Here is a 107,880-nt window from a genome sequence, read left to right on the forward strand (position 1 = left end):
TAAGGATCATGTAATTTGGCCCATGTTTGGTACATTCACGAAGTGGCCGTGTAGAGCCTTGTGCGTTTATGTACCTGGTAAACAGTCATGGGATGAGGAGCATGAATTCACCAGGATATGGAAAAAAGCAGATATCAGACTCTTCCCGATAAAAATTAAAAACCCCGTCAAATCCCAGGGTGACATGCGGGAACCCCTAGACAATCTCTCACCACCATATCTAATGCATTTTCCCCAGCCTGTGCAAGCTCAGCCCCCCCCCCGGCACCCCCAGGATCCCCACCTCAAGCCTCGCAGGCGGCTCAAGCTCCTCTGCTGGTAGCCTCGGCACCGCTGCCTGAGCACCAACTCCCACAGGCGGGATTTCAGCCTCAGCCCATGCCCCCTTCCCAGCCCCAAGACCTCCCGCCCCGAGAACACCCACCTCCCCAGCTGGATCCGGCATCCCTTCCCAGCCCCAGCTCCCCCACACACCAAAGCTTACCAAAAACAGCCTCTACCCCACCAGCTAGGAGGACACGGTGAAGATTAAATAGGTGAGGAAGATAGTGAAAATGAGGAAGATAGGCACAATCTTCTCCCATTAAGGGAAGTGCCAACCGCCCCAGGAATTATCGGATACATGAATGTGCCGATTAATACTGGAGATGTAAGAGCCTTTAAGAAGGAAATGGGAAAACTAAAGGATGATCCTTTGGGGGTCTCAGATAGACTTGATGAATTCCTAGGTACAAGTATTATTCATAGGAAGATATTACAGCAATATTAAGATCATTGTTTAATAATGAGGAAAGAGAAATGATGAGACAAGCTGGAATGCGAGAATAGGAACGCCAGAATACCCAAAGGTACGCCAGGAGAACTGAAGTGGCCAAACCAGAGACCAGGGTGGAATGCTCAGACAGAGGAAGGCCGGTGAAATATGATAGACTTCAGAAAGATAGTAATTCAAGGTATAAGGGAGGTGGTGCCGAGGGGACAAAACATCAGTAAGGTATTCGGGGAATGCCAAGGGAATGATGAAACGCCTTCAGGATGGTTAGACGGTATACTTGGGGACAGATCCTAGTTCTCCCATAGGGGAGATATTGTTAAGAACTCAATTCGTAGCAAAATCATTGGAAGACACATGGAGGAAGCTTGAAAAGGTGGAGAATTGGCAGGAAAAAGGGTTACAAGAACTGATTAGAGAGGCCCAGAAAATCTATATGAGAAGGGATGAAGAGAAGCAAAAGATACAAGCAAGGGTGCTAGTTGCAGCTGTCAGGGAAGTGGAGAAGCAGGAGCACTCCCATGATTCTGGGAAATCAGGGAAAGATGGCGCCCAGAAGAGGCAGTCGCCCCTGCCAAGAAGGGACTCTGGTAACCAGAGGGAGACGCCCGAATGTTTTTACTGTAAGAAAAGGGGACACTTGAAACGGGACTGCAAGAAAAGGATAAAAGATGAAAAGGTGTTCCAGGAGGACTAGGGATGTTGGAGGCTTTTCATTTTGGGGTCTAGAACATCTAAAGAGCCTTTGATAAAACTAAAAATACGACCCCAAAAGGAGGAAATATCCTTCCTGGCTGACTCAGGGGCCAAGCGTTCCATGGTCCAGAGATTACCAAAAGGGTGCACAAAAAGCAAAGATACCATGATGGTAATAGGGGCTAAAGGAGAGCCCTTTAAGGTTCCAGTTATTAAAGATGTAGAAATAGAGTTAGAGACCAACATGTGTTTAGGGAATATGTTGTTAGTAGAGGAGGCAGATTATAATTTGTGAGGAAGAGATTTGATTATAGCTCTGGGAATAAATTTGATAGTACAAGAACAAGACTTAATAGTAAGCCTGTACAGATTAACCGAAGAGGATGAAAATAAAATAGACCCCAAATTCTGGCATACCCAAGGAGAGGGTGGGAGGTTGGAAATGGAGCCTATTCCCATAGAAATACAGAGGCCAGAGGATAGAATTAGAATTAAACAATAGCCCATTTCTATGGAAGGAAAAAAGGGATTAAAACCTGTGACTGATGAATTAGTGAAAAGGGGAATTCTAGACCCATGCCTATTGAGGCATAACACTCCGATTTTAGCAGTACGAAAAACTGATGGAAGCTAAAGATTAGTCCAAGATCTAAGGGTCGTGAAGCAAAGAACAAAAACAAGTTTCCTGTAGTTGCCAATCCATACATCCTCTTGAACCAAATTTCCCCTTAAGACACCTAGTATAGCGTAATAGATCTGTGAGATGCTTTTTGGACTTGTCCATTAGCCGAAGACAGCCAGGATTATTTTGCCTTTCAGTGGGAGGACTCTGAGACAAATAGGAAGCAACAGTCCAGGTGGACATCCTTGCCCCAGGGGTTTACTGATTTCCCCAGCCTGTTTGGGCAAGCACTAGGGCAATTATGAAGTCAGTTTGTACCAACAGAAGGAACCAAATTTTTGCAGTATGTTGACGACCTATTAATAGCTGGTCCCAGGGAGGAAGACGTGAAGGCAAGCACAATAGCGTTATTAGATTTCTTAGGAAAGAAAGGATTAAAGGTATCAAAATCAAAATTGCAGTTCACCGAACAGGAGGTCAAGTACCTAGGGCACTGGATCACGAAAGGGAAAAAGAAGCTGGACCCTGACAGAGTAGCAGGAATTATTGCAGTACCTCCTCCACGGTCAAAAAGGGAAGTCAGGCAGCTGCTGGGACTTTTGGGGTACTGCAGACAGTGGATCGAGGGGTATAGCGAGAAAGTGAAATTTTTATATGAGAAATTAACTACAGATAGAATAAAATGGACAGAGCAAGATGAAGCAAGATATGGAGAATTAAAAGAAACACTTATAGCGGCTCCAGTGTTGAGCCTTCCTGATGTGAAGAAGCAGTTCCAGTTGTTCGTAGATGTCAGTAATCATACAGCACATGGGGTACTAACACAGGATTGGGCCAGAACCAGGAAACCGGTGGGGTATGTATCAAAACCCCTAGACCCCGTGAGCTGAGGCTGGCCCACCTGCTTACACGCAATAGTTGCAGTGGCACTATTAGCAGAAGAGGCTAAGAAGGTCACCTTTGGAGCACCATTGGTGGTATATACTCCACACAACGTAAGGAGTATTTTGCAACAAAAAGTGGGCAAGTGGCTCACTGATGCTAGACTTCTGAAATACGAGGCTATATTGATTCATTCACCTGATTCGGAGTTACGGACAGCCGCTGTTCAAAATCCCACACAGATTTTGTTTGGTGAAGCATTACGAGAGTGTAGTCATAATTGTACAGAGGTGGTGGAGCTGCAGACAAAGATAAGAGAGGATTTGGAAGAAGAGGAATTGGAGGGCAGGGAGAAATGGTTTGTAGATAGATCAGCAAGGGTTATAGAAGGCAGAAGAAAGTCAGGGTATGCGATAGTGGATGGAAAGTCAGGAGAAATAACAGAATCAGGACCTCTAAGTGCCAGTTTGTCAGCACAAGCTTGTGAATTGTATGCAGTTTTACAGGCACTTAAGAGATTAAAAGGGAGGAGAGAGACAATTTTTACTGATTCCAAATGTGCCTTCCGGGTAGTCCACACATTTGGAAAAATCTGGGAAGAACGAGGATTAGTCAGCACTCGAGGGAGAGGGTTGGTCCATGAAGAATTAATAAGACAAATTCTAGAAGCAATAAGGGAACCTGAGGCCATTTCCATTGTACATGTGAAGGGGCATCAAGTAGGAATGCAATTTTGAATTTGGGGAAATAATTTGGCAGAGAGAGAAGCTAAGAAGGCAGCACTCCTAGTGATAAACAGTCCGGAGGTCAGAGAGGATAACACCCAGGAATATCCCTCCTGTCCTTCCTCAAAGGAAATTGAAGGATATAAGAGAATAGGAGGCAAGTGGGAAGAAGGAAAATGGAGATTGCCTGATGGGAGAGAACTGTTGTCCAGAGATTATACAAGAAAGATCCTAAACAGGCTCCACCAGCAGACCCATTGGGGGGCACAAGCACTGGCAGAACAGTTTTTAAAATTTTTTGGGTGTAAGGGAATTTATGAGTTAGCCAAACAAGAGGTACGGGGGTGTATGATATGCCAAAGAATAAATTGGACCAGGTCTCGTCAGACTCAATCAGGAGGCCGGCCTTTGGCATATCGTCCATTTGGAAGGATTCAAGTAGATTTCACTCAACTACCCAAAGTAGGGAGGTATAAATTTCTGCTAGTAATGGTAGACCAACTAACACATTGGGTAGAAGCCTTTCCTAATTCCAGGGCTACGGCTCAGACAGTGTTAAGGATATTGTTAGAGGAAATTATCCCTTGATATGGTATAATAGACCATATAGACACAGATCAAGGGACTCATTTTACACTGGGCAATTGGCAGATGCCTTAGGGATCCGCTGGGACTATCATATGCCATGGCACCCTCAGAGCTCAGAGCAGGTAGAATGGATGAAGCAGACACTAAAAGCACAGTTGTCAAAATTGATGTTGGAAACTAGAATGTCCTGGGTTAAGTGCCTTCCTTTAGCCCTGCTAGATATAAGAACTATGCCCCACTCTGAGAGTGGATTATCACCCTTTGAAATGCTATATGAAATGCCATACAAGCATGGAATGCCAGTTGGACACCCCAGCATAGAAGACAGCCAAATTCAGCTGTATTTGATAGCAATAAATAAGAACTGCTAACAAGGAGCTAACAAAGAAGAGAGTAACAATGCAAAGCACCCCTTTGGGGTTTGCCATACGCAAAATACAACCAGAAGACGAGGTGTTGGTTAAAGCCCAAAGAGAAGTCTCTCTTACTTCACATTGGGAAGGTCCCTTTCTTGTCCTTGAACCACAGACATGGCAGTTCGAACAGCTGGAAAGGGCTGGACACACGCTTCTCAGGTGAAGAAGATTGAAAGACGAGAGGAGAAGCCCGAGTGGAAAGTAACCTCTTCCCCAGGAGACCTGAAGATAAAACTTTGCCAGCGCGATAAATGACTGACGAGAGCATGATAAGTTGTTTAAATGCAGGATGTCCATGTTATCCATGTATTAATTTTGAATGTGGTTACTGTCGTGAAATCTGGGTTGTACATTGCAGAAGGGGATATAGACCTAGGGGTCTGTGTACTAAGTGTCTGAAAACAGAGCAAAATCTGACTAGCCGTATCTTAGTGCTCACTACAAACTTGGGTTTACTGGAGTTAGATTCTTACGAGTGGCTTCTTTTACATCAAAAAGGGATAAGGGGAAAATTGGACTTGAGAGCACAAGTCCTAGCAATTGAGTACCAAAGGACTAATAAGGTACCCTGTAACGCCGTTCCAGTGAAGTTATCAAGGTTATCTCCTTTAAGAGGAGGTATGCAGCTCCGTCCAATTATGGAACCCCTGAAGAATACCCCTGCTGCCAAGAAGATGGATTACATGGCCGCTGGTTGCAACCCGGTGGGCCCAGGCATAGGCAGAGGAGTACACCAATGAGGAATCCTGATGATCCTGAGCCTAGTCATGTGCCAGATGGTTGGCCTGCCTTTGGAGAATCAGCTCAGCGCTGAGGGGCAGAGTTCCGTAAATGAATGTGAATTGTGCTTTAAATTGTCCTGAAGGTGCAGACAGTTACTAAGACTATGGCATACCAAGCCCAGTATAATTGCCGACATGACGAAGAAAACGGGTACTGTACGTATCATGGCACTCAATTTAGAATGTGTCAGTTGGAAGGGGAAATATTTTGCCACGACCCAAGAGCGATGCCTAAGAACGAGCAGCCAGGTTTGCCACCTAAGTGGGGAAAAACTTTAACCCATGTGCTATCACCACGAGCCTAGCTAGATAAGGACACACTCGGAGACAGGAGATCTGGGTTCAGAGCAAGCAGGGCAGGAGCGCTGCCTTGTTTATTCTTCCTATTAAATACCTCTAGCAAGGTGACCATGGATTGCAGGGTGGCATCCCCACCTCTTAGCCACATTGGTCAAGGAGGCTGTCATTCAACCTCCCCTTCTCTTGGAGAAGGCATTCATAACAATAGCAATATTTACGAAACATGGTCTACTGTTTACATTTACAAGCGTGAGAAGCTGCACACTTCTACTTTAGTATGAATGCTCAGCAGACTAGGAAAACTCATGGCAACAATGCGCTATACAAACAAAATGCTGAATGGATACCGACTATCCCTATTTGTAACCGGTGCAATCGTACAGTGTGGATTGGAGGTAGAAAGGAATCCACATTTGTAGCATATTTTCAAAGAAATAAGTTGTGTTACAACAAGGATCAGTTAGAGATGTGTGTAATGAATGGGAAGATTGACTGGGTGGGGAAGAATCTTAAATATGATAAGCTATCCCTCAAGAATGAGCCTATAATGCTAGATCTCCTAAGAGATGATGATGAGAGAATATGCTTGAAATTTGAAGAAACTTTTTGCTTTTTGAAAAATGAAGAAGGGATGGATCCAGAAAGTAAAATAAAACAGGTAGCTCAGGAATTAAAGAGGCAGGAGTCAGAAGCAAGAAAGTGTCTCCGTAGAGATCTTCCTATGATTTTTTCAAGAGTTCAGCTTCTGGCTCATTGCGGTCAGAGGTCTGCCTGTGTGCCCACTGGGCCAGGCCTGCTGGCCCATGCCCACCCAGGGACACCAGTTCTCAGGTTCTGCTCCCCGAGATTCGGTGATAAAGTGTCTTTTGCCCTCTGAAACACCTTGCGCCAGAGGCAGAAGAAGAGTCAGGAGTCACCGTGTGAGGCTTTCCAAGGCTGTTTATTCTTTCATATCTCATAGTTTTTCCTGTGCTCTGCCGAAGTTCCTATTGCAGCAGAGAACTCGTGGCGACTCCTCCTGACTGGGAGGGTCTTGACTTCTTATACTCCATGTTATATGTCTGTTATTTACAACTAATTACCAGTGCCTACCACCTATGCTAGACAGGTCACATCTACTCTAAACCAATCTCTTGTGACCCAGCACTGCAGAAGATGGAGGGCAAGAACAAGAAGGAAGAAGAATAGGTCCACACCCTGATTCCTCCATCTTGGCTCATCAGCCTCCATTCTAAAAACCCCAAATTCTATTTTTACACCCTGTGGTAAATGAACTACCACTCATTTCACACTCTTGAGATTTGTAATTCTTCTTGGACCCTGTGCCAAGGTTTCCAATCCCGATGTACAGGTTCAAAACCCCCCTGTACAGATTCCAAACCTCCTGCTTGGGTCCCAGACCCTGCGGAGATATCAGAGAGATGCCCTGGACTCCGACATCTGAGTGTTGGTAGAGATCAATGACTATGGAGAAACTATAAAACATCTTGCAGCAGAAATTAACAAAGTTGCACACATTCCAGTTCAGAAATGGAATTCTATACTTCAGGCCCCATGGTGGGATCAACTGTTTGGAGAAGAAGCATGGTGGGAAAAGGTAGGCTTCTTCATATTATGCTCCGTAGCTGGGATAATATTTTTGCCCAGCCTGATACCATGCTTCATTCATCTAATACATTCTGCAGTACAAGGCAGGCAAATAGCAGCACTGCCTACAGATTAAGAAATGGCCGCAGGAAAAGTGGGCCAGACTCCTTAAGTGCTTTAAAAAAGGAAGTTAAAGAAAGGAGAGGAAAAAAGTAAAGCAGCAGAGGTTTTAGCAAAATCTGAAGCACAGGCAAAAGAAGACAGGGACAACTATGAAGGATAGTCGTGCAGCATTATGGGATGACTATATGGATAGTTTCGAACTAGAATAAAATTATTTTGACAAGGGAAACTATTTAAGAAATACCTCGTGGTAATGCCACGTACACTAAAATACTGTTGGTATAAGGGTAACTTTGGTAGAAGTTGGGTAAACAGTGGATTGTTCTCATGCAGGCAGACAGGGATAAAAGTAGGTTGAAATCTGAAAATAAAAGAACACAAATTAATGTGTCAATATATAAGGGGAGGGATTGTGATATATGGTATGGAATAATTTGTGTTTGTGATCTATGGTATGAAATAATTTGTGTTTCATAAAATAGATGGTGAAAAGTCATTCAGGCTTGGGAATAAAAATGTGTTCCAGAATTGTGAACGCCCCTGCCAGGAACCCGGAAAAGGACCAACATTTGCAATAGAAGGAGGGGTGGCTCTGAAAAGAGATGGGCCCTCTTTGGAGATGGATCTGAAAACGACGCAGCGATTAACACTCGGTGTGGATCTAACCTCCATCATCCAGGGTGTACATCCCAATACCTGGTTCCCAGAAATTGAATCAAGTATTCATCTCTCCTCGGAAAACTATTCAACTGACCGGCAGCAAGGAAAAAGGCTACATGAATGTGAAAAAGAAACTAGAGCAACAAAAGAAGTATGAGGCAATACACTGTCCAGCCCAAAAACTGTATATAAACGGACTCCGCACAGACTGAATTTGTGAATAGAGGGAACTCTGGTGCGATAGAAGCCAAAGCTGAGGTTCACCCAGTGCTGACCCCAGGCTTGGCACTAATTTTTGCTTGTGGCTTTCTCAAAATTCTATATTGTAACTATCAATAAAATTCTTTATTGATGTAATTGGCTAATTACAGTGGTCAATGAAATAAAGGAGAGGAGCAAAACTTAGCACTCATACTGACGGTTTGTGAAGGGAAGGGCTGGGAATTCGATGATGTCCTTTTCCTCAACAGCTTTTTCACTGACTTAGAGGTATTTAATTCTGAAATATTTTCTGCGTTTTTCTAATCAATGCCTTGATTTCACACATGATCCAACTGACCCATCCCCGAGGAAAGGGTTCCCGTTCCTGTGTCCCAGCGCTGGAAGCGGCAGCGGTGCCAGGGGTGAGCAGGGGTCCCGCTGACGGCTCTTGGGGGTCGCATTAGGGAGCGGTGCTCTCGCCTCGTTCATCCTTAGTGGAGTGCTGAGGATCCCCGCCTGTCTTGTGGGAGACCGGGGTTCCATTTCCAGACAGGGAGGCAGCCTTGCCTTTTATTCCTGCTTCATCCTCTTCCGTTCGCACCCCCGTACACGGCGTGGGCAGAAGGAGGGAGAGAAGGAAGGGTCGGGAATGGTTCCTGCAAAGCGTGGCGATTCGTTTCGGTGCTGCTGCTGCCCCGCCGGGGGTGTGCATCCGGGTGCATGGAACCGCTTCGTGCCGCCAAGAATCGCCGCCCACGCACTGGAGGAGGGAGCAGGCAGAGAAAAGCAAAAGATCTGAAACTCTCAATTTTTTAGGAATGCTCGTCTACCCAGTTAGTGCCCTTGCTGATCTACCATGGCTCCATGAAACAACTCGCCGAGGCAGTGTCTAGGAAGACCGATCACAGTAATGCTGCAGAGCGGAGCTTGGCAGCAGCTGCACCTGTGACACATCCACAGCCCTTGCCTTCAGTGTCCTTGGCCAGACAGTTCAGTTGGAGTGTGGTGCTAATAATGCCAAGGTCACAGGTTCGATCCCTGTACGGGCCAGTTTCGTTTTCTTTCCCTTGGAGGTCAGCAGATCGCTGACTTAGCAGAATATCACTTTGTTTTGTTTTAGGGGTGGAAGGCTAACATGGAAAGGAACGTGATACCCCCAACAGGAAGCTTGACTTGGGCAGTCACGGGGGGACAGCGAGGGCGTTCCAGGCCAGTGCCGCTCCCCACCCTGCCCGGGCCTCGGGCCAGGACGGCCGTCACCCGCACGCCAGGAACCTGTGGCAGCGGAGCTGGGAGACAACAATCGTGTATCCAATTCCTTGTTATTATAGTGGTTAGTATCCCCGCCTGTCACGCAGGATTCGATTCCCCAGCTGGGAGATGGTGTTCTTTTTTCCTCGAGCAGAGGGAAATACAACTCCCCTCCCCCTTGCTTTTCGCTTACGGGTCCTCAGCGCAGTTTGTGCTAGGAGACAATCAGCCCAAAGCTGAGACAAGCGTGAAGGCAGAGGTGGATGCCTTAGCGCAGCACGCAGCAGTGTCCTGATCCACCACTGCCCTCCCACCTGGCCCAAACAGCATTGCTCTGCTGGTGTAATCGAAGCACACATGGCTCAGTGCTTCATTTTCTCCTCAGACACCCATCCTTCTGTTCTCATGAGGTAACACTGCCACCTCAACCCGCATTCTCCCACATAATGATCACTATCGAGTTATGCTGCTGCAGCAGATCTTCAACCATTTTCCCCACTCTGCAATCAACAAGACATCATCAAAATGCATGTAGTTAAGTACCACTGTTGCCATGAGGTTTTTTCCTGTGTGTCAAATGCTCATATTGAAAGAGAATGTGCAGCTTCTCTCCCGCCTGGTAATGTAAACACTAGCCATGTTTTGCTAACTGTCTCTCATTGTTTACATATTTCTAGCTGCGAGGAGAAAGGTGACTGACCGCTAGCTTGACCAGTGGGATTGGAAGGTGGGGATTCCATCCTCCAATCAATGGATATTATAGGAAATGTATATAAGTGACTTTGTAAATAAACTTCGGGGGTTCCTGCTTCCTGCCCTGATCTGCTTGCAACTCAGAAAATGTCTATGGAGTCCCTCTTTTACCGTCAGGCCCCGCGTCGGCAAGTACCAGCTTTTCCACACCTTCCCAAAAGCACGGTCTGAGGTTTAATATAATGCCAAAAATTCTCTTTATTCTTTTAAAAAAAGTTTTTAAGCATCCCAACATTCCATAAGGGTAAGCAGTGCCATTTAGGCACAGATAATGCCTTCATTTCCCTGAACATATCACAGCAGTTTGCCATTTTGCAGTCATCTAAAGCATGCAGAGTAGCCCTATCAGGTCTTCACCAGTCCTTCACAAGGCAACAGTGACGGGTGACAATGTTAGCCCATCAATCTAAAAGAAGGAGTTCACGCTTTTGTAAGTTCTAACAAGTCTACAGCATAACTAAGGCACTAGGAAGAGTATAAATGGACACACTGAAACACCACGCCACAGCAGTTTGAATGGGCTGGTTTGCAGGCGTTCCTGTTCGCTCAGAACAGCTCAGTGGAAGCAATCCATCTTCTTCAGGACCCGTGTCAGTGCACCCAGTCTTTGGGATTCCGCAGAACCTCCAAGATTTCTGCTTCTCTGGAGTTCTCGGGTGGGTTGTGCATGTACTCCCACCTGCAAGGAGAGGGGAAACTCACTCAGACAGCCCAGCTGGCAGCCACTTCTCCTGCACCAGGCTGTGTTTGGAGTGGAGTTGCCTGTTCTAAGGATGCAAAGCTACATACACAGTTGATACTCTTGGCTCAGGTGACAGGCATGGTTACAAATCACAATAATCAGAAAAAACAAATAATAACGCCACCAGGGTAGACGGGAGAAATGCTAGCTTCATCTTTTTACCAACTTTTGAAAAACCTGGAAGGACAAGGAGAAAGGAAGGAGCAGTGCCCCATTCCCCACAAGGCATGCAGGTTTATTTGCAAAAATCCTTTAACAGTCTTTTGTCACACACTAGTATCACAATGAAGATGAGCAAAAAAAGGAACCCACAGAATTTTGACAGTGACACAAGACCTTTTTCCAGAATCTGGACTGGAGGCTCTACGAGTCTTTGATTGATCTTGGTTTTAAAAACAAAAGTGGTGAAAGGTCCCTTTTTTTCATTGAAAAGGTAATTGAAAGAGGCACAACAGAGAAAAGGAGAGTGTCAGCAGTCACAGAGATTGGTGCATCCTCCTCCTATTTTCCCCCCAAGGAATGACCCATTCATGCTGTGAAGTGAGCTGGTCACATTGATGGAAAAGACAGAACCCAGACAATGCCAGGAATTAAAACATGGGACATGCTACACCACCACGTCAGGGACACGTCAGGTACTGTCAGTGGGATGAAGATACACAGGGAGAACAGCACTGCCTTCACTGTTACGGAGCAACAGGCAGCTTTCCTAGTAGAGGGAGGTCACCAGTGAACTTCATGGAATTCGAGATAGGATCTGCACTACCCACTATACCCAAAAGGAACCTGAAAGTGGGAATAAATAGTGGATGACCAAATCTGCTGGTTCAACTTTCCTGGTAGCTGGTGCATGATAAGGGATGTGATATATCCATTCAATGCCATGTTCTCTGGCCCAGGTGTTTTTAAGGCTGTTCTTGAAATGGGTCCCACTGTCTGACTCGATTCTCTCAGGGGTGCCATGTCTCCACAGGACTTGCTTTTCCAGGCCCAGGATGGTGTCCTGGGCAGTAGCGTGAGGCACAGGGTAGGTTTCCAGCCATCCAGTGGTGGCTTCCACCATGGTCAGCACGTAGCGCTTGCCTTGGCGGGTTTGGGGAAGGGTGATGTAGTCAATTTGCCAGACTTCCCCATACCTGTATTTGGACCACCACCCGCCATACCATAGGGGCTTCACTCGCTTGGTCTGCTTGATTGCAGCACACATCTCACAGACATGGGTAACCTGAGAAATGCTGTCCATGGTTAGATCCACCCCTTGGTCTCGTGCCCACTTATAGGTGGCATCTCTGATGATGCTTATCAACCAAAGCTTCGTATTTGTGTGGCTCTGATGTGCCAGGCCATCGGATCCACACAGTCCAAAGGACTCGGTTTTCCCATGCCTCTTGCTGGCCCCTCTAGCACTGGTTAGTATTCCCTTCCTGTGCATATGTAGTAGAGCTTCCTTCAAAGGGATCCAACACAGCATCCTCACTTCTGTAATAGCTGGTGGCTTGGTCATGGGAGGCTGAGGCTACCTTCATTCTAGTGGAACCCCCTCGGTTAGTGTTTCCTCCTTAAGCTCACGCACCCGTGCTGCTAGGACAGAAGTGAGTCTCCCATGCCACACTCCCATGTCTTCCCCATGGTCACGCAGAAAAAAACACAGGTCAGCTGGTGGAGTGTACCCTCTCTGTCTAGCTGGGGGACATCGGGCTCTGATTTTGGGGCCTGTAACTCGCACTGGTGCCATGTGGGAAGTGTTCCTCTTCATCTCCTCCCTTATCTCCCTCATCTCCTCTTTAAGTTCCTTAACCACGGCAGAGACCTGAGCCTGCATCGGACCATTGATCATGCTCTCATAATTTCTGAGCTTGGTGGCTACAGAACTCACTGTCTCTCGGTTGTCCTCAGCATTAATTGTTGCAATGAATGTGATGTATTGAGATGGTCCTAGAGTTGCCGATTCCACAACCTTTGCCCCATGCACTTAACCTTGTCAGGGTCATTGTCATGCTGTCCGTTCCTCCCAAAAAGTACTGCTAATATCGCTACTTCCCTCAGCTGGTGGATCCCTTCCTCAAGAAGCTTCCAGCACATTCTATGGTGGTGTTCCTGCATTCTGTCTCTGTGGACAATCCTCTCCCTTACACTCATCAAAAGCTGCTCCCAAAGGGAAAGGGGCCCTGGCTCCCTTACAAATACCTGATTCACACCTGAGTCCTGGGTCAAGGGTCCCAAATTCCTTGTCCCACCACTGTCTAGTTGCACCCCTGTACCCATAGAGTCCCAAACCCGAAGTAACCAGGCTGTATAAGCCTCACATCCCCATCGTACACTATCTTTTTGCAGATTACGGAGACTTTCATATGACAGGGACTCAGTGATGAGCTCAACCTGAGGCTCCCCTGCGGGTTGTGAGGACCCTCCTTTCTTGTCCTCATTATCGGGTTCACCGATTTCACCTTAGACTTCTTTGTTTCCACAGGGGTGACTGCTGCTGGCTGTGACTGCCCCTGTGGTTCAGCTGGAACCTGGACGGTTGTAACGTCTGTGGGTTCCACTGCTGCACCTTCAGACTCTTCAGGGCAGGGGGAGAGTTTCCCCATCAGCTGGGGCTAATGAGGCTACCACAGGGGAAATGGACTCCCTCAGCATCTGGCCCATCTCATGTATCTCCTTCACCCAGTCTGGGTGCTTTATCTCCGAGGTAGGCTGTGGGGCAGGGGCATGCTCTGGGGCAGTATCCTTAATCTCTGGGGTAGGTATCAGGGTGGTTATCCAGGCTAATCTCCCCTTACCTCTGAACGCTAAACAGAACAGGCATACCAGCAACACCAGCCACTGTATGATATCATTAGCATTTAGAGAAGGTTTAAACCCTTCAAACACTGGTGGAGTAGACCCAAAGAGCTGAGTGAAGGGTTGGGAAAAAATTTCCCCCGGTGTCATTTCCTCACAGTGGGTATCATTGTTAAAGTAACCCCAAAAACACACAGTTAGGGTGTGATAGCTCTGAATCTATGTGCCTGCTTCTAGCAAAAGTTAAAAATCCATGAATTCCTCGCCTTATTAACCCATAAAATAAACTGGATTACAGCCACAGTAGCCTTAGTTATAGGGCCCACATTTGGATAAGGGCCTGCAAATGGCAGAAAAACAGCCATAGCCACATGCCACCCAAACCAAGGCAAGCTAGACCACATGATGCTGTCCAACAAGGCCTCTATATCTAGTACACAAGAACCTAGGCACCCAGAAACTGTTATTCCTTTCCCTCAGTGCCTTCGTGCCTCATGTTGGGCACCAAATTCTGTCTTGGTTTGGAAAGACTGGTATCTGTCAGGGAAAACTGGAGTTTCCTTTGGAATGGAGAATGTAAAAACCCCCTCCCTTCAAATTATTGCAATTCTGCAATTAGGAGCTGTCAGGCAAAAATATGGGAATAGGAATAACAGTTGTTTACTAAGAATATTAAAAAATACAAATGCAGTAGTAAAAAAACCAAACAAGCAAACAAACAAAAATCCTAGAAAACCTTGACAGTCAGAGATACAACCTGACACCCTGTTGTCAGGGTGTTGGAAGCAGGCCAAATAAGTCTTCTTGGAATAACAGATGTAGTTCTGTGAAGTAGAAAAGTACAAAACCAGCTGAATTAGTCTTTGGGATTGCAGGTTTTATGCTGGAGGAAAGGCTTTGGCTCCTCCCACTGGGTGGAGCATCTCACACTGGAATGAGATAATGTTCTCAGTCATGTGAGAGGCCTTCAATGGCCCATTCACAGGTGATGTCCCTCTGAGGAGGATGGGTGGAGGAAGAGATAAGAAGGCACTGCCTTATCTGGTGTTATCAGGTGTCCCATTAAGAGGAGGCATCTGCCCTCTTCCCCCATTAGAGTTACAAGAGATAAAGTTGGGAGTATCTCCCAACTGGTTTCAACAGATGAAAATAGAAAACACATTCTTGGTTACATTTTTCAAGCCAAGACAGATGGATACACAAAAGTTGCATACAGAGTAAGTTAAATTTTCTTGCCCAGAAAAGACCTTGGCATTGTTACAGTTCTCTGAAAAAGCCACCTCAATGCTGAACAGCAGTCAAAAACAGCAAACAGAATATTAAGATTATGAAAGGAATAATGAATTAAAAAATTGCTATGCCACTGTGAGTCAGCAGCACACCTTCATCTTGCATACAGATGTGTAGCTTACATTGTCTGTTCCTTATCCCCAGTTCAGAAAGGAAAACACAGAAAACTTAAGCCTAGAGAAAGTGGCAAAAGTATGAAACAACTACTATACAAAGGACTAAAAAGAGCAGGAGATCTGAGCCTGGAAAACCAACAACGAAAAACCCCAGAAGCCTGTAAAATAAAACTGTTATGGAGAAAATGAACAGGAAGAAAATCACATTAGTCAGTGAAAAGTCAGATGAAGTCATCAGGTTCAAGTACAAAACAAAGAGGTACTTTCTCATACAACACACAATTAAAGTGTGGAGCTCCTTGCCACACATTTGGCAGGATTGCCAGAAGCTCTCATGGTTTCCAAGGGCTACTAAAGCAAAAACAATGGTGTGAGGACAAGAAATCTGTCAAGAGGAACTAAGCACAAAAACCAGGGTTTTTTGCCAGAAAAATCTCTATACCACACACTACTGGCAACTAGGTGAGTACATGAGAGAAGCATCTGCATTTGCAGAACACAGAACTGTACTTGTCCAGCTCTTGTATCAGGCATGAACTCGCCCCTGTTAAGAGACTGGGGACCAGGAGAGACTTCTGATCTAATCCTACGAAGTATTCTACTAAGAACAGTAAACAGTAAACCCCAGTACTGCAACCCCGCATAACTACACCCTTACCTTGCAGTCAGTGGCAGAGACGCAAGAACGCTTTCGATTTTTGATCCTGTCAGGAGGCCAAACTTAGTACCTCTGTCATAAACCAAGTTGAACTCTACATACCTGTGGGAATGAAGAGATGCAACAGAAAAAAACTGAGTTTATTGGCAGAAGCTGGTTGTGCTTTCTTCAGCTGGCAGACCTCAAACAAAACCAATCTGTCTTTCTGCTGAGTTGGGGTCAACTGTTCCTTAGCATCTTCTGCATAGGAATGCAGGTGTGACCTTGCCACTCCACAGAGCACAGTGAGAAGCAACCTCAGCGAAGAGACTAGAGCAGAGCAACTGTTCAGAGGAGAGCAGTCTGCAGACACCTGGGCTGTGCTGTACTCCTCCCAGGCCTCAGCCCTGCTGGCAGGCTTAATACCACATGTACCTTGGTTATTCTCTTCTTTGTGGGGGTGTCATTCATAAAGAGAGGCCTTAAAGGTACTGAAAATAACCAGAGGAAAAAGAAAAATCTATTGTGCACTCCTCCAAGCTGAAGGACACCTAAGCAGAAAGGTCAGAACAGTATTTCCTGGTTCCTGGGAAGATCTGGAAAGCAGCAGAAGTCAGATGGCTTCAGAGTGCTGGCTGGGACTTGTAAGTGATAAATGGACCGTTGTAACGTCTGTGGGTTCCACTGCTGCACCTTCAGACCCTGCCTCTTCAGGGCAGGGGGAGAGTTTCCCCATCAGCTGGGGCTAATGAGGCTACCACAATTTTCTGCTGCCAGCATAGGAACAGAGCTGTGAAAATTCATTAGGGATTATCTCAATAGCCAGTACAGGGTGTTTGTACTTAAAGATGCAGGAAGGGAAAACATCTTACCTATCTGCAGAAATAGAAAGCTTTACATAGCCCCATAACCTGTAAACAGACCCAGGGAAATAGAAAGGCCTTAAGAGCTGGTCCTGGCTTCAACTTAGAAAAGCTACTTCCCCTTTTAAACTTTGCAGCTTTGCGAAATCCCATGCACAGACTGGATCCTGAAAGCCCAATTTTCCCAAGTATAGTCCCATCAAATTAACGATGCTTGCTTAAGTGACCAACAGCTGCAGGCCAGTGATCTGACCTTGAATGCTTACACTCTTTCCACACCAGGCTCACATTTCTCTGCAGAACATGCAGAAACTGAAGACACTACTTAAGCACAAAGCACGTGTAATTTCATTTCTAAATACACTCACACAATCACAGGACATGGAGAACAGAGTACAGCTGTATTGACTGATGTACTTAAGCTTTTGTAGCATTAACAGATGGTGACATTAACAAGCACCCTCCTAAGTCTTTTACAGTAACCTTGCACCACGCCAGAATAAAAAAATCCAATCCTCTGTATTCCTTTAGAGGAATCCTCAATTCCTTTACAGAAATTTCAATGCCAGGATCAGATGAAATAAATACATATGTAAGGAACTGAAAGTACTCAAGTACCGTTACTTCCTCACATTGCTTAATAGGAAGCACCACTCCCTCACCCTTAGCTCCTCACGAGACAGGGCACCCTATATCCAGTAGCTCTGGGCTGCAGGAGAGGGCAGGACTCAGGACACCAGGCACACCCACACCCCTTTGCCAGTCAGAGAGCAGAAGCTTCTCTTGTTTTTTGAAGAAGTTGGAAAGTAACAGTGGTATTTTGTTGGGGATGCTTGTGTTGCAACATGGGAGAGTGGGCAACATCTTCTTTGTACCCTCTTTCACAATCTAGCATTGGATTTCAAAATTATTTCTATGCACAAAAATGCTGACTCTCTTGGTGAGCTTTTTCGGCCCACCCAGCCTGTAACCATAAAGAACCAGCTCAATTTTTTTTCTTGCCAGCACAGTCCACCTCCTGTGTATCCTTTTGTACCTCCAGTACTCACCATCCTCTCCGAAGCTGTTGCCATAGCTTTTCCTCTGGGGTGAAGGGGTCATGGCAGTGCTTCTTCACAATGGGCATGTAACAAGGCACAACAGCTTTGGCACAACTCTTTACAAACTGGAACACCTCCTCCTTGGAGGGGGAGTCCATATCATCAAAGAATATGCCTCCAATCCCTCTTCGCTCGCCACGGTGCTTGATATAGAAGTAGTCATCACACCTGGAAGAAGCACCAGATGGTTACTAATATGGTCCAGAGTATTCAAAGGCATGAACAGAACTCCAAAGAGCTGCGTGCTACAGGACAGAACCAGTGAACTACTGACCACAAGTCATTTCTGCAGGGCTGGGTGCCCCACGGTTTCCCTGACTGCCCAGAGCCAGGGCGGTGCAGCATCACCTGGGAAGCGCTCCCGTGTCACTTGCAGTAAAAGCTCTGATTAAATGATCTCTGTACAGCTACACATGACCACAAAGTCGCTGAACACCATGGCAGGCTGATCCAATCCACCTCCTCTACCTACTCGGAACAGGGACATCTGATGTCAAAACTTTCAAAACTAAGGGCTCTTGACAGATTCCATTCCCAGCATTATATGTAGTTCCCAAATTATTTGGACAGCTTTCATATGCACCCAGACTTGGAAGAAAATTTATTCTCCTTGCCATTCAAGTAAAACAATTTTCTTCATCTAAACAAAAGTAAGCTAACTTCCAAAGACCAGCTAAGAAAGCAACTGTCATGGCACTCTTCCTTGGAAAAAGGTTTTCTAATAGTTCAAACTTGGAAGATTGAGTCATTCTAGCAGTGGCTTTTCATGAGTCACGTTTAAGTTTATAAATGACTAAGGGGAACTTATCCTGAAAACAACTAATCTCTTTTATATACAGGGAGTACTTAGTTGTGAAATTACTGTAGCTTAAATGACTTAGCCCTATCTTTCTTATAATTCCTTGCTTGGGCGTGCAAGTCTTCACATGGAGCAGAAAGCAAAGGGAAGTAGGAAACAGAAACCATCAACATCAAGAAAACCTGGCCTCTCTTTAGGACTAGGTTTCCATACAGGACCAGTTTTCCATATTTCCACAATCGTTCTCACGCATCATATATGGCATGGCCATAACAAGAGAGACATGGAGATGTCACAGATAACCCACACTATTTTTTTATTCACTGGGATGATCAGTGGTTTTTGTTTTATGATAGCAGGAAGAGTTCGGAAAAAACACCCAGTCAGAAACATAAAAGAGAATAAGCCTGACAAAAATCTTACACCTAGATCAGGCAGACAATGTGGTAAATGTAGTAACATTTCACTTTAGAAAATTGGGAAAAAGTCTCCTACCCCCTGCAGCTGGCATCGCTAACCGACTTAGACTGCAAAGAACCTGATCATTAAAGCAGGTTCTCTAAACTACCATGCAAAAACCCCTCAGACAGCAAGACTTTAATCTCAAGGCTCTAAGATGCGTCTCTCTACTAAGTGGTTGCCACCCAAAGTATAACACTTGCTTTATTTCCTGTCATCAGGCAAGACCTAGTAGCTTACAGAAGGGTACCCCCACCTTCCTCATGCACAGCTTGTGGCAGATAGGATTATCAGACACAAAGCACCAAGCTCCCACTTAACAGTGGAAGATCCCATCACTTGTATTGCTCAGCTCAAGAACATTCAAAGTTTGCCTCTTAGAAAATGTGCGTTTGAACTCCCACTGAATGTGTCACCACAGAAAAACATACCGCTTCATCAAATTATGAAGCTTCCACATTAAGGACAAGGTCCTTTACTTACCTGAAAATTAGGGGGGAAAAAATGGCCATGAAGGCCAGACTGAAGGCAGAAAAACAGAGGTGGGATTTTCAGAACTAGGATGGCCCAAGAGCTCACACTGAATCATGCACATCTGCATGAGTTCGCTGTAAACAGAATTTGTGCAAGTCCACCAGGCAGAAGTCTTGTCCTAGTTTAACACCAGAGGCTAAAAGGAATTTGAAGTTGCCTTGCTAAGTCAGCTTGGTTTTTCTTTGGGCTACAGACCTACGATCCCAGTTGTCAGCCCTCTGATTTGAAAAATCCAGGTTTATGTAAGCAGGATATTTCTTTAGACAATGTTCCCAGTACACTTCTGATTTTCCTTAGGGCTTTCTGCTACTTTTCACAAGGCAGCAGAACCTCCAGTTCCCAGCATACACTTAACTGCCAGTGCTGCTCTCTGCTCCCCCCAGGCACGCCTTCCCTCACGTACCATTTCTTGTACTTGGGGTACAGCTTCAGATCATGCTTGTCACAGGCTTCTTTCAGAGTCTTATGAAAATGAACGGCGTCTTCTTCATTCAGGTAAGTTGGACTGAGGTTACTCCCGCCACCAAACCACCACTCTTTATTTCCTACAGCAGAGGCAAGCAGCAACATTTTTCTTTTAAACTTTGGAACGGCAACTTGTTGCTAGTGCTTCACCTAGAACTAAAAACTAATTTCACAATACAAAAACAAAATGATTTTTCAGTAGTGTTCCTACACTTCACTTCCTTTCACTTCAACAGTGAAAGAAAGATTTGACTACAAGGTAGTGCAATGATCAGTGACTTCAGGAAAAGATCAAACAAACTTCAACGTAGTGAAAACCATTTTGGACCACTGGTCCTGACTATAGGGTACCAGTTTCTTGACACAGTTGGGAGCAAACTCACACTGGTTCTTGATCTCTTACCCCAGCCATGCATTCACACTTCCTTTGGGCAGAGTCAGATATTTCATACACTCCCTGTTGGATTATAATCCTTACCATCCGCTTCTTCAATTTCAAAGTATCTGTAGTTGAAGTGCGCTGTTGAAACATGAGGATTCTTTGGATGGATAACAGAGCTCACACCCATGGCACAAAAAGGCAGCTTCCCTAGATAAAAAGAGGCACAGGGATAGCCGTTCAGTTTTTCAATAAACTTCATTTGTTATCATTTAGGAACATCACTATGTTCCCTTAGGCTCCAGGCTACAACAGGAAAATGTCTCACGTTGGGTCATCATATTTATTAATCAGTGGGCAAGTTACTTCACCTCCATACACTTCTGGGCACCTAACTCAACTCCTTCTTTGGTATTTGTTCTAAAATGTGACAGGACTTTGGAGCACGCACTAGATGAAGGCCACTTAAAACAAAAGGCACTGCTAAGGCTTTTTACCACCCCCAGTCCTCACAATTATCCTTTGCTACACAAACGTGTGCTGCCTTCCCTTTAGCCTTCAGGTTTTGTTGATTTTCTCCCTCCACTTCTCTGGTGCTGTTCCACTATTTCACAACCTAAACCGCCCCTGGCACAGCTTTGTCCTCTCTCCGTCGCTGGTTGCCCGGAAAAGAGTGATCCCCACCTGGCTACAAACTCCTGCTAGGTAGTTGTAGAGAGTGATAAGGTCTCCCCTGAGCCTCCTTTTCTTCAGGCTGAACAAGCCCAGCTCCCTCAGCCTCTCCTGCTAAGACTTATGCTCCAGACCCTGATGCAGCTCCATTGTTCTTCCTTGGACCTGCTGCAGCACCTGAATGGCCTTCCTAAATTGAGGAGCCCTGAACTGGACACAGGAGTTGAGATGTGGCCTCACCAGTGCTGAGCACAGAGGAGGAATCACTTCCCTCGTCCTGCTGGTCACACTAGTTCTGAAACAGGTCAGAATGCCATTGGCACACAGCTGGCTCCTACATGTCTGTACAGGAAAGCCCATCCACACCAGGTGCTGTGAAAGGCTGCAAGCATCCCATAACCTTGGGATCTGGATCTGGGCTGCGCACTGCGTGTGGGTGCCACAACAGGGACAGGCATCGATGGATGCAGCACTCAGGTGCACACCTCGCCTGGTGCAGCTTTGGCAGTGTGGCTGTGCTGTCCTTGCACCTATAAAACATCTCTGCATACTGTGTACGAATAACCTGGTTTTCCTGATGCAACTACGTGTGGCTGCAGAGTCATTTTGTGAGTAATGGTTTGTACAGGGCCAGGCATTGCTGGAAAAGGGGTGAAGTTGTATTTTACTGAGCTGTCCTGTGAACCACATGGAATTGCTCTTCTGCGTATGGAATTTCTGGTTTTCTATTCGTAGTAATGAGTTTTTAGAACCTGAATAGTTTGTGGGACTACCAGTTTAGTGCAATAGGAATATTTCCCATGGATCTTGGAGGGCACATGCTTATGCATCCTTTGTTCTTTCTAAAGCTGAAGCACATTTTATTTCCTAATATAAGGGAGGAACTAGAGATACGTGTGCAGTGAACGGGCTTTGATGTCACTGCAGTTACAGACACGTGGGGGGATAGCTTGCAGTGACAAGCTTGCACTTGCCTGCAGTGTTGTCACCAAGGGCTGTGCCCTGTTTAGGAGAAAGAGACCAGAAAAGTGCAGTGGTGGAGTTGCCCTCTCTGTGAGACACCCTTGGAATATATTGAGCTCTGCCTTTGGGTGGACAACAAGCAAGTCAAGAGCTCAGGGGTTAGGAAAAAAAGGCAGACAAATGAGGGTGACACTGTTTGGGGTGTTTTCTGCAGACCACTTGAGCATGAGAAAGTGCATGAGGCCTTCTACAGGCAGCTTGAGGCAGCCTCACAGTCCTCAGTTCTGGCGGGGGACTTTAACTACCCTGACACCTGCTGGAGAAACAACAAATGACAAAAGTGATTGTTATATATGGTAAGAAATACTTCGTGTTTAATAAAATATATGGTGAAAAGTCGTTCATGCTTAAGAATAAAAAGTGTTCAGAAATTGTAACGCCTCTGCCAGTAACAGGAGAAGGGACCCATTTGCAATAGAAAGAAGGGTGGCACCAAAAAGAGATGGGCCTTCTCCAGAGATGGACCTGACAATGACCCAGCAAATAACACCCGATATGGATCTCATCTCCATCATCCGGGGCGTGCATCCCAATACCCAGTTCCCAGAAATTGAATCAAGTATTCACCCCTTCTTGGAAGGCTATTCAATGGACCGGCAGCAAAGAAAAGAGGCTACATGAATATGCTACAGAAACAAGAGAAATAAAAGAAGTATGGAGCAACCCACTGTCCAGTCAAAAACTGTATATAAACTGACTCCGCAAGGACCGAATTTGTGAACTCAGGGAGCTTGGGTGCGATAGAGGCCGAAGCTGAGGTTCACCCAGTGCCGACCCTGGGCTCGGCACTGATTTTTGCTTGTGGCTTTCTCTGATTTCTATAATGCCATTTCTCAATAAAATTCTTTGTTGATAAAATTGGCTAATCATTTATTACAAACCTGGTGACCCTGACGTGATCCAATTTTGGCGTCTGCGGTCCCCCTTTTTCCATTCGGGAGGTGCCCTGCTGATTCAGCCGCCCGGCGGAATGGGGAGACCTCGTAGAACCAATTGGACACTGAACCAATCAGGAGAAAAGCCACAATCAAAAGGGGACAGGATGAAAGCTAGCTCAAGGGCTCTTGGAGAACTCAGGGAAGACTGAGGAAAAGGGTCTTGGAAGCCGCGGCACAACTACACTCATAAAAATCTATGTGCACGAAGAATCTATGTGGGAAAAGGGATCCGTAAGTACTGCGTGGTTGGGCAGTGACCAAGTGTGAATGAGACGTGATATTATCATAAAGCGATTGTCACTGCGACCGCAGTTCCATCCTCCCGCAAGGGAAACTAGCTAAAGGAGAATCAGTTGGAAAACTTATTTTCGTGTGAAGTCCAAACCTTGGAGGGCCGGAAGTTGGTCACAGGAAGGCTAGAAGGGAAGGTACGTTCTTAGGAATTTGGGAACTGGTAAACCTTTTAGTCTAGGACCAGGCAGGTCTGGGAAAAGAAAAGAAAAGTAGAGAGCTCATTACCAGGCAAAAATCCCACAGATCAGTCCCCTGCAGGGTTAGTAGTCTGGTAATACCAGATAAGAATCGGGCAAAATACGGTACTGGTTTAAATTTAGGTGTTTGTGTAAGTAAGAAGATGGAACTTTGCTTAAAATCAAGGGAATAGAATGATAGTTGGCAGAATTGCAGTAGCCCCCAGAAGAAATGGGACAGAGAAAAAGTAAAGTTCGGAGAAAAACCTCGGAAAAGTCCGCCGAGGAGCTGAAAGGCGGTATTTCTGAAATCCCATGGGGCAACCCTTTGGGATGGTTGTTAGAACATTGGGAGGAATGCCCCGTAAGGAGAAAAAAGTCCAAGGAGAAGATGATTCATTATTGTGTAGAAATCTGGGGAAGAGAGGAAATAAGGATCATGTAATTTGGCCCGTGTTTGGTACATTCACAAAGTGGCCGTGTAGAGCCTTGTGCGTTTATGTAGCTGGTAAACAGTCACGGGATGAGGAGCATGAATTCGCCAGGATATGGAAAAAAGCAGATATCAGACTCTTCCCGATAAAAATTAAAAACCCCGTCAAATCCCAGGGTGACATGTGGGAACCCCTAGACAATCTCTCACCACCATATCTAATGCATTTTCCCCAGCCTGTGCAAGCTCAGCCCCCCCCCGGCACCCCCAGGATCCCCACCTCAAGCCTCGCAGGCGGCTCAAGCTCCTCTGCTGGTAGCCTCGGCACCGCTGCCTGAGCACCAACTCCCACAGGCGGGATTTCAGCCTCAGCCCATGCCCCCTTCCCAGCCCCAAGACCTCCCGCCCCGAGAACACCCACCTCCCCAGCTGGATCCGGCATCCCTTCCCAGCCCCAGCTCCCCCACACACCAAAGCTTACCAAAAACAGCCTCTATCCCACCAGCTCTTCCCCAAGAGACCTGAAGATAAAACTTTGCCAGCGCTATAAATGACTGACGAGAGCATGATAAGTTGTTTAAATGCAGGATGTCCATGTTATCCATGTATTAATTTTGAATGTGGTTACTGTCGTGAAATCTGGGTTGTACATTGCAGAAGGGGATATAGACCTAGGGGTCTGTGTACTAAGTGTCTGAAAACAGAGCAAAATCTGACTAGCCGTATCTTAGTGCTCACTACAAACTTGGGTTTACTGGAGTTAGATTCTTACGAGTGGCTTCTTTTACATCAAAAAGGGATAAGGGGAAAACTGGACTTGAGAGCACAAGTCCTAGCAGTCGAGTGCCAAAGGACTAATAAGGCACCCTGTAACGCCGTTCCAGTGAAGTTATCAAGGTTATCTCCTTTAAGAGGAGGTATGCAGCTCCGTCCAATTATGGAACCCCTGAAGAATCCCCTGCTGCCAAGAAGATGGATTACCTTGCCGCCGGTTGCAACCTGGTGGGCACAAGCATAGGCAGAGGAGTACACCTATGAGGAATTCTGATGATCCTGAGCCTAGTCATGTGCCAGATGGTTGGCCTGCCTTTGGAGAATCAGCTCAGCGCTGAGGGGCAGAGTTCCGTAAATGAATGTGGACCGTGCTTTAAAACTGTCCTGAAGGGGCAGACAGTTACTAAGACTATGGCATACCAAGCCCAGTATAATTGCCGACATGACGAAGAAAACGGGTACTGTACGTATCATGGCACTCAATTTAGAATGTGTCAATTGGAAGGGGAAATATTTTGCCACGACCCAAGAGCGATGCCTAAGAACGAGCAGCCAGGTTTGCCACCTAAGTGGGGAAAAACTTTAACCCATGTGCTATCACCACGAGCCTAGCTAGATAAGGACACACTCGGAGACAGGAGATCTGGGTTCAGAGCAAGCAGGGCAGGAGCGCTGCCTTGTTTATTCTTCCTATTAAATACCTCTAGCAAGGTGACCATGGATTGCAGGGTGGCATCCCCACCTCTTACCCACATTGGTCAAGGAGGCTGTCATTCAACCTCCCCTTCTCTTGGCGAAGGAATTCATAACAATAGCAATATTTACGAAACATGGTCTACTGTTTACATTTACAAGCGTGAGAAGCTGCACACTTCTACTTTAGTATGAATGCTCAGCAGACTAGGAAAACTCATGGCAACAATGCGCTATACAAACAAAATGCTGAATGGATACCGACTATCCATATTTGTAACCGGTGCAATCGTACAGTGTGGATTGGGGGTAGAAAGGAATCCGCATTTGTAGCATATTTTCAAAGAAATAAGTTGTGTTACAACAAGGATCAGTTAGAGATGTGTGTAATGAATGGGAAGATTGACTGGGTGGGGAAGAATCTTAAATATGATAAGCTATCACTCAAGAATGAGCCTATAATGCTAGATCTCCTAAGAGATGGTGATGAGAGAATATGCTTGAAATTTGAAGAAACTTTTTGCTTTTTGAAAAATGAAGAAGGGATGGATCAGAAAGTAAAATAAAACAGGTAGCTCAGGAATTAAAGAGGCAGGAGTCAGAAGCAAGAAAGTGTCTCCGTAGAGATCTTCCTATGATTTTTTCAAGAGTTCAGCTTCTGGCTCATTGCGGTCAGAGGGCTGCCTGTGTGCCCACTGGGCCAGGCCTGCTGGCCCATGCCCACCCAGGGACACCAGTTCTCAGGTTCTGCTCCCCGAGATTCGGTGATAAAGTGTCTTTTGCCCTCTGAAACACCTTGCGCCAGAGGCAGAAGAAGAGTCAGGAGTCACCATGTGAGGCTTTCCAAGGTTGTTTATTCTTTCATATCTCATAGTTTTTCCTGTGCTCTGCAGAAGTTCCTACTGCAGCAGAGAACTCGTGGCGACTCCCCCTGACTGGGAGGGTCTTGACTTCTTATACTCCATGTTATATGTCTGTTATTTACAACTAATTACCAGTGCCTACCACCTATGCTAGACAGGTCACATCTACTCTAAACCAATCTCTTGTGACCCAGCACTGCAGAAGATGGAGGGCAAGAACAAGAAGGAAGAAGAATAGGTCCACACCCTGATTCCTCCATCTTGGCTCATCAGCCTCCATTCTAAAAACCCCAAATTCTACTTTTACACCCTGTGGTAAACGAACTACTACTCATTTCACACTCTTGAGATTTGTAATTCCTCTTGGACCCTGTGCTAAGGTTTCCAACCCTGATGTACAGGTTCAAAACCCCCCTGTACAGATTCCAAACCTCCTGCTTGGGTCCCAGACCCTGCGGGGAGATCAGAGAGATGCCCTGGACTCCGACATCTGAGTGTTGGTAGAGATCAATGACTATGGAGAAACTATAAAACATCTTGCAGCAGAAATTAACAAAGTTGCACACATTCCAGTTCAGAAATGGAATTCTATACTTCAGGCCCCATGGTGGGATCAACTGTTTGGAGAAGAAGCATGGTGGGAAAAGGTAGGCTTCTTCATATTATGCTCCGTAGCTGGGATAATATTTTTGCCCAGCCTGATACCATGCTTCATTCATCTAATATATTCTGTAGTACAAGGCAAGCAAATAGCAGCACTGCCTACAGATTAGGAAATGGCCGCAGGAAAAGTGGGCCAGACCCCTTAAGTGCTCTAAAAAAGGAAGTTAAAGAAAGGAGAGGAAAAAAGTAAAGCAGCAGAGGTTTTAGCAAAATCTGAAGCACAGGCAAAAGAAGACAGGGACAACTATGAAGGATAGTCGTGCAGCATTATGGGATGACTATATGGATAGTTTCGAACTAGAATAAAATTATTTTGACAAGGGAAACTATTTAAGAGTTATCTCGTGGTAATGCCATGTACACTAAAATACTGTTGGTATAAGGGTAACTTTGGTAGAAGTTGGGTAAACAGTGGATTGTTCTCATGCAGGCAGACAGGGATAAAAGGAGGTCAAAAGCTGAAAATAAAAGAACACAAATTAATGTTTCAATATATAAAGGGAGGGATTGTGATATATGGTATGGAATAATTTGTGTTTGTGATCTATGGTATGAAATAATTTGTGTTTCATAAAATAGATGGTGAAAAGTCATTCAGGCTTGGGAATAAAAATGTGTTCCAGAACTGTGAACGCCCCTGCCAGGAACCCGGAAAAGGACCAACATTTGCAATAGAAAGAAGGGTGGCTCTGGAAAGAGATGGGCCCTCTTTGGAGATGGATCTGAAAACGACGCAGCGATTAACACTCGGTGTGGATCTAACCTCCATCATCCAGGGTGTACATCCCAATACCTGGTTCCCAGAAATTGAGTCAAGTATTCATCTCTCCTCGGAAAACTATTCAACTGACCGGCAGCAAGGAAAAAGGCTACATGAATGTGAAAAAGAAACTGGAGCAACAAAAGAAGTATGAGGCAATACACTGTCCAGCCCAAAATCTGTATATAAACGGACTCCGCACAGACTGAATTTGTGAATAGAGGGAACTCTGGTGCGATAGAGGCCAAAGCTGAGGTTCACCCAGTGCTGACCCCAGGCTTGGCACTAATTTTTGCTTGTGGCTTTCTCGAAATTCTATATTGTAACTATCAATAAAATTCTTTATTGATGTAATTGGCTAATTACAGTGGTCAATGAAATAAAGGAGAGGAGCAAAACTTAACACTCATACTGACGGTTTGTGAAGGGAAGGGCTGGGAATTCGATGATGTCCTCTTCCTCAACAGCTTTTTCACTGACTTAGAGGTATTTAATTCTGAAATATTTTCTGCATTTTTCTAATCAATGCCTTGATTTCACACATGATCCAACTGACCCATCCCCGAGGGAAGGGTTCCCGTTCCTGTGTCCCAGCGCTGGAAGCGGCAGCAATGCCAGGGGTGGGCAGGGGTCCCGCTGGCGGCTCTTGGGGGTTGCGGTGGGGAGTGGCGCTCTCACCTCGTTTGTCCTTAATGGAGTGCTGAGGATCCCCGCCTGTATTGTGGGAGACCGGGGTTCCATTTCCTGACAGGGAGGCAGCCTTGCCTTTTATTCCTGCTTCATCCTCTTCTGTTCGCACCCCCGTACACGGCGTGGGCAGAAGGAGGGAGAGAAGGAAGGGTCGGGAATGGTTCCTGCAAAGCGTGGCGATTTGTTTCGGTGCTGCTGCTGCCCCGCCCGGGGTGTGCATCCGGGTGCATGGAACCGCTTTGTGCCACCAAGAATCGCCGCCCGCGCACTGGAGGAGGGAGCAGGCAGAGAAAAGCAAAAGATCGGAAACTCTCAATTTTTTAGGAATGCTCTTCTTCCCAGTTAGCGCCCTTGCTGATCTACCATGGCTCCATGAAACAACTCACCGAGGCAGTGTCTAGGAAGACCGATCACAGTAATGCTGCAGAGCGGAGCTTGGCAGCAGCTGCACCTGTGACACATCCACAGCCCTTGCCCTCAGTGTCCTTGGCCAGACAGTTCAGTTGGAGTGTGGTGCTAATAATGCCAAGGTCACAGGTTCGATCCCTGTACGGGCCAGTTTCCTTTTTTTTCCCTTGGAGGTCAGCAGATCGCTGACTTAGCAGAATATCACTTTGTTTTGTTTTAGGGGTGGAAGGCTAACATGGAAAGGAATGTGATACCCCCAACAGGAAGCTTGACTTGGGCAGTCATGGGGGGACAGCGAGTGCGTTCCAGGCCAGTGCCGCTCCCCACCCTGCCCAGGCCTGGGGCCAGGCCAGCTGTCACCAGCACGCCAGGAACCTGTGGCAGCAGAGCTGGGAGACAACAATCGTGTGTCCAATTCCTTGTTATTATAGTGGTTAGTATCCCCGCCTGTCACGCAGGATTCGATTCCCCAGCTGGGAGATGGTGTTCTTTTTTCCTCGAGCAGAGGGAAATACAACTCCCCTACCCCTTGCTTTTCGCTTACGGGTCCTCAGCGCAGTTTGTGCTAGGAGACAATCAGCCCAAAGCTGAGACGAGCGTGAAGGCAGAGGTGGATGCCTTAGCGCAGCACGCAGAAGTGTCCCGATCCACCACTGCCCTCCCACCTGGCCCAAACACCATTGCTCTGCTGGTGTAATCGAAGCACACATGGCTCAGTGCTTCATTTTCTCCTCAGACACCCATCCTTCTGTTCTCATGAGGTAACACTGCCACCTCAACCCGCATTCTCCCACATAATGATCACTATCGAGTTATGCTGCTGCAGCAGATCTTCAACCATTTTCCCCACTCTGCAATCAACAAGACATCATCAAAATGCATGTGGTTAGGTACCACTGTTGCCATGAGGTTTTTTCTGTGTGTCAAATGCCCATATTGAAAGGGAATGTGCAGCTTCTCTCCCGCCTGGTAATGTAAACACTAGCCATGTTTTGCTAACTTTCTCTCATTGTTTACATATTTCTAGCTGGGAGGAGAAAGGTGACTGACCGCTAGCTTGACCAGTGGGATTGGAAGGTGGGGATTCCATCCTCCAATCAATGGATATTATAGGAAATGTATATAAGTGACTTTGTAAATAAACTTCGGGGGTTCCTGCTTCCTGCCCTGATCTGCTTGCAACTCAGAAAATGTCTATGGAGTCCCTCTTTTACCGTCAGGCCCCGCGGCGGCAAGTACCACCTTTTCCACACCTTCCCAAAAGCATGGAATGAGGTTTAATGTAATGCCAAAAATTCTCTTTATTCTTTTAAAAAAAGTTTTTAAGCATCCCAACATTCCATAAGGGTAAGCAGTGCCATTTAGGCACAGATAATGCCTTCATTTCCCTGAACATATCACAGCAGTTTGCCATTTTGCAGTCATCTAAAGCATGCAGAGTAGCCCTATCAGGTCTTCACCAGTCCTTCACAAGGCAACAGTGACGGGTGACAATGTTAGCCCATCAATCTAAAAGAAGGAGTTCACGCATTTGCAAGTTCTAACAAGTCTACAGCATAACTAAGGCACTAGGAAGAGTATAAATGGACACACTGAAACACCACGCCACAGCAGTTTGAATGGGCTGGTTTGCAGGCGTTCCTGTTCGCTCAGAACAGCTCAGTGGAAGCAACCCATCTTCTTCAGGACCCGTGTCAGTGCACCCAGTCTTTGGGATTCCGCAGAACCTCCAAGATTTCTGCTTCTTTGGAGTTCTCGGGTGGGTCGTGCATGTACTCCCACCTGCAAGGAGAGGGGAAACTCACTCAGACAGCCCAGCTGGCAGCCACTTCTCCTGCACCAGGCTGTGTTTGGAGTGGAGTTGCCTGTTCTAAGGATGCAAAGCTACATACACAGTTGATACTCTTGGCTCAGGTGACAGACATGGTTACAAATCACAATAATCAGAAAAAACAAATAATAACGCCACCGGGGTAGACGGGAGAAATGCTAGCTTCATCTTTTTACCAACTTTTGAAAAAGCTGGAAGGACAAGGAAAAAGGAAGGAGCAGTGCCCCATTCCCCACAAGGCATGCAGGTTTATTTGCAAAAATCCTTTAACAGTCTTTTGTCACACACTAGTATCACAATGAAGATGAGCAAAAAAAGGAACCCACAGAATTTTGACAGTGACACAAGACCTTTTTCCAGAATCTGGACTGGAGGCTCTACGAGTCTTTGATTGATCTTGGTTTTAAAAACAAAAGTGGTGAAAGGTCCCTTTTTTTCATTGAAAAGGTAATTGAAAGAGGCACAACAGAGAAAAGGAGAGTGTCAGCAGTCACAGAGATTGGTGCATCCACCTCCTATTTTCCCCCCAAGGAATGACCCATTCATGCTGTGAAGTGAGCTAGTCACATTGATGAAAAAGACCAAACCCAGACAATGCCAGGAATTAAAACACGGGACATGCTACACCACCACGTCAGGGACACGTCAGGTACTGTCAGTGGGATGAAGATACACAGGGAGAACAGCACTGCCTTCACTGTTACGGAGCAACAGGCAGCTTTCCTAGTAGAGGGAGGTCACCAGTGAACTTCATGGGATTCGAGATAGGATCTGCACTACCCACTATACCCAAAAGGAACCTGAAAGTGGGAATAACTAGTGGATGACCAAATCTGCTGGTTCAACTTTCCTGGTAGCTGGTGCATGATAAGGGATGTGATATATCCATTCAATGCCATGTTCTCTGGCCCAGGTGTTTTTAAGGCTGTTCTTGAAATGGGTCCCACTGTCTGACTCGATTCTCTCAGGGGTGCCATGTCTCCACAGGACTTGCTTTTCCAGGCCCAGGATGGTGTTCTGGGCAGTAGCGTGAGGCACAGGGTAGGTTTCCAGCCATCCAGTGGTGGCTTCCACCATGGTCAGCACGTAGCGCTTGCCTTGGCGGGTTTGGGGAAGGGTGATGTAGTCAATTTGCCAGACTTCCCCATACCTGTATTTGGACCACCACCCGCCATACCATAGGGGCTTCACTCGCTTGGTCTGCTTGATTGCAGCACACGTCTCACAGTCATGGGTAACCTGAGAAATGCTGTCCATGGTTAGATCCACCCCTTGGTCTCGTGCCCACTTATAGGTGGCATCTCTGATGATGCTTATCAACCAAAGCTTCGTATTTCTGTGGCTCTGATGTGCCAGGCCATCGGATCCACACAGTCCAAAGGACACGGTTTTCCCATGCCTCTTGCTGGCCCCTCTAGCACTGGTTAGTATTCCCTTCCTGTGCATATGTAGTAGAGCATCCTTCAAAGGGATCCAACACAGCATCCTCACTTCTGTAATAGCTGGTGGCTTGGTCATGGGAGGCTGAGGCTACCTTCATTCTAGTGGAACCCCCTCGGTTAGTGTTTCCTCCTTAAGCTCACGCACCCGTGCTGCTAGGACAGAAGTGAGTCTCCCATGCCACACTCCCATGTCTTCCCCATGGTCACGCAGAAAAAAACACAGGTCAGCTGGTGGAGTGTACCCTCTCTGTCTAGCTGGGGGACATCGGGCTCTGATTTTGGGGCCTGTAACTCGCACTGGTGCCATGTTGGAAGTGTTCCTCTTCATCTCCTCCCTTATCTCCCTCATCTCCTCTTTAAGTTCCTTAACCACGGCAGAGAACTGAGCCTGCATCGGGCCATTGATCATGCTCTCATAATTTCTGAGCTTGGTGGCTACAGAACCCACTGTCTCTCGGTTGTCCTCAGCATTAATTGTTGCAATGAATGTGAAGTATTGAGATGGTCCTAGAGTTGCCGATTCCACAACCTTTGCCCCATGCACCTAACCTTGTCAGGGTCATTGTCATGCTGTCCGTTCCTCCCAAAAAGTACCTCTAATATCGCTACTTCCCTCAGCTGGTGGATCCCTTCCTCATGAAGTTTCCAGCACTTTCTACGGTGGTGTTCCTGCATTCTGTCTCTGTGGACAATCCTCTCCCTTACACTCATCAAAAGCTGCTCCCAAAGGGAAAGGGGCCCTGGCTCCCTTACAAATACCTGATTCACACCTGAGTCCTAGGTCAAGGGTCCCAAATTCCTTGTCCCACCACTGTCTAGTTGCACCCCTGTACCCATAAAGTCCCAAACCCGAAGTAACCAGGCTGTATAAGCCTCACATCCCCATCGTACACTATCTTTTTGCAGATTACGGAGACTTTCATATGACAGGGACTCAGTGATGAGCTCAACCTGAGGCTCCCCTGCGGGTTGTGAGGATCCTCCTTTCTTGTCCTCATTAACGGGTTCACTGATTTCACCTTAGACTTCTTTGTTTCCACAGGGGTGACTGCTGCTGGCTGTGACTGCCCCTGTGGTTCAGCTGGAACCTGGACGGTTGTAACGTCTGTGGGTTCCACTGCTGCACCTTCAGACTCTTCAGGGCAGGGGGAGAGTTTCCCCATCAGCTGGGGCTAATGAGGCTACCACAGGGGAAATGGACTCCCTCAGCATCTGGCCCATCTCATGTATCTCCTTCACCCAGTCTGGGTGCTTTATCTCCGAGGTAGGCTGTGGGGCAGGGGCAGGCTCTGGGGCAGTATCCTTAATCTCTGGGGTAGGTATCAGGGTGGTTATCCAGCCTAATCTCCCCTTACCTCTGAATGCTAAACAGAACAGGCATACCAGCAACACCAGCCACTGTATGATATCATTAGCATTTAGAGAAGATTTAAACCCTTCAAACACTGGTGGAGTAGACCCAAAGAGCTGAGTGAAGGGTTGGGAAAAAATTTCCCCCGGTGTCATTTCCTCACAGTGGGTATCATTGTTAAAGTAACCCCAAAAACACACAGTTAGGGTGTGATAGCTCTGAATCTATGTGCCTGCTTCTAGCAAAAGTTAAAAATCCATGAATTCCTCGCCTTATTAACCCATAAAATAAACTGGATAACAGCCACAGTAGCCTTAGTTATAGGGCCCACGTTTGGATAAGGGCCTGCAAATGGCAGAAAAACAGCCACAGCCACATGCCACTCAAACCAAGGCAAGCTAGACCACATGATGCTGTCCAACAAGGCCTCTATATCTAGTACACAAGAACCTAGGCACCCAGAAACGGTTATTCCTTTCCCTCAGTGCCCTCGTGCCTCATGTTGGGCAACAAATTCTGTCTTGGTTTGGAAAGACCGGTATCTGTCAGGGAAAACTGGAGTTTCATTTGGAATGGAGAACGTAAAAACCCCTGTGGGCCTGACATTGGTCTGAATTTAGGCTTCAGGCTCTGCTAGTGTCTGTGTGAAAGGCAGACGAGCAACTTTCTCATGTTAGCCTGAGAAATCTAAAGGAGGAATTCAAACAAACCTTGGGAAGTGAGAAACCATCCGCAGGTGGTGTTTTTCCAACGTGTTTACTGGAAAGAAATGTTTACTAAAGGGTGTAGACGCTGAATAACCAATCATGTTCTTTGTACCGAACTACTCTATAAAACTAGAATTTAGAAGAATAAAGTTTGCTCTCATCTTTACCATCATGGAGAGTCATGTTGTTATTTCTGTGTCGTCCGAAAACCATAGCAACATCTGGAGACCTGACGTTTTCGAAGAAGTTCAGCGCAGCCAGGACTGATTCATGCAGCAAAGCTTGAAAATTCTACCTGCCTCCTCAGAGAGGTAAGCGAAGTATCTCCACGTTTTTTCTAAAGAATGCTGGTCCTGCTGACCATGGAGAAAGATCAATCCTGCCAAAAGACAGCAGGTCGGACGGCACCCAGCACAGCTGGACTTTAATTTCTAGAAAAGACAGCCGGGCAGAGGTTCTAGAAAACCTGGGGAACCCCTCTCCTGAGAGAGGACAGCTTGTGCCTTTCCTGACAAGAGCAGCTGGAATTCTTCGCTGCCGACAGCTTGCCCAGCGCTCCCCCGACCTCTTTCGGTTCTATCTGGCCGAGATCAAAGCGAGCGTCTGTAAGCCTCTCCCGGCCGGCAGAGACGGCGCTTCCTTGGCTTTTCCTTCTCCTCTCTTCATACCACGGATGGCTGGCAGTGGTTCCTGCGCTATCATCCACTGCGACTGGTCTGTACCGTGACTTTAAAAGATGCTAGCCCGTCCAAGATACAGCTGGTCAGATTCCGACCCGGAGTGTGACACAACGATCCTTTCCTCCTCGGCGTGGCCCAGCATCTGGCCTGCGGACGGGACCGGGATCGAAAACCTTTGATCCCTCTGTATCCTTCTGTGTGTTCAGGGCGAAAAGTTCACTTTATGAGTGTTTTATGCTTTTAACGTTACCTGTGCTTGTTTTATGATTGCCTGTGTGAGTTTAGGGCTTGTCTTTCTTTGTGTCTCTGTGTTTTAACTTTGTTCTTTTCCTTCCGCGGGGGTGGGGGTGCGGTGAGACAGAGGCATGGCAGCACGGATGCGATCTCCCTGCCTTCTCTCTCTCTCGCTCGGTTTTTCTCCCGCCCTGCTCCAGGGCGCTGCAGCGGCTGCAAAATCTCTCTCTCTCTCGTTTTTCTGTACTCGGTTTCCCCCCCTCCCCCAGGCGCGCGGGTCGGGCGGGCACGCAGATCCCTTCCCCGCGCGGTGCCGCTGAGACGGGCGGCTTGGAGCAGTTTTGCCTCTTTGTCCCCCCCCCCTTCCCCTCAGGGCGGTGAGGGGGGCCGCTGGCTCTCCGCTTGAGACAGGCGGCGGCAGGGCGGCGGCGGGCTGAGCTCCGCCGAGCCCCGCTCCGTTGTCCCCTCTCCGTTTCCCCTCCATTTCCTTCCCGCGTGAATTTGCACAGCAAGTCGTCATAGGAACGGAGGAGCGGTCTCCTCGCTCCTTTTCCCCCTTCCCCCCGCCATGAGCGGCGGGGTTCGCTCCCCCACTCCTTCCCTGCGGGCCGAGCGGCTGACTGCGAATAGGGCACGAGGAACTTGCTGTTCCTCTAGACAGCGGATAATGCTGTGGGAGTTGCTTCGCTTGAATTTTTTTTTTTACATAGAAATGGGGGCCACGTTTGTTTGGATTTCCCCCAGCTCCGCGGAGCGGCCCTGGGGCCATTGAGCCCCCAAAGCCCCACTCAGGGAGGGCCAAATAGCTTCGTTGCCTTTGAGGTGAGCAGAAGCTTTTCCTTTTAGAGGGACAGTTGATTTTTGTTTGGGTTTTTTCCCTCCCCCCCCTCCCTCAAAACATTTCTTCTCAAGGCGTCTCTGTGAACAGATGCCTGTTCATAATAGAAGAAAAATGGCAAGAAATACAAAAAACAAATAAGCAACCGTTGTTGCCTTTCGCAGATAACACAAAAATTATTAATAATTCTACAGTATAACCATCAGTTATGAGTTTTAAGTGTTATCTCAGTTTTTAAGATATTTGATGTGAATTCACAGATATGATAAAGTTATCACAGTTCTACAGCCGGCTGCTACTGCTGCTGCTTCTGCTTCTTCTTCTCATGTACTTTGCTATTTGTCTATAATTGCCTGTAAGACACGTGTCACCCAAGAATTTTTTCTTGTTTTCTAGCTGTCTATGCTAGTTTTGCATTCATGATTTTCTAAATATTTTCAGATTTCCAGACAAGGTTATCTGAGTTTATAAGAATGCCTCCTCTGTCCTGACGGTTTGGGATGCAGTTCCAATCCTGGTCACAGACCATCTCAAGAGCCTGCTGAGCTCAGAGCATCTCTACCCTGACAAATTTAGGAGGTGTCAATTACCATATTAGTTTCTTATTATAAGATTTTTAAGAAGTTTGTTTTTAAAATTGGTGTAAGGGATTCCTCTGCAGTTAGAGCTGGGCACTGGCCATGCCTTGGCTCTCTCTGGATGGGAATTGCCTGTTTGCCCAGATTTTTAACAAAAAATTACATATGAGTTATTTGACTCAACAATTTGACCTTTAAATATAATAGCTGAATTGATCTTTGAGGTGAACCTGGAATTCCTGCCCGGGAAGGATGAACAGGTTGTCACTGGAAAAGAAGCACTTCAGCTTTTGCAGTTCCTGGGCTGATCTAAATTATTATCAAAAAGATAACATGAAAAAATATAACATTTATGTTATGGACCTGAAGAAAAAGTAATTCTGAAACCTGGGTGTTGAATTTAGACAATGGAGTCTGACAAGTTATCAGTTTAGGGCAGTGGAGCCTGACAAGTTTGTTAATTTAAGGAGATGTGCCTGTGTTTTATCATTAGCAGGTTCAGCAGTCGTTTTACCCATCACCTTTGAGGAGTGAAAAGGGACATTGCATAGCCTTAGTGGCTGTCACATAGACTGCAAAGATGACCATGTGGTTGGAAGTTATGGAGACAACAGAAGTCCTGTGTCAGCAGCATGGTCCTGTTTTCATCGATCATCCTCGAGTCACTCCCTGCTCCAGACTTCAAGAAGACATCCAGTGATGCTAAGGATCAACATCTTGTCTCAATGGACATTTCCTTTTCATGTGTTTTAATTTTATAGTAGATGTTGTTTCATTTAAGTTTCCTACATAGATGTAGTTGTATTTTAGGTAATATTTCACGTGCCTTCGGTGTATGTTTTGTAGTTATTAAGGGCTGTTATTTCACTTTGTAGTTTTTGCCTTTCTGGTCTTTGGGATCATGTAGATTTTTTTTGGAGTCAGATATCTTTTTATTGATATTTTTATTAATTTTATTGTTCTTATTCTTTCTTTCTAGGTGACATCCTACAGGTATCATGGGCCAATTGAGTGACCAGTGGTCCAGTCCTGCACATCCTGCAATGGGTCTTTGCCCTTTCAAACATCACATGCATTTTTGCATTAAAAAAAAAAAAAAAAAAAAAAAAAAAAAAAAAAAAAAAAAAAGGGTCAACTCAGGTTGTCCAAATAATTGGAAAATTAAATCAGTTTGTGGTTGCAGGTGTAATGCAAGGACCACTGTCCTTTGCAAAAAGGCAGAAAAAGCCCTTGTTATCTGAAAGGATGATTCCTAGAGAGATGGATCTTGACATATTAGACTGCCATTTTTGAGCAGGCTAATGATGTTTTGGTTTTTCTGTATTAGAATTAGTAAATAGCTAAGCTTGACGCTGGTGCATGGACATGGTTATGAAGGGTCAACACCAAATGCCACAGAACTTCCCTGACCATTTAAGTCGGTGCCCAATGGAAGTTCTATTTAGTGATTGGTTGATTACTAAAGGGACTTCTGGTGTCATGTTTGTCTTTTTTCTCTTGCAAGGGCCCTGCAGGAGAGGACACAGACACAGACGTCGCCCTCAGCAAAAACTAAAAGGGGGAGATGTGGGCCTGACATTGGTCTGAATTTAGGCTTCAGGCTCTGCTAGTGTCTGTGTGAAAGGCAGACGAGCAACTTTCTCATGTTAGCCTGAGAAATCTAAAGGAGGAATTCAAACAAACCTTGGGAAGTGAGAAACCATCCGCAGGTGGTGTTTTTCCAACGTGTTTACTGGAAAGAAATGTTTACTAAAGGGTGTAGACGCTGAATAACCAATCATGTTCTTTGTACCGAACTACTCTATAAAACTAGAATTTAGAAGAATAAAGTTTGCTCTCATCTTTACCATCATGGAGAGTCATGTTGTTATTTCTGTGCCGTCCGAAAACCATAGCAACAAACCCCCTCCCTTCAAATTATTACAATTTTGCAATTAGGAGCTGTCAGGCAAAAATATGGGAATAGGAATAACAGTTGTTTACTAGGAATATTAAAAAATACAAATGCAGTAGTAAAAAAAACAAACAAGGAAACAAACAAAAATCCTAGAAAACCCTGACAGTCAGAGATACAACCTGACACCCTGTTGTCAGGGTGTTGGAAGCAGGCCAAATAAGTCTTCTTGGAATAACAGATGTAGTTCTGTGAAGTAGAAAAGTACAAAACCAGCTGAATGAGTCTTTGGGATTGCAGGTTTTATGCTGGTGGAAAGGCTTTGGCTCCTCCCACTGGTGGAGCATCTCACACTGGAATGAGAGAATGTTCTCAGTCATGTGAGAGGCCTTCAATGGCCCATTCACAGGTGATGTCTCTCTGAGGAGGATGGGTGGAGGAAGAGATAAGAAGGCACTGCCTTATCTGGTGTTATCAGGTGTCCCATTAAGAGGAGGCATCGGCCCTCTTCCCCCACTAGAGTTACAAGAGATAAAGTTGGGAGTATCTCCCAACTGGTTTCAACAGATGAAAATAGAAAACACATTCTTGGTTACATTTTTCAAGCCAAGACAGATGGATACACAAAAGTTGCATACAGAGTAAGTTAAATTTTCTTGCCCAGAAAAGACCTTGGCATTGTAACAGTTCTCTGAAAAAGCCACCTCAATGCTGAACAGCAGTCAAAAACAGCAAACAGAATATTAAGATTATGAAAGGAATAATGAATTAAAAAATTGCTATGCCACTGTGAGTCAGCAGCACACCTTCATCTTGCATACCGATGTGTAGCTTACATTGTCTGTTCCTTATCCCCAGTTCAGAAAGGAAAACTTAAGAAAGGAAAACACAGAAAACTTAAGCCTAGAGAAAGTGGCAAAAGTATGAAACAGCTACTATACAAAAGACTAAAAAGAGCAGGAGATCTGAGCCTGGAAAACCAACAACGAAAACCCCCAGAAGCCTGTAAAATAAAACTGTTATGGAGAAAATGAACAGGAAGAAAATCACGTTAGTCAGTGAAAAGTCAGATGAAGTCATCAGGTTCAAGTACAAAACAAAGAGGTACTTTCTCATACAACACACAGTTAAAGTGTGGAGCTCCTTGCCACACATGTGGCGGGATTGCCAGAAGCTCTCGTGGTTTCTAAGGGCTACTAAAGCAAAAACAATGGTGTGAGGACAAGAAATCTATCAAGAGGAACTAAGCACAAAAACCGTGGGTTTTTTGCCAGACAAATCTCTATACCACACACTACTGGCAACTAGGTGAGTACATGAGAGAAGCATCTGCATTTGCAGAACACAGAACTGTACTTGTCCAGCTCTTGTATCGGGCATGAACTCGCCCCTGTTAAGAGACTGGGGACCAGGAGAGACCTCTGATCTAATCCTACGAAGTATTCTACTAAGAACAGTAAACAGTAAACCCCAGTACTGCAACCCCGCATAACTACACCCTACCTTGCAGTCAGTGGGAGAGACATAAGAATGCTTTCGATTCTTGATCCTGGTGTCAGGAGGCCAAACTTAGTACCTCTGTCATAAACCAAGTTGAACTCTACATAACTGTGGGAATGAAGAGATGCAACAGAAAAAACTGAGTTTATTGGCAGAAGCTGGTTGTGCTTTCTTCAGCTGGCAGACCTCAAACAAAACCAGTCTGTCTGCTGAGTTGGGGTCAACTGTCCCTTAGCATCCTCTGCATAGGAATGCAGGTGTGACCGTGCCACTCACAGAGCACAGTGAGAAGCAACCTCAGCGAAGAGACTAGAGCAGAGCAACTGTTCAGAGGAGAGCAGTCTGCAGACACCTGGGCTGTGCTGTACTCCTCCCAGGCCTCAGCCCTGCTGGCAGGCTCAATACCACATATACCTTGGTTATTCTCTTCTTTGTGGGGGTGTCATTCATAAAGAGAGGCCTTAAAGGTACTGAAAATAACCAGAGGAAAAAGAAAAATCTATTGTGCACTCCTCCAAGCTGAAGGACACCTAAGCAGAAAGGTCAGAACAATATTTCCTGGTTCCTGGGAAGATCTGGAAAGCAGCAGAAGTCAGATGGCTTCAGAGTGCTGGCTGGGACTTGTAAGTGATAAATGGACCGTTGTAACGTCTGTGGGTTCCAATGCTGCACCTTCAGACCCTGCCTCTTCAGGGCAGGGGGAGAGTTTCCCCATCAGCTGGGGCTAATGAGGCTACCACAATTTTCTGCTGCCAGCATAGGAACAGAGCTGTGAAAATTCATTAGGGATTATCTCAATAGCCAGTACAGGGTGTTTGTACTTAAAGATGCAGGAAGGGAAAACATCTTACCTATCTGCAGAAATAGAAAGCTTTACATAGCCCCATAACCTGTAAACAGACCCAGGGAAATAGACAGGCCTCAAGAGCTGGTCCTGGCTTCAACTTAGAAAAGCTACTTCCCCTTTTAAACTTTGCAGCTTTGCGAAATCCCATGCACAGACTGGATCCTGAAAGCCCAATGTTCCCAAGAATAGTCCCATCAAATCAACAATGCTTGCTTAAGTGACCAACAGCTGCAGGCCAGTGATCTCACCTTGAATGCTTACACTCTTTCCACGCCAGTGTCACATTTCTCTGCAGAACATGCAGAAACTAAAGACAGTAGTTAAGCACAAAGCACGTGTAATTTCATTTCTAAATACACTCACACAATCACAGGACATGGAGAACAGAGTACAGCTGGATTGACCGATGTACTTAAGCTTTTGTAGCATTAACAGATGGTGACATTAACAAGCATCCTCCTAAGTCTTTTACAGTAACCTTGCACCACGCCAGAATAAAAAAATCCAATCCTCTGTATTCCTTTAGAGGAATCCTCAATTCCTTTACAGAAATTTCAATGCCAAGATCAGATGGAATAAATACATATGTAAGGAACTGAAAGTACTCAACTACCGTTACTTCCTCACATTGCTTAATAGGAAGCACCACTCCCTCACCCTTAGCTCCTCACAAGACAGGGCACCCTATATCCAGTAGCTCTGGGCTGCAGGAGAGGGCAGGACTCAGGACACCAGGCACACCCACACCTCTTTGCCAGTCAGACAGCAGAAGCTTCTCTTGTTTTTTGAAGAAGTGGGAAAGTAACAGTGGTATTTTGTTGGGGATGCTTGTGTTGCAACATGGGAGAGTGGGCAACATCTTCTTTGTACCCTCTTTCACAATCTAGCACTGGATTTCAAAATTATTTCTATGCACAAAAATGCTGACTCTCTTGGTGAGCTTTTTTGGCCCACCCAGCCTGTAACCATAAAGAACCAGCTCAATTTTTTTTCTTGCCAGCACAGTCCACCTCCTGTGTATCCTTTTGTACCTCCGGTACTCACCGTCCTCTCCGAAGCTGTTGCCATAGCTTTTCCTCTGGGGTGAAGGAGTCATGGCAGTGCTTCTTCACAATGGGAATGTAACAAGGCACAACAGCTTTGGCACAACTCTTTACAAACTGGAACACCTCCTCCTTGGAGGGGGAGTCCATATCATCAAAGAATATGCCTCCAATCCCTCTTCGCTCGCCACGGTGCTTGATATAGAAGTAGTCATCACACCTGGAAGAAGCACCAGATGGTTACTAATATGGTCCAGAGTATTCAAAGGCATGAACAGAACTCCAAAGAGCTGCGTGCTACAGGACAGAACCAGTGAACTACTGACCACAAGTCATTTCTGCAGGGCTGGGTGCCCCACGGTTTCCCTGACTGCCCAGAGCCAGGGCGGTGCAGCATCACCTGGGAAGCGCTCCCGTGTCACTTGCAGTAAAAGCTCTGATTAAATGATCTCTGTACAGCTACACATGACCACAAAGTCGCTGAACACCATGGCAGGCTGATCCAATCCACCTCCTCTACCTACTCGGAACAGGGACATCTGATGTCAAAACTTTCAAAACTAAGGGCTCTTGACAGATTCCATTCCCAGCATTATATGTAGTTCCCAAATTATTTGGACAGCTTTCATATGCACCCAAACTTGGAAGAAAATTTATTCTCCTTGCCATTCAAGTAAAACAATTTTCTTCATCTAAACAAAAGTAAGCTAACTTCCAAAGACCAGCTAAGAAAGCAACTGTCACGGCACTCTTCCTTGGAAAAAGGTTTTCTAATAGTTCAAACTTGGAAGATTGAGTCATTCTAGCAGTGGCTTTTCATGAGTCACGTTTAAGTTTATAAATGACTAAGGGGAACTTATCCTGAAAACAACTAATCTCTTTTATTTACGGGGAGTACTTAGTTGTGAAATTACTGTAGCTTAAATGACTTAGCCCTATCTTTCTTATAATTCCTTGCTTGGGCGTGCAAGTCTTCACATGGAGCAGAAAGCAAAGGGAAGTAGGAAACAGAAACCATCAACATCAAGAAAACCTGGCCTCTCTTTAGGACTAGGTTTCCATACAGGACCAGTTTTCCATATATCCACAATCGTTCTCACACATCATATATGGCATGGCCATAACAAGAGAGACATGGAGATGTAACAGATAACCCACACTATTTTTTTATTCACTGGGATGATCAGTGGTTTTTGTTTTATGATAGCAGGAAGAGTTCGGAAAAAACACCCAGTCAGAAACATAAAAGAGAATAAGCCTGACAAAAATCTTACACCTAGATCAGGCAGACAATGTGGTAAATGTAGTAACATTTCTCTTTAGAAAATTGGGAAAAAGTCTCCTACCCCCTGCAGCTGGCATCGCTAACCGACTTAGACTGCAAAGAACCTGATCATTAAAGCAGGTTCTCTAAACTACCATGCAAAAACCCCTCAGACAGCAAGACTTTAATCTCAAGGCTCTAAGATGCGTCTCTCTACTAAGTGCTTGCCACCCAAAGTATAACACTTGCTTTATTTCCTGTCATCAGGCAAGACCTAGTAGCTTACAAAAGGGTACCCCCACCTTCCTCATACACAGCTTGTGGCAGATAGGATTATCAGACACAGAGCACCAAGCTCCCACTTAACAGTGGAAGATCCCATCACTTGTATTGCTCAGCTCAAGAACATTCAAAGTTTGCCTCTTAGAAAATGTGCGTTTGAACTCCCACTGAATGTGTCACCACAGAAAAACATACCGCTTCATCAAATTATGAAGCTTCCACATTAAGGACAAGGTCCTTTACTTACCTGAAAATTAGGGGGGAAAAAAAAATGGCCATGAAGGCCAGACTGAAGGCAGAAAAACAGAGGTGGGATTTTCAGAACTAGGATGGCCCAAGAGCTCACACTGAATCATGCACATCCGCATGAGTTCGCTGTAAACAGAATTTGTGCAAGTCCACCAGGCAGAAGCCTTGTCCTAGTTTAACACCAGAGGCTAAAAGGAATTTGAAGTTGCCTTGCTAAGTCAGCTTGGTTTTTCTTTGGGCTACAGACCTACGATCCCAGTTGTCAGCCCTCTGATTTGAAAAATCCAGGTTTATGTAAGCAGGATATTTCTTTAGACAATGTTCCCAGTACACTTCTGACTTTTCCTTAGGGCTTTCTGCTACTTTTCACAAGGCAGCAGAACCTCCAGTTCCCAGCATACACTTAACTGCCAGTGCTGCTCTCTGCTCCCCCCAGGCACGCCTTCCCTCACGTACCATTTCTTGTACTTGGGGTACAGCTTCAGATCATGCTTGTCACAGGCTTCTTTCAGAGTCTTGTGAAAATGAACGGCGTCTTCTTCATTCAGGTAAGTTGGAGTGAGGTTACTCCCGCCACCAAACCACCACTCTTTATTTCCTACAGCAGAGGCAAGCAGCAACATTTTTCCTTTAAACTTTGGAACGGCAACTTGTTGCTAGTGCTTCACCTAGAACTAAAAACTAATTTCACAATACAAAAACAAAATGATTTTTCAGTAGTGTTCCTACACTTCACTTCCTTTCACTTCAACAGTGAAAGAAAGATTTGACTACAAGGTAGTGCAATGATCAGTGACTTCAGGAAAAGATCAAACAAACTTCAACGTAGTGAAAACCATTTTGGACCACTGGTCCTGACTATAGGGTACCAGTTTCTTGACACAGTTGGGAGCAAACTCACACTGGTTCTTGATCTCTTACCCCAGCCATGCATTCACACTTCCTTTGGGCAGAGTCAGATATTTCATACACTCCCTGTTGGATTATAATCCTTACCATCCGCTTCTTCAATTTCAAAGTATCTGTAGTTGAAGTGCGCTGCTGAAACATGAGGATTCTTTGTATGGATAACAGAGCTCACACCCATGGCAAAAAAAGGCAGCTTCCCTAGATAAAAAGAGGCACACACAGGGAAAGCCCTTCAGTTGTTCAATAAACTTCATTTGTTTTCATTTAGGAACATCACTATGTTCCCTTAGGCTCCAGGCTACAACAGGAAAATGTCTCACGTTGGGTCATCATATTTATTAATCAGTGGGCAAGTTACTTCACCTCCATACACTTCTGGGCACCTAACTCAACTCCTTCTTTGGTATTTGTTCTAAAATGTGACAGGACTTTGGAGCACGCACTAGATGAAGGCCACTTAAAACAAAAGGCACTGCTAAGGCTTTTTACCACCCCCAGTCCTCACAATTATCCTTTGCTACACAAACGTGTGCTGCCTTCCCTTTAGCCTTCAGGTTTTGTTGGTTTTCTCCCTCCACTTCTCTGGTGCTGTTTCACTATTTCACAACCTAAACCGCCCCTGGCACAGCTTTGTCCTCTCTCCGTCGCTGGTTGCCCGGAAAAGAGTGATCCCCACCTGGCTACAAACTCCTGCTAGGTAGTTGTAGAGAGTGATAAGGTCTCCCCTGAGCCTCCTTTTCTTCAGGCTGAACAAGCCCAGCTCCCTCAGCCTCTCCTGCTAAGAGTTATGCTCCAGACCCTGATGCAGCTCCATTGTTCTTCCTTGGACCTGCTGCAGCACCTGAATGGCCTTCCTAAATTGAGGAGCCCTGAACTGACACAGGAGTTGAGATGTGGCCTCACCAGTGCTGAGCACAGAGGAGGAATCACTTCCCTCGTCCTGCTGGTCACACTAGTTCTGAAACAGGTCAGAATGCCATTGGCACACAGCTGGCTCCTACATGTCTGTACAGGAAAGCCCATCCACACCGGGTGCTGTGAAAGGCTGCAAGCATCCCATAACCCTGGGATCTGGATCTGGGCTGCGCACTGCGTGTGGGTGCCGCGACAGGGACAGGCATCGATGGATGCAGCACTCAGGTGCACACCTCGCCTGGTGCAGCTTTGGCAGTGGGGCTGTGCTGTCCTTGCACCTATAAAACATCTCTGCATACTGTGTACGAATAACCTGGTTTTCCTGATGCAACTACGTGTGGCTGCAGAGTCATTTTGTGAGTAATGGTTTGTACAGGGCCAGGCATTGCTGGAAAAGGGGTGAAGTTGTATTTTACTGAGCTGTCCTGTGAACCACATGGAATTGCTCTTCTGCGTATGGAATTTCTGGTTTTCTATTCGTAGTAATGAGTTTCTAGAACCTGAATAGTTTGTGGGACCACCAGTTCAGTGTAATAGGAATATTTCCCATGGATCTTGGAGGGCACTTGCTTATGCATCCTTTGTTCTTTCTAAAGCTGAAGCACATTTTATTTCCTAATATAAGGGAGGAACTAGAGATACGTGTGCAGTGAACGGGCTTTGATGTCACTGCAGTTACAGACACGTGGGGGGATAGCTTGCAGTGACAAGCTTGCGCTTGCCTGCAGTGTTGTCACCAAGGGCTGTGCCCAGTTTAGGGGAAAGAGACCAGAAAAGTGCAGTGGTGGAGTTGCCCTCTCTGTGAGACACCCTTGGAATATATTGAGCTCTGCCTTTGGGTGGACAACAAGCAAGTCAAGAGCTCATGGGTTAGGAAAAAAGGGCAGACAAATGAAGGTGACACTGTTTGGGGTGTTTTCTGCAGACCACTTGAGCATGAGAAAGTGCATGAGGCCTTCTACAGGCAGCTTGAGGCAGCCTCACAGTCCTCAGTTCTGGCAGGGGACTTTAACTACTCTGACACCTGCTGGAGAAACAACAGATGACAAAAGTGATTGTTATATATGGTATGAAATAATTCGTGTTTAATAAAATATATGGTGAAAAGTCGTTCATGCTTAAGAATAAAAAATGTTCAGAAATTGTAACGCCTCTGCCAGTAACAGGAGAAGGGACCCATTTGCAATAGAAAGAAGGGTAGCACCAAAAAGAGATGGGCCTTCTCCAGAGATGGACCTGACAATGACCCAGCAAATAACACCCGATATGGATCTCATCTCCATCATCCGGGGCGTGCATCCCAATACCCAGTTCCCAGAAATCGAATCAAGTATTCACCCCTTCTTGGAAGGCTATTCAATGGACCGGCAGCAAAGAAAAGAGGCTACATGAATATGCTACAGAAACAAGAGAAATAAAAGAAGTATGGAGCAACCCACTGTCCAGCCAAAAACTGTATATAACCTGACTCCGCAAGGACCGAATTTGTGAACTCAGGGAGCTTGGGTGCGATAGAGGCCGAAGCTGAGGTTCACCCAGTGCCGACCCTGGGCTCGGCACTGATTTTTGCTTGTGGCTTTCTCTGACTTCTATAATGCCATTTCTCAATAAAATTCTTTGTTGATAAAATTGGCTAATCATTTATTACAAACCTGGTGACCCTGACGTGATCCAATTTTGGCGTCTGCGGTCCCCCTTTTTCCATTCGGGAGGTGCACCGCTGATTCAGCCGCCCGGCGGAATGGGGAGACCTCGTAGAACCAATTGGACACCGAACCAATCAGGAGAAAAGCCACAATCAAAAGGGGACAGGATGAAAGCTAGCTCAAGGGCTCTTGGAGAACTCAGGGAAGACTGAGGAAAAGGGTCTTGGAAGCCGCGGCACAACTACACTCATAAAAATCTATGTGCACGAAGAATCTATGTGGGAAAAGGGATCCGTAAGTACTGCGTGGTTGGGCAGTGACCAAGTGTGAACGAGACGTGATATTATCATAAAGCGATTGTCACTGCGACCGCAGTTCCATCCTCCCGCAAGGGAAACTAGTTAAAGGAGAATCAGTTGGAAAACTTATTTTCGTGTGAAGTCCAAACCTTGGAGGGCCGGAAGTCGGTCACAGGAAGGCTAGAAGGGAAGGTAAGTTCTTAGGAATTCGGGAACTGGTAAACCTTTTAGTCTAGGACCAGGCAGGTCTGGGAAAAGAAAAGAAAAGTAGAGAGCTCATTACCAGGCAAAAATCCCACAGATCAGTCCCCTGCAGGGTTAGTAGTCTGGTAATACCAGATAAGAATCGGGCAAAATACGGTACTGGTTTAAATTTAGGTGTTTGTGTAAGTAAGAAGATGGAACTTTGCTTAAAGTCAAGGGAATAGAATGATAGTTGGCAGAATTGCAGTAGCCCCCAGAAGAAATGGGACAGAGAAAAAGTAAAGTTCGGAGAAAAACCTCGGAAAAGTCCGCCGCGGAGCTGAAAGGTGGCATTTCTGAAATCCCATGGGGCCGCCCTTTGGGATGGTTGTTAGAACATTGGGAGGAATGCCCCGTAAGGAGAAAAAAGTCCAAGGAGAAGATGATTCATTATTGTGTAGAAATCTGGGGAAGAGAGGAAATAAGAATCATGTAATTTGGCCCATGTTTGGTACATTCACGAAGTGGCCGTGTAGAGCCTTGTGCGTTTATGTAGCTGGTAAACAGTCACGGGATGAGGAGCATGAATTCACCAGGATATGGAAAAAAGCAGATATCAGACTCTTCCCGATAAAAATTAAAAACCCCGTCAAATCCCAGGGTGACATGCGGGAACCCCTAGACAATCTCTCACCACCATATCTAATGCATTTTCCCCAGCCTGTGCAAGCTCAGCCCCCCCCGGCACCCCCAGGATCCCCACCTCAAGCCTCGCAGGCAGCTCAAGCTCCTCTGCTGGTAGCCTCGGCACCGCTGCCTGAGCACCAACTCCCACAGGCGGGATTTCAGCCTCAGCCCATGCCCCCTTCCCAGCCCCAAGACCTCCCGCCCCGAGAACACCCACCTCCCCAGCTGGATCCGGCATCCCTTCCCAGCCCCAGCTCCCCCACACACCAAAGCTTACCAAAAACAGCCTCTATCCCACCAGCTAGGAGGACACGGTGAAGATTAAATAGGTGAGGAAGATAGTGAAAATGAGGAAGATAGGCACAATCTTCTCCCATTAAGGGAAGTGCCAACCGCCCCAGGAATTATCGGATACATTAATGTGCTGATTAATACTGGAGATGTAAGGGCCTTTAAGAAGGAAATGGGAAAACTAAAGGATGATCCTTTGGGGGTCTCAGATAGACTTGATGAATTCCTAGGTACAAGTATTATTCCTAGGAAGATATTACGGCAATATTAAGATCATTGTTTAATAATGAGGAAAGAGAAATGATGAGACAAGCTGGAATGTGAGAATAGGAACGCCAGAAACCCCAAGGTACGCCAGGAGGACTGAAGTGGCCAAACCAGAGACCAGGGTGGAATGCTCAGACAGAGGAAGGCCGGTGAAATATGATAGACTTCAGAAAGATAGTAATTCAAGGTATAAGGGAGGCAGTGCCAAGGGGACAAAACATCAGTAAGGTATTCGGGGAATGCCAAGGGAATGATGAAATGCCTTCAGAATGGTTAGACAGATTAAGGAAAAGCCTGCAGGTATACTTGGGGACAGATCCTAGTTCTCCCATAGGGGAGATATTGTTAAGAACTCAATTCGTAGCAAAATCATGGGAAGACACATGGAGGAAGCTTGAAAAGGTGGAGAATTGGCAGGAAAAAGGGTTACAAGAACTGATTAGAGAGGCCCAGAAAATCTATATGAGAAGGGATGAAGAGAAGCAAAAGATACAAGCAAGGGTGCTAGTTGCAGCTGTCAGGGAAGTGGAGAAGCAGGAACACTCCCATGATTCTGGGAAATCAGGGAAAGATGGCACCCAGAAGAGGCAGTCGCCCCTGCCAAGAAGGGACTCTGGTAACCAGAGGGAGATGCCCGAATGTTTCTACTGTAAGAAAAGGGGACACTTGAAACGGGACTGCAAGAAAAGGATAAAAGATGAAAAGGTGTTCCAGGAGGACTAGGGATGTTGGAGGCTTTTCCTCTTGGGGTCTAGAACATCTAAAGAGCCTTTGATAAAACTAAAAATACGACCCCAAAAGGAGGAAATATCCTTCCTGGTTGACTAAGGGGCCAAGCGTTCCATGGTCCAGAGATTACCAAAAGGGTGCACAAAAAGCAAAGATACCATGATGGTAATGGGGGCTAAAGGAGAGCCCTTTAAGGTTCCAGTTATTAAAGATGTAGAAATAGAGTTAGAGACCAACATTTGTTTAGGGAATATGTTGTTAGTAGAGGAGGCAGATTATAATTTGTGAGGAAGAGATTTGATTATAGCTCTGGGAATAAATTTGATAGTACAAGAACAAGACTTAATAGTAAGCCTGTACAGATTAACCAAAGAGGATGAAAATAAAATAGACCCCAAATTCTGGCATACCCAAGGAGGGGGTGGGAGGTTGGAAATGGAGGCTATTCCCATAGAAATACAGAGGCCAGATGATAGAATTAGAATTAAACAATAGCCCATTTCTATGGAAGGAAAAAAGGGATTAAAACCTGTGACTGATGAATTAGTGAAAAGGGGAATTCTAGACCCATGCCTATTGAGGCATAACACTCCGATTTTAGCACACATCCGAACACATCCAAAAAACTGATGGAAGCTATAGATTAGTCCAAGATCTAAGGGCCGTGAAGCAAAGAACAAAAACAAGTTTCCTGTAGTTGCCAATCCATACATCCTCTTGAACCAAATTCCCCCTTAAGACACCTAGTATAGTGTAATAGATCTGTAAGATGCTTTTTGGACTTGTCCATTAGCCGAAGACAGCCAGGATTATTTTGCCTTTCAGTGGGAGGACTCTGAGACAAATAGGAAGCAACAGTCCAGGTGGACATCCTTGCCCCAGGGGTTTACTGATTTCCCCAGCCTGTTTGGGCAAGCACTAGGGCAATTATGAAGTCAGTTTGTACCAACAGAAGGAACCAAATTTTTGCGGTATGTTGACGACCTATTAATAGCTGGTCCCAGGGAGGAAGACGTGAAGGAAAGCACAATAGCGTTATTAGATTTCTTAGGAAAGAAAGGATTAAAGGTATCAAAATCAAAATTGCAGTTCACCGAACAGGAGGTCAAGTACCTAGGGCACTGGATCACAAAAGGGAAAAAGAAGCTGGACCCTGACAGAGTAGCAGGAATTATTGCAGTACCTCCTCCACGGTCAAAAAGGGAAGTCAGGCAGCTGCTGGGACTTTTGGGGTACTGCAGACAGTGGATCGAGGGGTATAGCGAGAAAGTGAAATTTTTATATGAGAAATTAACTACAGATAGAATAAAATGGACAGAGCAAGATGAAGCAAGATATGGAGAATTAAAAGAAACACTTATAGCGGCTCCAGTGTTGAGCCTTCCTGATGTGAAGAAGCAGTTCCAGTTGTTCGTAGATGTCAGTAATCATACAGCACATGGGGTACTAACACAGGATTGGGCCAGAACCAGGAAACCGGTGGGGTATGTATCAAAACCCCTAGACCCCGTGAGCTGAGGCTGGCCCACCTGCTTACACGCAATAGTTGCAGTGGCACTATTAGCAGAAGAGGCTAAGAAGGTCACCTTTGGAGCACCATTGGTGGTATATACTCCACACAACGTAAGGAGTATTTTGCAACAAAAAGTGGGCAAATGGCTCACTGATGCTAGACTTCTGAAATACGAGGCTATATTGATTCATTCACCTGATTCGGAGTTAGGACAGCCGCTGTTCAAAATCCCACACAGATTTTGTTTGGTGAAGCATTACGAGAGTGTAGTCATAATTGTACAGAGGTGGTGGAGCTGCAGACAAAGATAAGACAGGATTTGGAAGAAGAGGAATTGGAGGGCAGGGAGAAATGGTTTGTAGATAGATCGGCAAGGGTTATAGAAGGCAGAAGAAAGTCAGGGTATGCGATAGTGGATGGAAAGTCAGGAGAAATAACAGAATCAGGACCTCTAAGTGCCAGTTCGTCAGCACAAGCTTGTGAATTGTACGCAGTTTTACAGGCACTTAAGAGATTAAAAGGGAGGAGAGAGACAATTTTTACTGATTCCAAATGTGCCTTCCGGGTAGTCCACACATTTGGAAAAATCTGGGAAGAATGAGGATTAGTCAGCACTCGAGGGAGAGGGTTGGTCCATGAAGAATTAATAAGACAAATTCTAGAAGCAATAAGGGGACCTGAGGCCATTTCCATTGTACATGTGAAGGGGCATCAAGTAGGAATGCAATATCAAATTTGGGGAAATAATTTGGCAGAGAGAGAAGCTAAGAAGGCAGCACTCCTAGTGATAAACAGTCCGGAGGTCAGAGAGGATAACACCCAGGAATATCCCTCCCGTCCTTCCTCAAAGGAAATTGAAGGATATAAGAGAATAGGAGGCAAGTGGGAAGAAGGAAAATGGAGATTGCCTGATGGGAGAGAACTATTGTCCAGAGATTATACAAGGAAGATCCTAAACAGGCTCCACCAGCAGACCCATTGGGGGGCACAAGCACTGGCAGAACAGTTTTTAAAGTTTTTTGGGTGTAAGGGAATTTATGAGTTAGCCAAACAAGAGGTACGGGGGTGTATGATATGCCAAAGAATAAATTGGACCAGGTCTCGTCAGACTCAATCAGGAGGCCGGCCTTTGGCATATCGTCCATTTGGAAGGATTCAAGTAGATTTCACTCAACTACCCAAAGTAGGGAGGTATAAATTTCTGCTAGTAATGGTAGACCAACTAACACATTGGGTAGAAGCCTTTCCTAGTTCCAGGGCTACGGCTCAGACAGTGTTAAGGATATTGTTAGAGGAAATTATCCCTTGATATGGTATAATAGACCATATAGACACAGATCAAGGGACTCATTTTACACTGGGCAATTGGCAGATGCCTTAGGGATCCGCTGGGACTATCATATGCCATGGCACCCTCAGAGCTCAGAGCAGGTAGAATGGATGAAGCAGACACTAAAAGCACAGTTGTCAAAATTGATGTTGGAAACTAGAATGTCCTGGGAAACTAGAATGTTAAGTGCCTTCCTTTAGCCCTGCTAGATATAAGAACTATGCCCCACTCTGAGAGTGGATTATCACCCTTTGAAATGCTATATTAAATGCCATACAAGCATGGAATGCCTGTTGGACACCCCAGCATAGAAGACAGCCAAATTCAGCCGTATTTGATAGCAATAAATAAGAACCTGCTAACAAGGAGCTAACAAAGAAGAGAGCAACAATGCAAAGCACCCCTTTGGGGTTAGCCATACACAAAATACTACCAGAAGACGAGGTGTTGCTTAAAGCCCAGAGAGAAGTCTCTCTTACTCCACATTGGGAAGGTCCCTTTCTTGTCCTTGAACCACAGACACGGCAGTTCGAACAGCTGGAAAGGGCTGGACACACGCTTCTCAGGTGAAGAAGATCGAAAGACGAGAGGAGAAGCCTGAGTAGAAAGTAACCTCTTCCCCAGGAGACCTGAAGATAAAACTTTGCCAGCGCGATAAATGACTGACGAGAGCATGATAAGTTGTTTAAAAGCAGGATGTCCATGTTATCCATGTATTAATTTTGAATGTGGTTACTGTCGTGAAATCTGGGTTGTACATTGCAGAAGGGGATATAGACCTAGGGGTCTGTGTACTAAGTGTCTGAAAACAGAGCAAAATCTGACTAGCCGTATCTTAGTGCTCACTACAAACTTAGGTTTACTGGAGTTAGATTCTTACGAGTGGCTTCTTTTACATCAAAAAGGGATAAGGGGAAAACTGGACTTGAGAGCACAAGTCCTAGCAATTGAGTGCCAAAGGACTAATAAGGCACCCTGTAACGCCGTTCCAGTGAAGTTATCAAGGTTATCTCCTTTAAGAGGAGGTATGCAGCTCCGTCCAATTATGGAACCACTGAAGAATCCCCTGCTGCCAAGAAGATGGATTACCTTGCCGCCGGTTGCAACCCGGTGGGCACAGGCATAGGCAGAGGAGTACACCTATGAGGAATCCTGATGATCCTGAGCCTAGTCATGTGCCAGATGGTTGGCCTGCCTTTGGAGAATCAGCTCAGCGCTGAGGGGCAGAGTTCTGTAAATGAATGTGAACCTTGCTTTAAACTGTCCTGAAGGGGCAGACAGTTACTAAGACTATGGCATACCAAGCCCAGTATAATTGCCGACATGACGAAGAAAACGGGTACTGTACGTATCATGGCACTCGATTTAGAATGTGTCAATTGGAAGGGGAAATATTTTGCCACGACCCAAGAGCGATGCCTAAGAACGAGCAGCCAGGTTTGCCACCTAAGTGGGGAAAAACTTTAACCCATGTGCTATCACCACGAGCCTAGCTAGATAAGGACACACTCGGAGACAGGAGATCTGGGTTCAGAGCAAGCAGGGCAGGAGCGCTGCCTTGTTTATTCTTCCTATTAAATACCTCTAGCAAGGTGACCATGGATTGCAGGGTGGCATCCCCACCTCTTACCCACATTGGTCAAGGAGGCTGTCATTCAACCTCCCCTTCTCTTGGAGAAGGCATTCATAACAGTTGCAATATTTACGAAACATGGTCTACTGTTTACATTTACAAGCGTGAGAAGCTGCACACTTCTACTTTAGTATGAATGCTCAGCAGACTAGGAAAACTCATGGCAACAATGCGCTATACAAACAAAATGCTGAATGGATACCGACTATCCCTATTTGTAACCGGTGCAATCGTACAGTGTGGATTGGAGGTAGAAAGGAATCCACATTTGTAGCATATTTTCAAAGAAATAAGTTGTGTTACAACAAGGATCAGTTAGAGATGTGTGTAATGAACGGGAAGATTGACTGGGTGGGGAAGAATCTTAAATATGATAAGCTATCCCTCAAGAATGAGCCTATAATGCTAGATCTCCTAAGAGATGATGATGAGAGAATATGCTTGAAATTTGAAGAAACTTTTTGCTTTTTGAAAAATGAAGAAGGGATGGATCCAGAAAGTAAAATAAAACAGGTAGCTCAGGAATTAAAGAGGCAGGAGTCAGCAGCAAGAAAGTGTCTCCGTAGAGATCTTCCTATGATTTTTTCAAGAGTTCAGCTTCTGGCTCATTGCGGTCAGAGGGCTGCCTGTGTGCCCACTGGGCCAGGCCTGCTGGCCCATGTCCACCCAGGGACACCAGTTCTCAGGTTCTGCTCCCCGAGATTCGGTGATAAAGTGTCTTTTGCCCTCTGAAACACCTTGCGCCAGAGGCAGAAGAAGAGTCAGGAGTCACCATCTCAGGCTTTCCAAGGTTGTTTATTCTTTCTTATCTCAAAGTTTTTCTTGTGCTCTGCCGAACTTCTTACTGCAGCAGAGAACTCGTGGCGACTCCTCCTGACTGGGAGGGTCTTGACTTCTTATACTCCATGTTATATGTCTGTTATTTACAACGAATTACCAGTGCCTACCACCTATGATAGACAGGTCACATCTACTCTAAACCAATCTCTTGTGACCCAGCACTGCAGAAGATGGAGGGCAAGAACAAGAAGGAAGAAGAATAGGTCCACACCCTGATTCCTCCAACTTGGCTCATCAGCCTCCATTCTAAAAACCCCAAATTCTACTTTTTCGCCCTGTGGTAAACGAACTACTACTCATTTCACACTCTTGAGATTTGTAATTCCTCTTGGACCCTGTGCTAAGGTTTCCAACCCTGATGTACAGGTTCAAAACCCCCCTGTACAGATTCCAAACCTCCTGCTTGGGTCCCAGACCCTGCGGGGAGATCAGAGAGATGCCCTGGACTCCGACATCTGAGTGTTGGTAGAGATCAATGACTATGGAGAAACTATAAAAGATCTCGCAGCAGAAATTAACAAAGTTGCACACGTTCCAGTTCAGAAATGGAATTCTATACTTCAGGCCCCATGGTGGGATCAACTGTTTGGAGAAGAAGCATGGTGGGAAAAGGTAGGCTTCTTCATATTATGCTCCGTAGCTGGGATAATATTTTTGCCCAGCCTGATACCATGCTTCATTCATCTAATATATTCTGTAGTACAAGGCAAGCAAATAGCAGCACTGCCTACAGATTAAGAAATGGCCGCAGGAAAAGTGGGCCAGACCCCTTAAGTGCTTTAAAAAAGGAAGTTAAAGAATGGAGAGGAAAAAAGTAAAGCAGCAGAGGTTTTAGCAAAATCTGAAGCACAGGCAAAAGAAGACAGGGACAACTATGAAGGATAGTCGTGCAGCATTATGGGATGACTATATGGATAGTTTCAAACTAGAATAAAATTATTTTGACAAGGGAAACTATTTAAGAATTACCTTGTGGTAATGCCATGTACACTAAAATACTGTTGGTATAAGGGTAACTTTGGTAGAAGTTGGGTAAACAGTGGATTGTTCTCATGCAGGCAGACAGGGATAAAAGGAGGTCAAAAGCTGAAAATAAAAGAACACAAATTAATGTTTCAATATATAAAGGGAGGGATTGTGATATATGGTATGGAATAATTTGTGTTTGTGATCTATGGTATGAAATAATTTGTGTTTCATAAAATAGATGGTGAAAAGTCATTCAGGCTTGGGAATAAAAATGTGTTCCAGAATTGTGAACGCCCCTGCCAGGAACCCGGAAAAGGACCAACATTTGCAATAGAAAGAAGGGTGGCTCTGGAAAGAGATGGGCCCTCTTTGGAGATGGATCTGAAAACGACCCAGCGATTAACACTCGATGTGGATCTAACCTCCATCATCCAGGGTGTACATCCCAATACCTGGTTCCCAGAAATTGAATCAAGTATTCATCTCTCCTCGGAAACCTATTCAACTGACCGGCAGCAAGGAAAAAGGCTACATGAATGTGAAAAAGAAACTGGAGCAACAAAAGAAGTATGAGGCAATACACTGTCCAGCCCAAAAACTGTATAAAAACGGACTCCGCACAGACTGAATTTCTGAATAGAGGGAACTCTGGTGCGATAGAGGCCAAAGCTGAGGTTCACCCAGTGCTGACCCCAGGCTTGGCACTAATTTTTGCTTGTGGCTTTCTCAAAATTCTATATTGCAACTATCAATAAAATTCTTTATTGATGTAATTGGCTAATTACAGTGGTCAATGAAATAAAGGAGAGGAGCAAAACTTAGCACTCATACTGACGGTTTGTGAAGGGAAGGGCTGGGAATTCGATGATGTCCTCTTCCTCAACAGCTTTTTCACTGACTTAGAGGTATTTAATTCTGAAATATTTTCTGCATTTTTCTAATCAATGCCTTGATTTCACACATGATCCAACTGACCCATCCCCGAGGGAAGGGTTCCCGTACCTGTGTCCCAGCGCTGGAAGTGGCAGCGGTGCCAGGGGTGAGCAGGGGTCCCGCTGGCGGCTCTTGGGGGTCGCGGTGGGGAGTGGCGCTCTCACCTCACTCATCCTTAGGGAGTGCTGAGGATCCCCGCCTGTCTTGTGGGAGACCAGGGTTCCATTTCCTGATAGGGAGGCAGCCTTGCCTTTTATTCCTGCTTCATCCTCTTCCGTTCGCACCCCTGTACACGGCGTGGGCAGAAGGAGAGAGAGAAGGAAGGGTCGGAAATGGTTCCTGCAAAGCGTGGCGATTCGTTTCGGTGCTGCTGCTGCCCCGCTAGGGGTGTGCATCCGTGTGCATGGAACCGCTTCGTGCCGCCAAGAATCGCTGCCCGCGCACTGGAGGAGGGAGCAGGCAGAGAAAAGCAAAAGATCTGAAACTCTCAATTTTTTAGGAATGCTCTTCTTCCCAGTTAGTGCCCTTGCTGCTCTACCATTGCTCCATGAAACAACTCGCCGAGGCAGTGTCTAGGAAGACCGATCACAGTAATGCTGCAGAGCGGCGCTTGGCAGCAGCTGCACCTGTGACACATCCACAGCCCTTGCCCTCAGTGTCCTTGGGACAAACTGGCCAGACAGTTCAGTTGGAGTGTGGTGCTAATAATGCCAAGGTCACAGGTTCGATGCCTGTACGGGCCAGTTTCCTTTTTTTTCCCTTGGAGGTCAGCAGATCGCTGACTCAGCAGAATATCACTTTGTTTTGTTTTAGGGGTGGAAGGCTAACATGGAAAGGAACGTGATACCCCCAACAGGAAGCTTGACTTAGGCAGTCACGGGGGGACAGGGACTGCATTCCAGGCCAGTGCCGCTCCCCACCCTGCCCAGGCCTGGGGCCAGGCCGGCCGTCACTCGCACGCCAGGAACCTGTGGCAGCGGAGCTGGGAGACAACAATCGTGTATTCGATTCCTTGTTATTATAGTGGTTAGTATCCCCGCCTGTCACGCAGGATTCGATTCCCCAGCTGGGAGATGGTGTTCTTTTTTCCTCGAGCAGAGGGAAATACAACTCCCCTACCCCTTGCTTTTCCCTTACGGGTCCTCAGCAGAGTTTGTGCTAGGAAACAATCAGCACAAAGCTGAGACGAGCGTGAAGGCAGAGGTGGATGCCTTAGCGCAGCACGCAGCAGTGTCCCGATCCACCACTGCCCTCCCACCTGGCCCAAACAGCATTGCTCTGCTGGTGTAATCGAAGCACACATGGCTCAGTGCTTCATTTTCTCCTCAGACACCCATCCTTCTGTTCTCATGAGGTAACACTGCCACCTCAACCCGCATTCTCCCACATAATGATCACTATCGAGTTATGCTGCTGCAGCAGATCTTCAACCATTTTCCCCACTCTGCAATCAACAAGACATCATCAAAATGCATAAGTACCACCTTTTCCACACTTTCCCAAAAACACGGTCTGAGGTTTAATATAATGCCAAAAATTCTCTTTATTCTTTTTAAAAAAGTTTTTAAGCATCCCAACATTCCATAAGGGTAAGCAGTGCCTTAGGCACAGATTTTGGCACAGATAATGCCTTCATTTCCCTGAACATATCACAGTAGTTTGCCATTTTGCAGTCATCTAAAGCATGCAGAGTAGCCCTGTCAGGCCTTCACCAGTCCTTCAAAAGGCAACAATGATGGGTGACAATGTTAGCCCATCAATCTAAAAGAAGGAGTTCACGCATTTGCAAGTTCTAACAAGTCTACAGCATAACTAAGGCACGAGGAAGAGTATAAATGGACACACTGAAACACCACGCCACAGCAGTTTGAATGGGCTGGTTTGCAGGCGTTCCTGTTCGCTCAGAACAGCTCAGTGGAAGCAATCCATCTTCTTCAGGACCCGTGTCAGTGCACCCAGTCTTTGGGATTCCGCAGAACCTCCAAGATTTCTGCTTCTTTGGAGTTCTCGGGTGGGTCGTGCATGTACTCCCACCTGCAAGGAGAGGGGAAACTCACTCAGACAGCCCAGCTGGCAGCCACTTCTCCTGCACCAGGCTGTGTTTGGAGTTGCCTGTTCTAAGGATGCAAAGCTACATACACAGTTGATACTCTTGGCTCAGGTGACAGACATGGTTACAAATCACAATAATCAGAAAAAACAAATAATAAAGCCACCAGGGTAGACGGGAGAAATGCTAGCTTCATCTTTTTACCAACTTTTGAAAAAGCTGGAAGGACAAGGAGAAAGGAAGGAGCAGTGCCCCATTCCCCACAAGGCATGCAGGTTTATTTGCAAAAATCCTTTAACAGTCTTTTGTCACACACTAGTATCACAATGAAGATGAGCAAAAAAAGGAACCCACAGAATTTTGACAGTGACACAAGACCTTTTTCCAGAATCTGGACTGGAGGCTCTACGAGTCTTTGATCGATCTTGGTTTCAAAAACAAAAGTGGTGAAAGGTCCCTTTTTTTCATTGAAAAGGTAATTGAAAGAGGCACAACAGAGAAAAGGAGAGTGTCAGCAGTCACAGAGATTGGTGCATCCTCCTCCTATTTTCCCCCCAAGGAATGACCCATTCATGCTGTGAAGTGAGCTGGTCACATTGATGAAAAAGACCAAAACCAGACAATGCCAGGAATTAAAACACGGGACATGCTACACCATCACGTCAGGGACACGTCAGGTACTGTCAGTGGGATGAAGATACACAGGGAGAACAGCACTGCCTTCACTGTTACGGAGCAACAGGCAGCTTTCCTAGTAGAGGGAGGTCACCAGTGAACTTCATGGGATTCGAGATAGGATCTGCACTACCCACTATACCCAAAAGGAACCTGAAAGTGGGAATAACTAGTGGATGACCAAATCTGCTGGTTCAACTTTCCTGGTAGCTGGTGCATGATAAGGGATGTGATATATCCATTCAATGCCATGTTCTCTGGCCCAGGTGTTTCTAAGGCTGTTCTTGAAATGGGTCCCACTGTCTGACTCGATTCTCTCAGGGGTGCCATGTCTCCACAGGACTTGCTTTTCCAGGCCCAGGATGGTGTTCTGGGCAGTAGCGTGAGGCACAGGGTAGGTTTCCAGCCATCCAGTGGTGGCTTCCACCATGGTCAGCACGTAGCGCTTGCCTTGGCGGGTTTGGGGAAGGGTGATGTAGTCAATTTGCCAGACTTCCCCATACCTGTATTTGGACCACCACCCGCCATACCATAGGGGCTTCACTCGCTTGGTCTGCTTGATTGCAGCACACGTCTCACAGTCATGGGTAACCTGAGAAATGCTGTCCATGGTTAGATCCACCCCTTGGTCTCGTGCCCACTTATAGGTGGCATCTCTGATGATGCTTATCAACCAAAGCTTCGTATTTGTGTGGCTCTGATGTGCCAGGCCATCGGATCCACACAGTCCAAAGGACACGGTTTTCCCATGCCTCTTGCTGGCCCCTCTAGCACTGGTTAGTATTCCCTTCCTGTGCATATGTAGTAGAGCATCCTTCAAAGGGATCCAACACAGCATCCTCACTTCTGTAATAGCTGGTGGCTTGGTCATGGGAGGAGGCTGAGGCTACCTTCATTCTAGTGGAACCCCCTCGGTTAGTGTTTCCTCCTTAAGCTCACGCACCCGTGCTGCTAGGACAGAAGTGAGTCTCCCATGCCACACTCCCATGTCTTCCCCATGGTCACGCAGAAAAAAACACAGGTCAGCTGGTGGAGTGTACCCTCTCTGTCTAGCTGGGGGACATCGGGCTCTGATTTTGGGGCCTGTAACTCGCACTGGTGCCATGTTAGAAGTGTTCCTCTTCATCTCCTCCCTTATCTCCCTCATCTCCCCTTCAAGTTCCTTAACCACGGCAGAGAACTGAGCCTGCATCGGGCCATTGATCATGCTCTCATAATTTCTGAGCTTGGTGGCTACAGAACCCACTGTCTCTCGGTTGTCCTCAGCATTAATTGTTGCAATGAATGTGAAGTATTGAGATGGTCCTAGAGTTGCCGATTCCACAACCTTTGCCCCATGCACCTAACCTTGTCAGGGTCATTGTCATGCTGTCCGTTCCTCCCAAAAAGTACCTCTAATATCGCTACTTCCCTCAGCTGGTGGATCCCTTCCTCAAGAAGTTTCCAGCACATTCTACGGTGGTGTTCCTGCATTCTGTCTCTGTGGACAATCCTCTCCCTTACACTCATCAAAAGCTGCTCCCAAAGGGAAAGGGGCTCTGGCTCCCTTACAAATACCTGATTCACACCTGAGTCCTAGGTCAAGGGTCCCAAATTCCTTGTCCCACCACTGTCTAGTTGCACCCCTGTACCCATAAAGTCCCAAACCCGAAGTAACCAGGCTGTATAAGCCTCACATCCCCATCGTACACTATCTTTTTGCAGATTACGGAGACTTTCATATGACAGGGACTCAGTGATGAGCTCAACCTGAGGCTCCCCTGCAGGTTGTGAGGATCCTCCTTTCTTGTCCTCATTACCGGGTTCACCGATTTCACCTTAGACTTCTTTGTTTCCACAGGGGTGACTGCTGCTGGCTGTGACTGCCCCTGTGGTTCAGCTGGAACCTGGACGGTTGTAACGTCTGTGGGTTCCACTGCTGCACCTTCAGACTCTTCAGGGCAGGGGGAGAGTTTCCCCATCAGCTGGGGCTAATGAGGCTACCACAGGGGAAATGGACTCCCTCAGCATCTGGCCCATCTCATGTATCTCCTTCACCCAGTCTGGGTGCTTTATCTCCGAGGTAGGCTGTGGGGCAGGGGCAGGCTCTGGGGCAGTATCCTTAATCTCTGGGGTAGGTATCAGGGTGGTTATCCAGCCTAATCTCCCCTTACCTCTGAACGCTAAACAGAACAGGCATACCAGCAACACCAGCCACTGTATGATATCATTAGCATTTAGAGAAGGTTTAAACCCTTCAAACACTGGTGGAGTAGACCCAAAGAGCTGAGTGAAGGGTTGGGAAAAAATTTCCCCCGGTGTCATTTCCTCACAGTGGGTATCATTGTTAAAGTAACCCCAAAAACACACAGTTAGGGTGTGATAGCTCTGAATCCATGTGCCTGCTTCTAGAAAAAGTTAAAAATCCATTAATTCCTCGCCTTATTAACCCATAAAATAAACTGGATAACAGCCACAGTAGCCTTAGTTATAGGGCCCATGTTTGGATAAGGGCCTGCAAATGGCAGAAAAACAGCCACAGCCACATGCCACTCAAACCAAGGCAAGCTAGACCACATGATGCTGTCCAACAAGGCCTCTATATCTAGTACACAAGAACCTAGGCACCCAGAAACTGTTATTCCTTTCCCTCAGTGCCCTCGTGCCTCATATGTTGGGCACCAAATTCTGTCTTGGTTTGGAAAGACCGGTATCTGTCAGGGAAAACTGGAGTTTCCTTTGGAATGGAGAATGTAAAAACCCCCTCCCTTCAAATTATTGCAATTCTGCAATTAGGAGCTGTCAGGCAAAAATATGGGAATAGGAATAACAGTTGTTTACTAAGACTATTGAAAAATACAAATGCAGTAGTAAAAAAAACAAACAAGCAAACAAACAAAAATCCTAGAAAACCCTGACAGTCAGAGATACAACCTGACACCCTGTTGTCAGGGTGTTGGAAGCAGGCCAAATAAGTCTTCCTGGAATAACAGATGTTGTTCTGTGAAGTTGAAAAGTACAAAACCAGCTGAATTAGTCTTTGGGATTGCAGGTTTTATGCTGGTGGAAAGGCTTTGGCTCCTCCCACTGGGTGGAGCATCTCACACTGGAATGAGATAATGTTCTCAGTCATGTGAGAGGCCTTCAATGGCCCCTTCACAGGTGATGTCCCTCTGAGGAGGATGGGTGGAGGAAGAGATAAGAAGGCACTGCCTTATCTGGTGTTATCAGGTGTCCCATTAAGAGGAGGCATCTGCCCTCTTCCCTCACTAGAGTTACAAGAGATAAAGAGATAAAGTTTGGAGTATCTCCAACATCTGTTTCAACAGTTTTTTCATCTGTTTCAACAGATGAAAATAGAATAAATATTTTTGTTATATTTTTCAAGCCAAGACAGATGGATACAAAAAAGTTGCATACAGAGTAAGTTAAATTTTCTTGCCCAGAAAAGACCTTGGCATTGTAACAGTTCTCTGAAAAAGCCACCTCAATGCTGAACAGCAGTCAAAAACAGCAAACAGAATATTAAGATTATGAAAGGAATAATGAATTAAAAAATTGCTATGCCACTGTGAGTCAGCAGCACACCTTCATCTTGCATACCGATGTGTAGCTTACATTGTCTGTTCCTTATCCCCAGTTCAGAAAGGAAAACTTAAGAAAGGAAAACACAGAAAACTTAAGCCTAGAGAAAGTGGCAAAAGTATGAAACAGCTACTATACAAAAGACTAAAAAGAGCAGGAGATCTGAGCCTGGAAAACCAACAACGAAAACCCCCAGAAGCCTGTAAAATAAAACTGTTATGGAGAAAATGAACAGGAAGAAAATCACGTTAGTCAGTGAAAAGTCAGATGAAGTCATCAGGTTCAAGTACAAAACAAAGAGGTACTTTCTCATACAACACACAGTTAAAGTGTGGAGCTCCTTGCCACACATTTGGCAGGATTGCCAGAAGCTCTCATGGTTTGTAAGGGCTACTAAAGCAAAAACAATGGTGTGAGGAAAAGAAATCTGTCAAGAGGAACTAAGCACAAAAACCGTGGGTTTTTTGCCAGACAAATCTCTATACCCCACACTACTGGCAACTAGGTGAGTACATGAGAGAAGCATCTGCATTTGCAGAACACAGAACTGTACTTGTCCAGCTCTTGTATCGGGCATGAACTCACCCCTGTTAAGAGACTGGGGACCAGGAGAGACCTCTGATCTAATCCTACGAAGTATTCTACTAAGAACAGTAAACAGTAAACCCCAGTACTGCAACCCCGCATAACTACACCCTTACCTTGCAGTCAGTGGCAGAGACGCAAGAACGCTTTCAATTCTTGATCTTATCTCGAGGCCAAACTTAGTACCTCTGTCATAAACCAAGTTGAACTCTACATAACTGTGGGAATGAAGAGATGCAACAGAAAAAACTGAGTTTATTGGCAGAAGCTGGTTGTGCTTTCTTCAGCTGGCAGACCTCAAACAAAACCAGTCTGTCTGTCTGCTGAGTTGGGGTCAACTGTTCCTTAGCATCCTCTGCATAGGAATGCAGGTGTGATCTTGCCACTCCACAGAGCACAGTGAGAAGCAACCTCAGCGAAGAGACTAGAGCAGAGCAACTGTTCAGAGGAGAGCAGTCTGCAGACACCTGGGCTGTGCTGTACTCCTCCCAGGCCTCAGCCCTGCTGGCAAGATCGACGTCTACCTTGGTTATTCTCTAGTTAAGCACAAAGCACGTGTAATTTCATTTCTAAATACACTCACACAATCACAGGACATGAAGAACAGAGTACAGCTGGATTGACCGATGTACTTAAGCTTTTGTAGCATTAACAGATGGTGACATTAACAAGCATCCTCCTAAGTCTTTTACACTGACCTTGCACCATGCCAGAATAAAAAAATCCAATCCTCTGTATTCCTTTAGAGGAATCCTCAATTCCTTTACAGAAATTTCAATGCCAAGATCAGATGGAATAAATACATATGTAAGGAACTGAAAGTACTCAAGTACCGTTACTTCCTCACACTGCTTAATAGGAAGCACCACTCCCTCACCCTTAGCTCCTCACAAGACAGGGCACCCTATATCCAGTAGCTCTGGGCTGCAGGAGAGGGCAGGACTCAGGACACCAGGCACACCCACACCCCTTTGCCAGTCAGAGAGCAGAAGCTTCTCTTGTTTTTTGAAGAAGTGGGAAAGTAACAGTGGTATTTTGTTGGGGATGCTTGTGTTGCAACATGGGAGAGTGGGCAACATCTTCTTTGCACCCTCTTTCACAATCTAGCATTGGATTTCAAAATTAGTTCTATGCACAAAAATGCTGACATTCTTGGTGAGCTTTTTTGGCCCACCCAGCCTGTAACCATAAAGAACCAGCTCAATTTTTTTTCTTGCCAGCACAGTCCACCTCTTGTGTATCCTTTTGTACCTCCGGTACTCACCGTCCTCTCCGAAGCTGTTGCCATAGCTTTTCCTCTGGGGTGAAGGGGTCATGGCAGTGCTTCTTCACAATGGGAATGTAACAAGGCACAACAGCTTTGGCACAACTCTTTACAAACTGGAACACCTCCTCCTTGGAGGGGGAGTCCATATCATCAAAGAATATGCCTCCAATCCCTCTTCGCTCGCCACGGTGCTTGATATAGAAGTAGTCATCACACCTGGAAGAAGCACCAGATGGTTACTAATATGGTCCAGAGTATTCAAAGGCATGAACAGAACTCCAAAGAGCTGCGTGCTACAGGACAGAACCAGTGAACTACTGACCACAAGTCATTTCTGCAGGGCTGGGTGCCCCATGGTTTCCCTGACTGCCCAGAGCCAGGACGGTGCAGCATCACCTGGGAAGCGCTCCCGTGTCACTTGCAGTAAAAGCTCTGATTAAATGATCTCTGTACAGCTACACATGACCACAAAGTCGCTGAACACCATGGCAGGCTGATCCAATCCACCTCCTCTACCTACTCGGAACAGGGACATCTGATGTCAAAACTTTCAAAACTAAGGGCTCTTGACAGATTCCATTCCCAGCATTATATGTAGTTCCCAAATTATTTGGACAGCTTTCATATGCATCCAAACTTGGAAGAAAATTTATTCTCCTTGCCATTCAAGTAAAACAATTTTCTTCATCTAAACAAAAGTAAGCTAACTTCCAAAGACCAGCTAAGCAAGCAACTGTCATGGCACCCTTCCTTGGAAAAAGGTTGTCTAATAGTTCAAACTTGGAAGATTGAGTCATTCTAGCAGTGGCTTTTCATGAGTCACGTTTAAGTTTATAAATGACTAAGGGGAACTTATCCTGAAAACAACTAATCTCTTTTATTTACGGGGAGTACTTAGTTGTGAAATTACTGTAGCTCAAATGACTTAGCCCTATCTTACTTATAATTCCTTGCTTGGGCGTGCAAGTCTTCACATGGAGCAGAAAGCAAAGGGAAGTAGGAAACAGAAACCATCAACATCAAGAAAACCTGGCCTCTCTTTAGGACTAGGTTTCCATACAGGACCAGTTTTCCATATATCCACAATCGTTCTCACACATCATATATGGCATGGCCATAACAAGAGAGACATGGAGATGTAACAGATAACCCACACTATTTTTTTATTCACTGGGATGATCAGTGGTTTTTGTTTTATGATAGCAGGAAGAGTTCAGAAAAAACACCCAGTCAGAAACATAAAAGAGAATAAGCCTGACAAAAATCTTACACCTAGATCAGGCAGACAATGTGGTAAATGTAGTAACGTTTCTCTAGCAAAGTGGGAAAAAGTCTCCTACCCCCTGCAGCTGGCATTGCTAACCGACTTAGACTGCAAAGAACCTGATCATTAAAGCAGATTCTCTAAACTACCATGCAAAAACCCCTCAGACAGCAAGACTGTAATCTCAAGGCTCTAAGATGTGTCTCTCTACTAAGTGGTTGCCACCCAAAGTATAACACTTGCTTTATTTCCTGTCATCAGGCAAGACCTAGTAGCTTACAAAAGGGTACCCCCACCTTCCTCATACACAGCTTGTGGCAGATAGGATTATCAGACACAGAGCACCAAGCTCCCACTTAACAGTGGAAGATCCCATCACTTGTATTGCTCAGCTCAAGAACATTCAAAGTTTGCCTCTTAGAAAATGTGCGTTTGAACTCCCACTGAATGTGTCACCACAGAAAAACATACCGCTTCATCAAATTATGAAGCTTCCACATTAAGGACAAGGTCCTTTACTTACCTGAAAATTAGGGGGGAAAAAAAAATGGCCATGAAGGCCAGACTGAAGGCAGAAAAACAGAGGTGGGATTTTCAGAACTAGGATGGCCCAAGAGCTCACACTGAATCATGCACATCCGCATGAGTTCGCTGTAAACAGAATTTGTGCAAGTCCACCAGGCAGAAGTCTTGTCCTAGTTTAACACCAGAGGCTAAAAGGAATTTGAAGTTGCCTTGCTAAGTCAGCTTGGTTTTCCTTTGGGCTATAGACCTACGATCCCAGTTGTCAGCCCTCTGTTTGAAAAATCCAGGTTTATGTAAGCAGGATATTTCTTTAGACAATGTTCCCAGTACACTTCTGATTTTTCCTTAGGGCTTTCTGCTACTTTTCACAAGGCAGCAGAACCTCCAGTTCCCAGCATACACTTAACTGCCAGTGCTGCTCTCTGCTCCCCCCAGGCACGCCTTCCCTCACGTACCATTTCTTGTACTTGGGGTACAGCTTCAGATCATGCTTGTCACAGGCTTCTTTCAGAGTCTTGTGAAAATGAACGGCGTCTTCTTCATTCAGGTAAGTTGGAGTGAGGTCAATCCCGCCACCAAACCACCACTCTTTATTTCCTACAGCAGAGGCAAGCAGCAACATTTTTCTTTTAAACTTTGGAACGGCAACTTGTTGCTAGTGCTTCACCTAGAACTAAAAACTAATTTCACAATACAAAAACAAAATGATTTTTCAGTAGTGTTCCTACACTTCACTTCCTTTCACTTCAACAGTGAAAGAAAGATTTGACTACAAGATAGTGCAATGATCAGTGACTTCAGGAAAAGATCAAACAAACTTCAACGTAGTGAAAACCATTTTGGACCACTGGTCCTGACTATAGGGTACCAGTTTCTTGACACAGCTGGGAGCAAACTCACACTGATTCTTGATCTCTTACCCCAACTATGCATTCACACTTCCTTTGGGCAGAGTCAGATATTTCATACACTTCTTGATGGATTATAATCCTTACCATCTGCTTCTTCAATTTCAAAGTATCTGTAGTTGAAGTGCGTGGTTGGAACATGAGGATTCTTTGGATGGATAACAGAGCTCACACCCATGGCAAAAAAAGGCAGCTTCCCTAGATAAAAAGAGGCACACACAGGGAAAGCCCTTCAGTTGTTCAATAAACTTCATTTGTTTTCATTTAGGAACATCACTATTTTCCCTTAGGCTCCAGGCTACAACAGGAAAATGTCTCACGTTGGGTCATTTATTAATCAGTGGGCAAGTTACTTCACCTCCATACACTTCTGGGCACCTAACTCCACTCCTTCTTTGGTATTTGTTCTAAAATGTGACAGTACTTTGGAGCACGCACTAGATGAAGACCACTTAAAACAAAAGGCACTGCTAAGGCTTTTTACCACCCCCAGTCCTCACAATTATCGTTTGCTACACAAACGTGTGCTGCCTTCCCTTTAGCCTTCAGGTTTTGTTGGTTTTCTCCCTCCACCTCTCTGGTGCTGTTTCACTGTTTCACAATTCCTGCTTCCCTGGAGCACCATCTCAGCATCATTACTGAGAAACCACCTGTGCCTACAATACATTCCTTACAGCAGTAACACCGAGGGAGAAGCACTCCCGTACCTGGCTTTCTAAGTCCACCTGTCAGGCTTACTGATTAGAAATCTTTATCATACACTGAAAACCTTTTGAGCTTTGCTCTGTCTGGCCTTCTTCATGTTCTGCTCGAAGGCCAGGTTGCTTTCAGAGTACCTGCAGAGTACCTGTACCATTCACGGGAATGCTCAGGTGAACACGTCCCGGTTCCCTATCCCAGCTGCTCGCCTTACCGTCCTTGGCCTTCAGAGTCTTCCCCCTGCTCCGCATCTGCCGCGCTGCCTCCTCGGACAGGAGCCCGGTCAGGACGGACACGTTCACCCCCGCCTTCTCGAACACCTCGCCATCCTGCAGCACGCAGCTGATGTCGCCTCCGCCTGCCAAAGCCAAGCTCCGGGTCAGGGTCACCGAGGGATGACCGAGCCCGGGGTGCCGGTGTCCGCGGTCTCCCCCGCCGCTCCCCCGTACCTTCCTTCCTTTCCCAGCTGTCGACGGTGAAGGAGGCGCCGGGCTCCAGGGCGGCCAGGGCGCAACACACCTCCATCTGCGTCTCCATCATGAGCAGCTCCATGCGTCTCCGTATCTCCCCCGGCTGCCGTCGCAGCTCCTGCAGCCCGCTCACCGGCGGCGCCATGAACCGCTGCCGCAGCTCCTTCTCCTCCTCGTCCCCCCGGGCCGCCGGTCCCGGCGGCGCGGAGCCCAGCGTCCGGGCAAAGACGAGGCCGGGCGGACGGCGGACAGCCCCGCGGAACAGGAGCGCTGCTATCGCCATGACCGGCACCGGCACCGCAGAGCCCGCGGGGCGGAGAGGAGCGGAGAAGAGCGGAGCGGAGCGGGGCCGGGCCAGGTCGGGGCGGGCCGGGGCGGGGCCGGGTATCAACGTGTGTCTACATATGGAATCGATGAGCGGGGAAGTACCTCTGAGATCTTCCAGTCCGGTCTGTCATTTATCACCACATTGTCAGCTGGACCGCGGGGCACTAACGGGCACGTCCAGTCTGTCTTTAAACACTCCAGGGACAGTGACTCCACTGCCTCCCTGGGCGGTCCAATGCAATGTCTAGGTAGTTGTAGAGAGTGATAAGGTCTCCCCTGAGCCTCCTTTTCTTCAGGCTGAACAAGGCCTGCTCCCTGAGCCTCTCCTGCTAAGACTTATGCTCCAGACCCTGATGCAGCTCCATTGTCCTTCTTTGGACCTGCTGCAGCACCTGAATGGCCTTCCTGAATTGAGGAGCCCTGAACTGGACACAGGAGTTGAGATGTGGCCTCACCAGTGCTGAGCACAGAGGAGGAATCACTTCCCTCGTCCTGCTGGTCACACTAGTTCTGAAACAGGCCAGAATGCCATTGGCACACAGCTGGCTCCTACATGTCTGTACAGGAAAGCCCATCCACACCGGGTGCTGTGAAAGGCTGCAAGCATCCCATAACCCTGGGATCTGGATCTGGGCTGCCCACTGCGTGTGGGTGCCGCAACAGGGAGAGGCATTGATGGATGCAGCACTCAGGTGCACACCTCGCCTGGTGCAGCTTTGGCAGTGGGGCTGTGCTGTCCTTGCACCTATAAAACATCTCTGCATACTGTGTACGAATAACCTGGTTTTCCTGATGCAACTACGTGTGGCTGCAGAGTCATTTTGTGAGTAATGGTTTGTACAGGGCCAGGCATTGCTGGAAAAGGGGTGAAGTTGTATTTTACTGAGCTGTCCTGTGAACCACATGGAATTGCTCTTCTGCGTATGGAATTTCTGGTTTTCTATTCGTAGTAATGAGTTTCTTGAACCTGAATAGTTTGTGGGACTACCAGTTTAGTGCAATAGGAATATTTCCCATGGATCTTGGAGGGCACTTGCTTATGCATCCTTTGTTCTTTCTAAAGCTGAAGCACATTTTATTTCCTAATATTAGGGAGGAACTAGAGATACGTGTGCAGTGAACGGGCTTTGATGTCACTGCAGTTACAGATACATGGGGGGATAGCTTGCAGTGACAAGCTTGCGCTTGCCTGCAGTGTTGTCACGAAGGGCTGTGCCCTGTTTAGGGGAAAGAGACCAGAAAAGTGTGGTGGTGGAGTTGCCCTCTCTGTGAGACACCCTTGGAATATATTGAGCTCTGCCTTTGGGTGGACAACAAGCAAGTCAAGAGCACATGGGTTAGGAAAAAAGGGCAGAAAAATGAAGGTGACACTGTTTGGGGTGTTTTCTGCAGACCACTTGAGCATGAGAAAGTGCATGAGGCCTTCTACAGGCAGCTTGAGGCAGCCTCACAGTCCCCAGTTCTGGCGGGGGACTTTAACTACCCTGACACCTGCTGGAGAAACAACAGATGACAAAAGTGATTGTTATATATGGTATGAAATAATTCGTGTTTAATAAAATATATGGTGAAAAGTCGTTCATGCTTAAGAATAAAAAGTGTTCAGAAATTGTAACGCCTCTGCCAGTAACAGGGGAAGGGACCCATTTGCAATAGAAAGAAGGGTGGCACCAAAAAGTGATGGGCCTTCTCCAGAGATGGACCTGACAATGACCCAGCAAATAACATCCGATATGGATCTCATCTCCATCATCCGGGGCGTGCATCCCAATACCCAGTTCCCAGAAATCGAATCAAGTATTCACCCCTTCTTGGAAGGCTATTCAATGGACCGGCAGCAAAGAAAAGAGGCTACATGAATATGCTACAGAAACAAGAGAAATAAAAGAAGTATGGAGCAACCCACTGTCCAGCCAAAAACTGTATATAAACTGACTCCGCAAGGACCGAATTTGTGAACTCAGGGAGCTTGGGTGCGATAGAGGCCGAAGCTGAGGTTCACCCAGTGCCGACCCTGGGCTCGGCACTGATTTTTGCTTGTGGCTTTCTCTGACTTCTATAATGCCATTTCTCAATAAAATTCTTTGTTGATAAAATTGGCTAATCATTTATTACAAACCTGGTGACCCTGACGTGATCCAATTTTGGCGCCTGCGGTCCCCCTTTTTCCATTCGGGAGGTGCACCGCTGATTCAGCCGCCCGGCGGAATGGGGAGACCTCGTAGAACCAATTGGACACCGAACCAATCAGGAGAAAAGCCACAATCAAAAGGGGACAGGATGAAAGCTAGCTCAAGGGCTCTTGGAGAACTCAGGGAAGACTGAGGAAAAGGGTCTTGGAAGCCGCGGCACAACTACACTCATAAAAATCTATGTGCACGAAGAATCTATGTGGGAAAAGGGATCCGTAAGTACTGCGTGGTTGGGCAGTGACCAAGTGTGAACGAGACGTGATATTATCATAAAGCGATTGTCACTGCGACCGCAGTTCCATCCTCCCGCAAGGGAAACTAGTTAAAGGAGAATCAGTTGGAAAACTTATTTTCGTGTGAAGTCCAAACCTTGGAGGGCCGGAAGTCGGTCACAGGAAGGCTAGAAGGGAAGGTAAGTTCTTAGGAATTCGGGAACTGGTAAACCTTTTAGTCTAGGACCAGGCAGGTCTGGGAAAAGAAAAGAAAAGTAGAGAGCTCATTACCAGGCAAAAATCCCACAGATCAGTCCCCTGCAGGGTTAGTAGTCTGGTAATACCAGATAAGAATCGGGCAAAATACTGTTGGAGTCTAGAACATCCCTCTGGCCACCCTGGAGGGTTTAGAGACCAGACAGGGGGGTCTGAGATCAGTACAGGGGAGTCAGTTAGACCCACACAGGTCCCAGGAGGACACTGACTCTGATTCCTGTCCATGGGAGTGAACACTCACATGCAGGAAGAATCACAAATCCTAAGAATTTGAAATAAGTAGTAGATAGTTTATTATAAAATATAAATATAGAAATTAGGATTCTTAGCATATAAGGCTGAAGAGACAAGATAGAGGAATTGGGGAGTGGCCCCTGTCTTCCTTGTTCTTGTTCTCGTCCCCCATCTTGTGCTGAGTTAAGTTTTAGAAATTAGCTTGGAGTAGAACTGACATGTTAGTATAAGTAATAAGTATTAGTAAAATTTTGTAAATAAAAAATACGTCTCAGACAGCAGTTAAGTCAAGGGGACCATACATAAGGTACGGGGCTCTCTGATCCGCCCAGTCTGCCGCGTGTCCTGCTCTGCAGAAACACCTTGCAGAGCTGAGAAAGAACTAAGATAAAATACCCTGCCAGGGAAGTGCCTGGCAGAGTTAAAAAAAGACTAAGATAATGAAAAATAAACAACCTTAGAAATGTGCACCAGCAAACTCAACGTGTCGTGTCTACCTCTAGTGTGTAACACTTAAGGCAAAAAAAAGACTAAAAACCTTATTACTTCTGAGAACAGCAACCCAAAAGAAACCCTCAAAGAACAACAACCCTAGAAAAAAACCTTGGGGCCAACAACCACAAAGACAATCTCAGAAAAACTATAACATTAAGAAAATACGGTACTGGTTTAAATTTAGGTGTTTGTGTAAGTAAGAAGATGGAACTTTGCTTAAAGTCAAGGGAATAGAATGATAGTTGGCAGAATTGCAGTAGCCCCCAGAAGAAATGGGACAGAGAAAAAGTAAAGTTCGGAGAAAAACCTCGGAAAAGTCCGCCGAGGAGCTGAAAGGCGGTATTTCTGAAATCCCATGGGGCAACCCTTTGGGATGGTTGTTAGAACATTGGGAGGAATGCCCCGTAAGGAGAAAAAAGTCCAAGGAGAAGATGATTCATTATTGTGTAGAAATCTGGGGAAGAGAGGAAATAAGGATCATGTAATTTGGCCCATGTTTGGTACATTCACGAAGTGGCCGTGTAGAGCCTTGTGCGTTTATGTAGCTGGTAAACAGTCACGGGATGAGGAGCATGAATTCACCAGGATATGGAAAAAAGCAGATATCAGACTCTTCCCGATAAAAATTAAAAACCCCGTCAAATCCCAGGGTGACATGTGGGAACCCCTAGACAATCTCTCACCACCATATCTAATGCATTTTCCCCAGCCTGTGCAAGCTCAGCCCTCCCCGGCACCCCCAGGATCCCCACCTCAAGCCTCGCAGGCGGCTCAAGCTCCTCTGCTGGTAGCCTCGGCACCGCTGCCTAAGCACCAACTCCCACAGGCGGGATTTCAGCCTCAGCCCATGCCCCCTTCCCAGCCCCAAGACCTCCCGCCCCGAGAACACCCACCTCCCCAGCTGGATCCGGCATCCCTTCCCAGCCCCAGCTCCCCCACACACCAAAGCTTACCAAAAACAGCCTCTACCCCACCAGCTAGGAGGACACGGTGAAGATTAAATAGGTGAGGAAGATAGTGAAAATGAGGAAGATAGGCACAATCTTCTCCCATTAAGGGAAGTGCCAACCGCCCCAGGAATTATCGGATACATGAATGTGCCGATTAATACTGGAGATGTAAGAGCCTTTAAGAAGGAAATGGGAAAACTAAAGGATGATCCTTTGGGGGTCTCAGATAGACTTGATGAATTCCTAGGTACAAGTATTATTCCTAGGAAGATATTACGGCAATATTAAGATCATTGTTTAATAATGAGGAAAGAGAAATGATGAGACAAGCTGGAATGCGAGAATAGGAACGCCAGAAACCCCAAGGTACGCCAGGAGGACTGAAGTGGCCAAACCAGAGACCAGGGTGGAATGCTCAGACAGAGGAAGGCCGGTGAAATATGATAGACTTCAGAAAGATAGTAATTCAAGGTATAAGGGAGGCGGTGCCAAGGGGACAAAACATCAGTAAGGTATTCGGGGAATGCCAAGGGAATGATGAAACGCCTTCAGAATGGTTAGACAGATTAAGGAAAAGCCTGCAGGTATACTTGGGGACAGATCCTAGTTCTCCCATAGGGGAGATATTGTTAAGAACTCAATTCGTAGCAAAATCATGGGAAGACACACGGAGGAAGCTTGAAAAGGTGGAGAATTGGCAGGAAAAAGGGTTACAAGAACTGATTAGAGAGGCCCAGAAAATCTATATGAGAAGGGATGAAGAGAAGCAAAAGATACAAGCAAGGGTGCTAGTTGCAGCTGTCAGGGAAGTGGAGAAGCAGGAACACTCCCATGATTCTGGGAAATCAGGGAAAGATGGCACCCAGAAGAGGCAGTCGCCCCTGCCAAGAAGGGACTCTGGTAACCAGAGGGAGATGCCCGAATGTTTCTACTGTAAGAAAAGGGGACACTTGAAACGGGACTGCAAGAAAAGGATAAAAGATGAAAAGGTGTTCCAGGAGGACTAGGGATGTTGGAGGCTTTTCCTTTTGGGGTCTAGAACATCTAAAGAGCCTTTGATAAAACTAAAAATACGACCCCAAAAGGAGGAAATATCCTTCCTGGTTGACTCAGGGGCCAAGCGTTCCATGGTCCAGAGATTACCAAAAGGGTGCACAAAAAGCAAAGATACCATGATGGTAATAGGGGCTAAAGGAGAGCTCTTTAAGGTTCCAGTTATTAAAGATGTAGAAATAGAGTTAGAGACCAACATTTGTTTAGGGAATATGTTGTTAGTAGAGGAGGCAGATTATAATTTGTGAGGAAGAGATTTGATTATAGCTCTGGGAATAAATTTGATAGTACAAGAACAAGACTTAATAGTAAGCCTGTACAGATTAACCAAAGAGGATGAAAATAAAATAGACCCCAAATTCTGGCATACCCAAGGAGAGGGTGGGAGGTTGAAAATGGAGCCTATTCCCATAGAAATACAGAGGCCAGAGGATAGAATTAGAATTAAACAATAGCCCATTTCTATGGAAGGAAAAAAGGGATTAAAACCTGTGACTGATGAATTAGTGAAAAGGGGAATTCTAGACCCATGCCTATTGAGGCATAATACTCCGATTTTAGCAGTACGAAAAACTGATGGAAGCTATAGATTAGTCCAAGATCTAAGGGCCGTGAACCAAAGAACAAAAACAAGTTTCCTGTAGTTGTCAATCCATACATCCTCTTGAATCAAATTTCCCCTTAAGACACCTAGTATAGTGTAATAGATCTGTAAGATGCTTTTTGGACTTGTCCATTAGCCGAAGACAGCCAGGATTATTTTGCCTTTCAGTGGGAGGACTCTGAGACAAATAGGAAGCAACAGTCCAGGTGGACATCCTTGCCCCAGGGGTTTACTGATTTCCGCAGCCTGTTTGGGCAAGCACTAGGGCAATTATGAAGTCAGTTTGTACCAACAGAAGGAACCAAATTTTTGCAGTATGTTGACGACCTATTAATAGCTGGTCCCAGGGAGGAAGACGTGAAGGCAAGCACAATAGCGTTATTAGATTTCTTAGGAAAGAAAGGATTAAAGGTATCAAAACCAAAATTGCAGTTCACCGAACAGGAGGTCAAGTACCTAGGGCACTGGATCACAAAAGGGAAAAAGAAGCTGGACCCTGACAGAGTAGCAGGAATTATTGCAGTACCTCCTCCACGGTCAAAAAGGGAAGTCAGGCAGCTGCTGGGACTTTTGGGGTACTGCAGACAGTGGATCGAGGGGTATAGCGAGAAAGTGAAATTTTTATATGAGAAATTAACTACAGATAGAATAAAATGGACAGAGCAAGATGAAGCAAGATATGGAGAATTAAAAGAAACACTTATAGCGGCTCCAGTGTTGGGCCTTCCTGATGTGAAGAAGCAGTTCCAGTTGTTCGTAGATGTCAGTAATCATACAGCACATGGGGTACTAACACAGGATTGGGCCAGAACCAGGAAACCGGTGGGGTATGTATCAAAACCCCTAGACCCCGTGAGCTGAGGCTGGCCCACCTGCTTACACGCAATAGTTGCAGTGGCACTATTAGCAGAAGAGGCTAAGAAGGTCACCTTTGGAGCACCATTGGTGGTATATACTCCACACAACATAAGGAGTATTTTGCAACAAAAAGTGGGCAAATGGCTCACTGATGCTAGACTTCTGAAATACGAGGCTATATTGATTCATTCACCTGATTTGGAGTTACGGACAGCCGCTGTTCAAAATCCCACACAGATTTTGTTTGGTGAAGCATTACGAGAGTGTAGTCATAATTGTACAGAGGTGGTGGAGCTGCAGACAAAGATAAGAGAGGATTTGGAAGAAGAGGAATTGGAGGGCAGGGAGAAATGGTTTGTAGATAGATCAGCAAGGGTTATAGAAGGCAGAAGAAAGTCAGGGTATGCGATAGTGGATGGAAAGTCAGGAGAAATAACAGAATCAGGACCTCTAAGTGCCGGTTCGTCACCACAAGCTTGTGAATTGTATGCAGTTTTACAGGCACTTAAGAGATTAAAAGGGAGGAGAGGGACAATTTTTACTGATTCCAAATGTGCCTTCCGGGTAGTCCACACATTTGGAAAAATCTGGGAAGAATGAGGATTAGTCAGCACTCGAGGGAGAGGGTTGGTCCATGAAGAATTAATAAGACAAATTCTAGAAGCAATAAGGGGACCTGAGGCCATTTCCATTGTACATGTGAAGGGGCATCAAGTAGGAATGCAATATCAAATTTGGGGAAATAATTTGGCAGAGAGAGAAGCTAAGAAGGCAGCACTCCTAGTGATAAACAGTCCGGAGGTCAGAGAGGATAACACCCAGGAATATCCCTCCCGTCCTTCCTCAAAGGAAATTGAAGGATATAAGAGAATAGGAGGCAAGTGGGAAGAAGGAAAATGGAGATTGCCTGATGGGAGAGAACTATTGTCCAGAGATTATACAAGGAAGATCCTAAACAGGCTCCACCAGCAGACCCATTGGGGGGCACAAGCACTGGCAGAACAGTTTTTAAAGTTTTTTGGGTGTAAGGGAATTTATGAGTTAGCCAAACAAGAGGTACGGGGGTGTATGATATGCCAAAGAATAAATTGGACCAGGTCTCGTCAGACTCAATCAGGAGGCCGGCCTTTGGCATATCGTCCATTTGGAAGGATTCAAGTAGATTTCACTCAACTACCCAAAGTAGGGAGGTATAAATTTCTGCTAGTAATGGTAGACTATCACCGTGGAGGCCCAACCAGGAAAACAGACTGGGGACACAGATCTGGGTGCATCAACAGCAGCAGGGCAGAAGCCCTGCCCTTAGTTTATTTTTCCATTATATATCTGTGGCAAGGTGACCATGGATTGGAGAAGGGTATCGCCACCTCTCCTGTCACATTGGTCCAGGAGGCTGTCATTCAACCTCCCCTTCTCTTGGAGAAAGAATTCATAACATTGCCAATATTTACAAAACATGGTCCTGTGTTTACAGTTCACCAGCGTGAGAAACTGCACGTTTCTCCTTTAATATGAACGCTCAGCAAACCAGGAAAATTCATGGCAACATCTCACCCTTTTAAGTATATTAAAAAAGAAAACAGAAAAAGAAAAATGAACAATTCTATGACAGGAAAAAAGAAAGAAAAAAAAACCCTGTATAAAGTTCACCGACCTTCATTTAGGTGACGGTGTGAGGGCTACATGTTGGTCTGATTCTGCCTTTGCTACCCAGGGTTTCACCCTGAACCCCTTGCAATAATCTGCTCAAAATATCTCGAGCATAGTCTAACATAATTCAACCAACACCCTCAGATATTTAAATTTTTATAAGATACAAGGGAATATACGGTGCAAAAGGCAGGAGCATTCCAAGAAAAATTTAACCACTCAATTGAAAATTCTGAACCCCAAAAGTTCTGTCCCAAAACCACAACCCCCAAACAACGTGCCCTTTCCCCACAGAGATCACAATGGCTACCATACATAAAACTGAGCCGTAGCAAACAATTCCTCTGAGTCCATGATTAACAGTCCACTGGCTCTCAACATCACACTGCTTCAGTCTGTCCTTGTCCAGCAGCTCCACAGGATCCACAGTCTCTATGGAGGCCATATAGGAAAAGAGAGGATGCCAGTCCGTGTCCATGTCAATCAGATCTCGAAGAGGCTTCTGTGATGGGTGGCACTAGGGTGGCACAAGATGCACAAGGTTAAACGGGATCAGTCCAATGCACCTGAGGCAGCTCAGCAGACTTTCAACGGCCGCCTTCTTAGCATGGATCGCAGAACCTGAGGATAGAGAACTTAGAAAACACAAATTGAGCAATTGACTTTTTCTCAAAGAATGCATGCAACATAGGATGTGGACGTAGAACCCATTGCAAGGTCCAAGGAAAACTGACCATAGCTATGTGGCAACATCAACACTTCCTACACTTGAGATGATGGCTGTACACCAGCCAGAGAATTTTGCTCTTGTTCTAGAGCTTGGGAAACTGTTTCGTCCCCCTGACGTCTTCGTCTTTTTCTTCGCCTCCGAGTTTTCAGGCTTGGCGTGGGCTCGGCATGACCCACTGCTTTGCAAGTTTCTGCAGTATGGTCTGGACCCCCACATTGTGCGCAGAAAAACAAGGGAGTCACTTTCTGTGCCTCCTTTTCCTGTTCTCCACTAGGCTGAATATCTGCCTGTGTCTCATGTCCAGCATTCTGCCTCTGTTCAGCCGGCTGTGAAGCAGCCGTTGGGGTCATCACCATAGAATCACAGGTGTTTAGAACTGCACAGGTCTGGACCATCTCCAGGACAGTAGAAGTCTCTGGAATGGTTTCCAGGAGCCTCTGGCAAGCAGAATTAGCATGGCTTCTTGCTAATTGCTCCAAAATTATCATTCTTAAAGTGCTATCCTGGACTCTCATCTCTAAAAAATCCATCAGACGCACTATAAGTCGATGAAAAGGTTCACCTGGCTTCTGTGCTATATCTGAGAAGTCTTGCTTTGGGGAGAAGGATAACTTGGTTTTTATCAATGCAGATATCCCTATGTATCTGCACGAATCTAAGACAGTGCGAGAAAGACCAGCTTGCACATCAGGGCAAGCATATTGACTCCTCCCCATAAGTAGGTCAGCTCCGACCCCAAACAAGGGATCGTCTCGAGGCAGGTGGCTATTTACGACAGCCATTTGTCCAGCTAGGAATTTCCAATTTCTTTCAAAGGTAAAAACCTGTTGAGGTTCAAGCATCACTGTTGCAAAACCTCTTATTACATAAGGAAAGATCAGATTCTCAAATTCTGCACTGATCCGTTGAATTGCCTCAGTGAAGCTTGTATTATTTTCTGCCACGTCCCTTGATAAGGGAAAAGGGACTGCCCATGATGGGTCATCATGGCTATGATGCTGTGGACCCACGTCCACAGGTCCCTGAACTGGCTCGGGCAAAGCTGCATCTTCAGGCAGCAGCTCTCTTAGGTCAGCAGCCTGGTTCACCTGGGATGCAGGACTAAAAACCTCATCCGATTTCACGACAGGAAAAGCGTGCACATCAGACAACAATTTTGCCCCGTTATCATCTCCCACAGCCGACCCGGCCCCGTAGGGGGGGTGGGCGGGGGACAGTGACTCGCTCAGACTCCTCTCTGAGCGGGGGGGTGATTGTCGCGCTGGGCAGGGGGGCGTGGCCGACCGGCCACAGCCTTCAGCTCCTGCCCGGACAGCCGATGGGTCGGTGGCCGGGGCCAGAGCTGGCGGCAGCTCTGCGGCTCCAGCGCTCGGCCCTGTCCCCTCTGAACGGAGGGGGCGTGCGGCGGGGCCGCGCGGCGGCGCGGGGGGGGTCGCACGGCACGGGGGGCCCCGCAGCGGCGGGCAGCGTTGCGCCCAGCCCTCCCCCCGCGGCGCCACACCGGCACCGGACGTGTGGGGCGGGGCGTGGCGCGGTGGGCGGCGGTGGCGACCCCGCGCACAGCATTTGGCGCGGCGGCGGGACGGGGCAGGGAGGGGCCGTCCCCGCCGGGCTCGCCTGCCGAATCCTGCGCGGAGCAGGTCGCGGCGGGGCGGGGCGGGCCGGGGAGGCGGTGGCAGGGGGCGGCGCCGGCAGCGCCAGGGGCGGTGCGCACGGCGGCCCCCCCGGCTCCCCGCAGGGGGCCCGAGGCGGCGCGGCTCCGCGCGGCAGCTGCAGGGCGGACCCCGCACCGGTGGCGGGCAGCGGGGGGGTCGCCGCGGCACGGCGGTCCGGGGCGGCGCGGGCGATCCCCCGCGCTCGGCGTGGGACCCGATGCCGAGCGCTCCGCCCCCTCGGCACCCCAGCTCCCCGCCCGGCCAACCGCGCGGGGAGCGGACCGAAAAAAGCTTCCCCGCCCTTCCAAAAACCCCGCTGGGCGCGCCCAACCCGCGACATGGGGGTGGGGGGTCTCCTGCATCGGCTCTAACCCTGCATCAGAGCAATCCTCGTCAGAAGCGACGGAGCTCGCAGGGGAGCCAGTCCTGCTTCCTGTCGTAAGCCCAGAATCAACTTCAAAGTCCTCTCCAGCCTCTTTTAGAAGTGGGAAGACTGTTCCCCAGGTCCCTAAGAGAGCGCTAGCTCTCATATTTCCGTTCAGAACGGATAAAAAAAGTTTTTCCCCCAGGGTTTTCCATGGGTCGATTGAGAGTGCTTTTTCAGCACTATAAAAAATTCCAAGTTTCTTTCCCCAGCTAAATAGTTCTCTCACGTGTTTCCTGGTCAAGTCAGCGCCACAGGACAACAAAAAGGAGTGGAGCAGTTCCATCATCAATCGTTCCTCTGAGAACATCGTGGGTTTCTTCTTTTTGCAGCTGTAGAAGGCAGATTTTTTTTTTTTTTTCCTTTTTTCTTTCCTCACTAGCTTGCAACTTGACCACGTAGGTGCCAGATATCACCGTGGAGGCCCAACCAGGAAACAGACTGGGGACACAGATCTGGGTGCATCAACAGCAGCAGGGCAGAAGCCCTGCCCTTAGTTTATTTTTCCATTATATATCTGTGGCAAGGTGACCATGGATTGGAGAAGGGTATCGCCACCTCTCCTGTCACATTGGTCCAGGAGGCTGTCATTCAACCTCCCCTTCTCTTGCAGAAAGAATTCATAACATTGCCAATATTTACAAAACATGGTCCTGTGTTTACAATTCACCAGCGTGAGAAACTGCACGTTTCTCCTTTAATATGAACGCTCAGCAAACCAGGAAAATTCATGGCAACAGTAGACCAACTAACACATTGGGTAGAAGCCTTTCCTAGTTCCAGGGCTACGGCTCAGACAGTGTTAAGGATATTGTTAGAGGAAATTATCCCTTGATATGGTATAATAGACCATATAGACACAGATCAAGGGACTCATTTTACACTGGGCAATTGGCAGATGCCTTAGGGATCCGCTGGGACTATCATATGCCATGGCACCCTCAGAGCTCAGAGCAGGTAGAATGGATGAAGCAGACACTAAAAGCACAGTTGTCAAAATTGATGTTGGAAACTAGAATGTCCTGGGTTAAGTGCCTTCCTTTAGCCCTGCTAAATATAAGAACTATGCCCCACTCTGAGAGTGGATTATCACCCTTTGAAATGCTATATGAAATGCCATACAAGCATGGAATGCCTGTTGGACACCCCAGCATAGAAGACAGCCAAATTCAGCCGTATTTGATAGCAATAAATAAGAACCTGCTAACAAGGAGCTAACAAAGAAGAGAGTAACAATGCAAAGCACCCCTTTGGGGTTTGCCATACACAAAATACTACCAGAAGACGAGGTGTTGGTTAAAGCCCAGAGAGAAGTCTCTCTTACTCCACATTGGGAAGGTCCCTTTCTTGTCCTTGAACCACAGACACGGCAGTTCGAACAGCTGGAAAGGACTGGACACACGCTTCTCAGGTGAAGAAGACTGAAAGACGAGAGGAGAAGCCCGAGTGGAAAATAACCTCTTCCCCAGGAGACCTGAAGATAAAACTTTGCCAGCGCGATAAATGACTGACGAGAGCATGATAAGTTGTTTAAAAGCAGGATGTCCATGTTATCCATGCATTAATTTTGAATGTGGTTACTGTCGTGAAATCTGGGTTGTACATTGCAGAAGGGGATATAGACCTAGGGGTCTGTGTACTAAGTGTCTGAAAACAGAGCAAAATCTGACTAGCCGTATCTTAGTGCTCACTACAAACTTGGGTTTACTGGAGTTAGATTCTTACGAGTGGCTTCTTTTACATCAAAAAGGGATAAGGGGAAAACTGGACTTGAGAGCACAAGTCCTAGCAATTGAGTGCCAAAGGACTAATAAGGCACCCTGTAACGCCGTTCCAGTGAAGTTATCAAGGTTATCTCCTTTAAGAGGAGGTATGTAGCTCCGTCCAATTATGGAACCCCTGAAGAATCCCCTGCTGCCAAGAAGATGGATTACCTTGCCGCCGGTTGCAACCCGGTGGGCCCAGGCATAGGCAGAGGAGTACACCTATGAGGAATTCTGATGATCCTGAGCCTAGTCATGTGCCAGATGGTTGGCCTGCCTTTGGAGAATCAGCTCAGTGCTGAGGGGCAGAGTTCCGTAAATGAATGTGGACCGTGCTTTAAATTGTCCTGAAGGGGCAGACAGTTACTAAGACTATGGCATACCAAGCCCAGTATAATTGCCGACATGACGAAGAAAATGGGTACTGTACGTATCATGGCACTCGATTTAGAATGTGTCAATTGGAAGGGGAAATAGTTTGCCACGACCCAAGAGCGATGCCTAAGAACGAGCAGCCAGGTTTGCCACCTAAGTGGGGAAAAACTTTAACCCATGTGCTATCACCACGAGCCTAGCTAGATAAGGACACACTCGGAGACAGGAGATCTGGGTTCAGAGCAAGCAGGGCAGGAGCGCTGCCTTGTTTATTCTTCCTATTAAATACCTCTAGCAAGGTGACCATGGATTGCAGGGTGGCATCCCCACCTCTTACCCACATTGGTCAAGGAGGCTGTCATTCAACCTCCCCTTCTCTTGGAGAAGGAATTCATAACAATTGCAATATTTACGAAACATGGTCTACTGTTTACATTTACAAGCGTGAGAAGCTGCACACTTCTACTTTAGTATGAATGCTCAGCAGACTAGGAAAACTCATGGCAACAATGCGCTATACAAACAAAATGCTGAATGGATACCGACTATCCCTATTTGTCACCGGTGCAATCGTACAGTGTGGATTGGAGGTAGAAAGGAATCCACATTTGTAGCATATTTTCAAAGAAATAAGTTGTGTTACAACAAGGATCAGTTAGAGATGTGTGTAATGAACGGGAAGATTGACTGGGTGGGGAAGAATCTTAAATATGATAAGCTATCCCTCAAGAATGAGCCTATAATGCTAGATCTCCTAAGAGATGATGATGAGAGAATATGCTTGAAATTTGAAGAAACTTTTTGCTTTTTGAAAAATGAAGAAGGGATGGATCAGAAAGTAAAATAAAACAGGTAGCTCAGGAATTAAAGAGGCAGGAGTCAGAAGCAAGAAAGTGTCTCCGTAGAGATCTTCCTATGATTTTTTCAAGAGTTCAGCTTCTGGCTCATTGCGGTCAGAGGGCTGCCTGTGTGCCCACTGGGCCAGGCCTGCTGGCCCATGGCCACCCAGGGACACCAGTTCTCAGGTTCTGCTCCCCGAGATTCGGTGGTAAAGTGTCTTTTGCCCTCTGAAACACCTTGCGCCAGAGGCAGAAGAAGAGTCAGGAGTCACCATCTCAGGTTTTCCAAGGTTGTTTATTCTTTCTTATCTCAAAGTTTTCTTGTGCTCTGCCGAAGTTCCTACTGCAGCAGAGAACTCGTGGCGACTCCTCCTGACTGGGAGGGTCTTGACTTCTTATACTCCATGTTATATGTCTGTTATTTACAACTAATTACCAGTGCCTACCACCTATGCTAGACAGGTCATATCTACTCTAAACCAATCTCTTGTGACCCAGCACTGCAGAAGATGGAGGGCAAGAACAAGAAGGAAGAAGAATAGGTCCACACCCTGATTCCTCCATCTTGGCTCATCAGCCTCCATTCTAAAAACCCCAAATTCTACTTTTTCGCCCTGTGGTAAACGAACTACTACTCATTTCACACTCTTGAGATTTGTAATTCCTCTTGGACCCTGTGCCAAGGTTTCCAACCCCGATGTACAGGTTCAAAACCCCCCTGTACAGATTCCAAACCTCCTGTTTGGTCCCTGACCCTGCGGGGAGATCAGAGAGATGCCCTGGACTCCGACATCTGAGTGTTGGTAGAGATCAATGACTATGGAGAAACTATAAAAGCTCTCGCAGCAGAAATTAACAAAGTTGCACACGTTCCAGTTCAGAAATGGAATTCTATACTTCAGGCCCCATGGTGGGATCAGCTGTTTGGAGAAGAAGCATGGTGGGAAAAGGTAGGCTTCTTCATATTATGCTCCGTAGCTGGGATAATATTTTTGCCCAGCCTGATACCATGCTTCATTCATCTAATATATTCTGTAGTACAAGGCAAGCAAATAGCAGCACTGCCTACAGATTAGGAAATGGCCGCAGGAAAAGTGGGCCAGACCCCTTAAGTGCTTTAAAAAAGGAAGTTAAAGAATGGAGAGGAAAAAAGTAAAGCAGCAGAGGTTTTAGCAAAATCTGAAGCACAGGCAAAAGAAGAAAGGGACAACTATGAAGGATAGTCGTGCAGCATTATGGGATGACTATATCGATAGTTTCAAACTAGAATAAAATTATTTTGACAAGGGAAACTATTTAAGAATTACCTTGTGGTAATGCCATGTACACTAAAATACTGTTGGTATAAGGGTAACTTTGGTAGAAGTTGGGTAAACAGTGGATTGTTCTCATGCAGGCAGACAGGGATAAAAGGAGGTCGAAAGCTGAAAATAAAAGAACACAAATTAATGTGTCAATATATAAGGGGAGGGATTGTGATATATGGTATGGAATAATTTGTGTTTGTGATCTATGGTATGAAATAATTTGTGTTTCATAAAATAGATGGTGAAAAGTCATTCAGGCTTGGGAATAAAAATGTGTTCCAGAATTGTGAACGCCCCTGCCAGGAACCCGGAAAAGAACCAACATTTGCAATAGAAAGAGGGGTGGCTCTGGAAAGAGATGGGCCCTCTTTGGAGATGGATCTGAAAACGACGCAGCGATTAACACTCGGTGTGGATCTAACCTCCATCATCCAGGGTGTACATCCCAATACCTGGTTCCCAGAAATTGAATCAAGTATTCATCTCTCCTCGGAAACCTATTCAACTGACCGGCAGCAAGGAAAAAGGCTACATGAATGTGAAAAAGAAACTGGAGCAACAAAAGAAGTATGAGGCAATACACTGTCCAGCCCAAAAACTGTATATAAACGGACTCCGCACAGACTGAATTTGTGAATAGAGGGAACTCTGGTGCGATAGAGGCCAAAGCTGAGGTTCACCCAGTGCTGACCCCAGGCTTGGCACTAATTTTTGCTTGTGGCTTTCTCAAAATTCTATATTGCAACTATCAATAAAATTCTTTATTCATATAATTGGCTAACCATTTATTACAGTGGTCAATGAAATAAAGGAGAGGAGCAAAACTTAGCACTCATACTGACGGTTTGTGAAGGGAAGGGCTGGGAATTCGATGATGTCCTCTTCCTCAACAGCTTTTTCACTGACTTAGAGGTATTTAATTCTGAAATATTTTCTGCATTTTTCTAATCAATGCCTTGATTTCACACATGATCCAACTGACCCATCCCCGAGGGAAGGGTTCCCGTTCCTGTGTTCCAGCGCTGGAAGCGACAGCGGTGCCAGGGGTGGGCAGGGGTCCCGCTGGCGGCTCTTGGAAGTCGCAGTAGGGAGCGGCGCTCTTGCCTCGTTCGTCCTTAGTGGAGTGCTGAGGATCCCCGCCTGTCTTGTGGGAGACCGGGGTTCCATTTCCTGACAGGGAGGCAGCCTTGCCTTTTATTCCTGCTTCATCCTCTTCCGTTCGCACCCCCGTACACGGCGTGGGCAGAAGGAGGGAGAGAAGGAAGGGTCAGGAATGGTTCCTGCAAAGCGTGGCAATTCGTTTCGGTGCTGCTGCTGCCCCGCCGGGGGTGTGCATCCGGGTGCATGGAACCGCTTCGTGCCGCCAAGAATCGCTGCCCGCGCACTGGAGGAGGGAGCAGGCAGAGAAAAGCAAAAGATCTGAAACTCTCAATTTTTTAGGAATGCTCGTCTACCCAGTTAGTGCCCTTGCTGATCTACCATGGCTCCATGAAACAACTCGCCGAGGCAGTGTCTAGGAAGACCGATCACAGTAATGCTGCAGAGCGGCGCTTGGCAGCAGCTGCACCTGTGACACATCCACAGCCCTTGCCCTCAGTGTCCTTGGGACAAACTGGCCAGACAGTTCAGTTGGAGTGTGGTGCTAATAATGCCAAGGTCACAGGTTCGATGCCTGTACGGGCCAGTTTCCTTTTTTTTCCCTTGGAGGTCAGCAGATCGCTGACTTAGCAGAATATCACTTTGTTTTGTTTTAGGGGTGGAAGGCTAACATGGAAAGGAACGTGATACCCCCAACAGGAAGCTTGACTTGGGCAGTCACGGGGGGACAGCGAGTGCGTTCCAGGCCAGTGCCGCTCCCCACCCTGCCCGGGGCTGGGGCCAGGCCGGCCGTCACCAGCACGCCAGGAATCTGTGGCAGCGGAGCTGGGAGACAACAATCGTGTATCCAATTCCTTGTTATTATAGTGGTTAGTATCCCCGCCTGTCACGCAGGATTCGATTCCCCAGCTGGGAGATGGTGTTCTTTTTTCCTCGAGCAGAGGGAAATACAACTCCCCTCCCCCTTGCTTTTCGCTTACGGGTCCTCAGCGCAGTTTGTGCTAGGAGACAATCAGCCCAAAGCTGAGACAAGCGTGAAGGCAGAGGTGGATGCCTTAGCGCAGCACGCAGCAGTGTCCCGATGCACCACTGCCCTCCCACCTGGCCCAAACAGCATTGCTCTGCTGGTGTAATCGAAGCACACATGGCTCAGTGCTTCATTTTCTCCTCAGACACCCATCCTTCTGTTCTCATGAGGTAACACTGCCACCTCAACCCGCATTCTCCCACATAATGATCACTATCGAGTTATGCTGCTGCAGCAGATCTTCAACCATTTTCCCCACTCTGCAATCAACAAGACATCATCAAAATGCATAAGTACCACCTTTTCCACACTTTCCCAAAAACACGGTCTGAGGTTTAATATAATGCCAAAAATTCTCTTTATTCTTTTTAAAAAAGTTTTTAAGCATCCCAACATTCCATAAGGGTAAGCAGTGCCATTTAGGCACAGATAATGCCTTCATTTCCCTGAACATATCACAGTAGTTTGCCATTTTGCAGTCATCTAAAGCATGCAGAGTAGCCCTGTCAGGCCTTCACCAGTCCTTCACAAGGCAACAATGACGGGTGACAATGTTAGCCCATCAATCTAAAAGAAGGAGTTCACGCATTTGCAAGTTCTAACAAGTCTACAGCATAACTAAGGCACGAGGTAAGAGTATAAATGGACACACTGAAACACCACGCCACAGCAGTTTGAATGGGCTGGTTTGCAGGCGTTCCTGTTCGCTCAGAACAGCTCAGTGGAAGCAATCCATCTTCTTCAGGACCCGTGTCAGTGCACCCAGTCTTTGGGATTCCGCAGAACCTCCAAGATTTCTGCTTCTTTGGAGTTCTCGGGTGGGTCGTGCATGTACTCCCACCTGCAAGGAGAGGGGAAACTCACTCAGACAGCCCAGCTGGCAGCCACTTCTCCTGCACCAGGCTGTGTTTGGAGTGGAGTTGCCTGTTCTAAGGATGCAAAGCTACATACACAGTTGATACTCTTGGTTCAGGTGACAGACATGGTTACAAATCACAATAATCAGAAAAAACAAATAATAACGCCACCGGGGTAGACGGGAGAAATGCTAGCTTCATCTTTTTACCAACTTTTGAAAAAGCTGGAAGGACAAGGAAAAAGGAAGGAGCAGTGCCCCATTCCCCACAAGGCATGCAGGTTTATTTGCAAAAATCCTTTAACAGTCTTTTGTCACACACTAGTATCACAATGAAGATGAGCAAAAAAAGGAACCCACAGAATTTTGACAGTGACACAAGACCTTTTTCCAGAATCTGGACTGGAGGCTCTACGAGTCTTTGATCGATCTTGGTTTTAAAAACAAAAGTGGTGAAAGGTCCCTTTTTTTCATTGAAAAGGTAATTGAAAGAGGCACAACAGAGAAAAGGAGAGTGTCAGCAGTCACAGAGATTGGTGCATCCACCTCCTATTTTCCCCCCAAGGAATGACCCATTCATGCTGTGAAGTGAGCTAGTCACATTGATGAAAAAGACCAAACCCAGACAATGCCAGGAATTAAAACACGGGACATGCTACACCACCACGTCAGGGACACGTCAGGTACTGTCAGTGGGATGAAGATACACAGGGAGAACAGCACTGCCTTCACTGTTACGGAGCAACAGGCAGCTTTCCTAGTAGAGGGAGGTCACCAGTGAACTTCATGGGATTCGAGATAGGATCTGCACTACCCACTATACCCAAAAGGAACCTGAAAGTGGGAATAACTAGTGGATGACCAAATCTGCTGGTTCAACTTTCCTGGTAGCTGGTGCATGATAAGGGATGTGATATATCCATTCAATGCCATGTTCTCTGGCCCAGGTGTTTCTAAGGCTGTTCTTGAAATGGGTCCCACTGTCTGACTCGATTCTCTCAGGGGTGCCATGTCTCCACAGGACTTGCTTTTCCAGGCCCAGGATGGTGTTCTGGGCAGTAGCGTGAGGCACAGGGTAGGTTTCCAGCCATCCAGTGGTGGCTTCCACCATGGTCAGCACGTAGCGCTTGCCTTGGCGGGTTTGGGGAAGGGTGATGTAGTCAATTTGCCAGACTTCCCCATACCTGTATTTGGACCACCACCCGCCATACCATAGGGGCTTCACTCGCTTGGTCTGCTTGATTGCAGCACACGTCTCACAGTCATGGGTAACCTGAGAAATGCTGTCCATGGTTAGATCCACCCCTTGGTCTCGTGCCCACTTATAGGTGGCATCTCTGATGATGCTTATCAACCAAAGCTTCGTATTTCTGTGGCTCTGATGTGCCAGGCCATCGGATCCACACAGTCCAAAGGACACGGTTTTCCCATGCCTCTTGCTGGCCCCTCTAGCACTGGTTAGTATTCCCTTCCTGTGCATATGTAGTAGAGCATCCTTCAAAGGGATCCAACACAGCATCCTCACTTCTGTAATAGCTGGTGGCTTGGTCATGGGAGGCTGAGGCTACCTTCATTCTAGTGGAACCCCCTCGGTTAGTGTTTCCTCCTTAAGCTCACACACCCGTGCTGCTAGGACAGAAGTGAGTCTCCCATGCCACACTCCCATGTCTTCCCCATGGTCACGCAGAAAAAAACCACAGGTCAGCTGGTGGAGTGTACCCTCTCTGTCTAGCTGGGGGACATCGGGCTCTGACTTTGGGGCCTGTAACTCGCACTGGTGCCATGTTGGAAGTGTTCCTCTTCATCTCCTCCCTTATCTCCCTCATCTCCTCTTTAAGTTCCTTAACCACGGCAGAGACCTGAGCCTGCATCGGGCCATTGATCATGCTCTCATAATTTCTGAGCTTGGTGGCTACAGAACCCACTGTCTCTCGGTTGTCCTCAGCATTAATTGTTGCAATGAATGTGAAGTATTGAGATGGTCCTAGAGTTGCCGATTCCACAACCTTTGCCCCATGCACCTAACCTTGTCAGGGTCATTGTCATGCTGTCCGTTCCTCCCAAAAAGTACCTCTAATATCGCTACTTCCCTCAGCTGGTGGATCCCTTCCTCAAGAAGCTTCCAGCACATTCTACGGTGGTGTTCCTGCATTCTGTCTCCCTTACACTCATCAAAAGCTGCTCCCAAAGGGAAAGGGGCCCTGGCTCCCTTACAAATACCTGATTCACACCTGAGTCCTGGGTCAAGGGTCCCAAATTCCTTGTCCCACCACTGTCTAGTTGCACCCCTGTACCCATAGAGTCCCAAACCCGAAGTAGCCAGGCTGTATAAGCCTCACATCCCCATCTTACACTATCTTTTTGCAGATTACGGAGACTTTCATATGACAGGGACTCAGTGATGAGCTCAACCTGAGGCTCCCCTGTGGGTTGTGAGGATCCTCCTTTCTTGTCCTCATTACCGGGTTCACCGATTTCACCTTAGACTTCTTTGTTTCCACAGAGGTGACTGCTGCTGGCTGTGACTGCCCCTGTGGTTCAGCTGGAACCTGGACGGTTGTAACGTCTGTGGGTTCCACTGCTGCACCTTCAGACTCTTCAGGGCAGGGGGAGAGTTTCCCCATCAGCTGGGGCTAATGAGGCTACCACAGGGGAAATGGACTCCCTCAGCATCTGGCCCATCTCATGTATCTCCTTCACCCAGTCTGGGTGCTTTATCTCCGAGGTAGGCTGTGGGGCAGGGGCAGGCTCTGGGGCAGTATCCTTAATCTCTGGGGTAGGTATCAGGGTGGTTATCCAGGCTAATCTCCCCTTACCTCTGAACGCTAAACAGAACAGGCATACCAGCAACACCAGCCACTGTATGATATCATTAGCATTTAGAGAAGGTTTAAACCCTTCAAACACTGGTGGAGTAGACCCAAAGAGCTGAGTGAAGGGTTGGGAAAAAATTTCCCCCGGTGTCATTTCCTCACAGTGGGTATCATTGTTAAAGTAACCCCAAAAACACACAGTTAGGGTGTGATAGCTCTGAATCCATGTGCCTGCTTCTAGCAAAAGTTAAAAATCCATTAATTCCTCGCCTTATTAACCCATAAAATAAACTGGATAACAGCCACAGTAGCCTTAGTTATAGGGCCCACGTTTGGATAAGGGCCTGCAAATGGCAGAAAAACAGCCACAGCCACATGCCACCCAAACCAAGGCAAGCTAGACCACATGATGCTGTCCAACAAGGCCTCTATATCTAGTCCTAGGCAAGAACCTAGGCACCCAGAAACTCTTATTCCTTTCCCTCAGTGCCCTCGTGCCTCATGTTGGGCACTAAATTCTGTCTTGGTTTGGAAAGACCGGTATCTGTCAGGGAAAACTGGAGTTTCCTTTGGAATGGAGAATGTAAAAACCCCCTCCCTTCAAATTAATGCAATTCTGCAATTAGGAGCTGTCAGGCAAAAATATGGGAATAGGAATAACAGTTGTTTACTAGGAATATTAAAAAATACAAATGCAGTAGTAAAAAAAACAAACAAGCAAGCAAACAAAAATCCTAGAAAACCCTGACAGTCAGAGATACAACCTGACACCCTGTTGTCAGGGTGTTGGAAGCAGGCCAAATAAGTCTTCCTGGAATAACAGATGTTGTTCTGTGAAGTTGAAAAGTACAAAACCAGCTGAATTAGTCTTTGGGATTGCAGGTTTTATGCTGGTGGAAAGGCTTTGGCTCCTCCCACTGGGTGGAGCATCTCACACTGGAATGAGATAATGTTCTCAGTCATGTGAGAAGCCTTAAATGGCCCATTCACAGGTGATGTCCCTCTGAGGAGGATGGGTGGAGGAAGAGATAAGAAGGCACTGCCTTATCTGGTGTTATCAGGTGTCCCATTAAGAGGAGGCATCTGCCCTCTTCCCCCACTAGAGTTACAAGAGATAAAGAGATAAAGTTGGGAGTATCTCCCAACTGGTTTCAACAGATGAAAGTAGAATACACATTCTTGGTTACATTTTTCAAGCCAAGACAGATGGATACACAAAAGTTGCATACAGAGTAAGTTAAATTTTCTTGCCCAGAAAAGACCTTGGCATTGTAACAGTTCTCTGAAAAAGCCACCTCAATGCTGAACAGCAGTCAAAAACAGCAAACAGAATATTAAGATTATGAAAGGAATAATGAATTAAAAAATTGCTATGCCACTGTGAGTCAGCAGCACACCTTCATCTTGCATACAGATGTGTAGCTTACATTGTCTGTTCCTTATCCCCAGTTCAGAAAGGAAAACTTAAGGAAGGAAAACACAGAAAACTTAAGCCTAGAGAAAGTGGCAAAAGTATGAAACAGCTACTATACAAAGGACTAAAAAGAGCAGGAGATCTGAGCCTGGAAAACCAACAACGAAAACCCCCAGAAGCCTGTAAAATAAAACTGTTATGGAGAAAATGAACAGGAAGAAAATCACGTTAGTCAGTGAAAAGTCAGATGAAGTCATCAGGTTCAAGTAGAAAAAGAGGTACTTTCTCATACAACACACAGTTAAAGTGTGGAGCTCCTTGCCACACATTTGGCAGGATTGCCAGAAGCTCTCATGGTTTCCAAGGGCTACTAAAGCAAAAACAATGGTGTGAGGACAAGAAATCTGTCAAGAGGAACTAAGCACAAAAAACCAGGGGTTTTTTTGCCAGACAAATCTCTATACCACACACTACTGGCAACTAGGTGAGTACATGAGAGAAGCATCTGCATTTGCAGAACACAGAACTGTACTTGTCCAGCTCTTGTATCAGGCATGAACTCGCCACTGTTAAGAGACTGGGGACCAGGAGAGACCTCTGATCTAATCCTACGAAGTATTCTACTAAGAACAGTAAACAGTAAACCCCAGTACTGCAACCCCGCATAACTACACCCTTACCTTGCAGTCAGTGGCAGAGACGCAAGAACGCTTTCAATTCTTGATCTTATCTCGAGGCCAAACTTAGTACCTCTGTCATAAACCAAGTTGAACTCTACATAACTGTGGGAATGAAGAGATGCAACAGAAAAAACTGAGTTTATTGGCAGAAGCTGGTTGTGCTTTCTTCAGCTGGCAGACCTCAAACAAAACCAGTCTGTCTGTCTGCTGAGTTGGGGTCAACTGTTCCTTAGCATCCTCTGCATAGGAATGCAGGTGTGATCTTGCCACTCCACAGAGCACAGTGAGAAGCAACCTCAGCGAAGAGACTAGAGCAGAGCAACTGTTCAGAGGAGAGCAGTCTGCAGACACCTGGGCTGTGCTGTACTCCTCCCAGGCCTCAGCCCTGCTGGCAAGATCGACACCACGTCTACCTTGGCTATTCTCTAGTTAAGCACAAAGCACGTGTAATTTCATTTCTTAATACTCTCACACAATCACAAGACATGGAGAACAGAGTACGGCTGGATTGACCGATGCACTTAAGCTTTTGTAGCATTAACAGATGGTGACATTAACAAGCATCCTCCTAAGTCTTTTACAGTGACCTTGCACCATGCCAGAATAAAAAAATCCAATCCTCTGTATTCCTTTAGAGGAATCTCAATTCCTTTACAGAAATTTCAATGCCAGGATCAGATGGAATAAATACATAAGGAACTGAAAGTACTCAAGTACCGTTACTTCCTCACACTGCTTCATAGGAAGCACCACTTCCTCACCCTTAGCTCCTCACAAGACAGGGCACCCTATATCCAGTAGCTCTGGGCTGCAGGAGAGGGCAGGACTCAGGACACCAGGCACACCCACACCCCTTTGCCAGTCAGACAGCAGAAGCTTCTCTTGTTTTCCGAAGAATTTGGAAAGTAACAGTGGTATTTTTTGGGGGATGCTTGTGTTGCAACATGGGAGAGTGGGCAACATCTTTGCACCATCTTTCACAGTCTAGCACTGGATTTCAAAATTAGTTCTATGCACAAAAATGCTGACTTTCTTGGTGAGCTTTTTTGGCCCACCCAGCCTGTAACCATAAAGAACCAGCTCAATTTTTTTTCTTGCCAGCACAGTCCACCTCCTGTGTATCCTTTTGTACCTCCGGTACTCACCGTCCTCTCCGAAGCTGTTGCCATAGCTTCTCCTCTGGGGTGAAGGGGTCATGGCAGTGCTTCTTCACAATGGGAATGTAACAAGGCACGACAGCTTTGGCACAACTCTTTACAAACTGGAACACCTCCTCCTTGGAGGGGGAGTCCATATCATCAAAGAATATGCCTCCAATCCCTCTTTGCTCGCCACGGTGCTTGATATAGAAGTAGTCATCACACCTGGAAGAAGCACCAGATGGTTACTAATATGGTCCAGAGTATTCAAAGGCATGAACAGAACTCCAAAGAGCTGCGTGCTACAGGACAGAACCAGTGAACTACTGACCACAAGTCATTTCTGCAGGGCTGGGTGCCCCACGGTTTCCCTGACTGCCCAGAGCCAGGACGGTGCAGCATCACCTGGGAAGCGTTCCTGTGTCACTTGCAGTAAAAGCTCTGATTAAATGATCTCTGTACAGCTACACATGACCACAAAGTCGCTGAACACCATGGCAGATGTGTCCATGCGGGTTGATCCAATCCACCTCCTCTACCTACTCGGAACAGGGACATCTGATGTCAAAACTTTCAAAACTAAGGGCTCTTGACAGATTCCATTCCCAGCATTATATGTAGTTCCCAAATTATTTGGTCAGCTTTCATATGCACCCAAACTTGGAAGAAAATTTATTCTCTTTGCCATTCAAGTAAAACAATTTTCTTCATCTAAACAAATGTAAGCTAACTTCCAAATACCAGCTAAGAAAGCAACTGTCATGGCACTCTTCCTTGGAAAAAGGCTGTCTAATAGTTCAAACTTGGAAGATTGAGTCATTCTAGCAGTGGCTTTTCATAAGTCACGTTTAAGTTTATAAATGACTAAGGGGAACTTATCCTGAAAACAACTAATCTCTTTTATTTACGGGGAGTACTTAGTTGTGAAATTACTGTAGCTTAAATGACTTAGCCCTATCTTTCTTATAATTCCTTGCTTGGGCGTGCAAGTCTTCACATGGAGGAGAAAGCAAAGGGAAGTAGGAAACAGAAACCATCAACATCAAGAAAACCTGGCCTTTCTTTAGGACTAGGTTTCCATACAGGACCAGTTTTCCATATATCCACAATCGTTCTCACGCATCATATATGGCATGGCCATAACAAGAGAGACATGGAGATGTAACAGATAACCCACACTATTTTTTTATTCACTGGGATGATCAGTGGTTTTTGTTTTATGATAGCAGGAAGAGTTTGGAAAAAACACCCAGTCAGAAACATAAAAGAGAATAAGCCTGACAAAAATCTTACACCTAGATCAGGCAGACAATGTGGTAAATGTAGTAACATTTCTCTTTAGCAAAGTGGGAAAAAGTCTCCTACCCCCTGCAGCTGGCATCGCTAACCGACTTAGACTGCAAAGAACCTGATCATTAAAGCAGATTCTCTAAACCACCATGCAAAAAAATCCTCAGTCAGCAAGACTGTAATCTCAAGGCTCTAAGCTGTGTCTCTCTACTAAGTGGTTGCCACCCAAAGTATAACACTTGCTTTATTTCCTGTCTTCAGGCAAGACCTAGTAGCTTACAGAAGGGTACCCCCACCTTCCTCATACACAGCTTGTGGCAGATAGGATTATCAGACACAGAGCACCAAGCTCCCACTTAACAGTGGAAGATCCCATCACTTGTATTGCTCAGCTCAAGAACATTCAAAGTTTGCCTCTTAGAAAATGTGCGTTTGAACTCCCACTGAATGTGTCACCACAGAAAAAAATACTGCTTCATCAAATTATGAAGCTTCCACATTAAGGACAAGGTCCTGTACTTACCTGAAAATTAGGAGGAAAAAAACGGCCATGAAGGCCAGACTGAAGGCAGAAAAACAGAGGTGGGATTTTCAGAACTAGGATGGCCCAAGAGCTCACACTGAATCATGCACATCTGCATGAGTTCGCTGTAAACAGAATTTGTGCAAGTCCACCAGGCAGAAGTCTTGTCCTAGTTTAACACCAGAGGCTAAAAGGAATTTGAAGTTGCCTTGCTAAGTCAGCTTGGTTTTTCTTTGGGCTATAGACCTACGATCCCGTCAGCCCTCTGATTTGAAAAATCCAGGTTTATGTAAGCAGGATATTTCTTTAGACAATGTTCCCAGTACACTTCTGATTTTTCCTTAGGGCTTTCCGCTACTTTTCACAAGGCAGCAGAACCTCCAGTTCCCAGCATACACTTAACTGCCAGTGCTGCTCTCTGCTCCCCCCAGGCACGCCTTCCCTCACGTACCATTTCTTGTACTTGGGGTACAGCTTCAGATCATGCTTGTCACAGGCTTCTTTCAGAGTCTTGTGAAAATGAACGGCGTCTTCTTCATTCAGGTAAGTTGGAGTGAGGTCAATCCCACCACCAAACCACCACTGTTTATTTCCTACAGCAGAGGCAAGCAGGAATATATTTTTTTTAAACTTCTGAACGGCAACTTGTTGCTAGTGCTTCACCTAGAACTAAAAACTAATTTCACAATACAAAAACAAAATGATTTTTCAGTAGTGTTCCTACACTTCACTTCCTTTCACTTCAACAGTGAAAGAAAGATTTGACTACAAGGTAGTGCAATGATCAGTGACTTCAGGAAAAGATCAAACAAACTTCAACGTAGTGAAAACCATTTTGGACCACTGGTCCTGACTATAGGGTACCAGTTTCTTGACACAGCTGGGAGCAAACTCACACTGGTTCTTGATCTCTTACCCCAGCCATGCATTCACACTTCCTTTGGGCAGAGTCAGATATTTCATACATTTCTTGATGGATTATAATCCTTACCATCTGCTTCTTCAATTTCAAAGTATCTGTAGTTGAAGTCTGCGATTGGAACATGAGGATTCTTTGGATGGATAATAGAGCTCACAGCCATGGCACAAAAAGGCAGCTTCCCTAGATAAAAAGAGGCACACACAGGGAAAGCCCTTCAGTTGTTCAATAAACTTCATTTGTTATCATTTAGGAACATCACTATTTTCCCTTAGGCTCCAGGCTACAACAGGAAAATGTCTCACGTTGGGTCACCATATTTATTAATCAGTGGGCAAGTTACTTCACCTCCATACACTTCTGGGCACCTAACTCCACTCCTTCTTTGGTATTTGTTCTAAAATGTGACAGTACTTTGGAGCACGCACTAGATGAAGACCACTTAAAACAAAAGGCACTGCTAAAGCTTTCTACCGCTCCCAGTCCTCACAATTATCCTTTGCTACACAAACGTGTGCTGCCTTCCCTTTAGCCTTCAGGTTTTGTTGGTTTTCTGCCTCCACCTCTCTGGTGCTGTTTCACTGTTTCACAATTCCTGCTTCCCTGGAGCACCATCTCAGCATCATTACTGAGAAACCACCTGTGCCTACAATACATTCCTTACAGCAGCAACACCGAGGGAGAAGCACTCCCGTACCTGGCTTTCTAAGTCCACCTGTCAGGCTTACTGATTAGAAATCTTTATCATACACTGAAAACCTTTTGAGCTTTGCTCTGTCTGGCCTTCTTCATGTTCTGCTCGAAGGCCAGGTTGCTTTCAGAGTACCTGCACGGGAATGCTCAGGTGAACACGTCCCGTTTCCCTATCCCTGCTTCTCGCCTTACCATCCTTGGCCTTCAGAGTCTTCCCCCTGCTCCGCATCTGCCGCGCTGCCTCCTCGGGCAGGAGCCCGGACAGGACGGACACGTTCACCCCCGCCTTCTCGAACACCTCGCCATCCTGCAGCACGCAGCTGATGTCGCCTCCGCCTGCCAAAGCCAAGCTCCGAGTCAGGGTCACCGAGGGATGACCGTGCCCGGGGTGCCGGTGTCCGCGGTCTCCCCCGCCGCTCCCCCGTACCTTCCTTCCTTTCCCAGCTGTCGACGGTGAAGGAGGCGCCGGGCTCCAGGGCGGCCAGGGCGCGACACACCTCCATCTGCGTCTCCATGATGAGCAGCTCCATGCGGCTTCGTATCTCCCGCGGCCGCCGCCGCAGCTCCTGCAGCCCGCTCACCGGCGGCGCCATGAACCGCTGCCGCAGCTCCTTCTCCTCCTCGTCCCCCCGGGCCGCCGGTCCCGGCGGCGCGGAGCCCAGCGTCCGGGCAAAGACGAGGCCGGGCGGACGGCGGACAGCCCCGCGGAACAGGAGCGCTGCTATCGCCATGACCGGCACCGGCACCGCAGAGCCCGCGGGGCGGAGAGGAGCGGAGAAGAGCGGAGCGGAGCGGGGCCGGGCCAGGTCGGGGCGGGCCGGGGCGGGGCCGGGTATCAACGTGTGTCTACATATGGAATCGATGAGCGGGGAAGTACCTCTGAGATCTTCCAGTCCGGTCTGTCGTTTATCACCACATTGTCAGCTGGACCGCGGGGCACTAACGGGCACGTCCAGTCTGTCTTTAAACACTCCAAGGACAGTGACTCCACTGCCTCCCTGGGCGGTCCAATGCAATGTCTAGGTAGTTGTAGAGAGTGATAAGGTCTCCCCTGAGCCTCCTTTTCTTCAGGCTGAACAAGGCCTGCTCCCTGAGCCTCTCCTGCTAAGAGTTATGCTCCAGACCCTGATGCAGCTCCATTGTTCTTCCTTGGACCTGCTGCAGCACCTGAATGGCCTTCCTGAATTGACGAGCCCTGAACTGGACACAGGAGTTGAGATGTGGCCTCACCAGTGCTGAGCACAGAGGAGGAATCACTTCCCTCGTCCTGCTGGTCACACTAGTTCTGAAACAGGCCAGAATGCCATTGGCACACAGCTGGCTCCTACATGTCTGTACAGGAAAGCCCATCCACACCGGGTGCTGTGAAAGGCTGCAAGCATCCCATAACCCTGGGATCTGGATCTGGGCTGCCCACTGCGTGTGGGTGCCACAACAGAGAGAGGCATCGATGGATGCAGCACTCAGGTGCACACCTCGCCTGGTGCAGCTTTGGCAGTGGGGCTGTGCTGTCCTTGCACCTATAAAACATCTCTGCATACTGCCTGCGAATAACCTGGTTTTCCTGATGCAACTACGTGTGGCTGCAGAGTCATTTTGTGAGTAATGGTTTGTACAGGGCCAGGCATTACTGGAACAGGGGTGAACTTGTATTTTACTGAGCTTTCCTGTGAACCACATGGAATTGCTCTTCTGCGTATGGAATTTCTGGTTTTCTATTCGTAGTAATGAGTTTTTAGAACCTGAATAGTTTGTGGGACCACCAGTTCAGTGCAATAGGAATATTTCCCATGGATCTTGGAGGGCACATGCTTATGCATCCTTTGTTCTTTCTAAAGTTGAAGCACATTTTATTTCCTAATATAAGGGAGGAACTAGAGATACGTGTGCAGTGAACGGGCTTTGATGTCACTGCAGTTACAGACACGTGGGGGGATAGCTTGCAGTGACAAGCTTGCACTTGCCTGCAGTGTTGTCACGAAGGGCTGTGCCCTGTTTAGGGGAAAGAGACCAGAAAAGTGCAGTGGTGGAGTTGCCCTCTCTGTGAGACACACTTGGAATATATTGAGCTCTGCCTTTGGGTGGACAACAAGCAAGTCAAGAGCTCATGGGTTAGTAAAAAAGGGCAGACAAATGAGGGTGACACTGTTTGGGGTGTTTTCTGCAGACCACTTGAGCATGAGAAAGTGCATGAGGCCTTCTACAGGCAGCTTGAGGCAGCCTCACAGTCCCCACTTCTGGTGGGGGACTTTAACTGCCCTGACACCTGCTGGAGAAACAACAGGGACCAAAGTGATTAAAGGACTGGAGTATCTCTCCTATGAGGAAATGCTGAGGGAGCTGGGTCTGTTTAGCCTTGAGAAGAGATGACTGAGAGGGGACCTCATTGGTGTCCATGAATAACTGCAGGGAGGGTGTCAGGCTCTGCTCGGTGGTGCCAAGTAATGGGACAAGAAGGCATTGAGTAGGAACTGGTAGACAAGGAGTTCCACCTGAACAGGAGAGAGAAATTCTATACTGTGACCAAGCATGGAAACAGGATGCGTAGAGAGAATATGGAGTCTCTCTCCCTGGAGACAGTCTGGCTGCTATCCTATGCTATCCCAGGGATCGCCCTGCTTGAGCAGAGAGGTTGGGGCAGATGATCCACTGTGGTCCCTTCCAACCTACACAACCTTTAATTCTGTGAAAATAAGAGTTCAGGATAAAAAAGAGGAGGCCTGTGTAGAGCCAGATGTTGAAAGGTACTGCATAGCAACAAAAATGGCTCAGCCCTGCAAGGATTGTGTGATAAATATAGTGGGTTAATTCATGTTTTTATGGATTATAATATGTTAAAATCATGGTTTGGTAAATGTAATATGTTATGTAGAATATAACCTAAGTTCCAGTCCCCCAGGGAATTGAGGAATTCCAAGGCAGGCACCACCCAGAAACCACCATTTAGGAGGACACAATGAAATGTCAGGAACTGGAGATGATGAAATTGGCATCAGAAAGGAGGACACATTAAGATAAGCAATCAGTTCTCATCCTGTGGGCAGCAGAGTCATCAGAGCTTCATCATCACACCGATCACCGGAGGAGAATGCCTGTCCATTCAAAAATTTCAGCTTTCATTCACTCACCAGAGGACCGAAATTGACACTTCTTCCTCCCATAGGAGACCCCATTCAGCAGATCAACTACTGCGACTCATTCGAATAACTATTCCAAGGAAACAAAGAACTGTGGGGAAATCTTATGCCAGGGGCAAAATAAAATGTATAAAACCTGGACCCCAAACGGGGCCAATTCATGAACACTGGGGGACTGCAGTGCGATAGAGGCTGCTTTCCGTTCACCCTCTGATGATCCCGGGTTATCGTCACCGTAACTCTGTTTGTTGGTTTTACCAAAATTCTGTAATTTGATTTTCAATAAACCAAATCATATTTTCAATTGGAAACTTGGATTGGCATTTATAACATTGCATTTTGGTATGTTCCTTGGAAACAGTCATCTGGTATTTCTGAGTTGATTTGCATCTGTAGAACCCAAGTGTAGATCAATTTCAAGGGTGACTCTGTGGAAAGTGTGGAGATTAATCTCTGTTATGGATCTGGGTTTCATTATCTGCCTCCTTTCACTGCAGGGTATTTTGGGGGGGAGTGTCTGTCTGTATAAAGTGATAAGGTTTGCTTGGAGGCAATAGTCCACCTTCTCATTTCTGATCTGGTTCTGCTCTTTGGCAGCAGAGGATGCTGCGAAGCTGCTGAAGCTCTGCAACGAGGAACGGAAAATCTGAGGCTCTGTTCTGAGCTCGGCTCTCTTCTGCCATCAGCTGGAGAACATGATCCCTGATGAGCAAGGAAACCCGACCTAGTGGAGGTAGGAGTGAAGGAGGGAATGTGTTAAGAGATGTCTTAATAGCTTGGAAGTGCATAATGCTTACTGTTTGAAATACTGAATCATGAAAACATTTAGATACATCCAGTAGATACAATTCAAGAAGAAACTGTGCTATCGCTGACACTGTGGATAAAGAACTGTGGAAAGGGCTGCTCAGAGCAGCCAAAACCCCTAAGATGGTAGTGCCCTTCCAAGTTCTTTACTGTAGTAAAAGCTCTGCTCTTTCAGTAGGTTTTTTTAGACACTGTTAAAAACAAATAAATGCTGGGTCCAAGACATGTAAAACACATTCCTGCTGATTTAATGTCCTGGTGGTTTTTTTTTCTGTACTAGGTTGAATGCAATCTTTGATTCATAACATCTGGTAATTCAGCTGGATGGGACCTCTGGAGGTCTCTAGTCCAACCCCAGGGGTTCACCATTCCCAGGCTGGATGAGGTTGTGCAAGGCCTTCCTTGTCCAGCTGCAGTTAGAAAAAGCCTCTTCCCTCCTTTTGCCTGGGCTCCTGCCTCAGCACTCCACCACCCTCACCAGGAAGAATCTGATGAGAATTTCCTTTGCTGCAGCCACACTGCCAGGCCAATGTCTCGCTGTCCTGCTGAGGCTGAGAAGCATGATTGCTTTGCACACTGGGATTGCGCAGGCTGGGGACAGAGGCCTGCTCAGGCTTTCACTCTCTGTTGGTGGTGAGGAGTGACAGAGTGTAAAACACTCACACTGTTTCTGTGCTGAATCCTGCCATGTTAGCTCCTTGTGAGGACCTCCTTTCTGGCAACACCTTAAGGCTGAAACCTCAGCCAAGTACTGATGTGTGCGAGATGCTCAGCAGTGACACAAGGACAGAAAATGACAGCTGACATTTTGATCTGCTTTTGCAGTGCAGAGTGGGCCTTTCTGTGGAAATTCTAAGGGAAGAGGAAAAAGGCACTCAGAGTTTAGTTTAGGGCCAAGAGGAGAATCTGGAATTTGTCTTGCATTTACCTGAACAAGAATTGAATCTGAGGAAATATACCCTGTGCTTTTTTAAAGAGCTGAGTGAAATTCCAAGGTTTTGGCCTCCCTTGAAATCTCCATGTCAGTTTTTAAAGTCTGACTGAAAATAGGCATGGTGAAGTGACTTTAAATATTTTGTCTCTTAGTGTGTCATCCATTTTCATATCTATATATGTTTTGTTGTGAGGGTCTTGTTTTCAGTGATAGCAAAGCCATTTAAATTTGCTTTGTAGCAAAACCCTCTACTGGTGCAAGTGAGTGTGATTCTAGAGCAGATTGTAGGGCTACAGTGATTTCAAGCTGATTTGAAGAACTGGACTTCTATCTTCAGTGTTGTGTAAGATGGCCTCTTATGAAGAAAAGAATACTTTAAATTTTATTTCTTTTTTGTTGTTTTTCCCTATACTTTGAAAAGCGCTCTGAAGCTTCTCTGCGGCTGCTTGTATTTAGGTGTCATCTATCTTCATTTTATTTCTCTTTCTTATGAGAATTTATGGACAAAAAATGATATTAACAAAAGAAAAGAGATACTGCATGTTCTAAGGTAGCAAAGCATGATCGGGTCTCATTCAGACTGAGACAGGCACATGCATTTACTGAGGCTGTTTGATACTTTCATTTTGAATACTAAATTAATACAGTTGCTTATCAGAAAATAGAACGAAAAAGATGTGTTGAGAACAGAAAAATTCCCCACGAAGTTGGCATTTCTTTTACTTCTGAAATTAAAAGAGCCACTTTCATCCAGTTTATCACACAAAGCATTGATTGTGACTTCAAAAAGATTTTGAGGGCTTGCAGTTAGACAAGTACTCTTGTTTAACAGAGGTCATCTCAAAGGTTTTGCATGACAGTACAAGTTGAATTAAGTTATTATCTCAGTAGGATAACAGTGAGAGAGAAGTGAAACCTTTAGTGACTGAGCTGAAACAGTAGGCGATGTGAAGGTTATAAGAGAAAGATGAAAACTTTTCTTTCTGCATCTGTCATCTCAGTAATTTGTCTGGATGGCAGATTCATAGGAATCCTCCCCCCTTTTTTTTTTTTTCCCCCCCCTCTTATTTTTCTTCTTTTTTAAAATGTAGGATTGATTCTCCCGGGTGTATGAAGGAAGGAAAGGATAACTACAGAACAAGAAGCTGCTGAAATTCTTTTAGGCTACCTCCTGGAAGGTGAGTTATGCAGTGCCTGAGGAAAATCTTTCTTCCGCTAGTGATTGATCACCTTTGCATAGTTAATGAAAGAGAAGTGAAAAAGTGAGATATAGAGGTTTGCACTAACAGTTAGGCCCCAGAATGTGCTTGTGTGCAGCTGGAAATGTGCCAGCATTCCAGGTCAGGTACTACATCTTCCCTGTGATGAGACCCATTGTTTTCCCACTTCCTCTGTGCCCCTCCTTGAGCTCTGCCTTCAGATTTACTGTCACATAACACCATCTTCATAAAACATTCGGGATTTTCCCCAGCCACAGCTATTGCACATGTGACTTCATCCAGGAAAAGCCAAAGCATGACCTTTCTCCCAGGTTTCCAAGGAAAGGGAAACAATGAGCAGAAGTGATCTGTTAGCGGGAATTCTTTTCTTGTACTGAGATCCAGGTCAAACATTACTCCCCTGCCCTAGCGTCACAATAAGTTGTGGGTTTTGTGGTTTTTTTGGTGGGGTTTTTTTGTTGGTTTTTTGGGGGGTTTTTTGGGTTTTTTTGGGTTTTTTTTTTGCAGCCACTGTTGCTGTTTATACAGCACTAAGTGTAATGTTTAGTGTTATGAAAATCCATCCAGAAGCCAAAATACATACTCTTCTGTCCTCTCTGGAATAATAGGTACATTTTTTTATGGTTAAGCTAAAGGACTGGCTGAGTTAACTCACAAGTCTTGAGAGACTTGTGTCTGCAGCTAGTTCTGAGTAACAGACATACATTGTGGTAGTATAATTGAAACTTTACTGTCTGGGCAGCTCAGGATTATCAGGAAGACTGGGGGCAGGGAAGGGTGTGATGCATATGTTGAGAATCAGCAGGGGGTTTTAGGACAGAAAAACAATGTCCATAGGAAAAGGTGCTATGCTCACCCTTGCTGACAAGGAGAGTGACCAATGCTAAGAATTGTGGGCAGCACACAAGAGGGCTTCTATGGGCATTTTAAAGCTGCCAGTTTGAGACTCATGATGGTCCCTGGCTCAGGCGTTTTTAACCTGGTGCACTGGGACGCATTTACCATCTGGTAGAACTCTAGGCTTAATGCACCATCTTTATCTGACCCTCACACTGCACTGCAGGGATAAGGTCAGGAATTCTGTGAAAAAGAAGATAAACTGTTTGTCTTGCATTGCTTCCAGAAAACTAATGATAAAGTCTGCTCAGTCCATTATTTGCTGTCAAGTAAGAGGTAACTCTTTCCTCATGCTGTTAGTTCATAGAAGTTATTTATTCAATTACCAGACCTAACTATCTGACCTGACTAAAAGCAAGCCAAATCCAAAAGCAAGATGCCATGGAAGTAGAAGAACAAGGCACAATACTTCAGCCAGATATGTACCCAGACTACGTGTGTTTTCACTTTAGGGATTTCCTGAACCTGCTGTGATTGATCTAGTTAGTGATTATCAACAGGCCTTTCTTCTAAATGCTTGTTCAATCTCTCTTGGGAATTTTCTGCAGCTAAAAAATCCTCAGGCAATCAGTATTGTAGTCTGTAAGAGCTTGCCTAGAATACAGCTTCTCTTAGCACTTTGATGGCTCCTTATTCTTGAATATCTGAAGAGACAGTGAAGAGTTTTTCCTATCCGTGCCATCGGGCCTGTCTCTGCACCAGAGTGGAGAATCATAACCCTTTATCTCCTTGTAATGGTGACCACTGTCCCCTCATGCAAAGGAGGTGTCAGGAACACATTGCTTACCCATAAAAATGCATGTGTTTCTCACCCTGAAACTTCACCAGCGGGCTAGTGGAGTCCTAAATGAACTCACAGCCTTCAGCAGTTTTTCTTCTCTCAAAACTGTAAAAAACAAAGAACAGTGTTTTGTTACTCCCTCTTCTTGTGTCTGGCTTGAAAAGGAACACTTCAAAAGGCCAGTTGGTAAAAGTCTTGGCAGCACTCAGATTGCAATCTTGCCTAAAGTGCATCACCACCTTTTGAATCACAGCTTTCACTTCCTCCATTGCCTGAATTTCTTAATCTTTCACCTCACATTGGTTTAGGTCTGTGAACGGGGCAATGTCACCAAAGCAGAAATATCATGCCAGAGGTGAGCCTGAGGATTGCAGAAACGAGTCCAGGCAGTAGTGCTGGGGACTGGGCTAGAGTGGAGAAGTGGAGCAAGCCCCCCACAGATGGGGGTACTTTGAGGAGAGCAGAAGCAGAGGCAGAGAGCAGAATCTTCTGGGGAAAGGTTGGGACAGTTTGTTTGGACACTACTAATGATTTTTAAAAGTTAGTTTTCCAAAATGGGCTAAACTCCTGCAAGGGAGCCCTCTTGGGTAAGTGTGGATTGCGAGGACTGAAATGGATTTGAGTCAGTGCATTGGAAAACATAGAGTCAAATTCCAACTGATACTAGAGCCTGTCAGGAACTTACGTGGTACAACTCCCTACCAGATATCTCAAAAATGCTGATAAGGTGTAGGATGCTGTAGGGCAGCTGCACCATCTCAGCATTAGACTTCCTTTTTTTGTCTATTTATAGAAGTTGGCCTTCTTGCCAGGGCCTGCCTCGTCATGACTTCTGTGGGATTTCATTATCTTTTCAGCTTTTAAATGAAATGGAGTGTCCTAGACAATACTGGATCTTAGTACTGCATTATCTTCCCCTTCTGGGTACTTCTTCTGTTTTATTTTTTTTCAGTGTAATAAACCCCAGGGCCCCGTCCTGGTGCCTTCCTTCCCCTGTTCTTCAAAACTGCCTTGAAAACCCCTGGCTAGGCTGTCACATGCTCATCACTGGTTTTCCCCAAAGGTCCCAGGTTTTCTGGTAACACAAGTTCTTATAGTTGTTGTCCTGCAACTACTTTTCATGAGAGAGCTGTTTTCTACTCATTCTTGTGTAACACTCCTGCAGTTTTTCCTCTCCCACAAGTTTCAAACTTTTTCTCTCTTCTGATACGTATCCACTAATGTAGGGAATGACCTGTCACAGGAGCATGGTGCCTGCTTCCTGGAGAAACAGAATTTCTCCCTCTAAATTTCTTAGTAAGAGGCCTTGGAGAAATTATTTTTTCACCTATCAAAGGAAGAAGTAAGAGGATGACCTTATTTTTAAAACAAGGGGCCAATGTGGAAACCATGGGACATGGGGTCCTATCTGCTTCTGTTGATTCTAAAGGTAGGCTGTCTCTTAGATTATAAAGATGAGTTGCACAGTAAAAAATTAGATTTCAAAGTGGACTTTAATCCATTAGTTTTTACAGTCTCTATTAAACAGGTAAAGGGCTTCATCTGTTAACTGTGGAAAGTGAAGGGTGAAGGCATGATGCACTAGCTGAACAGCTGTTCCATTGCCTCTCCCTGGTATCAGTGTGACCCTTCTCCATCACTGTGATCTGGTTTTGTTATATTTAGGTATAAGAAGAGATACTGGATATACAATATTAAGCTCTCTCCGAACTGTACATCAAGTTCTGTAAACTTGTGGAACATTACATGAACTGTCCAATGTAACAGAAAAGTGAGTTATTTTTAATAGTGCTGTAACATTTCTCTAGGTAATTCAAACCACATACAGTACTCTCTATTAGACTGTGGAATTGTGGAAGATACTAATCTTAAATATATTGACCCATTCCTGTTATATTTCCATGGCAGTTTTGTCACAGGACTATAGTGATATTATCTACTGGATGCCTTAGAGGGCTTCATGAAAGCATGAGCATTTTAGAGAGCAGGCACCTTTCTTGAAGAATAATCTTACCATATAGAAAATAGGCAAGGTTCTTTAATTTTTCTAATTTTTAAACTGACTGATTTCTTGCTAATTTAAAGTCAATGTTATCTGAAGCTTAGTTATTTCACTTACACTTGTAAACGACAAATTACTTAACCATTCACAGTTCAAACACAGTATGTTTTAATGCTTGCTGTATACTTCTTATGTACTTTTTGACAAGTTCTCCATCAACTCAGGTAATAGGTGATGGCTTGCATTCAAAAGTTTAATACATTTGATTGACTTGTTTAATGCTGAGGTCCTTGGACCTTGAAAAATATTTTCCACTAGCACAGTTTCCAGCCCTTCTGGAAGTACTGGAAGCTGAACTCTTAAGAGCTGTCACTCATTAGTTTGAACAGTTTCTTTGTTTAAGGTACAAAACCCTGGGCTTATTCTGCAAGGGAGACCTACTGGATCCCTGAAGGGTTTGGTTGTTATTTTAGTGAGTTCAGAAACTGTTGAGATTCAATGCAATTCTATTTCTGAAAGTTTTCTCCTTATTGTGGGTATGGCGATGGCAAAAGATGAAATGTATATTTTATCTTTATGTTCTTTGTTTTGTCTCTGTATCTCCTTTTGTACTTGTAAATCAAGCCCCTGCCCCACAGGGGACTGTGGGACACACGCTGGTGATTGTGGTTCCACTGCTGCTGACCTGGTGTTCAGCATATGGTCTGTGGGTGATTAGGGAGGGGATTATTCTGTCACGGAACAAGAAGTCAGAGCGTCTATGGAAATTACCAGGAGCAGGCTTCGAGCAAGCACAGGCCAGTTCTTTTTACACAGCACAGTTGAAATAAACTGAGACTGAGAGGCACAGGGTGTTACAGAGACCAGGAGTGCAAATGAGCTTAAAAAAGGAACTAAGAAAA

The 107,880-nt window shown here is 46.2% G+C and overlaps 4 protein-coding genes across 4 annotated transcripts; all 4 read right to left on the reverse strand.

Annotated features, from left to right (window-relative positions):
* Positions 1–10,508: 10,508 nt before the first annotated feature.
* On the reverse strand, positions 10,509–28,765 carry LOC134562482 (oxygen-dependent coproporphyrinogen-III oxidase, mitochondrial-like). The gene is made up of 6 exons (XM_063419890.1): positions 28,494–28,765; positions 20,626–20,736; positions 20,086–20,227; positions 17,840–18,058; positions 15,949–16,050; positions 10,509–11,037 (listed from the first exon to the last, which is right to left on the reverse strand). The coding sequence occupies exons 1-6, from the start codon at positions 28,723–28,725 to the stop codon at positions 10,950–10,952; spliced, it is 894 nt and encodes a 297-aa protein (XP_063275960.1). The 5' UTR covers positions 28,726–28,765; the 3' UTR covers positions 10,509–10,949.
* Positions 28,766–30,216: 1,451 nt separating this feature from the next.
* On the reverse strand, positions 30,217–44,755 carry LOC134562483 (oxygen-dependent coproporphyrinogen-III oxidase, mitochondrial-like). The gene is made up of 5 exons (XM_063419891.1): positions 44,650–44,755; positions 44,110–44,251; positions 41,860–42,078; positions 39,972–40,076; positions 30,217–30,695 (listed from the first exon to the last, which is right to left on the reverse strand). The coding sequence occupies exons 1-5, from the start codon at positions 44,738–44,740 to the stop codon at positions 30,608–30,610; spliced, it is 645 nt and encodes a 214-aa protein (XP_063275961.1). The 5' UTR covers positions 44,741–44,755; the 3' UTR covers positions 30,217–30,607.
* Positions 44,756–58,315: 13,560 nt separating this feature from the next.
* On the reverse strand, positions 58,316–69,303 carry LOC134562480 (oxygen-dependent coproporphyrinogen-III oxidase, mitochondrial-like). The gene is made up of 7 exons (XM_063419888.1): positions 68,784–69,303; positions 68,549–68,692; positions 67,723–67,833; positions 67,183–67,324; positions 64,936–65,154; positions 63,788–63,889; positions 58,316–58,831 (listed from the first exon to the last, which is right to left on the reverse strand). The coding sequence occupies exons 1-7, from the start codon at positions 69,085–69,087 to the stop codon at positions 58,744–58,746; spliced, it is 1,110 nt and encodes a 369-aa protein (XP_063275958.1). The 5' UTR covers positions 69,088–69,303; the 3' UTR covers positions 58,316–58,743.
* Positions 69,304–87,207: 17,904 nt separating this feature from the next.
* Positions 87,208–98,097, reverse strand: LOC134562481 (oxygen-dependent coproporphyrinogen-III oxidase, mitochondrial-like). The gene is made up of 7 exons (XM_063419889.1): positions 97,628–98,097; positions 97,393–97,536; positions 96,580–96,690; positions 96,040–96,181; positions 93,782–94,000; positions 92,637–92,738; positions 87,208–87,714 (listed from the first exon to the last, which is right to left on the reverse strand). The coding sequence occupies exons 1-7, from the start codon at positions 97,929–97,931 to the stop codon at positions 87,627–87,629; spliced, it is 1,110 nt and encodes a 369-aa protein (XP_063275959.1). The 5' UTR covers positions 97,932–98,097; the 3' UTR covers positions 87,208–87,626.
* Between the last annotated feature and the right edge of the window lie 9,783 nt (positions 98,098–107,880).

The sequence above is a fragment of the Prinia subflava genome, chromosome 28 (assembly GCF_021018805.1).
Source record: "Prinia subflava isolate CZ2003 ecotype Zambia chromosome 28, Cam_Psub_1.2, whole genome shotgun sequence".
Classification (NCBI taxonomy): Eukaryota; Metazoa; Chordata; class Aves; order Passeriformes; family Cisticolidae; genus Prinia; species Prinia subflava.

Excerpts from the sequence above, each read along its gene's own strand:
- LOC134562483 (XM_063419891.1), bottom strand. The coding sequence starts at position 44,740 with ATGGGTGTGAGCTCTGTTATCCATACAAAGAATCCTCATGTTTCAGCA. Across the intron at positions 44,252-44,649 it reads TGAAATTGAAGAAGCGGATG|GAAATAAAGAGTGGTGGTTT; the intron begins GTAAGGATTATA and ends CCTCTGCTGTAG. Across the intron at positions 40,077-41,859 it reads CAACAGCTTCGGAGAGGACG|TTATGTAGAGTTCAACTTGG; the intron begins GTGAGTACCGGA and ends TCATTCCCACAG.
- LOC134562481 (XM_063419889.1), bottom strand. The coding sequence starts at position 97,931 with ATGGCGATAGCAGCGCTCCTGTTCCGCGGGGCTGTCCGCCGTCCGCCC. Across the intron at positions 94,001-96,039 it reads TACCCCAAGTACAAGAAATG|GTGTGATGACTACTTCTATA; the intron begins GTACGTGAGGGA and ends TGCTTCTTCCAG. Across the intron at positions 92,739-93,781 it reads CAACAGCTTCGGAGAGGACG|TTATGTAGAGTTCAACTTGG; the intron begins GTGAGTACCGGA and ends TCATTCCCACAG.
- LOC134562482 (XM_063419890.1), bottom strand. The coding sequence starts at position 28,725 with ATGCACACCCCGGGCGGGGCAGCAGCAGCACCGAAACAAATCGCCACG. Across the intron at positions 16,051-17,839 it reads CAACAGCTTCGGAGAGGATG|GTATGTAGAGTTCAACTTGG; the intron begins GTGAGTACTGGA and ends TCATTCCCACAG. Across the intron at positions 11,038-15,948 it reads TCTCTGCCACTGACTGCAAG|GTGGGAGTACATGCACAACC; the intron begins GTAAGGGTGTAG and ends CTCTCCTTGCAG.
- LOC134562480 (XM_063419888.1), bottom strand. The coding sequence starts at position 69,087 with ATGGCGATAGCAGCGCTCCTGTTCCGCGGGGCTGTCCGCCGTCCGCCC. Across the intron at positions 65,155-67,182 it reads TACCCCAAGTACAAGAAATG|GTGTGATGACTACTTCTATA; the intron begins GTACGTGAGGGA and ends TGCTTCTTCCAG. Across the intron at positions 63,890-64,935 it reads CAACAGCTTCGGAGAGGACG|TTATGTAGAGTTCAACTTGG; the intron begins GTGAGTACCGGA and ends TCATTCCCACAG.